The sequence below is a fragment of the Pseudonaja textilis genome, chromosome 1, assembly GCF_049901715.1.
Source record: "Pseudonaja textilis isolate UNSWEBS1 chromosome 1, rPseTex1.2, whole genome shotgun sequence".
In the NCBI taxonomy this organism is placed as follows: domain Eukaryota; kingdom Metazoa; phylum Chordata; class Lepidosauria; order Squamata; family Elapidae; genus Pseudonaja; species Pseudonaja textilis.
Window position 1 is genome coordinate 159,618,997 of NC_141990.1, and position 144,179 is coordinate 159,763,175.

General features: G+C 38.1%; 3 protein-coding genes across 6 annotated transcripts; 1 reads left to right on the top strand and 2 right to left on the bottom strand.

Moving 5' to 3' along the window:
* Positions 1-3,396: 3,396 nt before the first annotated feature.
* Positions 3,397-18,414, top strand: FTCD (formimidoyltransferase cyclodeaminase). Its single transcript, XM_026707799.2, has 14 exons — positions 3,397-3,527; positions 4,617-4,800; positions 5,821-5,949; positions 6,755-6,843; positions 8,382-8,561; positions 8,758-8,895; positions 10,222-10,353; positions 11,614-11,675; positions 12,526-12,655; positions 14,567-14,728; positions 14,986-15,029; positions 16,238-16,376; positions 16,544-16,639; positions 17,862-18,414. Exons 1-14 carry the CDS (start codon positions 3,474-3,476, stop codon positions 17,946-17,948), a joined length of 1,626 nt encoding a protein of 541 aa, XP_026563584.1. The 5' UTR covers positions 3,397-3,473; the 3' UTR covers positions 17,949-18,414.
* Positions 18,415-23,599: 5,185 nt separating this feature from the next.
* COL6A2 (collagen type VI alpha 2 chain) lies at positions 23,600-72,246 on the bottom strand. Of its 4 annotated transcripts, none has more exons than XM_026707648.2 (28): positions 71,998-72,246; positions 66,118-66,237; positions 64,306-64,901; positions 62,675-62,695; positions 62,057-62,122; positions 61,051-61,104; positions 59,551-59,595; positions 58,690-58,716; positions 57,470-57,496; positions 57,336-57,380; positions 56,380-56,433; positions 54,852-54,914; positions 52,303-52,365; positions 51,327-51,416; positions 50,630-50,692; positions 49,334-49,396; positions 44,678-44,740; positions 43,840-43,902; positions 42,574-42,624; positions 41,200-41,235; positions 40,691-40,753; positions 39,836-39,898; positions 38,861-38,896; positions 38,501-38,546; positions 37,522-37,674; positions 36,355-36,807; positions 35,510-35,548; positions 23,600-26,170 (listed from the first exon to the last, which is right to left on the bottom strand). In XM_026707648.2, the coding sequence occupies exons 2-28, from the start codon at positions 66,203-66,205 to the stop codon at positions 25,563-25,565; spliced, it is 3,039 nt and encodes a 1,012-aa protein (XP_026563433.1). In that variant the 5' UTR covers positions 66,206-66,237; positions 71,998-72,246; the 3' UTR covers positions 23,600-25,562. The 4 variants fall into 4 exon arrangements, with proteins under 4 accessions (XP_026563433.1, XP_026563434.1, XP_026563435.1 ...); XM_026707649.2 differs by having other exon boundaries at positions 66,118-66,234; positions 71,998-72,190; XM_026707650.2 differs by lacking the exon at positions 23,600-26,170 and adding an exon at positions 27,177-31,321 and having other exon boundaries at positions 71,998-72,239.
* A 20,958-nt stretch (positions 72,247-93,204) lies between these two features.
* On the bottom strand, positions 93,205-143,087 carry COL6A1 (collagen type VI alpha 1 chain). Its single transcript, XM_026707719.2, has 35 exons — positions 142,757-143,087; positions 141,200-141,332; positions 139,043-139,243; positions 134,737-134,896; positions 133,787-133,897; positions 133,547-133,567; positions 132,275-132,295; positions 132,136-132,180; positions 130,658-130,711; positions 129,702-129,746; positions 129,581-129,607; positions 125,810-125,836; positions 125,303-125,347; positions 124,858-124,911; positions 124,556-124,618; positions 123,786-123,848; positions 121,414-121,467; positions 121,293-121,328; positions 120,840-120,902; positions 115,964-116,026; positions 111,492-111,554; positions 110,581-110,643; positions 108,409-108,459; positions 108,280-108,315; positions 107,244-107,306; positions 105,502-105,567; positions 104,817-104,852; positions 103,673-103,709; positions 103,149-103,157; positions 99,305-99,438; positions 98,480-98,580; positions 96,958-97,141; positions 96,004-96,160; positions 95,201-95,230; positions 93,205-94,188 (listed from the first exon to the last, which is right to left on the bottom strand). The coding sequence occupies exons 1-35, from the start codon at positions 142,863-142,865 to the stop codon at positions 93,581-93,583; spliced, it is 3,033 nt and encodes a 1,010-aa protein (XP_026563504.1). The 5' UTR covers positions 142,866-143,087; the 3' UTR covers positions 93,205-93,580.
* Between the last annotated feature and the right edge of the window lie 1,092 nt (positions 143,088-144,179).

The following is a 144,179-nucleotide window of genomic DNA, read 5'->3' on the forward strand; positions in this document are numbered from 1 at the left end:
AGCGATGGCTGCTTCTAATTCTACCATTCTGCCTTTGTTTCAAAATATCCTGTCTTAAATGGATTACCAAATCAGCACTTCTTTTTTCCCCCCAACTTTTACTGGATTTTATGTTTAAGTATACATAATGTCAATACATGAACAGTGTGGTCTCTGGGTATAATTCATTTTGATATAAACAGCAATAATGATAATCATAATGGTTATTATGTTAATCAAACTTATATAATCCTAGTATTAATATACATGGTTTTTAAGAGTAGTTATTCAATATTTCAATGTTCCATTTTAATGCCAATGATATTATAAGCATACATGATAATACTATCTTTCAACCTCTGATCTTTTCCATCAAACTATTACTTATATTCTGTTATATAAAAATTATAACTACTAATATTCCTATTTCTCCAGAGTATCCACCCGAATCCCCATCTCTCTTTCAAAAATATCTTTCAGGTTATCTGATTCAATTTTTAAATCTCTTAAACAGTGGTGGAATTCAAATTTTTTTACTACTGGTTCTGTGGGAGTGGCTTGGTGGGTGGGGCAGGGGAAGGATACTGTAAAATATCCAGTCAGATGTGGTATTTGCAGGTTTTCCGAACTACTCAAAAATTCCTCTACTGGTTCTCTAGAACTGGTCAGGACCTGCTGAATATCACCTCAGCTCTTAAAGTACTTTTCCCTTGGTTTATTTCATCAGTCATTATTGTTTTTATCATCTCCTTCTCATCTTCTTGCTTTGTTTCGTGGTTTGTCCATTCTATTTTTCCTTCCGTTCTTTCTGCTATCTCGTCTTTTTCCTGGACTCTTTGATCTTCCCATATATGCCTTCCATTAGGGTCTTTATCTCTCTGTGATTCTTTTCCATAGTATATTCTTTTCCATAGTACCCCTAATGCTTTGAAACATCAATGCCATTCTCTTGAAATCTCACTCCTTTCCCTTGATGGAGCATCTTGTCTTAATTTAATAAGACCAGCTCTTACTCAAGTCCAAAAACAATATATTCCAGTCCAATGTTACTTCTCAGAAAGTTCAATAATCATAGTTCTTTACATCTCAGTTATTAATCAATTCCATTTAAGTAGTCCAGTCAGCTTCCGCAAATCAAGTCACTTTATTTTACTTAAGAATCTTCCTTATTCTCACAATAGAGTAATAGAGTAATCATAAAGTAGATAGTTATAGAACAGTAAGTGTCATTGCAGTCCTCCAGATGAATGTTGTTTATTTCATCAATTTTTTTTCTAAATTTGTAGGGGGTCTGGTATATTCCATTCATCACCCTCAGTTTCAGCATTGTTTCAAGTTTTATAGATTTGATTAATGCAAATTTAGTTCAATTTATGGTAGCAAAGCTGGCTATTCAAGTAGATTCAAGTTGATAGTTTCAGCATTTTATAATGCCTATCCAAAACAATGCCTGCTCAATTTTAAAATCCAATTTTCTATGCTTTAAAAGGTCTTTAGCTTTTCTCCTTTTAGTTCCTTTCTTTCGGGTCTAGGATTTTTCTCTCTATGGTTGTTTGCCACTTTAAGTTCTAAGAGTCTTTTTTCCTGGATTTTCCTCTTTCTTTTTTTCTTTAAAGATAGGGTCTAAATAAAAAGGAATCTTCTCACCCAGCTTCAATTGCTGTTCATCTACACCACTCCTGCACATTTTTTTGTTGACTCAGCTGTCCCAGCTTTGTGGATGAGCGTGAAGAGGAACTGTCCAAGCTCCTCATTGTGGATGAGAGGAAAGAAGCCCTGGGTGAGGCAGGATAGTTGCTGCTCTCCACGACCTGCAGGGCACCCCTCTTTTTTTTTTTCATAATCCTTACAGGGTGGCTTTAGCTCCTTTCGGAGCCCTCCAACAGGGAGAACTTGGCATGGGAGCATGGAGACCCACTCTTCACATCTGATATCGCCATGATGTCAGCTGGAAGTCCAAATCTGCATTTCTAAAAGCTGACCTCAGTATCTTCTGGGGGCAGGGACTTGAGTCTGCTTTCTGTCTTTTCAGAGCATGTTTCTCCATTTCTCCTTTAGGGAAATATAACATCTTGCCTTTTTAAGGAGCAGGGGTGGCTTCCCACACTTAGTTATGGAAACCCATTGGGTAACTTTTGCCCACTCATTCTCTCTCAGCCCAGTTTACTTCACAGGGTTGTGGTGGAGGGAGTGCTATGATCAACACATTGAGAATTAATAAGAAAGTGAGTTGTGTGTGTTCTGGAGAGCAAAATCTTACCTTGGGAAAAATGAGTGGGGTCAAGGGACTAGGCAAAGCTTAGCTCTGAATGAGCTATGTATCCTTCCAGGCAGAGAACAAGTGACTATCGCAAGACAGAGGCATTTGCAGGGAGCAAATGAGAAAACATATTTTGCAATATGTAAATTCTGTCCCTTGCTTCTTTTCATGTAATATCATGATACAAAAGGTACAGCTTTCTTCCTCTACTGGTATCACAATTTATAGTTTGATATTTTGGCATCATCGTGCTGATGAACCTAGTCCTGTGAAAAGGAGATAGGAAATACCTTGTGATTAACAATCTCACAAAGGGTAAAGGCACAGGCAGAGAAGGGTAAAGATCAAGATCTGTGACCCCATTTCATCTGATGCATATATTTCTAAAGTGGGTTGCTAACAATTATACTTGTTTCTTGTTTGTTACTTTTTTGACTTGTGTTTTTTTCTCTTGTGTTACTATTTTTTGTTTATGTGATATTATGTGCACTGTCTAGGTAAGGTAAGGTAACAGAGGCAGCTTAGAAATTGATTAAATAAATAAATGTAAATAAATAGGGCTTGCAGAGGAAATCATTGCTTCTTTATTTACATTTCAAACCTTGAGATCAATTTCAAACCTTGAGAAAATTGTGAGGTGCTAAAGAGTCAGTGAAACTATAGTCACATTTCCAATAAAAAGACAGGAAAATTCTAAGTGGACGGAAGACAACATTTTTAAAAGTGTGTTGTCATTGATATACTGACAGGCTGATTTAAACAAGGACTAATTGAATAATACTGTAGTGCATTGTCTCTAAAATTAGCACAATTTTCCTGTTAAGTCAGTGCATGGGGAAAAACATCTATTCTACTTATAACTTTGATGGAGATAAAGATCCTTCTGTCAATCAGAAAAATTAAGAATTCTATTTATCTTCATTCAATTTTTTACAGAGCAGCATGAATATATATTTTCAGCAATGCTCTGCTTTTAAATGTAGCTGCAGCTGTTGAACCCCAACGTTGATGAACAAGGCTACAGCTAAATTTTTTTTTAAAAAGGGTCAGTCCAAAGTGCCAGCAAAATTCTTTGTAGCTGGTGTGCCTTGGTTAATGAGAAACAATGAGGATTGAGAAATCCCATTAGATACAAGCCACAAACTTACTTTCATTTTAAAGCAAAAAAGCAGAAGGAAAAATACATCCAGGATTCTCATAAATCTAAAACAAGGACAAGCTTCCAACTAGAATAATGTCAAAATTAGTGGAATGTGTTCCCAATTTCTCTGAAGGAAACAATAAAAAGGTAAGTTCTACATAATTTTCTTTCTAAGAAAACCTGTTGGGTTGCTGTGTAAAAGACGAGACAATTATGAAACCCATTTTTATAAGTAAGTTTTATAGTCCTGAGCTGTTTGAATAAACTATAAAGTGTAAGGAAAATGATCTTGACAGAATTACACAGGATTGAAGACAAAAGAGAGTGAAGCATTTTTAAAGATCCAAAATAACCAGATAACATTTGAAAGTGACTCAGCAAATACCTTCCTAATTCAATGAACTCTAAGAAGGAGAAGGTGACACAACACAACCACACTTGCAAAATTTTATTACTACAATCAATCACAATAAAATGTAATTCTGGTCTTCCTGTGGAGTTGATTTCATAGTCTGGTTCATCTAGTGGAGCTGACAGAAGCGTACCTATCATACCTATACGATCAAATATATTGGAAATGTTTCACAAGTCACTGAAAATAAGCCTTCTATATCTATGGACACTAATATCTGTGCAACAAGATTTTAAATTAGCATGCATTAATAAATTGCATATATCATGAGGTACATACCACTGCTGATAAACTACCAAAGTGAGTGAGGGCTAACTGCTGGTAAACTACAAAGAAAACATATTTTGGGAGATGTGAAGCATTATCTTCCTACAAAGTAACTAAGAAAAAGACCATGAGGTGAGGTTAAACTTTTTTATTTTTATGTGGCATAAATATTTATTTATATATTTTTCACTTAAAAAACAGAAACCAGCCTTCACTTTAAAACTATCTAAGGGAGAGATGGGTTATTCTGATACCAAACTAGGCAATCAGTGCTGTGCACAAGAAACAGTTTCATTCACTAGATTAGGAATTGTTGTCTTTTGTAAGAGTTCCTCAACTTGATTAATTTACTCTTGAGTTGAGTCCTAATCAGTGGATTCTACTATAAGTGTTTGAAGTGATAGGGGAAGGTTTATTCCTATATTCTCCAGGGTAAAATGAATTAGACTAATTGTAAGAGCATGACAATCTAGTTTCCAATTAAGGCAAGTGATTGTAATTTACTGAGGTATATCAAGTGCTTCCTTTTCAAGCTCTTTGTCTCTTCTCTGCTACAGGTGATAGATGAGATTAGCAAGGCCATCTCTCAAACAAAGGGTTGCCTCCTCTTGGATGTAGATGCAGGCTCTTCCACTAATCGGACCGTTTACACCTTTGTTGGAAGTCCCGAGGATGTTGTTGTGGGTGCATTGAATGCAGCTAAAATTGCTTTTCAGTTTATTGACATGGCAAAACATAAAGGTAATCAGAGAAGAGGAGCCAAATTATGACAGTCAATGTATGAGCAAAAGGACCTGGGATATAGGGGTGTAACCTTGCAACAACTCTGATCATATCTCTAAATGGTTCAGTATGAAAGTTCTCTGGGTCCTGACCTTTTAGATAATGCCATATGCGAGATTTGTGATTTTGGAGCCCAACCTCAAATCACTGCTCAGACAGGAATCTTGAATAGCCTTGATGAATCTCATAAAAATATTGTAAAACCAAAGTGCAATATTATACAGATTGCTGCTTAGAGGATTTGTAAAAAGATAAATATAAGATTACCTAAGTAAACACTTCCGTCCTTTTTTATACAATGTGTCTTTATATTTTTGGGAAGATTTGAATGTGCCACACTTACAAATATTGATGAAGAGATGGATTGACAGGCGTAAAAGGTGTGTGATTAGACAATTAGACTGCTTGGCATATGAATGTGATAGACACCAATGTAGAAATATAGAAATGTGTATCATCTCCAATTTGGCCAAGTCTTGCCTCAAAAGAGTAAAATTTCAGGAGAAAGATATCCATGTTTTGCTTCTTTTAGTAAGAAGGTACGACCCTGAATTTGTGACATGCTACGCGTTGCTTGGAACTAATGTTTCTGAAAGCAAATACACAAAGGTTAATCAGTTACTTTCCCCAGACCTGACAGTGTTCATCAATGTTAACTTGGTCCTTTAGTAGTTTTCAGGGTCCCCAACTCCAACAGGTCTGGCGCGTATGGCGGGCAAGTGAGTGAAGCTTCATTTGCACATGTGCGGGATCTAAATTGTATGCAAAACCACCAATACCCTGGTCCATTGAGAAATTGTTTTCCATGAAACCGTTACCTGGTTCCAGAAAGGTTGGGGACCACTGGTATAGTTTATTCAATATTTCCCAACAAATGAAAACAAAACATACTTTATATTTTCTCTGTTTTATGACTACTTTTTCCTGAGCTCCTTTCTGATTTTGTTACACATTTTAATGCTTTGCTTTTGTATACAGGTGAGCATCCCCGAATGGGAGCTCTGGATGTTTGCCCATTCATTCCTGTGAGGAACGTTACCATGCAAGAGTGTGTTTATTCTGCTAATCTCTTTGGAAAATGTTTAGCAGATGAATTGCACGTTCCTGGTGAGCCTATCATGGAAAAATAAGATGGGTCTGAAAGACTGCAATGACTAATCAATTTCAATTTAAAATTCTATTTGACCATTCACAGAAAGGAGCCTTTGTTTTGTCTGTGATCTTTTTGCTCAGTGATAACATGCCTATCAAATTTGAGTAAAGGTCTATGCAGACCTTTTGAGGAAGTCTCTTACTCTGCTGTGATGAAGTTCTGAATAGACTATTAAATCTTATTTCCTTTTCCTATATGAGCAATAATTAGTGCTCAGTTTTGTTCTGAAGCTGCCAGTATTCCAGTGCTGGAGAACACTTAGTGTGAAGCCAGAAGATGGCACTGGAGTTCTACTACCACACCCATAATAGGCAAGCACTGGGCTATCAGCCAAAGAAGGACATTCCAATTCATGCTCTCTCCCCCATTTCAGTGAAGCAATCCTGTTTTCCCATAGGTAAAATTATTTTAATTTTCAGTCTCTAAATTTTCTTCAGGCAAGGCCTTGCAGATGGAACCCCTGACTTTTTTTTTTTTTTAGCCTTGCTCTACCTTCTAAATTATGATATGGGGTTGTGGATAGAAGCCCAGGGAAAGCAAATGGCAGGTATAAAAATGATAAAAAGGGAATGGGCTCCTGAGAGAAAGGAAGGCCTTCAAAATCTCAACTGGACTATCAAAGCCTAACATTATGCAGCGCAAGTTAGTACAGCTACTAGGCCTCCGATCCATTCTTTTGATGTACCAATAATTTCTTGCAAACCGGGCTGTTTAGATTTCAAGATGACAACTCTCAGTTAATCTAGTCTTTATTTGCAGTGTACCTATATGGTGAAGCAGCTCTGAATGAGAGCAGAAGATCTTTGCCTGCTATTCGAGCAGGGGAATATGAAGCTCTGCCTGAGAAAGTAAGATAACAATAGTATTTTTAACATTAGCTATACTGGGGTGTCAAACTCGATTTCACTGGGGGCCTTATCAGGGTTGTGGTTGACCTCAGGGGGCCGGGTGAGTGTGGCTGGGGTGGGCATTGCCAGTTCAACATCACTTGTGTCAGGGGGCGCCTGTGAAGGCCCGGATGTCTCTAGTGGAGGAAGGCAAGACCAGGGCAAAAGCCAAACTCTTGTCCACCAGAGGACGCTTGCCTCTCAGGTCACACAGAGGACCCCCGGATGGCAGCACAGGCTGCCCAGAGCCCTGGGCAGTGGAGGGCAAGTGCCCAGCCCAGCCCTGCTTCCCCAAGGGGGCACCTGGCCACACTTACCTCCTCCTCAAAGCTGCTGCTACTGTGCTTGCTGTCTTTGGCCACGTTCCTCGTGGTGTGTGTGGAAGAGCAAAGTCTGTGGGTCAGAGGGACGCCCACTCCCTCTTCTTGCGAGGAAGCCTGGATTTGTAGCCAAAGGATTCTCAGCAATAGTATGGGAGACCACCAGGAGAGAAGGGGGCAAGGGGATGGCAAAAAGGCAGCAGGGATGCTGGTGACCAAGTGCTAAGACAGCACTTCCCTCAGACCCTCCCTCACTCTCATAATCTTCCTTCCTTCCTTCCCTCCCTCCCTCCTTCTCATACTTTTTTTTAAATAGAGTTTTATTTGGGTTTTCACAAAACATACAAATAAAAATAAAATATCTTTTTTTGAGAACAGCATGCTCCCGGGTTATCACTTCTCCATACAGACATAAACTCAATTCATACATACATACATATTCATCTTATGTATTCTAATCCATATCTTATAACTATTTTCACAGTTTTCTCAATAGTTTTTCCCCTTTCCTTGCTTTCTGTAACCTTATTTTTAATTATCTCATTCCTTTCTAAGTTCAATTACATATCTTCTTCTAATTTTCAGTATCTTTCTAATCAATATTTTTATACTTTTGTCTGTCCTGTTTACAATTTCATATTTTCTTTTCTCATAAAACACATTTTCCCCTGTAATTACTAGACTGGAATGTAATATCTTTGTATCTTTTAATTATTATCCATTGAAATCTTGTTTAAAGTTTAAATTATGCCTTTACAGTTATACCATTCGTTTTCTGACCTCTATTTTATAACACATAACTATTATCAACCAAATTCTGCTTGGTACATTCCCTTAAAAATACACACTAAGTTCTTGAAAGAAAAAAAAAGATTATACAGTATATGTATATATTGTATATATAGTGATATTGAATTGGCCACACCCAGTCAATAACATGACCACCTAAGCCACGCCCACCAACTAAGCCATGCCCACAGAACCAGTTGTTAAAAAATTTGAATCCCACCCCTGAATATATTGCTATCATCCATAGAAGAACAATCTTTTCTGATTTTGAAATCACTTCGTGTCAAATCATTTCCATAGAATGTTATTGCCCAGCAAATTATAACATTTGGCAAAGAGCATGTTCATAGTATTAAAGTAAAAGCACTCTTTACTTTCTCTCCTCTCAAGCTAGAAAAGGCAGAATGGACTCCCGATTTTGGTCCTGCAACCTTTGTTCCAAGATGGGGAGCCACTGTAACAGGAGCACGAAAATTCCTCATTGCATACAACATCAACTTGCTGTGCACAAAGGAACTGGCACATCGGATAGCACTTAACATTCGGGAACAGGGCCGTAGTAAGAACCAGGTACTCCAGGGAAAGTTGGCTTGTAAGTCTTCCAATTCTGCACTCCAATAAAGTCTTCAAAACAAGACTAGGCAGACATCAGATTTGTGGGTCCTGCTTTTTTTTTAAAAAAATACATTAGATCAACAAATTGGAATCTAGTACAAAAGGTCAAACTTGTTTGCTTTTCAGAGTCTTCTCTGTTTCTCACTTACAGCCTGGGCGGTTGAAACAGGTGCAAGGCATGGGATGGTATTTGGATGAAGAAAACATCGCTCAAGTCTCTACAAATCTGTTGGATTTTGAAACCACCCCTCTTCATGTGGTCTATGAAGAAGTTTGCAAGGATGCCAAGGTGAGTGGTACAAAGATGATCAACTGAATGAATCTGAGATTGGGCTGAAGTGGAGCAAAATGCACTGGGTTTGGGAAGTCCTGTCTGAAATTCCCCCCTGGAGCTCTTTTATTCATTTTTACGTAACTGTCAACTCTTCAAAGTAATCCAAAGCAGGAAATCAAAATCATGGATAGTAATACTATTTTTATTGTGACAATAGATATTTGACAACAGAATTTGGCTAGTTGGAAAGCACTTATTCCCACCCCACCCCCATTAAGTTTATTTAAGGAACATTCAAAATTACAACAGATATCCAAAATTACATTACAACCCTGCTTCAAAGTTGCAACATCCCTGTGGTTATTTGCCCTTATGACTGACCACACAGATGTTACAATGCTCCCCACCTCTCTCCTCCCCTCTTGCCATGATTTCGCAGTGCTTAGGCCTCCTCTCCACATGTCCATCACCCATAGCAGTTACCTTTTGAAGTTCTCTGGACCTGATAACGGGGAAGGAGGGCAAGCCATGTGTTCCTGGGCTGCACAGATCTGACCGCCATTTTATTCTGCCTTCTGTGGGACAAAATGGTGATCAGCAGACAAACTGCTTTGTTTTATTGCCTTAATGAGACGTTTCTGAATACTGCACAAAAACAAAGCAGATTGTCAGCGTGGTTGCCATTTCATCCCGCCCTCTTATGGTTGGTTTCTTTTGTTGCCTTAAGGGGTCTGCACGGTGGTACAGAGGCTTTTGAATGCTGCAAAAGCTTCTGCAGAGCTGCACAGTCCTTGTTAAAGCAGCAAAATGAAGCAATTTGTTCCTGGGCCACACAGTGGTGACCTGAATGCAGCTGCCATTTTGTGGGTAGGTGTCCACTCTGGGAGCCACACTATGCAGCTGCACAAAGAAGCAACCCATTTCAATGCTCTGGAAAGGCTCAAAAGTTAAGTGAGGAGGAGAATGTTAGGCTTAGTGGAATGGGAATTAGTCCTAAGGTCTGTGGGGACAGGTAGGAATGGGAAAAGACCTAGGGGAACCCAAGGAGACCGAAGGAGGAATATGGCAATAACGTGTAACAATGTTGTGGCAATGAAATATTCCAATTGTTGTAAACTAGTGATGTTATTGGAGTGATGTATATAAATACAGCAGCTAAAAATGAAAAACAGTTTTGGGTAGATCTGCTAGAAGGAATGCTCAGAGATGATGGTAGCTGCTTACATTTTGGGTTATTTCCTGATCCAGATCTAGTGCCTCAGCCAGCCTCTGTGGACATGGCTCCTGTGGCTTCTTGGACTGTAGGCTGACTAGCTATAAAATATCTGGTTTTATTTCTAGGATCTCAATCTGCCAGTGGTAGGATCTCAGCTAGTGGGACTGATTCCTAAAAAGGCCATGTTAGATGCAGCAGAATTTTATATCAAGAAAGAAAATATCTTCATCCTTGAGGAGGAACATAAAATTAGACTGGTAACTTTTGATATCTATTTATATCTTGATTTTATATAACAAAAAAAAACCCTCATGTGTCCTATAAAATGCATTAAGTTCATTACCTTTTCAAAAATAATTCAATCTGCAGTGAATGATTTTCCTTTAATTTCTCATGACAGATATTTCTAAACTCTTAGTTTGAAGATACTTTTTATTCCTTTGTTATCACCTAACCTACCTAGAGAATGGGATCCCACACTGTAGTAAATGTGGCTTGTTTGATTTTATCATGTTGTGTAAATCTAGTGAACTGTGGTTTATCTAGTAAATCATTATTATGAATATGGCTTAGGCTTCAAGTAAACTACATCATTGTTCTAGAATGTCACATTTTGATATTTGATACATAAGAATTTAAATTTGTTGAAGTACTTTTTGTTGTATGTTTACAAAATCCACATGTGCTTTCCATGACCCTGTTCCTAGATGACTAGAGCCAAATACTGCTCAAGCTGCTCAACCTTCTGCCTATGCATAATTCACTTCAATTTCTTTGGTTTTGGGGAAAGACGATTTTATTTTATTTTCTGAAAATTGATTACTAGATCTTTTCCCTGAAAAACTTCATCAAACTATCTGAGAACAACTGGATATCTTGGCAATAATAAGAGCAAAAGTGGAACATTCAAAGCAGCTATTTTTGCAGGATAGAAATTTGGGCCATGTGAATTGCATCCTATTCTAATTCTAATATAGTTTTTGAATGAGCTAACGAAAATAAGCAGCAATCTCATTTCTCTGAGTATTTCTCACAGTCTAATGCTGGATTTGTTGATTTATTTCATAGTCAAAAGATGAGGAAAAAATAAAATAATGATCTGTGGCAAAGAGACCAGGTCTGAAACTTGTATTTCTGAGTTTCCTCTCCTATCTATCCATTCTGGGTTTCCATTCTAGATCCAGTTAGCTCAAGTTAAGCACTTGAGCTAAGTATGCTTAAGTGGGCAATAGTTGCCAGGGTGAATGCATTGTGATTTTACAAGTATGGATTACTTGCTTGTCAAATGGATTTCACGAAGAAATGGAACAGGTTGCACTGGACTGATTCAGAAGAATAAAATCAGTAGTCACCGATCTGCAAAACCCAGGTGCTACTGTTCCAGTATCTGTCCTGATGGTGTTTTGTTCAGTGTAATGTGAACTGAAAAATAAGGGACAGAAGACCCTCATTTGTTTCAAATGCTAATTTCTGTTTAATAAGATAATCATCTATGAATTTGTATTCTTGAATCTCAGGTAATTAATCGATTGGGCTTGGATTCTTTGTCTCCATTCAGTCCTAAGGAGCGCATAATTGAGTATGGATATTTTCATTTTCTCACAGTTGGTTGTATGGTGATAGTGTATGTTTGAAGACTTTGGCTGGATGGATGATATATGGATTTCTAATATAATGAAGTCGTATTATGTGTCATATAATGAAATCCTTAGCGTGCTTTTCATCCATTTATATTGTATATAAATAGGTCTTAACTTATGGAGCCAGAAATAAAAGTGCAATTTGGAGAAACAGACATTGTCTGCTACTTCTTAACTTTTTCAGAAGAATAGCCAAGTTTCCAACAAGCATGTTGTGTATCTTAAGCACAAATTAAAAGATGTAAAACATTTCATTTCCAGTTTATAATTATGCAAATATGTATTGCATCTGTTTAAGATTTCATTAAATAATTATTTAATTTAATTATATGCTATTTAATTCACATAACACTATGATCCCAAAGGGTCTACTTTTGCTTGGGAAACTCAACACCCTATTCCAAATGAACTAATAGTTTTCTGTCTCAAATAACCTCTTGTTACTTTGGATCATTTCCCGAACCAAAGAATCTCTATTCCTATATCCAGCAGAGATATCAGGGTACACTCCTTTCTTGACTTCACTTTGTTTTTAATCAGCAGCATTTTATTGTACCAATAGAAGAGAATATCTGTACATCAGGCTGAATTGTGGGATCCTTGGTGTTGTCTAACTTGGTGGTTTTCTTGCAGGCATTTCTTTGCCAGACTAGGTGCACCGATGATGTTACCTAGTCTGATAATGAAATATCTGCAAGAAAAACCCCAAACTCAGAGAATACCAAGGACCCCTTAGCATTTTATAGTTTGTGAAAGTGATTTTTTTCAAATGCTTTTTACCTTCGGAAGGGACATGGTGAAGGATGACAGAGAAAAAGACAGTCTGGTGTCTTTGTCTCTTCACACTTTTGTGCAGAAAGTTGGTGCAAGATCAGCTGCTCCTGGAGGAGGATCAGTATCAGCAGCAATATCATCTCTGGTATGTAGCTACCGGTACTTCAATACCCCATTTTAAAACTACTGTCCTAAATAGTGATTTCACATAGGACCTCTTCTGTAATGGTGATATACAGTAATGCTGAACTCCACCAGCAAGATTTGAAACTTGAAAATAAATTGCTCTCAGCAAATACTGAGTGCAAACTTTTCCTGTTTTTGATAATCCCTGGAATTACTTATTCTGTATTTTTGGTTGAGTGTAGCTAAATAATTTGCCAGCCAAATGACATTGAAATCAGCCTCTGAGGGATTTTTTCCTCAGGAAGAGTATGAGCCATAGATGCACAAATTCCAGAAATTAATTCAATCAATTAAACTGTAATTGTGCTTATGATCTTCCTTCAGCTTTTCTTTACTTTGCAGCTCTGTGAAGATAATAATGTTACTTTTTCATCATCATTTTAACTGTGAACTGTTGTTAAATGCTACAGTCGCTAAATGAAAACTACCTGGAATTCAAAATAATATGGATATCAAAAAATATTAACAAATGTCCCATAATCAGATTGTTATGTGCAATTACTTCTTCCCAGAACATCATTACATCACAGTTTTAGAACAAAATGTTTTAATTGTTGTTTTCCAACTGTACATTCATTCCTTTTCTATACAAAGCTATAAGGTTTAATAAATCATGTGTGTGTGTGTGTGTGTGTGTGTGTAGATGTGTACATACAGACATATGATATGCACAAACACACACATATGTATTTGACACTGAAATGTGTCAAATGGGGTAAATTCCAATTCCAATTTACAACAATGACAAGAAAAATTTAACAAGTTTATTTGGAGTAGAATAAAACATACTAGTTTCAAAAAACAAATGTGGCCTTGCTCTCCCAACTGTATTCTAGTTTTAAACTGTATTCTAATTTAAACTGTAAACATGTAACCTGTATTCTAGAACAGACTGTTTGACAGCAGAATGTTACTATCGGAAGGAGCTGGCCTAGCTAGTGGGCTCCATATGGTATAGGGAGACAAAAGATGAACACAACCTGAAAAACAACTTATAAAATAAAGGTTGAAAAAAATACAGAACTCTTCACAGAAAATAGTGCCCAATAATTGTATCATTAGTCTTTTGTGAGAATACTTTTCATGTTGGAGATGACTACAGTAAGAAAAGTATAATTACATGTGCAAACATGGAATAGACTAAAGACAGAGGAAAATTTTGATGTACCTACAAATTGCTGGAAGAATAAAATCTGACCTTAGAAATGAGGCATATTAAGAAAATGACAGATCCTTATTGACAATGAGGATCACCTATATATAACCTCCTAATTAATTTTGATACAGGGATAGAAAAAATGAAAGTATTTATGTTAAATTGGATGCAAAACTTCAAAGACATTGTCTCAATACAACAATGGGAAGACTTATTGAAGAAGCTATGATTTGAGAGAAAACTAGTGTAAATTATCTAACAGATGGTATACAACTCAATAATGGCCAAAGCAGGCAAATTATATGGTAATCAGTGCTGGAAAATGCCACAAGATAGAAGAAGCATTCTGCCATATGTGGTGGATATGCAAAGTATTGGAAAGACACAACACCATTCAGAGACTGTCAGGATTAGAGGTGGATTGGAGAAGGTGCACCAGGATGCAAGAGGGTTCAAGAGTTGGGGAAGGTTCCCAAAGTGAACAGGTATTAGGTAAGGAAGTCCCTCTCCCTCTTTCTTTCTCTCTCTCTCTCTCCCCCCCTCCCCTTCCCACTCTCCTTCTCCCGCTCCCTCTCAAGCAGTTTTTCTCCCCAGTATTTTGATGTAACATAAAAAGTCCCTGTCTTCTGGTGAAATTAGGAAAGTGTAGACATCTTGTTTTTTCCCCTTTCTGTGTGGCAAAGCCGTTTCAGAGCATCAGGTCTTTCCTTCTAGGGAGCAGCACTTGGTTGCATGGTGGGGTTAATGACATATGGAAAGCGTCAATTTGAAGAGCTGGACCCGGTTATGAGGCAACTCATACCCCCGTTTCATCAGGCCATGAATCAGCTAATTGCTATAGTAGACAGGGACTCCTTGGCATTCAGCAGCTACATGGTGAGTGAAGCGTTCATACTTTCAGCAAACCTGTATTTTGTGCATCTTGTATCTTTTGACAGGAAGAATGTGGATGGAATTGGGGAGTTGTTTGCTTTTTGCTTAATGAGGGCTGTATTTTGGGAGGGAAAAGGTGGAGTGCATATGAAAGGTAAGGTTAAAATAAGTTCTGGGAATCTATCTTAGAGCCTTACCCTCCATGCCTATCCTATATTCCCTAGAATAATAGCCTAAATATGTGTTTCTGTTCTCTACAGGATGCTATGAAACTTCCTAAGCAGACCCCTGAGGAGAAAGAGAGGTATTACCGGGCCTTTTGTTCACATGAAACTATAGTACTTGCTTTCATAGCAGTTCAGAACTTGCTCAAAGTGTTCCAAGATGTTCCAAAGTGTTTTGGTGGAATTCTATGATTTCTTGTTAAAGTTCTTAGTACATCTAAATCATAAGTGATCTGTGAGTGACTGAATCTTAGTTCGCCTCATAAATCCAGTCTAAGGTTGTTTAAAAAAAACTTGTTTAAGGTGCAGCAAGACAAGGAGTGCAACATTTGTCCAATGAGCTGCCTGCAGATCAGCTGACCAGCAGCAAAAAGCAGGGTGCTCCTTTGTTTCCTTCTCTCTTCATATCCAAATGGCTGACTTTCCTGTGTGGATGGAAGTAAAAATGGGCTTTGTTCCCTGAGGCTGGTGAGAAGAAGCAAAAAGTCTTAGGCTTCCTTCTTCCTGCCTAAATCCAGGCTGCATTAGGAAATGATGCAAATGGTTATTTTGCAGTGGAGAAAGCTCCATGCAGTGTCCACTATTGAATATTGTAACCAATGTGATCTTTGAAGACAAATCTTTTTCTATCCTACTCTAACTGTCAGACTGCCCTTTATTAAATTCTGTAAATAAATGCTCAGTGAGTGGCAATATTTGTTTACTTGTTAATCTAGTATATTTTATGCTATACTAGGGACTAATGTTGTGGTTTCCTATGTTCTAGCCCAGTGCCTCAGCCATTACACCAAATTGGGTCTCATGTCCCATGTAGGGCCAAACAAATTTTCATAGCAAATAAGAATCAATAGTTTAGCTTCATAAGTTGTAAAGAAAATAGTAATATTTCTACTTTTCAAGATAAAGATGTTTTTAAACAATGAAGAGAAAAGAAGGAAAACCTTATGGGGGTGAGGAAATGAGGTCTTGCTTCACACAGCGGAGAAATAGTCACTGAAAGATGTAATGGCTGAATGGATTATGAACTTCTCGATATAAGGATGGCTCAGACTACTGTTGCATTAATTGCACAATTGTAAAAGAAAAGAAACCAAGTAGAAAATATAGCAGACCTTCAGTCCAAGAGGAGACAGCTGTATAGGACAATGACCTGCAGCTAGTAGTCTGGTAGTTCTTAATCTGTTTTTACTGCAAGATAGATGCTCTGATAGCTGCTTCTTTTGGGCTTCCCTGGGGCAAGATAATCCTCCCAGATTTATTTCATTTTTTAATTATTCTGTGTCTGCAGGCGTACAACAGCCATGCAGCTAGGCCTGAAGAATGCTGTTGATGTCCCTTTCTCCTTGGCAGAAAAAATTAACTCTTTATGGCCTTTTTTGAAAGAAATGGCACAGCATGGAAACATAGCCTGCAAATCAGATATCCAGGTATTTGTGCTGCCCAGAGGACAGATCTGATCTTCAGTTGTGTAACTAGTTATTTTATTGAGCTGAACTCTTGCCACAAATTTGTTGAGGCCATAGTTGACTGCATGAAGTTGGTAGATTCCATTCCCCCTGGTCACCGGGATCTCTTCTTCTGTTACTGGTTTTAGGTGGCAGTTAAAGCTTTAGAAGCAGGTGTGTTTGGGGCCTATTTCAATGTCATCACCAACTTGAAGGATATAACAGATGAAGATTTCACTCAACAGGTAGGAATTGTTCACATTTGCTTAAAACTATGGACAATTTAGCATTAGTTTGTATTCTTAAAAGGCTGAAACAGTTCTGCAGCTATGTTAAGATTGGTTGAGATTATTTGAATGGTTCTGGGTGGTGTGAGTTGGACTGGTAACTCCTTTGCTAGACTCTGGTTTTTTTTTACATTTTTCTCTAAGATAAGAGACACTTGACAGAAGGTGTTTCCCAAATGACTTAAATGATACCATTCTTAAAGTCAAGAGTTTCAAACACAGTTTCACAGTTAAAGAAAGTCTAAAAGATAACATATGATACAGTTTTTAGACAGATGTCCCCAGGTCTAACAGTCATTGTCCCCTTTCTCAATTTTAGTTTGAGTTCATGCTTTGTAACTTATTTGTAACTATGCCTTACTTAGTTCAAGTATGGTAGGGAATGAATGCTTCACCATAGTAACTCAAAAAATTCACTAAACGTCCCCCTCATGATGAAGACCTCACTTCCCTTAGAGCACTGTTTCTCAACTTTGGCAACTTTAAGATGTGTGGACTTCAACTTCCATAATTTTTCAGCCAGCATTCCTGGCTGAGGCATTCTGGGAGTTGAAGTCAATGTATCTCAAAGTTGCCAAAATTGGGAAATAGTGCCTTAAACTACTAAGACTACTTGTCAGGGATTTGCCAATTTTAACTGGTCTTTTGAGTCAAAATAGTTTTAAAAGAAAAAGCTCCCACCTCACCCTGTTATTGTCTCATGTCTCCTTCCTCAGCCACCCCTATTTTTTTTCTGCCTGACTGAATATAGGTATCTGTTATTTTGCTTTATTGCTTCACACTAATTGGCTACTCTTGAGATATACATGCTGTGTTTAAGTCACATTTTATGCATGGTAATCACTATGGCAGTTGATCTACAACATTCTATTCTGAGAATCTGATCTTCCTTTTTTATTTTGCTATACTTATATATTAATATATTTATGCTATCATTTTTGCATAATCTTATCATATAGTATTATACAGTTTGAAATCAATCCAGGAAAAAGTGCTTTTCTTACTGTATCTGGCAACTGAGTTGCAGAGTCCTCACATAATGTGTCCAAATAGGATAATTTGAGCCTGACTATGCAAAATACTACTCCATGAGTAATTCAGGACTAAAGTAATAAATCTCTCTCTCTCTCTACCCCTCTTCCCCCTCCCTCCCTCCCTCCCTCTCCTCCTTCTTCTGCAGATGCACAGGAATATTTCCTACTTCTTGGAGGAAGCCCAAAAGAATACAACAGTTATCCTAGATAATTTGGACAAGCGGGCAACATGAAATATTGTATTTACAACCAATTGGTTAAACATATAAAATTCTTATATATTGTACTGTTTAGCTACATTCAGACAGATCTGATCCTTTTGAGAAAAAGAAAAATATATAATTTTCTAACCTATACATGCATGAATTTTGTTACACATCCAGTTTTTCTGGTGTGATTAAAAGGGACCTCTTTTTGTTGCCTATTATCCCATCTTAATAATCATGATAGCAGTATGAAGGAAGTTTTCAGTGACACATCTATGTTCAAAAGTCTTCTGTATAAAGCTTTAAAACTACTAAAAATATTAGCTATATAGCTATTGTTTCAGCCATTATGCCAAAATTGTTAGATTAAACAAAATTTCTGATAGGAAAATACTGAGACCTCCAGCACAATCCTTTGGTTCATTATTTAAATGACAAGTGTATCTTAGGCGGAATTTTGTAAAGTGGAAATAAATCATGTTGTCCTCAATAAGGACTGGTTATGAGGAGGGTTTTTTGTGTCCTAATATATACATCAGTGCTTCGATATATATACTACTGTGACATTATGATAATGGACAGATGTACTGCATTAATTCTTATCCTAATTCCCTTGTCTCATTATGACACTTTCTCTTTTATAAGTATATACTTTCATAATTCTATGAAAAATTGTTTGTGCAGTAATATTTCAGCTGACTAATGTTATCTGATATTTGGAGGTCTTTGTTTTCCAAAAGTTGGAAGACAGTCTAAGCCTTTGTATATGGACAAAACAAGCCCCATGCTCTTTCAGGGAGAACCTGAAGGAAAACACCCTTTGCAAGCCGGTATGAGACTTCCATCTCCAGTGGGAAAGATGAGGAGGGCAGGGGTTACTTCTGAGGACATTGGCAGCGTCAACTCTCCCATCATGGAATGGAAGGGGGCTTGTTTGGTTCTGTTTTTGTGTCTCAGGCTGCAAAATATTTTGGGGCTGCTCTGGAGAGGCAGCTTCAGCTGTCTCTCATCATCTCCCATAGCAACCATTCCACTTGTTTTCCATCTTGATAGGGAAATGAATATACACTGTGTTTATCAAGCACTTTAAATCAAATGATTTTTTTCATTACTCAAATTTTGTCAATGAGTGGGCCTTTTCAAGGTGCCTATTACCTCGTGGGAATTGCTAATATTTTGGTAGATACTCAAGATAGACTGAAAAATAAGATGCAGTTCAGTGGTTCTACGCTTAGGAAAAACCAAAAGCAGTTTATTCCAAAAGAAAAATAATAAGTCCTTAAACTTGTATCTAAAACTTCCTTTGTTAGTATTGATGAAACTCATCTGATGCTATAAAACTTGTTGATCCAAGTATTCCTGAAATAGCAGAAAAGCTGTTAATGAACAATATTCAAAAGTGAATAGAAAAGGAAGTGTGCGTACCCAAGGCTCCTTTCAAAGACGCCACATTCTCTTTGAGCAAGGTGGTTATTCCTCATCTCTCAGAGCCCTAAACCTGACAGAGACCCCTGTGTTGTGGTCTCCTTCCAAGCAGAAATTGTACGCAGCAGAAGTATGAATAGTTGATCTACTCCCCAACTGTTCATTCTGTTGTGGTCTTTTAGTGGAGCTGTCTTTAGTTATTAATACATAAGAGATAGGATATGGGAAGAGGCGATAATTTATCTTATTTTAAAAGAAAATAAAAAGTTACTATAATTGTTTCTATTTGTGATGAAAGGGGAAGTCATTTATTTATATGTTTCATTTCTTTGTCTTTACTATATTCTTATTTTTTCTTTCCATTTTTCTGTTTTTTTTCCCTGCACTTTCTCATTTTTCTTTTTACTCTACCATTCCAACTAATGCATTTAAACTGAATGAAATCCTTTTAAAAATATCAGCAACTAAAAAGGGCTCAGTATCTAAATGTTTACATTGGTGGGATGCCATGATCACAGCCCATTCCTTCTGTTCCTGGACCACAACTTGAATACAATCATACTCAGGTCCTGGTTACCCTGGCTGGCATCTTCCTCCATATGGATTTCCTGGGCAAGGGGGGGGGGGTCATTTCCAAAATCCATATCATCATGGACATCATCATGGATATCAATTGGAAAATTAATTCTGCACCAAGTGAGAAATCAAATAGGTTCCTAACCAACCTAGCTGACAACTTTGTAGTCCAAAAGGTAGAGGATGGAACTAGAGGGACAGCCATAATGGACTTAACTCTTACAAACAGAAAAGAGGTGACAGAGGGAGTTAAAACTACAGAAACCTTGGGTGAGAGTGACCATGTCATACTAGAATTCAACATAACACAAACACAAGCAATAGAACATAATGACACCAAAGACTTGGATTTTAAAAGAACTGATTTTAATAAACTCAGAGAGAACTTGGGAAAGATTCCATGGATGAAAATCCTAAAGGGGAAAACAACTCAAGAATCTTGGGAAACTCTGAAAAGTACGATCATAGAAGCCCAGACCAGCACAATACCACTGAGAAAGAAAAACAAGAACTTCAAGAAGAAACCAGCATGGTTACACAAAGATCTCTGCCAAATTAAAAGGAAAAAAAAGGACAAGTACAAAAAATGGAAAGAGGGACATGCAGCTAAGGCAGATAGCCAGAATCTATAAAGACGAAGTCAGGAAAGCAAAGGCTCAGAACGAACAAAGACTTGCAACAAAAGTCAAAGATAATAAAAAAAAGGTTCTTCCAACGTTATATCACCAGACTTGAAATTTTGGGCTTGGACAATCTTGAACTATGCCACCTACGGTTGGACTTAAGCGTAGCACACAAAATTATCTGCTACAATGTCCTACCAGTCAATGACTACTTCAGTTTCAACCACAACAATACAAGAGCACACAACAGATATAAACTCAATGTTAACCACTCCAACCTTGATTGCAGAAAGTACGACTTCAGCAACAGAGTGGTCAATGCCTGGAATGCACTACCTGACTCTGTTGTTACATCCTCAAACCTTTAACCTCAAAATATCCACTATTGACCTCACCCCATTCCTAAGAGGGGTGTGCATTAAGTGCACCATCATGCCTCCCGTCCCTGTCCTATTGTCCCCATTTAATCATACCTATTTCCTGTATTCTTACTCATGTTTATACTGTATTTATACCTATTATCTTGAAAGCGATTGACAAATCAAATAAATAAAATAAAATAAACATATAAATAACAAGAAAAAAAATCAAGGAAGCAGTCAGTCCACTAAGGAGAGAAGACAGTTAGGAAGTAACAGGCAACAGAGAGCAAGCAGAGATACTTAACTCATTCTTTGCATCGGTCTTCACGCAAAAACAAACTACAGCTCAACCCACCAAAAACATAATTGTAATAGACAGACCAGAAATAAAAGTTAAAATAAGGAAAAAAAATAGTAAGAGAACACCTGTCTAATCTTGATGAATACAAATCACCAGAACCTGGCCGATTACATCCCAGAGTTCTAAAGGAGCTGGCAGAGGTCATCTCAGAACCACTGCACTATATCTTTCAAAAATCCTGGAGTACCAGGGAACTACCAGAGGGCTGGAAAAGAGCTGATGTGGTTCCCATCTTCAAAAAAGGGGAAAAAACAGACCCAGGAAATTACAGACCAATCAACCTAACATCAATAGCCGGGAAGATACTGGAAAAGATAATAAAAAAACAGATCTGCCAACATCTAGAAACAAGTGAAGTATTAACTAGCAGTCAGCATGGGTTTGTTAATAACAGATCATGCCAAACCAATCTTATTTCATCCTTCAACGTAGTGAATTAGTAGACCAGAGAAATACTGTGTATATAATATACTTAGATTTCAGCAAGGCATTTGACAAAATAGACCACAACCTACTTTTTGGTAAGCTAGAACAAAGTGGGATAGGTAGCACCACCACCAGATGGATTTAGAACAGGCTGGCAAAGCGTACTCAATGAGTAGTCCTTAATGGGTCTAAGTCTACATGGAGGGAAGTAAGCATTGGGGTGCCAGCAGAGCAGCGGAAATAACTGATTCAGTGTTCATTGTTCATCGCTCCTACTGGCTTGCCAGAACCGGGCCGAACCAGTCGAATACCACCACTGAACAGAGGGATACAATCAAGATCAAGTAAGGTACTAATACCACTTTATAAAGCCTTAGTAAGACCACACCTGGAGTACTATATCCAGTTTTGGTCACCATACTATAAAAAAGATGTTGAGACTCTAGAAAAAGTAGAGAGAAGAGCAACCAGGATGATTAAGGGACTGGAGTCTAAAACGTATGATGAATGGTTGCAGGAACTGGGCATGGCTAGGCTAGTGAAGAGAAGGACCAGGGTGACATGATAGCAGTCTTCCCATATTTGAGGGGCTGCCACAGAGAGGAAGGGGTCAAGTTATTTTCTAAAGCACCTGAAGGCCAGACAAGGAATAATGGATGAAAACTGAACAAGGAGAGATTTAACCTGGAAATAACATGACAGTGAGAACAATTAACCAATGGAACAGCTTGCCTTTGGAAGTTGTGCAAGTATCATCACTTGAGACTTTCAAGAAGAGATTGGACTCCCATCTGACAGAAATGGTGTAGGGTCTCCTGCTTGGGATGGGTAGTTGGACTGGATGATCTACAAGGTCTCTTCCAACTCTCATTATCAGTTATCTGTTATTACATCCACCCCCTGGTTTACCTGAAATGCTCCCTGGAGGGCCTGGATGTTAACCTCTTGCACCACCTCCAGGCTATCATCCCCCTGTAAGTCATCCTGGACATCACAAAAAGAATAATCATTACAATGGAAACCACAGGAAGAAACAAATAGAAATGAAAGAGTTAATATAGAAGTTAAATAAATAAGGAAAATAGATACGAAATGTCAACAATTGTAATAAGCTTTAATCATTTTTTCTTTCTTTCAGCATAGTGGCAGTTCCAGCAGCAGCTCAGATTCAGACTGAAGAACTTTCACCCCAGCATGAGTTCAGCTCTTCAGGAACTCCCCATATCAGTCAAAAATATTTTAAAATTCTTCCATCCTTTGTACTGTACATTCTTATGCCCATGAATCATAAGACAAGTAAGTTAACTTATCCCAACTTGGTGAGCTCTACATATGTTGAATCTCAATGTAAGTTCTCCATCCAGCAGAGCTTTTGAATTAAAGGCAACATCTAGATTCACAACTGTGAAGAAGTCTGATATAGTATATAGTTAAATTCATAACAGTTCTTCGAAGAAATACTAATGAAAAATATTTTTTGCATCAGCTATTCAGTTTATCATTTATAGATAGTAGAATTATTAAGAGACTATCATTAAGTCCAAAAGTATAGACTAGATATCCAAGCCTAAAAATTAGACAACTAAATAAAGTAGCACTAACAATGTAGTTCCATATTTTTCCCATCATATCAATGGAATATATTCATGTAGTACCCAGAAACTGAGCTGCACTTGAGGGAAGCATTATACAAGACTGTAGCATTTTGTGTCAATTTAAAAAAAGCTTTCAATTTAATAGGAAATTATGAATTAGAACTTATATTGCATAAACATTTGCTTTATATTCTTGTTTGATTAATTCTAATAATTAAGAAAGTAATAAAACAAACATAAATGGTAAAAGAGTAAATGGTAAAACTGATTCTTCCAACTTTAAATCTCTACAAAATGAATGACATTAAGATATTGTGAAAAAAGTTTTTATTTATCAGGAGTGCAATTGTGGCTCAAGTAAGGATGTCATTCCAGAAACAATATTATCAGGAATACATTGACATTGGGTATTCATTGCTTATCAATTAGTATGGCTTTGCACAGTGGCCCTTTGGACAGCTCACACTATATTTCAGAGAAAGGATAATCTATGATTTATGAAAGAGATTATTAGCAATTAGAAATAAGACCAAAGACATATTTTCACTAGAAGATTGAAAGTATAAGAAAGGCTCTGTGGTGTGGAACAAAACAACAACAAACAAACCCCAAATTATTTGGAGCTAGAAGTGTGTAAACCAGTAAAATATTCTCCATGTTAATAGGGCAGAATTCTGAATTACAACCATATGTTTATAAAGCCATATTTTTGGTTTCATATGTTCATAATTTATAGAATTTTTATATTATAGTCATCATCTTTGTTATGTAACACTTCAATTACCTTTCCCCCATCTCTTTAAAAATGTAGCCATGCCTTCTTTAAATTTTTCATGTAAATTTGCAGGCTTTAAAAAATTGGTTGTTATGCAATTTCTTTGATTGGGGAAAGCAATTTGATGGAACTGTTTATTCTAATGAAGATCTAATAAAAGCAGAATGCTCATGCACAGTTCCAATAAACTCCTTTATGTGCACAGCAGTACACTTTAAATTGGGATTCAGTTTAATGGTGCTTATCATCATTATTGTAAAAGAATAACATAAAATGGTCTGCCAAGTCAAGTCAGGGAAATTCCAGATTTATGCATGGAACATTGAAAGCTGATGGCACTTGGCTTCAATTAAATGTAGCAGGAAATCCAGAAGAGAATCCAGCAGAATCTCTTTACATTATACTGATGCCCATTTTTAACGAGACTCCTTCCTTGGGAGTAGAACAGTACTGGCACAGGAAGGCTGGATGCCATATCTTATCAGTACAAGTAATCCTCCACTTACAATCAGTCTGCTTAGTTATGACAGACTGTCAAAAAGTGATTTACAACCCAAGAACAACCTCAGCCCCTCCCCTGGTGCTCGACAACCAGCGTGCATTTATGGCCATTTGTAGCACTCTGCAATTTACGTTTTTGCCAGAAATGGGCTTTCCTTCCAATTTCCAACAAAAACTGCTTCACGGAGAAGAGAGAGTTTGTTTAATGATGATGGCATTCACCTTATGACTACTGTATTTACTTAATGGTTGCCATAAGAGGTAGTAAACATGGGTGGGTCATGTAGTGAGTTGCTTTACAACCATCACAACTTATGACTACCTGTATAGGAACAAAACTTCTTTTCCTAGATTTGTTTTAAGATGAAATAGCTACAAATATCTTTGTGAAGTCCATTTATTACATGCACCATGATACAGGGGAGACCATTCAACGTTGCAATCCTGAAGCACGTACATGGAAAGAAAGCAAGGAAGACTCGGTGTTTACTAATAGAATAGACCAAGTGCAAGACTCAGTACTGATAAAAATATTTCCTGTTATTATTTGAACTGCAAAGTATCTCCTTGAAAACAGAGGAAATGTTAGCATCACGGTCAAGGCACAATGGAATTACCCGTCTACCAGTAATTGGATGAGTGGGAAATAATGGGAGAGGAGGGTTAAGATGGATCCTTGGGGCAGCTGGAGATGATAGTTCTTTATGCTTTACATTGACTGCACAGTTCTTCTATTCAGCACCAAAAATATTACAATATAAAAATCTTAAACAATGTTTTAAAGTCTGACAAATGATACTGTGATGTTCTGTAGCCTCCTATTATTTTGTTTTTAATTAAGCACCATAAACATTACTTGAAATGAGCCTACCAATTTTGAATATAAAAATAAATTCCCTTGAAAATTTGTGCCTGCTACCCTCTGGCAGCATACTTTTGCTTAAAAAGCCCCATGTAACAATATAAGAGCTTAAAAGCGCTGGTGTCTACCTCACAACTAACAGATCCACCTAACAAATCTATCAAAAAAGTCAGGCCGGGAGAGACTTAGGTAGTCCTTCTCCCGGAAAATGGCTGACCGATCTCCTAGACTGATTTTCAGGAGGACATCCATGTCCACATCACTGCCTAGGGCCACGGTTGTGGGCATAACGTTCTGCTTCTTCATGGAATCAATTGCCTCTTCCAGGTTTTTGTTGCTTGTAAAACCATCTGTAATGAAGACAAAGGACAGCTCTGCATTACGCCGAGCTGCCTTCTGCCTGTCTTGTGTGTTAATGACAAGGTTGTTGACAGCATATATGATGGCAGACCCAATGTTGGAAGAGGAGTCCAAATATTTGATCTTGGCTAAACGATCTGTGATGTCAGTAATATTGTATGTCAATGGGAAAACTATGTCATGTTCGTCCTCATTTCCATATTGTAGCAGAGCAATGCGTGCATTCATGTCGTCACTGTCACTTCTGGCCAGGGGGAGCTGCTCAGCCACTGCTTCTATAAAGCCATGGGCCCTGCGAAAATTCTGGCTGCCAATTCTTTCAGAACCATCCAGGAGGAAGACAAGGTCAACTGGACGCTGGATGCACTGGGTGACAGAAAGCTCTATGAGTAGGGAAAGAAGAAAACAACAACAACAATCAGGACTCTAGAATACATAACTCAAAAAGCCGGGGAAAAGATTTCATTCCATTCTGAGATTCTAAGAGATCAGGTGGGTAAATATTTACTCTTTCCTCATATTCTTCCCTCTAAAATATAAACCCATTTTGGTAACTCCATAGGGACACTGAGACTTTAAACTCTGAGAATGGCAGAGTTTAAAGATCAAGTGCTGTGTGGAGTGGAAATCCATGCAACCAAAAAGAAAAGTACAAATAGAAAAAACAAGTTGTATAGTTAAAAAATTAAATTTCTTTGGGCTGGGCCATATGCTCCTAGCCCCTTGGTAGTCAGGGTTTTAACTGAAGAATATTTTTGACTAGTATATTTGTGCTAAAAGTTGGTATTGTTATGGCATGGAATATATAAAATGAGTCAAGTGGTAAAAATACTTAATTTTGATTAATTTTGTGGTGGGCAGCATTTATCATAAAAAGTATTTAAAATAGAGAAGGCAGGAAGACAGACATAAATGCCACTAACTGCAACCATTAGCTTCTTTATTAAAAACTCTGAACTCCCCTGGGTTTAAAGAATAAAACACAGAAAAGGGGTTTTGTGGCGATTATATTTTCCAAATGTTTCTTTAATGGAAAGAATTTGAGAAACTTTGAAAGTTTCTCAAATCCTCAAATAAGAAAGGGATGTATTGGGAAAGCATTATAGATAGTCCTTTTTGCTGACTGTTTGCAGTTACAATGGTAATGGAAAAAGTAACCTTGAGACAATTCTCACATTTATCATCTTCACAGGTCTGTAAAGCAGAGGAAAACTGATGGAAGATCATAACCATAGTCATATTTTCACTTAGTGACTACAGTTAATGGCTATGTTGCTGGTCCCAACTGTGGTTGCTAAAAAAGGATTATCTTTATTTGGAATAAGGCCTAAGCCTAGCTAGGTTTTTGTTTGAAAACATACGTTAAAGTTGCAATAAATAATACTCTACTTAGCCAAGGTTTGTGCTTTTTATTGAGATTTCATCTCTTTTGCTTTCACATATGAAAGCACATTGCACATATTGCTATTGACATGATTAGCAAAAAAGACAATAACAAAAACAGAAAACATATTCATAAACCATTTTATGGAGAATAAAACTTTTACTGGCTAAATAAATTAATTGCAAACTTTTATCCAAAATAAAAGCATTCTTGCATTATACCAATGTCTCCTTGGGAAGAGCACTCCAAAAAGTCTCCAGATCTTTCTTTGTTTTCTGCTACATCACAGCTAAAACAGATTTACACAAGGAGCTTTGCTGAGGTTCCTTACCACTGGCCATGAATTGCCAAAAATGAAATAACAAGGAACAATTTCCATTAACTCTGTTTCAAATTATTTCTAAGGTCATGTAAGGCTGTGATTGAAGCCTATGTTACTGGAAGTAAACAGAATAAAACCAGTGCGTATTTGTACCCACAAAATGACAGACTGGCCAGGCAAATTCCTGCGCATGAACACTAGCTTCTGAGTGGGATTTTCTCCAGATTGAGCCTGTTTATAAGGAGTGCATCAACATTTCACCAATTGATGTAAATGGTGGACAAACATTTACAAATTAATTAGATTATACACTTCTCTCTATACATTTTTTTCCACTTATTACTATTTCTATGGATGCCAGGAAACATTAGTAGACATAGTCCATACCAACAAATTTATGCCAAAAGAGGGCTTCTATTGTTGTAGTGTATTTTGTTGTTCAACTGCCTGGATGATATTTTGCCAAGTCTTTCTTTAAAGTCACTTTTGGCCTGCTTACCCAATACTCCTTGGCACTATTGCACATGTTTATTTGTAGCCTTTTTTGTTGTGACCTGCTGGCTGAGTCAGGTGATATTTGAACAATGCAGGACCAGAGGTCAAAGGGAAAGCCTATAACGCACCTATCTCTACGCTTTCCCCCAAAATAAGTGTTAATTCATATTGTTTTCCTCGTATGTTTTGGTCCACTCACACAGGTTTCTTAAAACTTGCCACCTGTGTTTGTAAGGCTAGTAAGCAATGAGAAATGCTATTAGCATAATATAAAATGTTAAAAGAGGAAGGAGAACTGGGAGACAATAAGAAGCTGAGCAAATAAAATAAAAAACAGAAAGGTGAAAAAAGAGAAAAGGTGCATTAATATAGATTTCTTTTTAGCTTCACCATCCTACAGTTCGTGCCTTGAAACTAGAATCCAATCAATTCCAAATATCTTCGCTATGGTCTTTGACAACTTCAGACTATAAACAAGGTGGTTATATTAGTAGATGTTCTGGTGGACCACCACTGAATTACAAGCCAGAGAGTGTACAATTAATAGAATAGCTTGTCTCTTGGGATTGTGGGTGCTCCATTACTGGAGGTTTTCAAGAATAGGCTGGACAACTATTTGACTGCATTTGTGTAAGGCGCCTGCCTTGAGCAGGGTGTTGGATTGGAAGACCTTCTAGGTCCTTTCCAGCTCTATGATTCTATGCACCTTACACAATTGTTGAGAACTGTGAGTTTTCTGAGTATAGTAACAGCTTTTCATGCCATATGGGAATGGTCTTATGAAGTGAGAAAGAAAACTCCAGAGGTTTAACTTAATATCTCTGAGTCTCTGAGATAATCAATAAATGACAGGTGTCAGCAGCATGCTATTTGGGGGTCCTGTATTTCTGGAATTTCTCAGAAAGGCAGCAAATCTGGGTGTGAAACTGCTTGCTATCTAATATAAAATGTTTTAATTTTGAGGCTCTAGTCTTACTTATTCTTAGGACAATTTTTAAAAACATGCTTAGAATAACTACAGATAGTCCTTGACTTATGACCACGACTGAGCCCAGAATTATGGTATCATAAGTTATGGTGGTTGTTAAGTGAGGCTGGTGATACTGCTCTTCCCTTGCAGTCATTAAGTAACCACATGGATCATTAAGTGGAGCATGAGGTGCACTGCAGCACCTCCCAGCTCATACATGGCTTGCCCCAGTCCTTCCAGGGTCTCTCCCACCCCAAGGGAGCCCTTTGTATAGTTTCCCTTTCTGCTGAGTCACACACACTCTTGGGCCTCTTCCCCTCTATCATGCCTCACTCCACTTATTTTTTCCCCCAAAAATTACCTTTGGAAAGAGAAGCACCTGATCTGCTATATGGTCTTCCTATATAGAGCTTCATGATGCTGTCCAGAAGCAGGTGCCATTTGGGTAGTGACTGCAATTCTTGGGTCATTTGTGGATGTCCCCCAAATGATACCTGCTTCTGGGACAGCACCATGCAGCCTCTGTATAGAAAGATTGCACAGTGCACCAGCTGTTTCTTTTTCTCAAATCTTTGGAAAAAGTAAGTGAAGCAAGGCGAGAGGATGGAGGAGGCCCAAGGGTGTGGGATCCAGTGGGGCAGGATGCAAACCCAGGGCCTGTGAGGACCAGCTGAGTAAGAGGAAGGCCCAGGAGAGGTTGCTTGACAAAGCCCAACACATAATGGAAACCACTGTATAGGATTACCAACCAAATTATCTACCAAAGCTCTTGGAAGTAAAAGAAAGAGTCAGATAGACAGGCACTTACAAATAATTAGTTGGCAAAAGAAGGGAGACAAAATATTCACCGGTTTTTAAAAAGCAGTTAGGGTTAAATATACGATGGTCATGCCATGGTTTCAGTAGAGAAAGAGACATACATTGAACATGTAGAAACATTCCAAATAGCACCTTAATTGTAAACATTGTGTTCTAAATACTATTTGGGAAGTCAAAGAGCAGAATGTTGTCGCTCTTCTTAATTTGGATTTTTCAGAGCAAGGATGTTTCATGTTTTCTGGAGGGGAGCCACCATTGGTCTGCATTCCAAATATAGCAAGCATTTCATATACCATATTAATTAAAATATAGGTGGCCCTTGCTTAACTTTGTGGTCATTGGGACTGTTTTACATTTACAACCACATCATTTAGTGACAGAGTTGCCAGTCCTGAACATGGTAACGGGGACTGGCCATTCCATTGCTAAGCAGTGTGGTTGTGAAGCATGACATCACATGACTGCGCCAACTTATGATGGCAGTTGCAGCAGTCCCAAATGCTGTTGATAGGCAAATCCTGCACGGCTGCAGCGCCCCGTTGTCACTTGATTGACATTTGAGATCTCCTGTCCGTTTTCTCATTGAGTTTGCTTGTTGGAAATTGACAGTGAAGGTCACAAATGGAGAACTCATGACTATGGAGTGCTGTGACATCATAATTGTGAACCACTTGCAAGTACACGAATCACAATCGTGTGGCTGTGCAGAATACTGTAATGGTTATAGCTACAAGAATCTGTTGTCAATCCCCTCTGTGGCCATTTAATGAGAACAACTTCTAAAAAATGAACCTCCTCACCCTCTGGCCATCTCTTTAATGCTTTCCCTGCTTCTTACCAGTTGGTAACAATCTCTTGCAACTGACGAGATTCTTGCAGGAGTGTGTGTGTGTGTGTGTGTGTGTGTGTACCTGATCTTAGAGACTCTGCTTTAGCAGATATGCCTATCTCTCAGCCCACGCAGGTTTTAAGGTAAGGAATTAAAGGGTTGCCCTTTCCTGCCTTCTGTGAGTTTTTGTGCAGTGACTGCAATAATTTCTTGGCCAGGGCCAGTATGCTGGTTATTAAGTAAAGCTGCATGTAAGCCTTAGCCACACCAGAGCAGACACTTGAGAACGTTCCTATTCTGGAAGCTTATTTGTTATAATCTGGAATTAATAAAAAGTAAAGGAGAAATCTATAAGCTAAACGGGCTGTCCATTTAAATATCTTTAAGTTCTGTAGGCCAAACCATAAATTTATTTTTGTCCTAGAGGCAAAATAATAATTTCAGCAAAGTCCTATTACAGTCTCTGGATCCCCCACAATTTCTCTGTGCACCATTTTAAAAGTATCAATGAACAAGTCCATCCACTCTTGCCGCTCATGTCCAGTGGCAAACTTGGCTTTTTCGGCGGTATAGGCCAAGGTGGCCACCAGTTGGGTATACATGCTGGGGTCCTGGATCTCCCTCGTGGAGTTCAGGAACTGGGCGATCATAGGTTTGGTGCTGGGCAAAGTTATCTCGACCTCCACAGGGCGGAAAGTAACTGGGTACCTCCCATCTGCAAGTGAGGGTCAAAAGAATATTTTCAGGGCTATGCTCTGATTTCAGATCCTGCTGGTTTTATATACTGATACTGGTGCTGAATTGCTGGCCAGTGAGTTTAAATATGGTAGTCCCTGGATAATACTTTTCCTAGAGCCCCGTATGCTATAGTTTGTAAGGGCCATTAAAAAGTCCTTTTATGTCTTCCAAGGCATTTTAAAATAACTTTAGTGCTTTTAAAACTTCATATTGTTTATTATGCTACTGGCTATAATGTGATCTTAGGTGCTGCATTTATTATTCCTTTGAGATAATGCAATTATTGGGACATTTAAAAGTTAACAAGCAAAATAAACACTTTAAAGTAGCCCTAATCACTAATAATATTTAAACATGAGCACAACATATAGATATCTAGCCAGAAATCCAAATAGGCAATGCTGTTAGTCTGTTACAGCACACACAATGACGAATTCTGTCATACCTTAAAGATTATCAAAAGAGTGATGGCATTTTGTGGACCACAGTAAATGGATTCAAGGCCACAAGCACCTATGTCACAGGTAGGCAACACGGGGTTTATTGATGCCAGGCTGCCTACAAGACTCTTTAAGTGACCAGCAGACCAGAGGTGGTAGTCAGCAGGTTCTGACCAGATCTGGAGAATGGGCAAATGCCACCTCTGACTGGAGGTCTTACAGTATCCTTCCCCAGCCACACCCACCAAGCCATGCCCACAGAACCGGTAGTAAAAAAAATGTGAATCCCACCACTGCAGCAGACCCTCAATTTATAGTAAATTCCAGAAAGTCCAGGTTCAAGTCTGCTTGATTTGATTTTTACTATGGATGTGTTAATATCAATTTGTTGTTATGTATCTTTTCAGCTACTATATACTACAGAAAGTGTACTTCAGGGGTGGGATCCTACTGGCATAGCAACCAGTTCAGTGAGCGTGCGCAGTACTTGCAAACATCTCCTGAAAGCAATCACCATCTCCTGCTGATGTGCGGCACTCAGCTGTGCCGCACAAAGCAACTAAGGTAAGAATAAAGGACAGCCTACAGCCCGGGCGGGTGGGTGGACCCAACCAAAGAAAAGATGATCTTCAGAGAGAACCGGTTTGGTGTCAGCTGCTCTTCGGAGCTACTGGTTCTATGGAACCAGGCTGAACCGGTAGAATCCCACCCATGTACATGTTTATGACAGGCATTAATATGGTGAGTAAACAAGGTTGAAAATACGGTTGTTTTTAGGAAGGAAAAAAAAATCTTGCCCAGTACAAAGCCCAAATGGCAGTACAGCACATTTTTCTCAGTATCAACTGAAAATCATTAATTCTCCTAAATCCTTTCTCTACTTTTCATTCAGGCACAGTTTTGATCAGGCTAATGTATTTGTTCCCTGCCCAGGCTGTTTTCTACTGAACCCATACTTGTTTACTTGTTTTCACTGTATAGTGCTGAATCCCTTGATCCAGATGGGGAGCACCTTATCCTTCCCCACTGATGCCTCATCAGTCTTTTCTATTCATTGCAAAGAGATGGAGAGCCAGTACTTTAGGACTAAACTGACTACAACAGGGGTGTCACTCACATTGTTATGGCAGTGTCACATGATGTATTGGAACTCCCCCCCCTTCATTAAACTGGGTGTGGGCATGGCCAGCGCATGATGTATGGGCTGGGAGTTTGACAGCCCTGGACTACAATATGTATAAGTTCTATTGTTCCTTTAAATGAAGAAACGAAGGTAATTCGTGTTCTCTTACGGTCTTTGAAACAATTATTATTGAACAAAGGAAAATAGCAAAGGAGCAATATCAATGATTTATGGTGTATTATGAAAGGTTTCTTGAATGCAAACTCCAACTTTGGATGTCTAGGGAAATGGGGGCTTAGAAAATGTAAAGCACAGTCAATAAAAGGTGGAACATTTACAGAGGCAGCAATGGTAAGACCTGTCTCTGGAAAGACTAGGACAAGTTCACTGGAATTCAGACAATAATGATATCATATCCCGTTTTTAAAGCAATAATTTTAAGGACAGTAATCAGGCATTGCAAGCTGAACAATATCAGGTTGCATTGCCTAAGAATCCAAGAACTTGTATGTTAAGCAGAGGGCCATCTACTCTAACAAGACCAGGATTTATGATTATTTGGAAGAGAATGTGAAAACAAAGTCATGGTCAGATTTATACTAAAAATACCCAGAATGGAAGTACAGTAAGAGACTTACTGAATTTTTGCTATTCCAAATTATTATACTGGAAAAGCCTTTGCTCAGAGAACATAAACTGCAGGATAGTAAACATAATAATTCTTTTAATGGAAAAAAATCACTGCTAAACACTTGAAAGCAATTCAAAGACATTTGTTCTAAGCAGTGATAGACACTTGTAAGTGAAGTTGAATAATCATTTTGAAGGGAAGATTTAAAGAGGTTGTACATCACTCCAGTATTAATATCTTTTTACTTAATTATTTGAACTTGATTATTTGTATTCTAATTTGTTAATAGTTGTGTAATTTTAGTGTCTGCATTGATAAATAAGAAACTATTTTACCAAACTTAAAAGAAGAACCAAATCACACACATTATCTTTTTGTAGTACAATAAGTAAGTACAGAAGCCTGTGGAAAATTATAATGTTTTTAAATTATATCTATGGGAAAGTTCCTATCTTTTAATTTCCACGTATTGGTGAGAGGGAAGCTATGCAATTTCTAAATCAACATTTGGAGGTTAGAAACTCCTGTGGTGTTACCGAGCAGTGGAAAGGAGAACTCAGCCAAGGTGTCCTTCTGGGTGGATCCCACATGGCATTAGTTAATGACATTAGGAGGAAATTTTTGGATGGATGGAATGATGGATGGATGGACAGATGAGATGGATGTAGCAAGTTAAAACTGAATTCATATTAGAAATGCTTCAAATAAAGAAATCAATCAAAACTTTTCATAAGTACGGTAGCATTCTAACACACACAGTTTACAAACTGGGAGTCCTTATGATTTAGGAAAGATAAATGGTAACCTTTTACCAACATAGATTAGTGTGTCACCTACCTGGAAAGAATGGACCTAAATTGCAGCTCATAAGGGGTGAGGATAATGATGGGGCTTAATAACTTCAATTGATATTATGTTCTAGAAATGTGCAGAGAAGGCCCTTTCTCTCACAACTCACCATTCTGACTGCTGTCAGAAACAGAAGTACCTCCACTGCAGGTAGTAAAGTGATACAGATGTAATGCTGAGGTGATCAATTCAACTCAAGCATTCACTGCTTCTAAGTGAAAAATGCATTCTAATGTATATTCAGAGACGCATTGCTAAACATTGCAACTTGGCAATGTATGAGTTAATCTCTAATTCCCAGCAATATCCCTATGATGCCTTCATGCAGTAGCTACAAATTCTGACTTGGTATATCACTAGTGCATAGTTGTTTTATGGAACAGCAAGTATGAAGCTGGAATGATGTTTTATTATTAATTACTTTGATTGATAGTAATATTTAATGTTTATTTTATCTCATGAGTCATTTTGGACTTTCTACTTTTGAAGATGACATATTTATGTAAACTAATTTAAGTAATCATGTAGTAGGGCACAAAAGGATGACATATACCATGTTGTACCAACAAGGGAGAAATGAAGAACATTATGTAAAAGTTACTGAGGAAATTCCTAAAATATCAGAAATTTGTCCTAAACTTTAGAGCCCAGAGCTATTTTATATGGATTGATCAAGAGTTCAGTTTCTGCATTATGGTTACTGATTAGAATTGGAAGCATCAGGATTTAACCAGTTTCAAATGTGCCAAAACATAAACCAGCATTTGATCACTGATGATTAGTGGCAATTTTCCCCAATGCTTCTATTAAGATCTCTACTTTCTTATGGTTAATCTCTCAGCCAAGATTAGGTTGCTATTCTCAAAAGGGACATGTCAGAAGAGACTACTGTTTCAGAAGACATGGGCTATTTACAACATATCCATAAAGCAGAATAGCTATAATACAAGAATATTTTCTACTTGTAGAATTAAACATTAGGAAGGGATAACATTTAGAAATAATGTAAAAATGTTGAGTTAGAGCACCCATTCTTTGTTTAGCTCAGAATTCTTATACATGCTACAGTAAATTAGGGTGGAAGGGGAAAGAGGATCAGAGTTCAAATTATTTTTCTTTTACCTGTTTGGCAGGGCAGTTCAGGGCAGACAATCTGAGGATCTGGAAAAAAAAAACATTGATGGAAATCATCCAGATCACATTTAGCTTACAACTACAACAGTATGCAATGTATACATATCAACAATAAGGCAGGATGTTGAAAATATTAAGTTTTAAACTAGTGCAATCAAGAGAAGCTAATTAATCCTTTTTCTTGGGCCATTTATATTTCAAAATGATCTTCCATGCAGGGACAATGGCATGTTGGCCCAGGTACTTTTCCCCCTTTGGCATGAAAGCGAAGCAAAGGGATTAAGAGAATACTTCATCATTAACAACAAATCAATTGAATCTCATTTTCATTTAGGATGATAGCCTAATCAAGAGTGTAGAATTGGTATTCAAACTCATTCTAAGACTGGCAATGACTACTTTGATCCATTTTTGAAAACTGTCCTTTAAGACTTTACTAGTGGATACAAAATACGGTGAGTCTGTGCTTTGTGCTGCACAGGCCATTCTAATTAAATTGCACTAGCAAACCCAGTTTTCTTCATAGTGAACTGTAAATGCAGTCGGGTATAAATGTTATCTTATTGAAACAATGCAATCTTCTCCCAATTACTCTTGCACATAAACAATGATTTAAACTTTTAGTCAATATTTGAAAATGAAAGCCTCACTGCTGGACCAGAGCATTCCCTGTTGGCCATTCCTTCCAACTCTGAATATCACTAGACCTTGACAGTCACTACTTTTTAAAATGGACATGCCACGAACATAATATTTAGCCTAAATGTATGAAAACTCTGACATGCCATATTACTTTCTTGCAATTAGCCTTAGCGAAGCTTGCATTGACTGACCTGGACAAAGTTCAATCTCTATTTTGTCAAGGAACTCTTCAGCCACTAAATCAGTGAACACTTTCATTCTTTGGACTCTCTCCTGGTCATTACAAGCAATTGCTTTCAGAGTCTCCGATTCCTCGTCTACATTGAACATGTCTCCAATCCCAATGGCATTGACCACGACATTTCCATCACAGAGGGCTTGTAAGTTTGAGTCTTTATCTCGAGGGTCATGACGTCCATCAGTCACCACCACAGCAAACACCCGGGCTTTATCTCTCCGGCTTTCTTTGATGAGTGTTTCATAAGCAAACTGAAGTGCTGAGGGAGTCCAGGTACCCCCTGCAATCCACTCCAGTTTCTTCACTGCTTCTTTGAAACTAGAGAGTGAGTCAATGCGTTTGTCATTGAGCTGGATGGCTTCAAAAGTTCCCTTATGACTGTACTGTACCACTCCAACACGGGCACCTGCCAGGAAAATAAACTCAGTCATAATTCCTAGATTTTGATATTCTATTTCCCCTTCATCACAGTGATCTCTAACCCCTAGCCCGTTTGAATGCAGATTCACATACGTACTGGGCCAATGATTTGAAATCATTTTTAGAGACCATTAATATAGTTACTATAAAATAATGCTCAGAAAAAGTATCATTTTTGATCTTTAGAGAAAGGGATGGTTCCAAAATCAAGTAACAATTGATACTGATATAATGTCACATCCCAAGTAGCGGCCATAAAGACATCAACTGCCATTTATATTGCCTCTGGAACAGACCTAACAGGACATTTTGGATCTTCTTTTTATTGATGAATGACACTACTGGATGTTTTTTCACTGTATCATCCTTCTCTTAAGAGCAGCACTAATGAAGTATAAAACCGAGTACTCCAATGAAGCTTCCAATGCAGATAGAGGTTGATCAGAAAGGGCTGTGGGTATGTTAGAGAAAACTGGGTCCAAATAAAGATTTTTCTATATATCTTTTCTTTAAATTAAATCCGTGTGGAATATTGGTGGGTCAAGATAGCAAATATTTGCAATAATGACATGGATCGGATATTGCTTCCTATGTTGCAATTAATTAGTGATTGAAAAAAATGTGTGTCATCATACAAGTATCGGAGACCATTACAGCTATGAGAATATTCAGCTGTAAGAAGAAATCATCAGTCACTGACCTGTCTCAGATTTTGGATCTTTGGCAATGGACCCTAGCCTGCTCACCACATTGATAACAAAATTTTTCTCCAGGGAAAAATTGGTATAGCCGATACTCTCTGAACTGTCTATGACAAAGACAATGTCCAATGGGCCACACCGTTTCTCACAATCTATGAAAAAGGAAGACAAAATAGTCAGGAGTTGTACCATAAAACGAGTCCAGAACCATAGCAACAATGCACTGCGAAAAAGTATTTTAAAGTATGGAGCCTCCTGAAGCCTATTTGAACCCTGCACATTCCTCAACCTGGCATTCTTTAAATATGTTGGACTATTCCCTCTATTCTCCCCAGCCAACATGGCCAATAAGAATGATAAGAGATAGTGATGCGAGGGCACTAGAATACAAAATGCAGACAGTTAAGCAATACTATAGAATATCCAGGCCATGTGTTCCCAGGCAAAGCTGTCCCTTGCAACATAGTGTGAAGCTTGGCATTTGGAAGCTTAAGCTTCTGGTACAGCTAAATGCTATTTAAGCATTAATTAAGCAGCTTGATCAGAGTTCAGAATGAATAATGATGTCAATTCAGACCCCAGAAAAAAACAGCAAAAGTACATTCTTTCACCTCTAAATGCATCCTTTTTAAGTTAATGGCCAATAATTTTAAAGGAACAAACAAAACAAATAAACAATATCCTTCTGGGTTATTTCCCACATTAGGCACACATCCATGGTAAGCGGTGACTATTTCTGCCTATTTGCAATGAATTACAAAGAAATCTACTGCTTAGAGTCATCTATAGTTCTGCAAGTCCTTTTGATGTAAGGGCTACTAGTCCTACCCTAAACTATCCAAAATTAGCATAGCCATCAAATAACTGAAGAACATCATGATATGATGGCAACTTTCCCCTATCAAAATGGTCTGATTTCCCCCTTCTCAGAGAACCCTTCTACTTTAAATGAAGACCATGCAAAGACTCCGAACAAACCACAGCAGCCACAGGTCTCTCTGATGTAGGTCATCACATCGCAGTCCTATCAACGACAACAACAGCAACAATTATGTATGCAGAATATGGGCATTATTAGATTATCATAAATATTATACAGTCCTGTGCCTTTCAGTGTTCTATTATTGTAACACTATAAGCCCACAAATATCTGTCTATTCTCAAAAAGGATCAGTAAGTACATGCATTATGAAATAAAACCAGTTTCTGATTATAATTTCTATTATGCCAAATAGTGTGAAGCAGCATTTGCTGTGCCCACAACAAATGATCACTGATACCAGAAAGGCAGCAAAGTGACCAAAGTGAGTATGCAGTATAAGAAATGTCTTGACTTACAGTTAGGCCGGGATCTCCAGGAGGACCAGGCTCACCCTAGAATAGAAGGTGATGGAAGCATTCATCAAATGGAAACCCACCTTTCTGAAATTTCAGGATGTAAGAAAAGTAATAGATCCACTTGCAATATATTTTAAATATTCACTAGCTTTTGGAAATATAAGTGTTGCTTTAAATCAGAGGTAGAATTAAAGCAGGAGAGCATAGAAAATGTGTCATGGCATGTATAGTAATGTGTCATGCAGAGACTTAACAATGATGGTGAATGATGTCACAGTTTGCTGATTGATTACTTAGGAAAATGTTTATCTGTTTTGAACATGAACATGTGGTTTAAGCATAAATCTATTTCTATGTATAGATAGATTTGTGTACAGATAGATTTAAAAGTCTCACTGATTTGATTATTTATTATACAAAGGCCTGAATGAGAGACAGTATGAGAGTAATGAGATGGTTCTGAATGAGGGACTGAAGGTGTTTTGGTAGAGCCAAAAAATGGTTCTTGGGAATAAATTACATGTAAATAGGAACAGAATAAACAAAACATGACAGAATGACAGAGTGCTTCTAATGCAACCATTATGTTCAAAGGACAAGGAAATTGGGGGTGGTGGTGGTGGTGTCAGCATACAACTTGCTCCTGAGGTATCCTGAGGTAAGCACCAAATTAAAGGGGAAAGGAATCCTCCACCCAGCCTGCTTTTCTCCAGTCTACAGAGAGTAATGGGTGCTACTTGCGGTGCTGGCAGCACCATTACCAACCTTTCTGCAGACTGAGATAAATGGGCTGCTGTCAGACCTTAGAAAGTGACAGACTTTCTTCTCATCTTAGGGACAAAATCCTGTTACCGAGGGTATCAAGGTAGTCACTTCTTTTGCCTCCTGCTTCTCTGGTTTGGGATTGCTCAAATGCCTCACCCCAAGGGAAGGGAGCCATGCAATAATGTCCAACTGGATACACAACTATAATACCTCAGGTCCAGGTTCACCACTTGGTCCCCTGGATCCAGGTGGACCTGGAAGGCCGACTCCTCCCTAGAGAGACAGAGGAATACAGTTAAAGGCAGTGAGTGAAGAAGGTTTTACTGAAGAGCACAGAAAATGAATGACAGCTCTTTGGAGACAGATAATTGTTTCAAAGAGGATTTAAAGGGGGTTGTATAACCCTGGGTATAAAGTTATTTTTTCTGTCTGCCCCCTTTCCTTCTCCCCCCCTCTCTTACACACACATCATTTGCAGTGTTTTTTAAAAAAAACCCATAAGGTGCCAAGAGGGAAACAGTTCCTAATAAGTAAAACATTTAAATTAGGTTTTTGAAGTTCTACCGATAATTCATTAAAGATTCCTGAGAAAATTCAACAGGTTTCAGATACTATTACCACTGTGGGAAACATATATGTTACCCCAGTAAACTTTGCATCTGTATTTTAACCACAGGCCTGAGAAACCTGGAATTACAAGCTCTCTGGTGTTTAAATCTCCTTGTTATGAATATGATATATGTATTATCTATATAGAATACAATACAATAATTATAACTGTGTATATTCAATTATATATGAGATATAAGGGATGTTCTAATTCTTAAGATTACATGGGCAACATTATAATTTAAAGCCTACGAAAGAAGCTGTAAGTTTATAAAAGATATGAGTTTACTATTATAAAATATCAGCTTATCATTAGCTAAATTTATGTTAAGCCAAAGAGCAGTGGAAGAGCACACAGGATATGTTTTTTAAAAAACAGAATATTAAAGTAGCCTTCAAATGGTTAAAGTTCTTAAAAAGAGAAGTTAGAGAATGTAAGATCAAGAGTCTACTTACATCATCACCTGGCTCTCCTTTTTTCCCTTTAAGTCCTTTTGGTCCAGGGTCACCTCTTGCACCCTGTCTCAAACATGGTATAAAGAAGAGATTGTTTTGTATTTTCCTCTACAACTCACTATTTTCTTCCCAATACATCATTTTCCTCTATTATTCCTTTAGAAAGAGGGTTTTGCCTGAATCAGTTAAGGGCTTAAACTAAACAGAAATAAAAAGAAGTTTATGAGAAGAACATCTCAGCAGGAGGTGATTTCTGAAAGGTGAAGCCCACACCTCTTAAAGTTGCTGGACTGAGAAATACTGGTATTAATCTTGTGGCTTGTTTTGGCATCCTACTGGAAACTCAAGAGATCCCAGAACAATTCCACTATGGATGCCACCTATACCTTCCTCCTGCCAGTTCTCAAAGCTGCTTCTGGGATCAATTCCTCAACTAGTGAAGGAAAATAACATGACATCCACCTAATGTCCAATTTATTAGCAAAAGCAAGTACATAAGTGTACCATACCTCTGGGCCGGGCTGACCCTTTTCACCTTTGTCACCCTAGAAAGAGAGAAAAGTGTCCCAGTTTTCATTTTGTCTTGCCATAGATTTGTTCAAATATAAGAAAGTATAACATAAAATTTCATATGGTGATCAATAAATTAATTAGATTAGTTAACAGACAAACATAATTTTTGGAGGGCCAAGGGAATCAAGCAAGTTCCCGTGGTTTCAACAAAGAATGAAAATAGTGAAATATCTGATGAACAACATTTTAAAAAACTGAATCTATCACAACACATTGAATCACAGTAATCACTGAATAAGACACAATTGGCTTGGTTCACATAACATACAATGTACCTATTATGGGTAAGTATGGTATGTCGGTCAGAGGTGGTATTCAGCAGGTTCTGACCAGTTCTGGAGAACCGGTAGCAGAAATTTTGAGTAGTTCGGAGAACTGGCAAATACCACCTCTGACTGGACATTTTACAGTATCCTTCCCCTGCCATGCCCACCAAGCCACACCCACAGAACCGGTAGTAAAAAAAATTGAATCCCATCACTGCTGTCAGTGTTTTCTCTGTCAATGGACATTGAATTGAACGCACATGGCTTAAAGGTTCAAAAATATATTCTTTACCTCACAATAACAGTTTAAGATGTACAGTATGCTAGTTGTATATAAAACATTTTCTTATTATATTATTAACCTTTTCACAATTTTTTAATGGATCTGCATTTAAAATAACCTGTTGCAAAGATAATTCCTTCATCTATTTGTAAAGAAAAATTGTTGTAATACTGCTTAGTTAGAAATTTATTTTTGGTGTATGTTTTTAACCAATGCTTTGCTTTATTTTTCACCTCATTTCCTTTATTTGTCTTTGATGTGAGCAAAAGAGATTGGAAGAGGAGATTCATTTCTTATTGGGAGGCAGCGGGGTGTGTGTGTGTGTGTGTGTGCGTGTGTGTGCTTATTTTAGTAAATGTTAAAAGAAGGATAAGGGCTCTCTTGTGTTTTTATCTTTCATAATAAAAATGCACACAAGGACATTGTTTTTACAGCTTTAAATTTGGCAGCATTTCCTGAAACTGACAGACAACCACACTCCTGCATGTTTGCAGGATCATTCTAAGAAATTCAAAAGTGAAGGATGTGAATATAAATTACTCTCCCTTCTCAGAGAAAGAGAGAGATTTTTGGTTTCTAAACCAACCAGGAAACTGCTGTTCTTGAATGGATTAAAAATATAAGTAGATGAATAAAAGACAGAAGAGACTTTCTCACGGATTGTTCCACAAATGAACTTTTCTAATGGTGCTTCTGCTTTGTTCTGAGAAGACTTTTCATATTAGGAATTAATATAAATATGCCACACCATGAAAACATACCCGAGATCCCCTGGGACCAGGAACACTTAAGCCAGGTCTTCCCCTATCACCCTATGATTAAAACAAGAAAATAAACACACAATTCAAACATATCATATATAAGACTCCAGAAGTTTGCTTCTTGCTAATCTGTATGACAATTAGCTCTTATTAGCTTAGCTCTTATTATTTATATATTGCAATTATTTGTATACCACAAACTCTAATGACTTTGGAGAGCTTACACTACACAGATTTAATCATATTGCAACATCCATAAAATCACCAATTCCATAAAATTTACTCCAAGCTTTCTTTTATAATCTGAAAGGAAGTTAGTACCAAATATTTTTATAAATGGCATACAACTCCATCAATAATCACCACGATAAAGAAAACATACAATAATAGACAATTGAAATACCCGGAAACAGAAGGAAAAAATTACCAAAAGTGGTAGAAACACATAAAAAAAAAAAATCAAAAGTACTGGAAAGATATACATGGTACAATGCAGAAAACTTAATTCAAAATGAAACCACAACTTTCATGCTAGGCATAATCTCAAAAAACCTCAATAAGAAATGTAAAATCTAACCAACTTTATGTTTATCACATTAATATTTTAGAAATCATAGTTAATATTGATAGAAACTTTTTACAACTTAAAAGTCTGTTCATGACCGCCATTAAAAATAATTGGCTGACCTTTTTTCTCTCTCTGTGTGTGTGCGTGAGCGCGCGCATGTGCACGTGTGTGGGTTCACATATGCCTTTAAGTCAGCACTAACTCTTGACAACTGCCTGGACAAGTCCCTGCAGGTTTCTTGGCAAGGTTTTTTTGGAAGTGGTTTGCTATTGCCATTGGCTCTTTCTTCCTAGGCTTCTCATTCCGAAGGCTAGGAGAAAGTGATTGCCCCAAACCACTCAGATGACTTCATACCTAAGACAGGACTAGAATTCACAGTCTCCTGGTTCTACCTTCAATCATTATATCAAACTGACTTTCCTTTTAAGCTTAATAGGCCTTTAATGAGTAAGCAGTATAGAATAACCCAATTCAGCTGGCAAGAAACACCGACTGAAAGATAATGAACAACTTATGAAAAATGCTATGATTCTGAATTTTCAAGAAAGACATGGAGAATGACCAAAAAAAAAAAAAAAAATCTCCTCTGTCTTGACCATAGTCTTAAAACAAGGCTGTCTTAGCTGATTAAATCAAGTTAATATTATAAAACAAACCAGAGCAAACCTAAGTCTGTTCCTGGTAGCTATAGGCCTTACCTTGGGTCCTTTAGGTCCCATGTCGCCCCTTTCACCTTCTCTCCCAGGACTTCCAGCTGAGCCCTGCAAACAGGAAGTGGGGAGTAAACAAAGAAATGGAATAGAGAAATGAATGATCAGGTGTAGTAGCATTTAGAATACCATCGTCAACATCCTCTCCTCCACTTACAAGGGGTTCTCTGTATTACCTTTTTTCAAAATATAGCCAATCATGTTTTTCCTTCCATCTGCTCTCTGCCAATCCATGACAGGCAACAGTATTGAAATGCAGCCACTCTTGATTTTCAGGCACTGCTTCTTTATTAATTTAGAGACTGTAGTTTAGTATACTGTAGTGTCAAATCCCATTCTAAAATCCCTGGTCTAACCATTGAACTTTTCTCATTTTTTTCAATCTCTTGCTATTTGCATCACTTTTTCTAATAAAGAACTGCATTCCTTATTATAATATTATGTCATAATTAAAATTTATAATCAAATTATATTCAAATCCTAAGAGTGAAATGCACATTAACAAAAATTAATAAACACTTTCCCCCAAATTTGAAATGCAGATGCAACACATCATTTGAAGTGCTATTACTGTTTATTCTCTTGGGTTATTATGGACAATTCTAGTAAATAACAAAAGAAGGCAAGATTTTGGATCAAACAGGGAAAACTGGACAAGTGAAATCTATAGCAAGAAGCAAAGAACAAGTGTTTTAATCTTGACTAAAATGGTTTGCATGGGGAAGAAAATGTATTAGTTTCTTATTTTGCTGCCTCTTGGAAAGCAACAACGTCATAGAGAGTAACTTAGTTGCTGTCTCCTGTAAATGTGCTTAGATAAACTTACGGGGCTGCCCTTTTCTCCCACAGGGCCTGGTGCACCACGCTGGCCTGATGGTCCTGGATCTCCCTGTGAAACAAAATGTGAAATGAACAGTCAGAGCTAGCCTCCACTTCAGATACTGTAGAAATATAGAGGATTACATAGAGAGTAAGGCCATCCTAAGTCATAGCGTGAGAAAATGAGTCTATTTATTGTATTATATATTGTTGTGGTTTGCTGGCAGCCTGTGCAGATGGCAACGAAATCAGACAGTGGGAAAGAAAGGAGATCAGTCTGGGAGTCTGGAGAGGACTCGGATGAGGGTCCTAAGTCCGATGCAGAGATGGGGCCAGGACCATCTGGGAGTGGGGTGCTGCCTCCGGAGCCTTCAGAGTCTGGCAGCAGCGAGGCAGAGGACCCAGGGGAGCCTGTTCCCAATGTGCGCGTGTGCAGAGCTGCTAGAAGGCGAGAGCAGCTGAAACAAAAGGGGTGACTCGGGAGTAAGGCTGGGAGGCGATTGCCCCTCCCATAAGGTATAAAGGACAGGCAAAGATGACAAAACCTTTGCAGGAAGCCAAGTCATTCGTTCGGTTAAAACTCATTCTTGAAGCTCTTTGTACTTCAGTTGGATTTTGTTCTAGTTTATTTGATACTTCTGTTATTGGTAGCACTTCACGGGAACAAAAGGTGGGTGCTTATCTCGAGGGACTGTTTGAGATTCATTACTGACTGGGAATGAAAATAATTCCCAGCATTGCAATAAAACAAGACTTATTTTTAAAATAAGCGTGTGCGTAATTATGTTCTCAGAAGCCTTGGTCAGAACATATATAAGCACTCCTTACAACCACAATGGAGTCCCAAATTTCTGTTACTAAGCAAACGAGTTGTGCTCCAGTTTACAACCTTTTTTTTGCCACAGTGAACGTGAAGCGAATCACTGCAATTAAGTGACTCATATGGTTGTTAAGTGAATCTGGTTTTCTCCATTGACTTTAAATGTTGGAAACCAGCTGAGAAGGTTACAAATACTAATTGCATGAACCCGGGACAGCGCAACTGTCATAAATACATGCCAGGTGTCAAGTGCTCGAATTTTGATCACGTGACCATGGGAATGCTATCATGATCGTAAGTTGAAGACTGATCATAATTTACTTTTTTCAGTACTGCTGTAACTTTGAATGGTCACTAAATGAATGGTTCTAAGTCAAGGACTACCTATATTAGAATATCACAGAAACATTTTGCTTATATGTTGTCAATCTTGTTTTAGCCATAACTGATTTCACAGATTTATGCCTACCAAGCCTGAACTCATTCGAAAAAGCATATGTCGACAAGTCCCTATAAAAACTGACAGTCCCTATAAAAATTAATAAAATTTCCCTATAAAATTAATTTAATGATTATTGCAAAACAGGAAAACAAAACATTTATTGTTCATCAGAATTCAGTTTTGCTGCTGTATTATATTTCAAACTTTGAGTTGCACCAGAGACTTAGAAACTCATGCTGCAGAAATGGCCAAAAAAATTTTTCATTGCAAAAATGAATAAGGGGGAAAATTTCTATTAGATAACTGCAGTCTTTAGACTATATTTCCTTAAATGCACACTATGAAAGATGTTTTAACAGCTATCAAAGACTATCAGGACACTTCTTGATTATGAGGTTCCTTAATCATATGGAATGTATGCATCACAATGACGTATATCATTTTTAAAAACTGTGTTAAAAGATTGTTTCCTTTAAAGTTAACTCTTTAACTGTTAGCTACTTAAGAGTCATGGGAGCCTCAAAATTGAAATATTAAACATTAATATTAATGCAGTTGGAAAGGAGACCCAATCACGGAAAGTTGTATGAACAAAGAGACAAGACTTTGGGGGTGGAAGTGAAGAATCTATAGAGGACAATTTTTAGAACACAAAAGTTATCCAGACAATTAAAAATTAAAAGTTATTACATCTATTTAAGGTACCTGGAACCTGAATTTTAAAGACTAATACTATTCCTAAAAAAGATTTTAAGCTGCGAAAGAGAAAGGGAAAGGAAACAGAATTGGCTTTTTTCCTCCAACATTGACAGTTTTAACTGACTTGGAACATTAAGAAGAAGAGATTCGAATAAGAAATTGATACTAATCCACTTTGACATTAATAGGCTATTTCTAGCTGAAAATAAAGTGTTAAAGGGATAAAGATTCTTGGATAATTTAAAAACTTTCTTTAAAAAAAGAAAGCAACCAGCGGAGGGAGAAAGGAAAAAAGAGTGTAGAATCTGGAAAATGGAGGAGACCACCTGGAACTTTAAAAAAACTTGATAGTGGAATTTTAACAAGGCTTGCAAAAGATACATTGTAGCTGAGACTTTCTTACAAGATAACAAAGCCCCTGGAAAGAGAAAGTGAGAAAAGAAGCAAGAAACAGTTTTGGATTATTGGATGATTCCTGGAACTTTGCATGGAGGATCCTAATGAAATAAAATAAAATCAATTGGGGGTTGTTTAAATTTTTTTAAAATGGTATCACTCCTTGAAGAGTTAAAAGTGAGACTTAAAGAACAAAAAGTAGAAGCACAAGACAGAAGAGGATCTTTTGGCTTTGTATTTCAATTTTTAGAAATGGAGATCTTGAACTATGAAAAACAACAAGAAATGCTGGCAGAACAAGAACGAGGGACAACGAAGAAGCCATCTTTAATGACCAAGCAATTTTAAGCGGGGTAAAAAAGGGAAAGGGGGGAAAGGGAGTTAAAAACTTAAGCACTGAAGCAACAGCCAAAAAAAAGAGGCATTTGAAAAGCAATCATAATATAAGGAAGAAGCAGAAGAGAGGATCACAGAAGGGAGAATCAGATAGAAAAGGGAATAAAAAGGGGAGAGAGAAGAATAGAGGGAAGAGGGAAAGGAAAAGAAGTTACAAAGGACAGAAACAAGATATAGGTAAAGCGTACAAGAATTAAAGGTATAAACCTATTTAAAAGACACAAAGACAATGGTTAAATTTAACTTAAGGAGAGGATTCTGCAAGGGTGCATGGGACAGCATTGTTATATTAGAAATAGAAAAGGATTAGAAAATATGTTAAAGTGATAGAAAAAAATTCTATTGATGTGTAGTGGAATAGTTGTTTGTAAAGAGAATAAGGCTCTCAATGATTTAAAAAGAACTTTTTAAAAAAACTGAAAAGAAACCTGGAAGATTTTTATCAGTTGACAAGATGAACTTGAATAAGAAAAATAACTTTATTGACTACTGTTAATAACTATTGTTTGGTTTTTTTTATTTAAAGACAGTAATAAGTAAAATATGAAATATAGATGATTAAAGTAAAAGACAACTGATATTATTAGGTAATGTTTGTTAAAAGAAATAGAAATGTAAAAGATTGTTATTAATATTAATGGTAGAGCTGTACTTGAATAGAATAATTATTCCATTTACTATTGTTATACATATATACACAGATATATATACGGATCTTTGGTTGTTCGGGTTTTCTCCCGCGTAAGATTCGAAGTATCTAGGCAACGTTTCGATGAAGTCTCATTCATCATCTTCAGGCTTCTGTCTTCGGCTCTGTGCTTCTCAGAGATTCACTCTGAGAAGCACAGAGCTGAAGCCTGAAAATGATGAATGAGACTTCATCAAAACGTTGCCTAGATACTTCAAATCTTATGCGGGAGAAAACCCGAACAACCAAAGATCCACATACAAATACCCGCGAGAACCTCAGAAAACAGATATATATATATACATATATACTTTTTTCTTTTAAGAATATAGTGTGTATTTTAAGGGAATGTGCCAAGCAGAATTTGATTGAAAATAGGTATGTGTTATAAAATAGAGGTTAGAAAATGAATGTTATAACTGTAAAGGTGTAACTTAAATTTTTCAATAAGATTTGAAAAAAGATACAAAGGTGTTACACTCCATTCTAGTAATTACAGGGGAAAATTTGTTTTATGAGAAAAGATAATATGAAATTGTAAACAGGACAGATGAAAGTATAAAAACATTGATTAGAAAGATTTTAAAAATTAGAAAAAGATATGTAATTGAATTAAGAAAGGAATGAGATAATTTAAAATAAGGCTATAGGAAGTAAAAAAAGGGAAAAGCTATTGAAAAAATTGAAAAAATAGTTATAAGATATGGATTAAACTGTATAAGATAAATACGTGTTGAGTTTATTTTTGTATGGAGAAGTGATAACCCAGGGCCACGCTCTTCTCAAAAAAAGATATTTCATTTGTATTTGTATGTTTTGTGAAAACTTAAATAAAACTTTTACTAAAAAAAAAAATTTAAAAGCTATTAAGACACTTTTTAGAGGACAAAAGTTATTCAGGGAAAACTCCAGATTCCTGTTTCCCATCATCTCTATTAAGTAGTATAATTAATAGTGGATAGCTGTGACTGAACTTCTTGTTCCTCTCCCCTACCATCTTTCTTTTCTTCTGTCAGGAATTGAGCATCAAAGTTGTTTAAATTTAACATAATAAAGTGCCATTTTACCAGGATATTTTAGCAGTCTCACAAATTCTAGCAGTATATGTAAACCGATAATATGTAAATATCCATAACAATAGGGAAACATTTTTCAATCTACTTTTCAAGTAATGGCTAGAGAAGTCTAAATGGGGGAGGCATCGATTAATATTCTTTCATACATTTCTTCCTTTCTCTCCCATTTCTCCTGGTAGGCCCCTTTGTCCCTCAAAACCAGGATCTCCCTGTGAATAAAGAAATAATTCATATTAGTTGTTGCTTTCAACTCTATGATAGCTTACTATGCCTAATAACTGGATGTATGAGAGAAAACTCCAGCAAGACATAAATTTAACATTTAAACCACGATTTAAGGTAAACATTGGGGACCTGAATTAATATTTATTTATTTTATTTATTTTGTCAAGCATGCATTAGATAACAGATACAAGTATAAACATGATTATGAATACATAAAATAAGAAATTCTTTCTTATTGATCTCTAAATTTGTTTATTGTCCTGTTTATTGCAACAGGTAAACATAACTAGAAGTAGCAATAGCAATAGTACTTAGACTTACATACTGCTTCATAGTGCTTTACAGCCCTCTTTAAATGGTTTACAAATTGCCCCAACAACCTGGATCCTCATTTTACCAAGGCTGAGTCAACTTTGAGTCGGTGAGACTCGAACTGCTGAACTGCTGGCAGCCGGCAGGCAGCAAAAGTAGCCTGCAATACTGCATTCTAACCACTGCACCACCATGGCTCTTAAAAAATAAAGTCAAAAGCCTAAAAAGGGTTTACAGACATTTGAGTCAATGGATAGTTAATATCTATTACTTAATACTTAAATCTTTCAGAAGCTATAACGGGCCGTGTTAAACATAGTGGACATGGCCAAGTATAAAATGCTACTTTGCCAGAAGGAAAGAGATGCTGCCTCTTTATCTTGTCCCCTTTTGGCTTCTCCTTATCTATCCTTCTCAGCTTGTTTTGCAGACTAGCTGCCACCATACTCCATTCTTATTTTCAAAGAACGCTCATGGAGCTCAGATAATTCTGAAGGCTGGAACTTTGCTTTGCAGAACGTCACTTTCCCAATATTATTTTGTTAAACTTTAAAAGTCAAATCAGGCAGGCAGCTGCCAAGAAATACACTGGTAAACTGACTGAAGGTTATAAGCACCGTGTTAAGAACTCCAGCTAAGAAATAAAGTTCACCAATGTGTCCTGAAAAATTAATAAAGGCAAAAGAACATCATTAGTCCCTTTATTAGCTCCCTTTATTTTCCCGGAAGGACTGGGAATCAAGCAAGTCCTTTTAGGAAGCAAGTAAAAACTTTTCTCAGACAACCTTTGGTTCTCTTTTTATAGCTTATTCATTTCCACTAGAAATCTACATGTATCGTCCCCTTTCCCAAGAGATTTTTATAAGCACTAGCGTTGAAAAGGTTTATATCTATTGTGAACGTACTTTTTCCCCCTTGGTTCCTTGATTTCCAGGTTTTCCTATGTCTCCAGGATCACCACGACGACCCTGAGCAAAACAGAGTAAAATTATTATTTTTTAATCAAACTCCTAATGTGGATTACTTCACTGAAATGCTAAACAGCTGCACAAACGGTACCTACTCTATTTTAAGACACGAAGATACTATCAGGAAAGGAAAGCCAAATAAAAATATTTGATTATTGGTGAACTAGAGCAAAATTCAGGCCAGAGCAACCTTTCAAAATTAAGACTTCTGCACTTAATATAGCTTTTGGTGGATCTGTTCTTGAAGAGGAAGAAGACAATATATTCATTTTAAAATTAAAACAATTCTTATTTGTTTTTTTTCTGTGCATTTCATCCACTAATATGTGCCAAGAGGAGACATTTTATTAAAATTTAAATATTAAGCCAGAAAATTAAGGATCAAACACTATAGTACATTTTTACATTTGAATGTCATAAAAAGAAAGAAATTGGAAGCTCCAAATCTTCATACAATGATTGATACAGAGAACTGTTTCACAAAGTTTATATAAAGAAAATCTGGCACCTGCATCTAGATACTGCATGCAGCTCTGAAGTACCACGCTTCTGGGTGTCTTTTAGGACTAGTAAGGCAGCCTGCTTTTGGAAAGCATTAAAAAAAAGCAAAGCTAGAAAGCATCAATGGTCTTACAGCTTCTCCTTTTGGTCCCCCAAGTCCTTTCTCGCCTGGACTTCCCTTGGGACCAGGAAGACCAGGTTCTCCTTTGTATCCTTTTGGTCCCTTTAAAAATAAAAGAAAAACAACAGGAACAAAACCTGTTAGAAAAGGCTTTTGGACAACAAAAGGTAGTGTTCCAGAGGATTATCTGACCTGATCCCACTGAATCACACTTTCAAACGTTAAGATTTTTGCAAATTTGTTTCCTGTCTCTTGTAATACAAATCATTAATTAATTATCATCAGGGTGGAAGGGCCAAGTTTTAAGGAGTCTATCTAGATTTCTTTAGCCAGTTTTTTTTTTTAATTTTTTTTTTTGGTCCTGCTAAATATAGCTCTGAAAATAGTGGGTTGGAAGAAAAAGTCTCTCCAAGAAAAGCATTGCTGGAAAAACACTTACCTTCAGACTATCTGCCTACAGATAGTTTCAAGCACAACATTAGAGAGTTCAATCAATAGCATGGATCAGGGGTCTCCAACCTTGGCAACTTTAAGTTTGGAGGACTTCAACACCCAGAATTCCCCAGCCAGATTTGGGAGTTGAAGTCCTCCAGGCTTAAAGTTGCCAAGATTGGAGACCCCTGGCATGAATTGTGAAATTTGTACGGAAGGGAGTGCAACTGTTGGATTTTGCAGTTTGGAAGCACATACTCTCTTAGGTACTTTATTTTAATCATACTTCCAATAAGTAGTTGTCCCCAAATGTAAATATAAATGAATGCCCCCCACTTAACATTTACTTTGTTTGCTAGAGGAGTTTAGTTTATGTTTAGTTCAGTCTAACCAAGGTTCCTATTTTCCTTACTTTTTACAGTTGCTATAAAAGGAACATAGATAGATATATCATATCTGCATTTTCAAATCATGTTACTGATGCACTACAGTCAGCGTGTGGCTCTGAAGTTCAAAGAATTTAATTATTTCAGAAAAGTCACAAAGTTATACATACAGAACTTCCGACTTCCCCATCGGGACCAGGTGGGCCATGTTTGCCAGGCCGGCCAGGATCTCCCTGAAACAAGATGTAGTAAACAATGCATGTAAGTTACAATTTATAGTTGTCATAGTTACAGTTGTTACAGTTATAGTTGTCTTATTTACATATGCATGCATACATATATTACTGGAATCAGAAAGAAATTTGTCCCAATCAAACTCTGTTGTGGTCACGCCCAGCAGAAGGATGTATGGTGGAAGCTGAGAAGGAAATTGAAAGTGTGGAGAGAAGGTAAGTTGAGTCAAAAATTAGATGAAAGAGAAGAGAACGAGTGGAGCAGAAGGGACTAGCATGGGACAAACCAGGTCTAAGTGCAGGCAAAGGAGCACCATCTGGGAAGAGATGGTGAGGAAAGGGGCAAATGGCAAGGAACAAATGATTGGACCAGCAGCCAGTGAAACCCAGCAGTAAAAGAGATGCTCCAACAAGAGTTGGTCAGAAGCAAGCGAAGATGTAATAAGTAACTCCTACCTAAAGTTGACACAGTAAAGGCTAATCCATCTAGCCTGCTCTGAGAAAGGTGGCTGGCTGGAGCAATGGTGTACTTTGAAGGGGGCAAAACTGTCTCTAAAAACTAGGCTGAAAGGGATGCAACTGTCCTCTCAAATAGACAAGGACTGTAAAAGTTAGTGGAACTATATTCACCAAAAGGTAAGGAGGTGCGGCAAAGGCAGTGTTATTCTCACTGCTGATACATGTCTCAGAAGAAGGTCTCCCAGGTAGATCTATTTATCCCAGAAGTCAGAGATTAGGGGTGGGGTGGGGGTGGAAACTGTTAAACTTTACTTTTAAGCTACAAAAGAGAGAGAACAAAAAGAAGACTTTTTTATTCAGAATAATTTCTTGTATAGGGAGTCCAAATTTTACCAGCCAATGCCATTTTTCTCCAAGTCACAATCTATGTCCTGGGACATCCATGAGAAAGTTAGCAATTAGCAACAGAGGAACATAGAGATAGAAGACTACAGAGATAAGAAAAAATAGAGCAGGATTAGAGATACACATAAGTATAGAAACAAAATAGGTAATACGATTCCACATTCAGATACAGGAAAACTTAATTTTGTGCCATAAAACATTCCCTGATAGGAAAAAAAATCAACCAAACTTTGTGCCCTGGCTCATGCCACCCCCAAAGAACTCATTAGAGAAGCCTGCTTGATTTCTCTTGCCCGTTTTCTAAGCATCTAGAATTACCGAGAAGCATCTAAAGCAGCTTTTCTCAATTTCCAGCCATGCAGACTTTAAATTAGTCCCTCCTTAAAACAAGCTGCATCCCATTCTGATAGTGATGGAAGAGCTAGAAATCAATGTCTCATTTTAAATGTAATTTAACAGCAGTGCATTGAGGCAGAGGAATGCAGTGTGCTTTCCTCCTTTTAAATCATCCCTCACTATCAGGTCTGCCAACTTCAGCATGCCCTGCTTTTCGGGCATCCCACCATAAAATGTACATGCGGGGATGGATGGGGAGGAGATCAGGGAAGTAGGGAGTAGGAAGGGGGAGAATGACATGGTTTACAAGAACCAGAGGTGTCAATCCAGATTGAATTGGCTGATCAAAGATGGAGCATGAGATCAGAATGCAAAACTCCACCGAAGAGCAACCAAACCTCAAAGCCATTCCCAAAGCATCTATAGCGAATACTACTGGACACTGATGGTTGGTCAAGGGGGGTTGGGCCAGGGAAGTGGGAAAATCGCAGGCTTTGGGCAGGAACATTCAGATCCAGCGTTGCTTGCACTGTAACTGCTTGACTTCAGCCATGGAGTTGAGGGTCTTTCTTACCTAAATGCTCAAGTTGGGACAAGCCTAACATAATTTAAGATGGATTTGATTTCCCAATTAAACAGTTCACCCATGGGAAAAATTAGCAACTGGGAAATGGAAAGAGACATGCAAGAAACACGTTTTCTAAATGGCTCTTAGCTGTCTTCCTACTGACAACAGCATTTTCCTTACCTTACTTTTCAGAATTTCCAGCTCCCTTTTCAAATTGCAACTCATCATAAGGCTTGTTTTATTATAAAGGTAAAATCAATTGAACACAGCAAACCTGCAGTTACTTTGTGATGCTGCAGAGAAGCTGCCTATCTCCTCACCAGGCCTGCCCTCTGAAGGTGCTCCGCAGTCGAAGAAAAGAGCAGAGCTCCTTGAAGAGGCTGCAAATGGACCATTGATATTCCCACCCTTCGAGAAGCACCTTTTGGAGGTCCATTCCAAATCTCAGCAGAGCCCTACGATTCCCTGAGTGAAGAGCAACTTCCTTTTGTTTCCTTACTTTGTAACCCAAAGTTCTAAAAATCTTTTTTTTCAAAACAAATCTCTAACATGTTCCTTTCCTTTTACTAATCCTTTTTCTAAACGAAATATCTTGAGAAACTGTCTCAGTTTCTCAACTGAGAAATCAGCCAGATTAATGCACTGCTTTTGTTTGAATTTACTCTTCCTGACCATGTCATGCTGCCTTTAGTTTCTGTCAGTATGGAATGGTACAGACCTTGATCCCTTCCTCTCCCGGTGACCCTTTAGCACCAGGGCTTCCTGGGTAGCCATCAGGACCCTAAAAGAAAAAGTGGGGACACGGGAGGATTTAGTTAGAAGCCATTTTCATTTAGAAAAGTAGAATGTAAATAATAGGAAAGTATTCTGTGACTGTAGACATCATAGTATAATAATATATTATATAATAATATAAGATTTCGCATGAGGTGTGAAAACACCTCATGATATCCATCCTGATGCTTATTTTTTCCCTTGCTTTAAGTTGATGGCATTTTAGAAGTGCACCTGAGAGAATTCAGATAAGATCTAAGTGGAATTATTTGGTGGCAGTATAATAGGGAAAAAAAAGTAAAAGGACTCTGCACAGATATTCAGAGGTAGATTTCACCCTTCTCAGAACTTTATATGGTACAAATCTGAATGCTGAGGAAGGAATCCAGTAAAGTAGTAAACATGATGGCTTTGCTTACATATCAGTTCTGCCAACAACCAAAATTATGTTAAACTTTTTACTTTCCAAAGTGAAGCTAGTTCCCGTGTCTTTTGTACAAAAGGTGTGCGAAAGTTGCATACGTTTTATGAACTTTAATGAAATGCACAGCTTCTGTTCAGCATAATGGTGTAATTCACATTCTGAACTTTAAAAAAATATGCTGAGAATGGGACACACTAATAATAGATCATTATTCTAGAGTAGAAATTGAAAAGATGGTAAAATTTGTAAACTATTTGTGAGCAGAACAGATTTAAGATCCAGCAATTGCTAATACTGCCTACCATTCTGGCATTAGTCACATGCCACAGGTGTCGATATGTAATACTTATTGTTGTGTTATTTTTACTGTACTTATAATCTGCATCCTCCTAAACATCTCCCAGTCAGCTAATGCTAAAGCAAAAGGTAGAAACATATTATCAAATCATGTAAAAACCAAGTAAATGTACACATTGCCTGTAAAAAGGGAAGACAGGTTGCATCCCACCCATTGATACATGCTTGAACTTGCACTGATATGGTACAAGCAGTTTGACTAATGTGACTGAGTGTGTTGTATAGAGGTGTGATTGTTGGTGGATGTTACAGTATTATGATTGAATGATTACAGGCAACTGAAAAGAAGCATAAGCTAACCATATATCCATGGTGCATTAAACATTACTGAATCATTTTTCCCTAAAGGATTTTCCCCCTTTCTACTATTAATTCATTGATTAATTTGTTTGCACATTCTGAAAGTGCTCTTTCAGAGCACTCTGTATCACTGTACTTTATTATTTTCCTTGAAGATCTGTGCAAAATTTGTAAATAAATGTCACCTTCTTGTTTCAGTTTTTCATTTGTTTTTATTGACAAACAAACCAATGCCATTTATTTAATTTATTTTCAAGGTCTGTTTTTCTTAAAAAAACAAACTAATATTTTTTAATCATCCATAAAATTCCAAAGTCATGTTGAGTATAATAATCTCCTTTTATAAAGAATATGAAAAAAAGAATTGACATAGTAGAGAAAGCACTCCTACCCTTTCGCCTGGGTCACCCTTACAGCCAGGAGGTCCAATCCGCCCCATCCTGCCCTGAAAGCATTAGATATGAAAGGAGAGATTGTGAGCAATGTTAAACAGGGGTTGAGGTGAAAAACCCACAAAGGTACTTAAATTTCTTCTTCAGCACCCTCCACCAGCAGTTCAGGACCTCTTTACTGAAGGAACTGGAGAGAGATTGAACCAAGAGGACTGAGCTGCATTTCAGAATGAATAAAATAGAATCATAGGCCTGGAAAGGGGCCTTTCAGGCCTTGTAGTTCAACCCTCTGCCCATGGCAGGAGACCTTGTATCAGCATTTATATCTTTTTTTCATCCTCCCAGGAAAAAAATATAATATGTAAAATATCTATGTGAAATCTTAATTCATTTTAAGAAGGTTTTTTTTCAGCCATTGTAATAAAAGTTGTCATTTTTCCATTTTAAGCTGCAAAAAGTAAGGCTGGGAAGTTGCCTGAGGCCTGTTTTCCATGAATTGCCTTACTTCGATTTAACAGTAGCAGCCAAGTGCCAAGAGAAGAGCAGTAACTCCAGTCTAAAAAAGTTGTGGGTGATAAGGCGATAACTCATAGGGGCTCCACTAATTTTAGATGCATCTCAACTATTCAGGATCAATACACAAGATGATGTTGACAAATTTTCAGTCAGGTCAAATGACTTTTTCTGTAAATTAAATAGTTATTTTTCTTCCAATTAAATGAAATGAAATGAGGATGTGGATATTAGAGTACTTCAGGAATGAGACAGAAGAACTTACCACAAGCAATGAATATTCAGTTACAAAATGAACAGGAAAACTAATGATCAGTCTGGGCCATTCTCCTGTTTTAGATTGCCAATTACAGCTTATATTTAGGGAGCTCATTCTCCTTTAAAAAGGCATTTCATCAATGTAAACAAAAGACTGACATTATAGTACTAAAAACCAGACTACCTTCTGTCCATCAGTGCCATTTCTTCCAGCAGTCCCTCCAGCTCCCTGAAATCAAAGACCAAAAGCATTAGAGACAGCTTTTTCCATAAGACCAATAGTGAAATAATGTCTTATGTTCCTCTGTCAAACCTTACCTTTCGTCCATCTGCTCCAAACTCTCCCTACAAAGGATATAAGAAAACAAGATGAGTCAAGCCCTGCTTCCTTTAAAAAGGAAGCCACAACAGCATGACAGCCAGTTAAGAAATCATCTGGGACAGAGTGAAATAATTCTGTGTCACTAAATATTACCCTAGAACAAATGACATGGAGGGTCTTCCCTACTCCTATACCCACCACCAGACTTCAGTTGCAATGTTCAGCCCTGTCTGGCCAATTGGGTTAAAAAAGAAATTATTTAGGGATAGAAGTTTTACCAAGGTGGCTCACAATAAGAAAGTCAGAAATGATATCATAAATACCCTCCCAGCAATTAGCCAGACAATATTAAAATCAAAATACAACTGCAGTTTAAGAGCATTTCAGTAAAGCACAGGACCACTGAACAGTGCTTCCAACACGGAAGCCAAAAGTGCTTCAGGCATGTGGGGAAGGCAGGGATCCTCAAAGCACCTCTTTGCCACTCCTTCAGTAGCTTCCTCTTTTCCTAGGAGCTCCATAGCTCCAAACCAGTAACAGCCCAACCCAGAAAAGGCTGCTTTGGGCTGAAAGAGTTATGCTAGAGAATATAGTTCTGCTTTCCAATCCAAAGCATTGCTCTGTCCTAGTGGCAGAGGTTCTCCTACATTCCAGGAGCTTGTTTCCGCCCAACCCAGGATTGTAGGTTCTGCATACGGGGAAGGCCTTTTGCCTTTATCCAGGGCTGGGCTTCAAAACCTTTAGCAAAGGGTTCTCTGTCTGGTTGCTGGGTGGGGGTGGCCATGGTGGGTGTGGCCTAGTCAGCCTCCTGCATCGTGGGGGAACGTTTTTGCCCTCCCCAGGCTCCAGAGGTTTTCCTCGAGCCACCGAGAGGGTGAAAACGGCCTCCCGGGCTCCGGAGGTCCGTTTTTCACCCTCCCAGAGCCTCCACATGGGCCCTGCACCTACCTGCATGCAAAACGGGCCACGTGGTGGCTCCTGGGAGAGGCGGGGTAGGTGGGGTCAGTCAGGAGTGGAATTTGGGGGGGGGCGTTTCTCTGAACTGCACAGAACCCCTGTGAATCCCCAGCAGCCCACCCCTGCCTTTATCCCCAGGAAAGGTGACAGGGAACCCATTGCTCAGGGCTCTCCTTGAAATGCAGAATTATACTAAATGAAGCATTCCAATTATAAAGCACACTTCCCAAAATTTTCTGAATGTGTAAAACTGCCTTACCTTCTCTCCTTTTAGACCAGAAATACCCTGGAAAAGAAACAGAAAGTGCTTTCAGTTAGCATTTGTGGCTATAGTATAGACTTAGTTCTGATATGCTACTCTAAGTAGAGTGAATTGACTTAGATTTGTTAATTAGTTGATTTAAACAAATACATTTAAGTAAATGATTAGTTTGGAATTTATACTCTCCCAACTTGCCTCAATCTATCTTCTCCTATGTCGTGTCTTCCTGCTTGGCCTCTGGCTTTGGCCCCTGGATTAGACTATACACTTAAGGCTGCTTCTGCAGGCTACCAGTTGCGGTGGAAGAGTCATGCTTTGCAAGCGATTCCCACCTGATTTCCACCAGTTTTTCACATTTCCATTTTTTGTTTCAGTGCTCAGAAAATCTCTTCTAATTTATCTATTGAATTCACACAACTTTTCATTTTCTTTCTATCATCCAGTATTTCTCTCAGCTGGTGCTTTTTGGGACATAGTTCATGTCTTTCATCAATGTTATTGGGAAGGGAGTTCCACATCTGTTTCTTCGCAGTCTATAAAACCTAAGATGAACTAATTGTTCCCAATTCAGGAATTTTTAGATATTGAACAGGATAAAGGAATTGATATCTAATCAGCCCAACAATCATTTTCCCGAATTAATTATCTGTCCTATTTTGATAATCAAAATAAATTTGCTTTCTGTAGCTTTAATGATTATTGGTTACTACCAAGATCTCTCTCCCTCTCCCTCTCCCCATCTTCCCCTCTCCCTATCCCTCTCATTCCCTCCTCTCTCCTTCTCTCTAGAACTCTCTTATTTGGTCAAGTTCTAAGCACAAGAATGAATGCTTAAAAGTGAGACCCAAAATGATTTACCTTAGGCCCAGGGTGTCCAATTGGACCTTCAATTCCTGGATCACCCTATATGTAAAAAGAAAATGCCATTATTCCTTGACATAATCTGCATAATATATTCATTTATCTTAGGCAGGCAAAATATGTATTACTTACATTAATTTGAACAAGGTAATAGTTGCGTTATGCAACATTATTAATTACATTTTTGTAAACTATACAAAACTATTTTAAAAGAGTTGAAAGAATTGTATTATAGTTTTTATAAGCAGTGATGATTATATTTCTTTTGCCCTATCATTGCAGTCAACTACATCAAATGTTTTGTTTATTAGAGGTCAGTGTAGAATGAAAGCAAGCAGCATAAACGAACTATATGTGCTTTCACACATTGTAAAAAAGATATAGGCTTGGTTCTGATGTATTGTTAAGCTGTGCTGGGGTACATTAGCAAGTTGGAGAGTCAAATGTACACTTTTTCCTCATCTTCCCTATCCATTCACAAGTTCTGATTGCCAGAATTATCAACCAATGTATGATATAGTGCGTGAGCCTGGGCAAAAGAAAGTCACTGAAAGTCACACCATCTTACAACATAATATCTGGGTCAAGCCTGTTCTTCATTCTGATCCTAACAGAAGGTAGATATGGATGGAAAGCTAATAAATGAGTGAAGGATGCACACACTTCTTTAGATTCCAGTTGCTTTCTACATGCACACATAATATATAAATAAAGACACACACATCTTCAGTATCAGTATTAACATTGCCCCATATAGGACAGGCATATTTTTCCATTGAGTGGAAATGGTCTGTTAGAGCACACAGACTATAGACATCGGTATAATAACATGCCTGTTGAAGTGATTCTGGGAGGCTCACAAAATGATAAACAGAAAATATTAAAAAAATAAAATCAGCAAAGATTAAATAGAGACTAAAAGCCAAGAGGATGGATGACACAGGGTGAGGATCTTCTCTCTACTCCATCAGCCACTCTCAGCATAGAACATCCCCGGCAAGACCTTCAACAACAACGATATGAACCTTATTTAAAGTGCATATTTAGATATGGGGAATCCTAATCTGGAAAGTACCCTCCCCAGCATGGCTAAAATGGGCTTTAATTCTTTGACCCCTAATGAGGATCTAATTTGTTTTTAGAAATCTGATGAATTCCACTTAAACTTCTATTATTAAAGAAAAAAAAAGCTTTTGATTTTCTTTATGAATAGGGATAAGAGCAGTGTGATAAATGAATGTACACAGATTATATAAATAAATAAATTCTCATTAAAGCAAGTTGAAAATCCTATGACCAAGATAATATACTGACTGAACCTTCTCAAAGGAATTCAGATACTGATTGAGTATCACAGGGTAATTTTAGACTTAAATGCCATCCTAAAACTGTTGTGTGAGTGAAAGTCTGATTCAATATGATCTTGTGTACTCCATGTTCAAAGAAACAGCAACTGTATAGCACTTATTAGAAGTCTCCCTTTTTTCAGTTACTTACTTGTCGTCCTTTTTGCCCCAAAAAGCCTGGAATCCCCATGTTCCCTTTCGCACCCTAAAAGTAAAATAAATACAATGATTAGTTCAGAGATTTCCCATTAAACAAAAAGTTGAATCAACTCCTATGTTCACACATCATTTCATGTGGCTTGTTGGCTCGGGCTTTTCATATTGTATCTTCAGAGACTATTCAATGCCATGCTTCTTGTTCAACCTACAAATCTGGAAGAAATCCTATCCAAATCCTTACGTTTGCAAAAATGTAAGAAGCTGAATTGCTTATATTCTAAACACAGCAAATGTGTCCTCAAATACTAGAGAACTATGCAGCTGTAGAGGAAGCAGATTTATAGGGAATAGACTGAAATTCTCAGTTACACAACTACCTAAATTATGAATGTAAAAATCTGGTACAGTTTAAGAGCAAAAGTTGACTCATCAATTGAGGCATGAGTCTATCATACTTGGCTCAAGACTTTCATGTAAAACTTACGGAACAACATACAGTATATTACACAAAGTTGTATATTAGAATAATGATTATTATACATCTTTGTCTACTGATCCTCTTTCCCTATAACTCAAAAAGCAAAAATTAATATCAGAAGAAGTAGCATTAAATGAAACATAATCAGGAAAAGTTGTACACAAGTTGTACATCTCTGTGTTATATACCATATTCATAAAAATGTTGATGTTAAGGGAATGTATATTAAAAAAAAACAATTTTTTTTCCAATTTTTAGAATTCAAGTTAATTTGTATATAGTCTAAAGATAAGTGACTGTGCTGAATTAGTAATAAACTGTGATTATTGTATAGACTTCCTCACTTCATTTCCCCAAAGCTGCAACCCATGAATGCATGATAGTCACACTCTTGAAATTGTATCTTTGGTATTTTTAAGCCATTAATGTGGGCTTTCTGTTGAAATCCTTAGGAAATATAATACACAATCTGCTCTTTCTTCTTACATGTTTATTGTCCCTTTTGCACTTATATCTTTACCTTTTGTCCTCGAACTCCCTTTGGACCACGTGGGCCTGGAATTTCAAGGCAGCTCATTTTATAGCACTAAAAGAAAAAGAAAATACAGGTGAAGATTTCATAATATGGTTTCTGTTCCTCTTCTACAAGGATATCTTGGAGATGTGTGGGGCAAAGTTATATTTAATAGGAGGACCGTCATATTTAATCAGTCTCATTAAATAACTCCACTAAAAACACTTCCTGCTCCTCTGTTATATTTCTTGAAGGAAGGCTGTCTAATCTTATATCATGCACTTGTGGGTTGCCTTCTGGATATGTGAATTGCACATCCTTTTCTAAGGATTTTGTAATAGGAAAAATAATTCCGTTTCTGTTCAGTTTTTGTATTCTATCCCTTTGTTAATATTTCTGAAGACAAATCCATAAAAGAATTAAGCTGGACTGGATAGATCTCTATGACACTGCAACTCAAGCCAGAATTTATTTTCTGATAAAAGACGTCTCACTGCATCAGAAGGGGTCTTCTTCTTCTAAACAGAATGCCCAGTTGGAAGTGATTCGAAACCTGAAGCTGTATATGGTTTCCAAAAGTTCCTATTCATAATATTCTTGTATGGACACAACCTGTACACTTACCTTTGCAAAGGCATCATGTTTCTGTTAGGGAATGAACAAAAATAAAAGAAAATTATAAAACTGAAAAAAAGAAACCAGCATAGCTCTTTCTTTTGAATCTGTCTGGTTAAGCATGTTCCAACAATGTCTGGTTAAGCATGTTCCAACAAAAGCAAAGATAGCTTTTTCTCACCCCATTTTAAAGGAGATATGCAGATTGTATGGCTGATGAGAATTCTTGATTTATCAAACGCAACAGATGGAGTACGGCTATTTTAGTAATAATGACTGATATTCTGCTGAAGGTTTTTTTCTGCTTGATCCTACTTGCAATCAAATCTCGGGCTTCAGATTTTTCATTTTGCCATTTGACATGGAAATCCTAATGCTTTCAAAACTGGATTTTAGAAGCAGAGAAAACGATACAAAGTATATAGAAGACATAATTTTGTGGAAGAAGTCCAAGATTTGATCCTGGAATTTTCTTCTGTGGCGGACTATGCATGTCAATACTAAAGGGCTCAGATGACTGTACAGCAGTGTGCAGCGCATGGGAACAAACAGGGAGAAATTAAAATCCTAGTATGGAGCAGATGGCAAATATGTCATTGCTAGTATTGCTTACTCTTGGTGGGATGCGATTTATGAATGGAAGGTTATGGTTTGTTCATAAGAAGCAGACCCAACAAAAAAGCCACATTATTCATAAAGGATTACTATTCCTATATGGGAATTTATGACACCAAGGCAGGGGTGAAATTCATTTTTTTCCCCCACTGGCTCTGTGGGCGTGGCTGTGGGCATGGCTTGTTATATTTGATATAATAATAATAGCAACCAGGGGTGATTTTTAACCGATTCAAATCTTGCCTACCACATCTCCCGAGGTGGGCCAAGGGGTGGTTGAATTTCATCCCTGCATTAAGGTAAAAATCCTTCTGAAAGCTTCTGAGTTAATACTTCTCAGATAAGATTGCTGGAAGTGATGCACAACAATCAGACAATGAATCTTTATTTTGGTCAAAAATCTGAATTATATTCCACCTATTGGTTGCAATTATTTGTAAACAGCCTAGGAAGAACAAGCACTATTATTAGAATCACAGAACTGGGAAGAACCAGGATGAACATGTTGAAACCAAGATAGCCAATGGCTTTCATCCAACAATTATAAAGATGCTTGAAATGCCATTTCTTCTACTTCTGAGAAGCAGGGAGAATTACCTGTTCATTTTCCACAAGGAGATTATAGCCAGAGTTTGGAAAAACAAAAGGAATTTGGGGAAGAGTTTATGCACAAAATTGGGCTGGCTACTCCATTTTTAAAAATTATTATTATCTAAGAACAAAGTCAAGCATCATCTTAAATTCTGGAGCAGGTCCTGGAATCCTGTATAGGAAATGCCTCCTTAGAGGTATTTTCAGGTAGCAGGAACAGGAACAATCTCCTTTGGTGTTGTTCCTGTTCATTTCTTCTCTAAAATATTTTGTTTCTAATGATGGCCATGAAGTATTTTCATGCAAATTAAACCAATTAGTGTTTGGTTTTTAAAAAACCATAGCTTGCAGCTCCCACCTTAATAGACAGTAAGTCTACTAAATGATTCAGTAAAACAATGTTCTAAGGACAATTCTTAGGCATCAGTTCTTACCATAACTTGGATGATCTTATCCATGGTCTCAGTATCTTCATCAACAGTACCTTTCTTTAGGGTGGCATAGTTGTTCCGGAAAAGCTCATGTGGAAGGTTGGCAATTTCCTGGAGACCATGCTCATAGATTTTCTGGCTAGGGGCTACTGCAAAGAGCTTGATCCCTGCATCTCGTGCTCGATCAGCTTGCTGCTTCATCCCTCCACAGGGATGACCTGTCACATGGCCATCAGTGATCACAACGGCATAATTCGCCCCCAGCGAATTGAGAGGCATCTGAGCCGTCATGTTGGAGAGAGCACAATCTGTGAAAGTGCCCCGACCAATGTAACGGATATTTTTCAACCGATCATTGAATAGCGCCTTGTCTTGGGTTAAAGAACTAAAGATTATCACTATATCTGAAAAATGAAGTCCCCCAATTTGCCAATTTATGGATATTTGTTGTTGGTAGACCTCATTGGCCAGCTTATTGACGAATTGAGTAACAAACTTCTTGCTGTGGTTCACTAAACTCTCAATAGGGTCAGTCTGAAGGGCAACGCTCTCAGATGTGTCAATGACAAAGTACACTGTGATAGGACACTCAGTTTTATCTGTATAAAGAGAAGAGCAGAAAGAATGTGGTAAGGAGACTAGACACGTTCACATCTACAGACTTGCCAGATATTCCTGGGGAATGAAACCCTTGGAATTTGTGTAGTTTTTCATTCCCATGGTGCAGTAGCTGAGTTAAAGGTCAGTTCTGAACTGACTCCTACAGCTTCATGAAGACATGAGGTCTCTCCCTCCCTTTTTCCCAGGCCACATTCTCCAAGAAGAGATGATCATTCTCATCTCCATTACAGGGTTAGCATCAATAGGTAACATACAGAATATTGCATGAGCCTTATTTATTTCCACTTGGAACATGTATCCGTTAAACCAACGAGGCTAATCTAAATTTACAGACAGCGAGTACCATAAATGAGAGCTTTGATCAATACAGTTTCTCAGCCTAAAATAATCACATGAATAAACCTCAAGAATTAACAAAATTATTAGAAACCTAGTCACCCTTATGCAAATATCTACTGTATTTATTAAGCTAAATGGACTACTGGAATTTCTTTTTTCTACCCCAGGTACATCTCCTATATCCCTTCCTAGATCAAGTTCCTAGATGTGATGTTCCTCTTTTTAAGCAGGGATCCACAGTGTCCGAAATAGAACGAGACTGCATTAATATGACACACATCATATTATAATCATGATGTAAATCCTACCCTTTTGCCATTGTATCAAACATGCGATGCCAGTGTAAGTCAATTATTTCATCAAGGCATCATAATGCATGCTTCTTCTTTCCCGAAAGCCTACAAATACAGTCTAAAGGCAGTCTGTGCTGCTTTCAGTAACAACTCCTTGCTTCATCTTTGGTGGACAAGTTTCAGATATGATCAGAATTCAAGCTATAAAGGTATTGATTCAGGGGTGGGATTCAATCGGTGTTACAACCGGTTCGGTCACTACATTTTGCATCACAGTCACAGAATTCTAGAAAAAATGTAACTGCTTTAAGGAATTAGAGATATATGAGTATACTGTATGATTGATAACACCATTTTGCCTTTAGATTCAAAGCACTGCAGAATCCTAGATAATCAAATATAAGAGTTTTAGACATGGATTGTAAACATAGAACACCACTACGATTTCTAAATTATTTCTTCTATTAAACTTACAGCTTTACATATTTTCAGAAGGCATGGCAGAAGGAAAAAGCACAAAGAAAGAACAGAAGTAAATCGAGAAACCGTGTTTTTTTTTTACCTGTACAGGGAGTTCCTTCATCATTTTGAGCATGGAGGGGGACCACAGTTGTGCAGAGCAGAACAGCTAAAAAGGCTTGTGGGAACATCCCCACAATTCTCCCGTCTGCTTCACGTGCTGCTAGGATAGAATCAGCACAAAAAGTTAAAAAAAAATGAATTAAGACACAAAGTATTGGATGCTGGAAAGATGCCTTATACAGCGTGAGATTTTTTGTCTACCTGGTCTAGCAGAATTCATAGGAACTGCCAAAAAAAGCTGCACAGATTGTAAAGAGAATAGAATTAGAGCTGGAAGGGACTGTGGGAGGCCTTCTAGTCCAGCCTCCTGCTCAAGCAGGAGAGACTCCTCAGTGGCCTGTAAGCTCAGCCACCCACCCACTCTTTGGATCCATGCTTCTCTTAGCTGGTTAAAGCAGCTCAGGGGATGTTGTGTGAGCGGGTTCTTGCAGTGATTAATTAACTCTTCCTTGAAGGAAGGGGTTGTTCTTTACCTCTTAAAGAGGTCATGTTTGCTCCCTCCTCGAGAAGCCATCATTGGATCCCAGAACACTGGACAAATATCATCCAGGATCTCATCTCTCTTTTCAGGAGAAGGTGGTAGGGGAAATGGTTGTGCAACATGTTAGAGGGCCTTAAAGGAAGCATATTATCTGGATCCTCTTCAGGCAGGATTCAGACCTGGCAATAGGATGGAAAAGGCTTTGGTCATGCTTTTGTATGACCTCTGGCATGGGGGTGGGGGATGGAGGTAGTATATCCATCCTTGCCCTACTTGACTCCTCAGGCTTTTGATACCTTCAACAATGAAGTCTTCCTTCTGGAAGAGCTCAGAGGATTGAGGGTGGGTAGCAGAGTGTTGTGTTGCTTGTCCTCCTTCCGTTGTGGTCTGTTCCAGTCAGTGATGTTGGAGAAGAGAGGTCTGGCCCAAGTCCCCTACTATGTGAGGTGCTTTTACCAGTACGCTAATGATACCCAATTATATATCTTCACCTCTGGCAAATTAGTAATGATGATATGGATAGCTTATCTCTCTGTCTGGAGGCTGAGAGTGCCTGGATGGGGAACAAAAGGCTTCAGCTGAACTGTGACAAGACTAAGAGGCTTTGAATTTTGGAGCCCACAGATTCCATCTTTGGTGCTAAATAGTATTGCGTTACCCTAGACAGAACCAGTGCACAATCTGGGGGTCCTGCTAAACTCACAACTCCTACTTGATGAGTAGGGAATAGCTATGACTAGGAGGGCTTTCGCATAGCTTTGTTTTGTGTGCCAGTTTTACCCATTCTTGGATCTGCAGCCCTGCTCAGAGTCATTCATATCATTCATGATTGAACTATTGCAATACACTCTACATGGGGTTGACTTTGAAGAGAGTATCTAGAATTTTCAACTGGTACAGAATGCAGCAGTATGGGATGTGCGCTCCTAGGTCAGCATGGGTTATATCTCTGCTCTGCCAGCTGCATTGCTTGCCAGTTTACTTCTGAGTCCAATTCAAACTACTTTGAAGTCTTGTATGGCATTGGATCAAGCTATCTGAGAGACCAACTCTCTCTGGCAAATCAGCCTGCCCCACTAGATCTGGCAAAGAAGGCATACTGTGGTTGGGATCAACTAAAGATCTACATTTGATGGGGCACAGGAGTCAAGCTTTTTCTGCTGTGGCGCCTTACAGAATCTCCTTACACAATCTCTTTCAAATCTGCTACCATAGAGATTTGTCTCTTTCCTCCATTTTTGATTGAGCTTATTCCATAAATTTACCACACTTTTATGGGCAGTCATAATAAAATGAGAAAAAAAACCCCACATTAACTGGATGAATGTGGAGGAAGGGGATGGAGATGTTTTATCATTAATCTGAAATTTAAATCAGGATATTTATTTCAGCAGTCTTGGGGAATACCTTGGTTTTAGTGGAAGTTATCTGGTACAAATCCAATATGAATGTGGCCTGATGGAAGGCCTATTTTATTTATATTTATTTATTTAATGAACATATACAGTCACCCATTGGCCAGAGATTTCTGGATGATGACAGAAATAAAAATATTAACCAAACTACACAAATCCATTAAAAATAAAGTGGGCCAAGGTCCTAAAAATCCCACCACATTTAATACAATTGTATCCATACCAGAACTCCATCATCATCCTGGCCTGGTGTCTAGGGAACCAAGTCTTCACAAGCTTCTGGAGAACCAGCATGATTGGGGTGTCCATATCTTACTTTATCATAAGTTAAACTAAGTGTGCTTCTAGTCTATAGCTAATAAAATAAATAAAATGAGGACTCCCTCATGCAAAATATATTTTGCATGAAACATTGGGGTGCAAACAAAATGGCTGTATACATAATGGCAAACTTCATGTGATGACATCATGGTACAGATTTCACCATTTTGGTGTCTCTGGTTTGTAACAAGATGCCAAGAAGGAGAGTATAATTACTACAGAGTAGTGTTACTTCTCTCATTAGCAGTTGGGGAGAAGGGAAGTTTTCTATGATATAACAGATATGGATAATTGGGCAAAGTATCCATAGTCCTGTATTAAGTGGCTGCTTTTGTATCTTTTCTGAGAGATACCACAGCAGTTTAAGGATCTACATTTGTGGGATTCTCTAAATCTATAACAGTATTTTTCATCCCAGCTGTAGTGTTTTCAGTGTACAAGCAATAGCAATAACATTTAGCCTTCTACATATATCACTTCATAGTGCTTTACCACACTTTCTAAGCAGCTTAAAGTGTCAGCATATTGCCCCCAACAATCTGGGTCACTTTTCCTACACAAAACATGTAAAAGATTAAATCATGGCAACTGGACCAAAGTTTATTAAACTGAGAAGTTTCGTTACTCATGCAAGTAAACTTCTTCAGTCAAAATGATAATTTTTGGTTAGGCAGAAAGAATCATTGGAATGAACTAACTTTTGCAGGGGGTTCTATCCAAAATGAAGTGCAATATGTACATGTAGACTCAATCATTGAGGCCAAAAGCATGCAGAAGGTTAAATCATGGCAACTGAACCAAAGTTTATTAAACTGAGATGTTTTGTTACTCATCCAAGTAACTTCTTCAGTCAAAATACCTTTTACATGCTTTTGGCCTGGATGGTTGAGTCTACATTTACATACCTCCACAAAATTTCTACATGGCAGTGAGAGAGTCTGGCCTGATTCACTGACATTGAAATATACTCATTGGCATTGTTTCTGGAGTGTACCATCTCACCATGCAGGGCTTATTTTCATGAATAGTATTAAATAAAGTGTCCACCCTCCCTGAAAGCAATGCCCTTTATATGTCAATGGAAGGAATGGCATTTGTTTGGAAGAGCACGCCATCATGCAAGCAATCTCCCTGCTCACACTGAAACACAATTGTGGATTTCCCCCACCCCGCTCCTGTGTCCCCACACTCATCAAGAATCAGCCCAATGACTTGCCCCTCATCAATGAACTCTGGAGGTGAGAAGAACCTCCCAACTGCACAACCCCTGCATCAGTGCCCAGATCACATCCTGTTCAAGAACAACCTCCCAAGGTTGTTCTAAAAGAGGAGTGGATACCCACAATAGGAAGGTATTTTCTAGGAGGCCTAAAATGCAGTTCTCGGCAATGTCTTTCTGATTTCATTAGATATTAGAAGCTTCACATGCTTTTGGGGTTCTTTTTCTTTGGCTTCCACACAGTCAGTTACGCTTAAGAAAAAATAACATTAAAATCTATATCTAGATTCTAAAAAACACTGGATGTTCCTGAAGTATTTTACTTAAGAAAAACAATGAGATCATAAATGAGTGTTTACCTGTTAGAAACTCTGGTAGTCTATATATTCACACATTATAAATACATTCTTCTACAGATCAATAATCAAGAACATTTTACAGAGACAATGTTTCAAAAGAAAGGAAAATAATCAAGATTGCAAATAAAAATTCTTTCCCAACTCTGATATTAAAGAAAGGCAATAGACAATGAAGTCTTTTTCAAACAGAAATAAATACTGAGCTGCATACTGAGCTGTGGCTTCTACCCATAACTTGAGTCTCATAAACCTTAGAACTGAGGAATATAAGCTGTTAATGAAAGTAACATTTTACCCCTACAAATCTTATTTGATCTGCAGCCATTTTAATAAAGTCACTACACTCTCGGTTCTTAGGTTTAAAGTGCTTATATTTATGATTAAACACATCAGGCATTTTCAGGCCTGCAAATCAAGGAATTCCAGCTGTAGTTTGGGTCTCTAAATTGCATAGTGAATTTACAGGGAAAACAGATTGTATAGGACAGTTAGCTCTCCTTTATGTTTATATTTCAGAAATATGTGGAACTTAAAACAGCTTTTTCCAGTATGCTACAGTAGATTACATTTCTCTGCTGAGCAAAAGGCATAGTAATTATGTAACAACAAGCTGCTATAGGTGCCCAGAGTGGAGACATTTTTAAATTTTCATATTAACAGCTAGTCTTGATTTTGTTTTCTTAACCAAAGGAGACATTGAATAGTTCCTCTAACATTGGCCATTATTCTATTCTATTCTATTCTATTCTATTCTATTCTATTCTATTCTATTCTATCTTATCTTATCCTATCCTATTCTCATTCTATTCTATTCCGATTGCTTTGCTTGCATTTTCTCACTGTATTTCATGTTGTTGTACTAATGCTTTCTTGAAACATATGACATTCAGCCTTAACTAAAAACCTGGATATAACTTTCCTTACAGTTTCCAGATCATTCAGCAGAGTAGCCTTATGCAGAAGAAGAGCATATTCTGTGGTAGGTCTAGACATTTTGAGGATCCAAGACATTGATCATATCAGAGTCCTTTTTAAAGAACCATGCAAGTTTGGGCCTCTCTTGGCACTGCTGCTTGTGGTGATACCTTTGTGAAATGAGCTGTGTTTGGACAGAAACATGTTCTCAAGTAATAGCTGAAGAGAGATTCTTGATGTGTAACTGTTCAGAATAACATTCTTCCTCCCTGCATTAAGTTCTGCTTTGCATTCACGTCCTTCCACAAAGAAGACGGCTGGGCTGGGCTGACTTCTATAAGCTTAGAGACCAAGGGCTGAACTCTGAAGCAGTAAAACCAAGAACCAAGCATGCTGTTAGCTAAGGATGCTACTATGTACTTTTGTATCAAAAAATACAATACAGGTGGACAAACAGTGTTGATGAGTAAATTATTCTTCTATCAAGTTCTACACACACACACACACATTTCAATTTGTCAATCAAACTCACTAGCGAGTACAACTCGTAAATCTGGAATTAAAATAGTCAATGAATTTGGCACTTTCCTTTGTGACACAAGAAAGCAATATATCTAGAATGGTAGGATTAAAGGAAAGAAAACTAGACAGTGTTTAAAAGTTAAAAGCATTGCAGCATCTAACTGTATTCCTAGATTATTAGAAGATGAAAAGTCCTTACAATGAGTACAGACCAAATGTTCTACAGTTTCTTAAGCAGAGTTAAACCAGAGAGAAGTTTTTAAAAATCCAGAAGTGGTTAAAAAATAACAGAATGATCGTTGTGCTGATATGATCCCAGAAACAATACATATTCTGATTAATTCTATGTTACCCCTCTGCTCAGCTTTGGTGGCTGAAAGAAGAATACAACTGTATTCTGAAGTCATTTGCTTCTGCTGAGAAAAAGGGCTTTGAGAAAGCATAGAGGATTAGCTTTGCCTCCCTATAACTGAACATCCAAGCAAAAGTTCAGCAAAATTTCCTGTTTGTGCAAAAATATAATTTGCTTCTCTTGATAAACAACAGTGTTTCTAAACTTGCTTGTTCTCTGATAATAATTAAGAAAATCACAATATGGGCAGGAATAACAAAGTTGTAGTCAGCTTACCTGCAAAACACCGAGATCAATAGACTTTTCGAGTGAAAAGGGTAAGATGAAGTTGGGTCTTGTTAGCCTTTGGTTTCAGGAGGGGGTCTGCATCTCCAAGGGAGAAAGGGTTTCTTTCCGTTTCTCAGTTTTTGAGTGAAGGAAAGGAGCCAATCGGGTGTGGCGGCGCTTTCTTCAGCTCCAGACTGTAACTTCTCTGATGGGACGTAACAGCCTACTTCTTCATTCTCCTCCTTCGAGTCTTTCCTTGGAAGAAAGCTCCGAGCAGCGTAGTCACTTATCCATTATCCACCAGGTGGCGCTGTGGGTCTATCAATCCTACCTTAGGAAAGGGCGGGGTGCGCGCTTCCTGGATCTCCTCTCTTCAGAGCCGGAGTTGGTGGGACGTGAATGAAGGCTGGCGGGGGTGGAGGAGGGTTGAATTTTTGAGTGAGTTACAAAGCCACGACAGATGGAGTGACCGCCTTTAGATGACAGAGGCTTGTGAAAGAGTGGGTTGTGTTGCTCTCGTTAACTTGCTTGCTTCCTGCTATGTCTGTACTGTACAGTATTCCGACCCCCCGACCCCCCTGCTGAACTTACTGGGGAGAAAAGGAGATTTTGTAAAATTGCTTAAAACGAAGCCCCAGAGACTTCAACGGTGGCCTAGCTTGGCTATTTTCAAATCAGTTCTTCTTGTTCTTTCTGATTCCAGAGTTTGACTGGTGCGAAAGGACAAGCACTAGGACAAGCAAAATAAACATTAACATCATCAACAATAATAAGAATGCAGGAAAAATGAACGTTTCTTTGCAGGCACAACCTTAGACAATGAACCCAATCCAGTAAGGCGGAAACCAAGCCTCTGTCTCGAATTAGTGAAATGGTTGGCTACCGATCCTCATCTTCTCCATTTCCCTGCCATAAATTCTGCGGTGAAATTGTTACTTCCCAAATGGACCCTTGCACCCTTTGTTCAATTTCATGATATCCTCTCTCTAAAATACACCATCCACTTCTTTCCAGTTTCAATTCAGTAGTTTTATCTCTCATGTGTTTTGCTGGAGTCAGTTTAATTCTCTTCAACCACTGTCAAAACAATGTTAGAGTTTAACAGAATATAACAAGAATTGGAAAGGACCTTAGGGGTTTTCTAGTTCAACCCCCCCTCCCCCCAGCAAGAGACTCTATACCATTTCAGACAAGTGGCTCTCCAGTCTCTTCTCTTCTCTGCCTCCAGTGATGGGGTACCCACAACTTCTGAAGGCAATGGTTAATTGTTCTGGCTATTAGGAAAACAATTTTATTAAAAGCACTCTGCCTTTTCTCTGCCTTTTAATGCTTTCGCCATTTCTTTTGCTATTGACTACATTCTTTTTTCTTACTATTTTATACAGTATCACTCTATCCTGTCCAAAAAGTGAAGATGGGGACAAAGGTGTGATCAAAATTCTTTCTATGTTTGTCAGATCACAAAGCATACCTTCTGTCTTGGCTTTCCACCTGTTCCCTGAACATGCCCTTGATACATAGGTACAACATTAAGTAACACCAAATAGCAATATACTTGGGCATCTTGCGAAGTTTGCTGAGAGATGACAGTCTCTTTGTACAATACCAACCTCTGCAAATGGATCCTTCAGGAGGCAATACATGTCAAAAGCACTGTACATTTTTACCACAACTAACTTTGACATGCTCCTTACTAAAATTGCTCACAGCTGTTTATATTCTATAGTACTAAAACTCTTGTGGATGCGTGTCTGCTTGTAACTTTCAATTGGATGAAACAGTGCATCATAGGGCAACATTTTTTGAATGAAGATACCTAAATTGGCTAACCCCCATTGATGGGGAGAGCGCATGGGGTGCATGAGAAGTACTTGTGGGTCAGAGGCAGGGATGCTAGATGGTACATGAGAGACGCTGCATGGGTGCTTCAGGGAGGGTGCGTGAGGGTGCATGAGAGACACTGGGGTGAGTGCATGAGGGGTAATTTGGGATGGAGCTGCCCTATCCATGAATTAAGGCAGAGGCAGCTTGTCTGCATTTTAACACTTCACCACGTTTTAGCAAACATCTAAGAAATGGAATCTGTCTAAATATTGTTGAGGGACTAAATTGAATAAAGATAAATTATCTTCTTGAGAAACAAGGGATTAAGAAGTTGATTATGTTCCCCTGCAAAATATATTTTAAAAATAGACTTTATACTCAGGTGATTCCATTGGGATACAAATGCAACTGAATTCTTAGGGGTGAACTAATAGGCAGTAAAAAGCCTTGGGGATTCTTTTGAAATAGTTTCGAATTACTTTGCTTGGAAATTTATATTTTTAAATATGAAATCTTTAAGCCACGAATGGACAGTTTATTAATTAAAATAAGCAAATATGTCCTGCACAGATGATACCACTGTAGACACATTTAGAAACTTGCAATATTTATATGAATATAAAACACTTTACATCTATTTGTACTGTTCACTTAGACATCTCTCATTGTGTAGAATTCTTTATTGCCTGGAATCCCATTTAGATTCAATTTTTTATTTTTTCACGGAGAGAGTGAAAATCTGAATTTCTTACAGGCTTATTTAAACAGGTCGGTCTTTGTTTCTTCCCCTACTGATCGTATTGCTCCCTGCCTCCCTCTGATGCATCTATCTTCTGTCTTTCTGTCTGTCTCTCTTCCACCTGACATTTAAGCATAAAGGTATTGAAGTATGGTATTGAATGCCACTAAGAATTCAAGTAGAGCCAAGATGGATTGCAGCACCCCCAACCGGGCTCCATCAGAGAATATTTTGCAGAGGCAACATTTCAAAAGAAAGGAAAATGGATTGCAAATAAAAATAATTTCCCTACCCTGATACTAAAAAAAGGCAATAGACAAAAACTGAAGTCTTTTTCAAATAGTAAATACTGAGCTGAATACTCAGTGGTAGCTTCTCCCCATAACTTGGGTCTCATAAACCTTAGAACTGAGGAATATAAGTTTTTAATGAAAGTTTCTCAATAACTTTTCTCAAAAAGAGGTGGTTGGAAACTGGATAAAAGTCCAGCACCCATAGAATCAGTGATATTCTCTTGAAGAGGAGACTTACCACTGTCTTCTTCAAGGAAGACAGAACCATCACCTCCCTCAGATAAAGTTAGCACTTAAACCCCTACATGTCAACTCTTTGCTAACCATGAGAGACAGGAATGTAACAAATACATGACCAGGGTTAACCATCCCAAGGAATAAGACACACTCAACTAAGCCTGCCCAGACAGAGCCTGACTAAGCAAATCTGACTGGTTTTATCTCTCAGATGCCTAGAATGTTCTTCACTATGATTCTAGATATTTTTGTGGTGGGAAAGGACAACTCATCAACTTCCTAGTGGGGAAGGACAACTCATCATCTATCTGCTGACATGATAAGAATAGCAGATAACATTTTGCCTGACTTACCAACATGGCATAATTCTTACTGAAGAATGTTACTGAGTTCCTGGAGTTTCTTGTAAAACCAATGAACCCCCTGAGAGCTAACCAACATTAAGCCAGCATGCCTGCATTTAGATGGCAGACAATACCTTCCAAGAATGAAGGGTTGAAAAACAGCTGTTTCAGGCAAATAGAGCATCCTGAGATTAAGATTCATTTGTTGTTTCATAAACCATGACCGTGAAGGCAGAAAGGGTTTCTTGAACGTAACACAGGCAAGAATTTGTTTCCAATTTGTGAAAGCTGGTATGGCATTTCTTTCAAGGGCAGAGTGCTGGCTGCTCAGACTATACTAAGAAGTAATGAGCAGTGCCTTTAGCACAGGGGTGTCAAACTCAAGGCCTAAGTGCCTGCGGGGCACTTAGATTTCACCCACGGGGCAGTCCTGGAAATAGTGAAGGACTGGCCCATAGTGCCTCTGCCAGCAAAAATAGAGCTTGGGAAGGCCAGGTGCATCCTTCACAAGCTCCATTTTTGCTGGCAGAAGGTTACAGGATGCTGTCTCAGCCGAAAACAGAGCTTGCAAGGACCACACATGCCCCACCAGCTCCGTTTTCACTGGCAGAGGGTTGCACGAGGCCACTGCAGCCGAAAACAGAGCTCAGGAGCCTGTTTTCACTGTCGGAGCACTTGGGTCATCACAGGTGCCTCGAACATGAGTGGCATCATGCTGGCCACATCCATGCTGGCCACGCCCAACCTGGGCCTCTGAAGTCAAATGCAACCCTGAAGTGTCCCTCAATGAAATCGAGTTTGATACCCCTGCTTTAGCAGGACAAAGAGGCAGCAACATCGGAAGGAGTCTGATGATAACAACTCAGAAGTACCAGGGATTGAAAATGAAGTTGAATATCCCATAATCTGCTACTGCTTAATTTAAATGATATTCCTGGCCTTTTAATTGAGTTTTGGTTCAGATAAAGCCTTAGGAAACATTTTCTTCTTTTATCTTAAGAGAATCAGTTTTATCATGCAGAACTGATAATTGGTCTATTCCTAAAGTAAGATAAGAAGGTTAATTATCCTTTGGAATGGGCAATTCTTTTTTTTAATTCTTTTAAAAACATTCTGTAAAAGTAGAGGTGGTATTCAGCAGGTTCTGACCAGTTCTGGAGAACCAATAGCAGAAATTTTGGGTAGTTCGGAGAACCGGCAAATACCACCTCTGACTGGAGATTTTACAGCATCCTTCCCCTGCCAGGCCCACCAAGCCACAGAACTGGTAGTAAAAAAACTGAATCCCACCATTGTGTAAAAGTATATATATTTTAAAAAACAGAATGCTCTTTCTATCTTTTCCATTGCCATGCAGTAGAAAAAGAGCAGAGGATATTAATACAAGCTATACATTTAATACATTCTTGTGCTTTTCCACATAATATTAGTATGGTTTGTGGGATGAGGTCAGGAGTCAGGATTGGAAAATCCAGCTGTATTTGCTTATTGTTTTCTAGTCACCAGAGTAACCAGAAGAGACTTGTCTCTCAAGCAATCCAACTGAGTATAAGCAGCAAACATGGATTCTCCTTATGCCTTGCTCAAAGATGCCCTGACACAGGAGTATTTTCCTTAGTAGCCTCTTTTGGCAATTCAGACATGGTGCATCACCCTTTCAAAATATACTTTTGACACATTTTGCACATTCTTTCCTTTATCCAAACATCTTATTTTGTTCTGCATGACTCAAATAATATTCCCTGGAGAAAACTTCTTGGCAGAGAAAAATGTTCTCTGTTAAACTTTATTGGTTGAATGAGTAATGTTATATTAGTACACAGTAGTCTCTGGCATTTATTTATTTATTTTATATTTCATGTTTCTTAACTGCACATCTTGCTCAGAGAGAGAGAGCTCTGGGCGGTCTGTATTTGTGTCTGTGTATTGGGTGACCTCTCACTGAACAAATGGTCATAGGCCAAGGAACATCACACACACACACACACACACACACACACACACATACACACACACACTTATAGGGGCAGTGTGTGTGCGTATGTGTTTGTGTGTGTGTATGTGTGTATGTATATGTGTGTATGTAAATGTATGTATATGTGTGTGTGTGTATCTATCTATCTATCTATCTATCTATCTATCTATCTATCTATCTATCTATTTGTTTTCTTAAGTTTTCGCGGGTACTTACATGCACAGTATTCAGCTTTGTTTGGGTATTTTCCCACGTCATTGTAGTTGTGCTTTTAAAGTTGTAGCAACGTTTCAGCAGAATCTCATCTGCCATCACCAGGCTTCTGTATTGTGTTCGTCTGTGAGTCAGACTTTTACAGTTGTTTCAGTTTTAAATTTGGGGCTAGCCTACTGCTTCTTCATCCTGATTGGTTGGGAGTCTTGGTCTGTGTTTATTTGTCTTTTTTTTTTAATTTTTGAACTTTTCATTCTGAAGCAAACTTTTCTCCTTTCAGCAAACTCCAAGACCAATAAACACAGACCAAGACTCCCAACCAATCAGGATGAAGAAAAAAACATTCTGGCACAGCAGTAGGCTATATGGAAACACTCTTTGAATTCCCAAAAGTAAAACTTTATTGGATACACCATGTTGGTACTGAAGAAACAAAACTACCTCTGGTTTTCCCATGCAAATGCCTAGTTATACAATAGCTTCCTCTTCTCCCCACACCTGGGTGATCACATTGTCACACTGGCATCTCACCATCTCCGCTTACATTCTCAGTATTTCACTTCCCCTTTCTCTCCCCCCTAGTTCATTGGCAAGTTAAAAAAATATTAAGGTTTGAGAGAAACAAAGCGGTTCGATCTTGAATTGCTGGCCTCCTAAAGAAAAAGGGCACCTGGAAAATATTGAGCCTTAGTGTCAAGGCTCAAGCAACCCAAGCAAATCAGAACTCTGAGACTTGGCTCCTTCTCAAAGGTCTTCTTTATTGAGTACATCATATCAGCACAGCTTCAAATGGAAAAACAAATCTATATCTTCCTCGTGGTTTCAGTATAATTAAACTAGGAAATAACCCCAAGTGCCACAGGTCACATTGACCAATTGGGTTAATTGGGCACTCCTTCCCCAATATTATCTGTTGGCAGTAAAAATGAGCTTGGTTCTCACAAGAAAGCACTTTGTTATGTCTAGTAATGCATTCCAACCTCCTTCTCCCCTTCCCCCTCTATGTGGCAACTGAGGAAGAGAAAGCTGGCTGAGGCCAGGTTCAGTTTGAAGTTAATCTAACACATAGATTAATACTATTATTTAGATAGTCTTAGCCTTCACTAGGTCTCTTTGGTTGCTGAGGGTATTTTGTATGGAACCTTCTTACTAACTTGTCTGGGCTAACATGGGCACCTACCCACTTGGCATCAGCTGTGGGATATCCTTTCCACTGCACTAAGTATTGTCCTTTCCCCTTAAAGTACCTTAATTCCATATCATATCTATTTTATCTCATAGTGTTTCTCCCCACTACTAAACAGGAGGCAGCCTTTGACTGGCCTTAACTTGAAGACTTGGAAGGGTTTCAATAAGCTACAGTGGAACACCAGGTGGACTTGTCTGAGTACCATGAGTAACTACTGTATAATTCCACTATAACTGGGTTTATATTTTGAATAATTGGGAATGGACCTATGTATTTGGGACCCAGTTTCTTACAAGGTTGGTTCAGCTTCAAATATTTAGTAGACATGTATATTTTCTCCCCAGTCCTGAACTCCTTCTGGAGGGCACTTTCCTGATCTGCCTGTTTATTCTGTGACTCCCTAGTTTTATTCAGAGTTGCTGTCTGCACATTTCCCTAAGCAGCTTTCAGCACATCCATCCATTCAGCTAATGTTACTGAGGGAGTGGAGTTCCCTCAGGAATGCTGGCATTGATACAAACACAACTCTCACTGTCACTTTAAAGGGGGTGAATCCTATGCAACTATGCACTGAATTATTATAGCCATAGCTTTGTGAAAGGTAGGAGCTCCCCCCAGTCGGTTTGCTAATAGTTTACATAGCAACATATTGCTGCATTATTGTGGTTAGTTCATTCTACCACCCCATTAGTGCTCAGATGAAACCCTGAACTAAGTCCCTGAGCTGACTCTATTTGCTTTATGAACTCCCATCAGAACTTTGCTGTAAACTATATCCCCTCTCCAGTCGGTTCAATTAAAGTACTGAGCCCATCACATTTGCTTAGGGGACAGTTTCCTTTGGGGTCCTTAAGGCTTCTAAATTCTAATGGTCAGTCTGCATTTCAAACTGAATCTTACTGCCTTCTAGGAATTGCCACCAAGTTAGTAGCGCCCATCAAATAGCATATGCCTCCTTTTTCCACATTGCCCAATGTCTTTCAGTGTTAGTCAGTTTCCAGGAAGTGTCGGCACAGGGTTGCACTTCTTTGGAGCAGAACACTTACCACCACCACATCACTAGCATGAGCTTATATTACAAATGGTTCCTCCAGGTTCAGGTGTTTAAGGGTTGGCTCTGCCACAGAAAGCTGTTTGAGCTTTTTGAAAGCTGCTTGGCATTCCATAGTCCAATTGAGTGGCAGTCTCAGTTTGGGTTTCACATACAACCTGCCCATTTTTAATAGTTCAGTGATAGGCAGGGCTATCTGTGTGAATGGGGATGAATTGGCGGTAGAAGTTGGCGAAGCCCAATAAACTCTGCAGTTGCTTTCTGATTTAGGGAGCTTCCCACTCTAGCTTCCCACTCTCCCCACCTCCTGGGGACCATCTCCATCCCCTCACTGGACATGTGGTATCCCAAGTAGTCCATACTGATTTTGTGGAAATTGCAATTAGATAGTTTAGTGTAAAGCTTTGCTTTCGATAGTTTTCTCAGCACTTCCCACACTAACTTTACATGGTCTTCCATTGTTTCAGAATAAATGAGGATGTCATTCAGGTACTCCAGCACTCCCTTATATAGGTACTCATGCAGTACTTCATTGATTAATTTCATGAACAATGCAGGTGTTATAGCCCTACATCCTGAAAAGCATCACCTGGAATTAGAAACACCCTAAGGGACAATTGTTTTCCACACAAACACCATTGATCCCCTGAAAATCCACGCATAATCTCAAAGACCCATCTTTCTTTTCTTTGAAGAGTAGCAGAACTGCCACCCTAGATTTTGCCAGTTGGATAAAGCCCCTAGCTAGATTTTTATCCATGAAGCTTCTGAGCTCCTCCATCTCCCTTGGGGTCATTGAATACATCTTTGGTTTGGGTAATTTTGCCCCAGGCAGTATTTAAATGGCATAGTCAGTGGGGCGATGGGGAGGGAGTACATCTAATTCCTGCTTGCTGAATGCTTCAGCTAGGTCTGGTATTCTCAGAATGGAATGACCATGGAGGTCTTCTAGTCCAGCACCCTGCTCATGCAGGAGAACCTATACAATTTTTGATAAGTGACTGTCTAATCTCTTCTTAAAAACCTCCAGTGATGAAGCACCCATGATTCCTGAAGGCAAGCTGTTCCACTGGTTAATTGTCTTCACTGTTAGGAAGCTTCTCCTTAAAACCAGGTTGCTTCTCTCTTTGATCAGTTTCCAGCCATTATTTCTTGTCCTACCCTCTGGTGCTTTGGAGAATAATTTGGCCCCCTCTTCTTTGCAGCAGCCCCTCAAATACTGGAATACTGCTATCATGTCACCTCTAATTCTACTTTTCTTTAGGCTAGCCAAACCCAAATCCTGCAACCTCACTAGAGGGAGAAGAGACCTCCATGACCAGCTGCATTGCCTTTCTCTTCCTTCTCCTTTCCCTTCCTTGGCACCTTCTTGGCCTTTTTGGATGGCTTGGACCTCTTGACATGGGCTGCAGGGCTTGGCAATTGGCTACTCCATTGCCCTCTTTCCCACACTGAAAGCAGGCTCTGGAATAGTGCCACGGGCTCTCCTTTGGGGTAGCAGGAGGGGTTGTTGGTCCCTTGTGTGTTGGCAGGGTGACCTTCATGCGTCGCATGATGCCAGTACTCCAAGAGGTCTAGCTCCATTGTGATTGCCAGCTGGGATCCTTTGGGGAAGGCAGTTTTGGTACAGCTCCTTGTTTAGTTTGCCTTGGAAGTGGTAGGCCAGCAAGCATTCCGGCCACCTTCTCAGCTATCCAGCCAAGCTATAGAACTCCTGAATGTATTTGGTTACTGACCTACTCCTCTTTGTCTTATAGTGAAGATCTCAGACTCTGCTCAGCAGGCTTGCGCCGGGTATACAAACCTGGCTTGAATCCAGTTGGGCATCCACATTCCTCAACTTTGGTGCACCTTTGTCATGGAGGTACATCACCCAATCTGCTGCCTCTTCTTTTAGATTCAGCGGCCTACCCCACTCCCCTCGGCCATTGCATCTTTGGGTCAAGGAAAATGGATCCAACCACAACTCCTTCCTCACGCACTGGCAGCTGCTCCATCTTCTCCACCATCACCTTGGATTGGGTCACCACCATCTGTGCCCCAGAGTCTGCTTGGGTAGGTGCCAGTGCCTCCCAAGGAGGGAGTGATCCTAGCTTTGCTGCAGCATCAACTTTTTGCTCCATTCCGGACATTGTTAGGCTACAGCTCTCTTGGAGGCATCCCAGTAGGCTGCATTAAGTTCGGGAGAGCTAGTTTGATATCAATTATCTGACTAGTGAACCCAAAATAAGAAAACACTCTCAGGAGCTTTGAATCCCCAGAAGTAAAATTTCATTGGATACACCATATTGATTCAAACAAAACCACACCTGGTTTTCCCATGCAAATGCTTGCCTAAACAATAGCTTCCTCTTCTCCACACCCCTGGGTGATCATATTGTTTAATTATGAGATGTCTGTTTATTTTAGGAACAGTCCATCTCTTTCTCCTACACCTGCAGTGGTGACCTTGATGGTTTTCAAGCTCTCACAATCTCCACATACATTCTCAGCACCCTATTTCCCCCTTCCTTCCCACCAGTTCATTGGCGGGTTGAAAAGCATTAAGATTTGAAAGAAACAAAGCGGTTCAATCTTGACACAGAGTTCCAGAAGGACAACATCACTGCATCCTTCCACCGATCTGGGCTTTATGCCAAGGTTAGATGGAAGCCTTTCCTCAATGTAAAACACATGAAAGCCCGCTTAGAGTTTCTTCCTCACAGTCTGAAAGTCCTTCAGGTGTTATTGTTGTTTTTCAAACTCCAAGTGGGCTTTCGTGTTTTGCACTGAGGAGAGGCTTCCATCTAGTCACTCTGCCCAGATCGGTGGAGGGCCGCAGTGATGGTTGTCCTTCTGGAACTCAGTGCAAAACACATGCAAGCCCGCTTAGAGTTTGTTCCTCACTCAAACTTATCAAAGTGGGCTTTGATCACTTTGATCAGTGGAGGGCTGCAGTGATGGTTGTCCTGGAACTCTGTCCCATCTCCACACAGGATCTCTGGAGCTCAGTCAGACTGACAATTGGGTTCTCTTATGAAGGGCCTTCTCCCCTGATTGCTCAGTTTGACTGGGAAGCCAGCTCTCGGAAGAGTCCTTCTTACACTAAACTTCTTCCATTTGAGAATTATGGAGGCCACTGTATTCTTAGGAACCTTCAGTGCAGCAGAGCTCTGTGCCTTGCAATAATCCTGTCTCTGAGCTCTGCAGGCAGTTTCTTTGGCCTCATGGCTTTTGCTCTGCTACAGTATGCATTGTCAGTTGTGACGCCTATAGAGAGGTATGTGCCTTTCCAAATCATGTCCAATCAATTTAATTTACCACAGGTCGACTCCATTCAAGGTGTAGAAACATGTCAGCAACAATCAAGAGAAATGGGAGGCACCAGAGCTAAATACAACTAAGGGGTCTCAATACTTATGCCAATGTAATATTTTTTAAAAAGAAATATTTTTCTCTTTAATAAATTTATAGACATTTCTAAAGTTTTCCCTTTGTCATTATGGGGTATTGAATTGAACTAGATTAGTGAGGAAAAAAAACACAATGAAGCAAGGGAGGCAAAATTCAAGGGATTTCTGTGCAGGCTCCTCCTTCTTGAGAATCCCCCCCACCTTCTAGAGAAGATTTTCTTTAGCATCAGAGAATAAGGGGCAAAAGGGGGAAGGAGGGAAAGTTACACCCTAGACCAATTATACTTGTGTTTGGGTTCTGCCGAGAAGTTGTCACAAGAAGGAGTTAACTCAGTAGGAAGGATGTTGCAATTGCAAACATGTCTAGTTTTTTTTTTTTTCCTGAAGCAAAATTATATCTGCTCATGACCAGTTGGCTGGGCTAAAGAAATGTACTCTCCAAGAAGGAAAGGTTGTGTTCTGATGACTAAGTCATTGTGTGACTTTTCCACACTTTTGGAGAAACTTTCCATCATCCCACATGGAAAAAAACCCCTGACTTTGAGTTCTTGACTTTCATCTTAGTAGCCTGCCTTGCCCTTCTGAAATAAGGTTCTTAGTGAACAGAATTTGGCAGATGGCAAAGGAGATCCTACTTGGCAGGTTCTCTCTCTCTTTTCCCAGGGGCAGGACCACTCAATACCCTGCTGGGAATATGTGCACTAGAAAAAAAAAAGACTGTGGTGTAAAAATAGAGTCCTCAGTCAAGGTCTCCATTAGAGGGCACAAAAAGTGTTATGAGATCTTAAAACTGTTTTATATTGCACAGGAAGATGACTCATGCCCCCCTTCCCCCAATAATTAGGTGTGAATAGGGGAGCAATAAGGAGGGAGGAGAATGTGCCCTTTGGTTTCATGTTATGATGGGTTTCTCTGTATGAAGGCAGTTCATATGTATGAACAGAAAATAATGGTTTATAGGTGCAGATGGAGATTAATTTGTTGGTGGGGCCCCTTATTTTATAGGCAATTAACCACTAGTCATTAATTTAGATTTATTTATGTCCTGGCCCAGGAATGTAAGTTTGACACATGTACACTCAGCATGTGTGTAGAAACGTAGACTTTTATAGGAGAAGGAATATCCTACTATTCAACTTTCTCACAATATATCTGAGCATATCTCATGATGTTGCTTGGAAATGGTCTTTAAATTTAATTAATTTGGTCAAGAAATTATCTTCTTTTAAATAATAATATACAGTACAAGCATAATCCCTTTAAGTATATGAAACATTCTCTCTTTTTTTAAGTAAACTATTTATTCAGTTGAAAACATTATTTATCTTGGGAGTTCTTTTTCTGGCAATGAAAATGTAACCTCTCTCTTGACTGATTTAAAAATAGCTACTTTTGTGATAGCCTTTTCTCCTATTAAAAATACAGCTGCATTAGAGCTTTATCAAACTTGCTGACAATCGATTGTGTGGTTTCTGATGTGATTTGCACAAATTGGAAACTGTATGCATATAAATATATTTGCCTGTGTATTTATATGTATATGTGTAGATTATTGTGATTCTGATAGAAAGACAATAATTAATATTGTGTTTTCTGCAAAATATAACTTACCCTGAAAGGAAGGCCTCCCCTGATTTTTTTGGGGGTGGGCCTAACATATGCTTTACCTCAAAAATAAGCCCTGGTGAAGGAGGTGGGTGTGGTCAGCACAGGAGTCAGCCCTTCCCTTCCCCGGTCATCTCATGACTGCTCGGCTCCTTAACCGCAGCCTGCAGATCATCTGAGCCAGCTGAATTGCAGGCAATGCTGTTTGAAAGAGTTTCCTCTCTGCCGTCTCTCTCTCTCTCTCTCTCTCTCTCTCTCTCTCTCTCTTTCTCTGTCTCTCTCTCTCTCTTACACACACACACACACATAGATATTTGATGAGAAATGGCGGAAGGCATAGATGGGTTGCTGGTTCACGTATATGGATTATTGATATTGTGGGCAAAGGGGATGCCTACAAGTCTCCCATAGGCCATCCATGTGTGGAATACAAAAGGTTCCAAAATTGTATTACCAGGCACTAAAAACAGAAAAAGATACCTGCATAGAGAACTAAGCTGTATCAACAATTGCATGTGTGACAGAGTTTTCCAACTGGAAGAAGTAAAAATGTGGATGATAGAACTAGGTACATTCTTTATTGTTAATGCTCATTAAGAACCATGCAAAAAACTCTCTTAAGGTGTTCTTGAAAAACTGGGTTTTTCAAGAACACCTTAAGAACATCCATTTTTTAAATGGATTTTTTTTCCTGGGTTCCACTTTGCATTAATACTTCCTTGATCCATGGTCTTCATGATTGTAGTGTGATACATATTACTTGTCACAGTTTCAAATAAGTTTATTAACATAAAATTAACAGAAATTAATCAGATTAACCACTTTGACAACTAATTTTTCTCTCCCTCATTCAATTTACACTTAAATTATCCCACTAATGAAGAATATAGTCCAATTTTATCAGTGACCTCATGATTGGAATTTATGTTTTTCATCCAGATATTTTTATACTTACAAATGTAAACTCAAAGATATTTTCTTGGATAACTCTGACATATTTAATAGCTTTGATAGGGCAACCTTAATGTCATTGTTTCTCAAACTATAAATGATAGGATTCAAAAGATGTCAAGCAATGGAATATAATATAGTTGTGATTAAATCTGGTGAACCAGAGGGAGGCCTCAGATGAGCAACAAATATACAAAATAGGAAAATTGAAACAACAATAATATGAGGTTTTTACTGAAAGGAGAAAAGTTTGCTTCAGAATGCAAAAGTTCAAAAATTAGAAAAAAAAAAAAAGAAAACATCTGAGGTCATGGCACCCAGGATCATCACTTCTTGGTAAATACAGGTGAAACTCAAAAAATTAGAATATCGTGCAAAAGTTCATTTATTTCAATAATGCAACTTAAAAGATGAAACTAATGTATGAGATAGACTCATTACATGCAAAACTAGATAGTTCAAGCCGTGATTTGGCATAATTGTGATGATTATGGCTTACAGCTCATGAAAACCCCAAATCTACAATCTCAGAAAATTAGAATATTGTGAAAAGGTTGGGGTCTTCCAGTTTGAAGGGCTTCAGCGACAAACAGAAATCTGCGATCGTGCGTAGTCTCTGTCTGGGCTCGCCGCTGGAGTGCCCCAAGCCGGCTGGTTTCGGGGCTAAGCCACCCCGTAGAGGTGGTGAAAAGGGGGGAGACTGCCAGCAGGGTTGAGGAGAGCGACATCTCTCTTCCCCAGCTGGCCATTACTCCCTTTCCCGAAGGCGGTTGCAGCAGTGGTCAGAAATGGCCACCACAAAGGAGAACTCGATCGAAAAAGAATGTGCAGGAGGAAGATAAGAAGTGAAAGTTTTGGCTGGCTGGGTTAAATTATAAAAGCAACAACTAAGGTACCCTGGAATTTAAACTTATAAAAAATAACATCGCTCCCAAAGAAGAGTCAGAAGCAGCGAAGGAAAGTGAAAAGGGAAAGGCTTGGCTTTTTTTTTCTTCTCTCTCCTTCCCTATACTGATAACTAAGAGACTTAAATAAGAAATCAGAAAAATCTGCTTTGACATCAATAGGCAATTAAGCTGAAAATAAAACAAAATGCCAAAGGGATAATAAAGATTTCTGGACATTAAAATTTTTCTTTCTCATAAGCAGGAAGGGAGAGAAAAAGAATAAGGGCAGGATCTGGAAGAGGGAGGAGACTGCCTGGAATTAAAAAGAATCTACAGTAAAACTTCAACAAGACTTCTAAAAGATACATTTTAACTGAAACTTTGCAACTAAATAGTAACTCTAGGAAGAGAAAGTGAAAAAAAGAACAAAAAAGAAACAGCTTGCGCGTATTTGGATTATTTGGTGATCTTTGGATTCTTGGTTATTATATTTGAATGACTAAAATCAATTGAGTGGTTGTTTAAAAATTTATACAATGGCAATTCATACAATGGATGAATTGAAAATGGAACTTAAAAAGTACAAAGAAGATGCACAAGAAGGGAAGGGTTCTTTTGGCTTCATTTTTCAATTCTTAGAAATGGAGATTTGGAACTATGAGAAACAACAAGAAATGACTGCAAAACAAGAAGACTGGGACAAAGAAGAAGCCATCTTTAATGAACAAGCAATTTTATGTGGGGAAGAAAAAGGAAAGGGGAGAAAGAGAATGGAGAATTTAAGACTTAAAAAAACAACCAAAGAAAAGAAAAATAATTCAAAAAATAAGTATAATACTGGAAAGCAACAGAAAGGGGGAATACAGAACGGAGAAATAGAGGTAGAGAGACAAGGGGATAAAAAGAGGAGAGAAAAGAAGACAGGGAAGAAGGAAAGGAAAAGAAGTTACAAAGGACCGGAGCAAGATATAGAGAAACAGGACCTATTTAGAGATAATGGGTGAAAATCTAACTGAAAAAGGGATTCTGGAACGGGAACATTTTAATTAATTAATGTTTTATAAAATATAAGTGAAGAGGGCGGGGAATTAATTATGGAAAGCTTATAATTGTTCCCATAGAAGTATGATATTTAATTGAAAAGTAATGTTAAAGATGTTAAGACTTTAATGAATATTAATGATAGAATTGAATTGGAATGGAATGTTGTTTTAATTATATACATTTATATTTTTTTCTTTTTTTAAGAATACAGTGTGTATTTTAAGAATGTACCAAGCAGAATCCGAATGGAAGTTATGTATTATATTGAATGTTACAACTTTAGGAAAAAAATATAAAGGCGTCATACTCCAATCAGTAACTAGAGAAGAAATTTTGTTTAATGAGAAAAGATAGTAGATAATTGAAACAGGACAGACAAAAAATATAAATACAATGATTTGAATTGAGATGGGATAATTAAAATAAAATTGAGAAAATTAAAAGAGGGGAAAAGCTATGCAGAAAATGTAAAATAGTAATAAGATATGGAATAGAATATAAAAATGAGCATGAACCTGAATTTGTGTCTGTACGAAGAAATGTAACCCGGGATTACGCTACTTTCAAAAAATATGTTTTATTTGTATTTTTTTTTCTCTTTGTGAAAACTCAAATAAAATTTACAAAAGAAAAAGAATATTGTGAAAAGGTTCAATATTCTAGGCTCAAAGTGTTCCACTCTAATCAGCTAATTAAGCCATAACACCTGCAAAGGGTTCCTGAGCCTGTAAATGGTCTCTCAGTCTGGTTCAGTAGGAATCACAATCATGGGAAAGACTGCTGACCTGACAGTTGTGCAGAAAACCATCATTGACACTCTCCATAAGGAGGGAAAGCCTTAAAAGGTAATTGCAAAAGAAGTTGGATGTTCCCAAATTGCTGTATCAAAGCACATTAATAGAAAGTTATGTGGAAAGGGAAAGTGTAGAAGAAAAAGGTGCACAAGCAGCAGGGCTGACTGCAGCCTGGAAAGGATTGTCAGGAAAAGTCCATTCAAAAGTGTTGGGGACTTTCACAAGGAGTGGACTGAGGCTGGAGTCAGTGCATCAAGAGCCACCACACAGAGATGGATCCTGGACATGGGCTTCAAATGTCATATTCCTCTTGCCAAGCCGCTCCTGAACAACAAACAACATCAGAAGCGTCTTACCTAGGCTAAAGAAAAACAGAACTGGTCTGTTGCTCAGTGGTCCAAAGTCCTCTTTTCTGATGAGAGCAACTTTTGCATCTCATTTGGAAACCAAGGACCCAGAGTCTGGAGGAAGAATGGAGAGGCACACACTGCAGATGCTTGATGTCCAGTGTGAAGTTTCCACAGTCTGTGTTGATTTGGGGAGCCATGTCATCTGCTGGTGTTGGTCCACTGTGCTTCATTAAGTCCAGGGTCAACACAGCCATCTACCAGGAGATTTTGGAGCACTTCATGCTTCCTTCTGCAGACGAGCTTTATGGGGATGCTGACTTCATTTTCCAGCAGGACTTGGCACCTGCCCACACTGCCAAAAGCACCAAAACCTGGTTCAATGACCGTGGGATTACTGTGCTTGATTGGCCAGCAAACTCACCTGACCTGAACCCCATAATCTATGGGACATTGCCAAGAGAAAGATGAGAGACATGAAGCTGAACAATGCAGAAGAGCTGAATGCCACTATTGAAGCATCCTGGTCTTCCATAACACCTCAGCAGTGCCACAGGCTGATAGCTTCCATGCCAGGCTGCATTGAGGCGGTAATTGCTGCAAAAGGGGCCCAAACCAAGTACTGAGTACATATGCATGCTTATACTTTCAGAGGTCCCATATTGTTCTATATACAATCCTTGTTTTATTGATTGCATGTAATATTCTAATTTTCTGAGATTGTGGATTTGGGGCTTTCATGAGCTGTAAGCCATCATCATCACAATTATGACAAATCATGGCTTGACCTATCTTGCTTTGCATGTAATGAGTCTATCTCATATATTAGTTTCACCTTTTAAGTTGCATTACTGAAATAAATGAGCTTTTGCACAATATTCTAATTTTTCGAGTTTCACCTATAGAAGGGGAAGAAATGGAAGCTGAGACAGATTTTACAGTGGTACCTCAGTACTCATTGTTAATAGGTTTCTGGGAGGGGCAATTAATACAAAAATGATGAATACCAAATTTTCCATAAGGAATAATGTAGTGAGTCACAAGGTGGCTGACACCAACAAATTCTAGCTTGTGCATTGAGTACCAAACAAGGACAACATTTTCATATCAAAATGCATTGAATACTAAATCTGATGAATTTCAAAGCAGTTTAGTAACAAGGTACCACTGTGTTTTCTTGAGCTGCAAGTAAATTGCAGATGGTGACTGCAGCCATTAAATTAAAAGATGCTTGCTCCTTGTGAGGAAAGCCATGGCAAATCTAGACAACATATTAAAAAGCAGAGGCATCATCTTGCTGACAAACGTCCATATAGTTGAAGCAATAGTTTCCTCAGTGATACAGTACAGCTGTGAGAGTTGGACCAATACGAAGGCTGAATGCCAAAGTAGAGTTGGAGCAGGTTCTTGAGAATTCCTTGGATTGCAAGATCAAATCAGTCAATCCTAAAAGAAATTAACCCTAACTGTTTTTTGTAAGGACGAATACTGAAACTGAAGTATCTGTTTTTCCAAAATATCAAAATGAGGATTCATTGGAAAAATCCTGATGTTAGGAAAGTGTGATGACCCGGGGCATGGCACAAAGGCAACATAGTCACATAAGTAAGAAAAGTCTCTTTAATACCTCCAACTTTGCCCCCAGTTCCAATTACCTTCGGCTGGAGAAAAAACTCTCCCAAGAAGTCTTTAAATGAAGGAAGTTCAGTCCAAAACCAAAGTACAGATAAACTGTAAATAAAAATCCACACAAACCACACTGCAGCAATTAACTGAACAGGGCAGGATAAGGAATTGCAGACTTCAAAGGCCAACAAAATACACCCAGATAAGCCTTGATCATAAAAGATAATTCAAGATTTGCTTCCCACGAGTTGCTGTGCACAAACTCCCTTTTTAAACACTGTGTTCCCAGCTGCAGCTAATGAAGGGAATCAGGGCCCTCTCCTCTCCCGTAAGCCACACAACTCACATTGCTCCCTTCTCTGTTCCTCCCTGTGTGCCCTAGGATGAAGAGGGAGTGGGCCTGGATCTTCCTCTGAATTCCTTCTGCCTTGCTCTACCTCCCCCTGCTCTGCCCAGCCAGACTTTGCCCTTCCCCAGTTTCTTCCACAGCCATTAGATCCTCACTCCCACTCCCTGTCAGCTGCTCAGCCTCCCTCTCGGAATCAGATTCCGACAGGGGCATCACAGAAAGATTTAGGGCAAAAGAAGGGGATGGCAGAGGATGAGATAGCTGGATAGTGTCACTGATGCAATGAACATGAATTTGGGAGACAGTGGAGAAAAGGGGAGCTTGGCTGGCTATGGACATGGGGTCAGATACAACCAAAGTCTGATGAGGAGTCAGATATGATCTAGTGACTGAACAACAAACACAAGTATTTGTATGATGTCTTAAGCTTTATCAAGTGCTGGAGCCGAGTATCAAAAAAGTATTATACGGCTCAAGAATGTCAAGGCCTGACCAACGTCATTGGAAAAGAGGGAATAAAGACCACATTTGTGGAAGTCAGACAATACAAACGGTAGCCTAGGTTGGGAAAAATTTTGACAGGCAGCAAAAACTGACTCTCTCACTACCATCAAAAGATTGAAAATGATTATTTGATTTGATTGTTCCTCTAATCTTTGTGGAAAGGGTATTAATAGTTGGTATTTTTAAATAGTAATTTTAGTCTATTTTTGATAGTGTTTTAATGAATTATATTATTAGGGATTGTCACAGCCAGCCAGATGTTTATACTGGATTTTCATTTTTATCTGCCTATCTAGTCCTTCCCAAGAACCTGGGGGAGGCAAATGTGTTTTGAATTGATGCTGTTAAAGGTATCGTCTCAGGATGTAAGCTGTTCTAAGTAAAGTTGCTTTTTGCAATTGACTGGGGGTCATTTTGTCAATGCTGATAGTGTTCAAGTGGTATTCCAGTTGTTTTAGGATTGTATGAATGGTGCCTGTTACTATTGATATAACTTTGCTTTCTTTTGCCACAATTATTTATTACTTCTACTTGTAGGTCTTTGAATTTTCTGATTTTCTCCAGGTCTTTCTTTCCTCTTCCTTCTTTCTCCAGGTACTACCATGTCCTTTATCCAGAAGTTCTTATCAACCTTTGTTAAATCTGGGGTCATATGTGGCAGGTGATTGTCTATTAGAATTCCAAAGTTAGAAGCTTCTTTCTATTTTCTTTTATCTTCATCTTTCTGCATCTTTATCTTTTTCTTTACTCTGGATTAATTGTGGTTACTTTTTATACTCTTTGTAAAACTTTTACTAATTTTTTTTATATATAAAGAATTTAAGGCTTTTTAAATGCCATATATGTATAAAAAGCCAAATGAACAAAACCTCTCATTAGTAACCATCACTTTTATAATTTAAGACTGATGTAGAATCACTTTCCTTTCCATCCAGGAGGAGAGTCGTATTAGTCAATGGTGGAAAAAAAATCAACAGTTTTGGAGCCCCCTTTACCAACCAACAAAAGGCACTGAAACTATGGAACAAAATTTATTTGAAAAAAAAAATCTCAAAAGTGAACATCTGTCAGTCAAACAAAGGAATAAAATAAAGTGGTAAAATGAATATTGATTACAAAACCATACAAGCTGTAATTCTGAAAACAATTGCTTCATTTTTTAAAAACCATACTGAATTCATAGCAACAGCACCATTGGAAATACTACATGAAACCTGTCCAAACCAAGTTTGAATATGTAAACATATCAATAATATAAAGCTCAATTTGTGAAGTGAGTGTAGCACCTTATCATAATATATTGAAAAAAAAAATCCTCTGGCAACAAGAGTTCTGTATTGGCTTCCAGACAATTTTATTTAAAAACAATTTAGATAATGCCAATCTATCTTCGCTAGATTAAAAATCTCCATTGCTGGAAATTTTTAAGAAGAGACTAGACAGCCATTTGTCTCAAATAGCATCGGGTCACTTGCAGTACTGCAAGGGATTTTGAGTGATACCTTGGTCCAAGGTCCCTTCTGGCTTTTGTTAATAACTCTTGCAATCACATTTGCGAGTTCATTGTATCTAAATAATATCATGGTTGATTAAATGGCTTGTACCTTCTTCTCCAGTTCTAGATTGGGCTAGATATTGTGAGCTTATTATTGCCAAATTATCACCACCACCACGTTTTGAAACAGATCATTCACCTTATGTACTGCCAAGTGACAATTGGAGGCAATAAATATTCTTTGGAACTTCTCTTGTTACTAAGAGCAGAATATTTTTTCAGGAACTGCCAAGCTCAGGAAATGCTTACTGTACTGTATTATATTGTATCTTTTTAGTTACAAAATTGAAAAAAGGCAATGAATCATGTGGCGTTTTATTCTGAAAATAAGATCTTTATATTCATGTGAGGAGTACTATCGATCTTAGGGATAAAGACAGTGCATTTAACATTCCTAGTTAGCCTGGTTTATCACTTGTCAAATATGAAACAGAATTCTTCTCCTGGTTACAGTTATGAACTAGAACGACAACAAATCAATTTGCATTTCTTCCTGTAGGAATTCATGGACAATAAAGAAAAGAGGAATGGACAGGGGTAAACATAGCACGGCCTGAAAGCAAGGACAAAAGATTATGGCTCTGTATAAAAACAATTGGTTCCATGGGAGGTTAACAATTTATTCCTGAAATCATAGAATATGCACTAACTTGCTTCTCTAGGAATCACCTCCTCAGGCTATAGCTAGTTTTCTGGAGACAGTTTGATAGAATACACCTTTCAGCAAAGATTGGTAATTGGGTACTCTGAAAAGGTGGCGCTCTCTGTAGGCTACATCATCCTGAGCTTTTTGGGAGACAAGCAAACGTAGGTTGGGCTCATTGGCTTGAGTGCCAACAGCAAGTACATAGATTTCAATGTCTGCCTGTTGAGCCTGTTGGACTGCTCTCTCGATGTCATTTTGAGTGATACCTTGAGAATTGCCATCCGAGAAGATCAGCACCCTCTTCTTATTAGCAGGACGAGAGGACCTCCGAACCAGGCTGGTGACATAGTTCAAGGCTGCAACAACATCTGTGCCATCGTTTATAAATTCCATTTTATCAATTATATCAGCGATCACTGTGTAGTTCCGCTGAAAGTCCACCTCCAGTTTTTGCTGTGTGTTGCCACTGTACTGGACAACAGTGACGCGCACAGAAGCCCCTGGACTTTTATCAGCTGTTATGAATCGTTCTGCAAGGCGTTTTACAAACTTCTTGGTGATATTGAAGTTATGGGCCCCAACACTGGTAGAGCTATCCACGAGAAGGGTGATATCAGCTGAGTTAGCAAAAGTAACTGAAAAGAGAGAAGGTTATTTTGGGGATATCCCTGCTGCGTATGTTTCAACATTTGGCTTCAGTAATTGCCTCCAGTGCAAACCAGCTTCCATCCATACTTTCCCTTCCCATCTTTGCATATCCCTGAAAAGTTTCTAGATATAGCTTAAGCTAGAGTTCCTCAGGAGACTGAGTCATACTTTGCTGAATTGGGAAGGAGCTCTCTTCCAACGCTGAGTGAAAACACCTGAGGTAAATAAGCAGCGTTTTCATTGAAGCAAGAGCCCTCTTGCTGATCTGGAGCAATTTTCTCTTCCCCGCAGCTTTCTGAGGCCTATATCCCAGAGGTGTTGGGGGGTGGGAAATGCTGCCTTCCCTGGGAACTGATTGTACAATCAGAATAACATCATGGATTAAGGACTTTGCTGTTGTTACACAATACAGAGGCACATTGACTCTATCTAATATTCTAAAATTCGATTTCTTTGGGAATTAACTGATAGATGTTGCATATGGTAAATACTGACAGGAGGTTTGTAGCATTTGATTCATATAGTTAAAATTATGTTTCTTTAGTAGCATTTTTACATTCTTACTAGGGACGCTGAAGCTTGTGCAAAGCATGTCTTGTGCTTTTGTGATTTTCTTCTCTATCATGTACAGGAAGTGAAATTGGGACACTTAAGACTCAGCTTTCTCTAATCCTGCTCACAATGGTTTTAGCCAGAATTTTAACAGAAACCTTTTTTTAAAAAAGGCCAGGAAGTATTGGCCGGGCAGACATCACTCTGGTGACAGGAATACTGCCCAAAATGGCTGATAAACAAATTTCAGATGACCACAATTTATTGTATCGCTGCAGCTGGCTGAAATAACTTATCCATCATGGCTGGAAATGCTCAGATAGAAACGATCCAGTCAGGCCCCATGAAGCAACCCAGCAAAATGTTTTATTAAATAAGGCAATATTAAATTTATGCATGGAGCAGAGAAATCAAAATAAGGTACATACAATAGTATAGGATACTCACTTGGGCAGGTATAGTCGGGACATTGTTTTTCTATAAAACAAAACCAAACAAAAATCTCATTAAAGCACTCCTAAATACCGATAGAAGGAAATAGATGTTTTGTAATTCCTCACCAGTCTAAACTTCTTCATTGTAGTTAGGATTGTACAGCTTAGATTGCCACTGTAACTAAGCAGCAACTAGCTCTGGCTGTTTCATTTTATTGATTTTATAAATGGTTTTTCCTACAGACAGATCAATACAGTACATAGTTTCCTATCCTATCTTTGATTACAAATGCAAACACAATTAATATTTGGTTAATATTTCATTAATTGAAAATATTTTGTGGACATTAGCACCCAGCAAACTATGCAAGAAGATGTTTCTTCTGCATCAACATGTACTTCATTTAAAATAGTGCTAAGGTTATGTGTCCCACAATGGTCATCTTCTTATTTTAAAGTAGTCAGTAATCCTTTGACAAGACTTGTAGAACCAAGAAGATAACCAGTTTGGGGCTACCACAGGTGGGCTTCAAAACTCCAGACAATCATTAGAGAGCAAAAACCAATGACTCAAACCTTTTGCACCCATCTAATGGTATGCAGCAGAGAGAATTAGAGGCCAAAGGCAGAGGTCTGGGAGAACTGTGGGAGCATGGAGGGATGTAGAAGGCAATGAGAAGTGGTGTGGAACAAGCACAGGATGGTGTGGGGGAGAGGAAGGGACATTGCAGGCTTCATTGGAATGCTAAAAGGCTGTGCTGTTTCACTCCTGTTTAAGCTAAATCAAATTAGCAGTAAATTGATTTATTCACTCACCTCGACAAACATAAGAGGTAACATTCTGAATGAAGGTGTCATCCAGCAAGGCAATATACTCTGGTTGGGTAAATGTGAGGCCTCCACAGGATATTTCACTTAATTTTTCAGAATCTGGAGGATCTTGGAAAATATCACTAGAACCCACAGGGACAACCTGAAGAATAACAGATATTATAATGAAGGCAAATAATAACAGGTATTGTAATGTTTACATTTAAACAAATGAGTGTTATAAAGGTTTTCTGGTACCTCCAAAATATGAATGAAACTTACTCTTCAACTTTGTGGGAAGAATACAGCAATATTCCTAAGACAATAATACTACAGCACAAATATTTGTAGATTTTAGGTAAAAACACCACCATATTGGGCACTGTCTGTAAAGCCAAGAAAGCAGCCCTTTTTAGAGAGTCCACCTTCAATTAAGTGTTATCAAAATTCCAGGGCACTAAGCATATATGCAGTTTCTTCAAAGAACATGAAAGGGAAGGTCAACATTACGTTCTCATCAAACCGCATCACATCTTGATGGTTTCTGGTAATTTACTTACAGAAGTGCTGTTCTTATACAGTCTACATCTTTTGTTCTTATTACAAAGACATATGGTCTCCTTAGCTTTTATCTTCTATCTATCTATCTATCTATCTATCTATCTATCTATCTATCTATCTATCTATCTATCTATCTATCTATCATCTACTTACCTACCTATCATCATCCATCTCCCTTTTATTCCTTTTTTAAATAAATAACTCAAGTTGGAGAACATATAGCATATAATACTCTTTTCTCCTCCCACATCAACCCTGTCAGATGGGTTGCACTAAGAGAGAGCAACCAGCCCAAAGTCACTCAGCCAGCTTTCGTGCCTAAGGCTGGACTAGAACTCACAGTGTCCTGGTTTCTAGGTTAGCACACCCACCACTTCCTCAAACTTATATTGATTTCACCTGATTATCTCTTTCACAAAGAACATTGATGGGTGTTCGATCGTGTATTATGTCAGTCCTTCCATCTGTGATGACAATGATAACTCTTTTGTGAGTGAAAAATGGGGGAAGACGTTTTTTGGTGTAGTCAAGAGCCTCTCCAGTAAAGGTGCCACCAGCAATCCAGTGAAGATTCTTCACAGCCCTTGTAATAAAACATCAAAGGAATCAGAGTCAGCAAATTGTACTTCATCCAATAAAGCCTTATACTTTATAGGAAGATTTTTGCATTCTTTCTTTCAGAAAGTAGTTTGTTTTCATTCCAGAAATTTGAAATTAATACAATAATAGCAATAAATTAGTCTAATCTATTATATGAAGCTCAAAATCCTTGTGATGGTTACTTCATCTTACATCTTACATCTTAGTCACTTCATCATAAAAAGCAATGTTCCTAACTTGCCAAGACGCAACCACAAATAAAATATTTCATTGGCTATTTCTATTTAAAGCAGAGAACATCTGAGCAGAATATTATTCGGTGGGTGGTAATAGTATGGAATTAGGAAAGAAAAAAAGTAAATATTTACATGAACAGCAGATGCATATAACGAGAGAACCCAAAGGATGCATCTTTGTCTACGTGAGCCAAATAACATTAACCAGCTAGTTCTTCTTATTCATCATTTTGTTAATATATACTCAAATGTCATATTTAACATTATTTACGTTATTCATCTTTTGCAGATGACATGACTATCTATGTCAGGTGTTACAGGCACAATACATTATCTATTCTCTCAATTATTTTGCATAACATCAACTGGAGAAGCTAGGTTTTTTTAAAAAAGAACTATGGATTTTGTATATAACTTACCTGTATACAATACTCCTAACACTTATATTTTTAAAAACTGTCCAACTTCTAATCTTCTTAAGAATGCATTTCTATCATGCTGCAACACATGCATGCAAAGACATTCAACCTCCCCAGACCTTTGAATGGAGTTCTGGTGGAATCCATGCAGAGCTGATTGTTTATTTTATATTGGTTCCATCTTGTTGGCTGATGGCTTTTCAGACTCATAGAAATACATATAAACTTTCTTTTGCATCCCTATCAGCTCTTTACTAATGTAATCAATCCAACTGATTGATCAATTGACAATCAATTGTGACCCACTAGCTGGATCTTTTCATAGCTTTAAGACATTGAAATGTTGTCTCCAATATACTGTACGCTTCCGCCAAATCCAGTTCTTTTCTTTTCTTCCCTCTAAAGAGCAAGGCAACCCACAAAGTGTCCAAGTGCAACTCAAAAATGCTTTTTAATTGGCTACTAATCCTGGCATATCATTTGACAATCCCACCAAAAGAAGGCTATAATTGTTTCTCATCCACAGAAGCATGTGATGGAATCCTAGCAAGCAGCTTTTTGCAAGTAGTGGCTATTAATATTTGAAAATATTTTTTAGAAAGTTAATATGCCACATAGAAGGCAACCCCACCCCCCCAAGAATTCTTTCAGCTGTTATGAACTCACTCCTTGAAACCTTGAACGTCTCCATCTTTCATGAGCACCAATTCTTCCGTTCCACCATGACTATACTGCACAATAGCAAGATTGGAGTCTTCTCTGGAAAACTGTCAAAAAAATAGTATCCAAGGAATAGTTGTAACGAAAGCCAAAAATCAGAGATTACACTATCTGGACTATGGTAGCTTCAGAGAAACCTAGCTAAGAAGTTTCATGCATTAACAATGCATTACTGCATGCTATTCAACAGTTACTAATTATTAGCCTTATTCATACAGATTCCATTAGGCAAAAACTTGCAGATAGAAACCAGGGTACTGCTCAGCAGAATGGGCAGGAGGACCCAGTTGATAACACTGAGGCCAGAATCACAAGACTGAATTCAAAGTTGCAACCACATTTTACAATAGTCATTAAGCAAATGATATGGTCATTAAGTGAACTATTTCCCCATGGGCGTTTTTGCCAGAAACCAGAAGTAAACGTTGGAAAGTAGCAAAAAATAGCAATATCACTTCGACTTATATACTGCTTTATAGTGCTTTACAGCCCTCTCTAAGCAGTTTACAGAGTCAACATATTAGCCCCAACAATTTGGGTTCTCAAAAAAAGTCGTAAATTATGGTCACATGACGATGGGAGACTACAATCAGCTATAAAAGGTGACCTAGTTACCAAGTACCCAAAATACAATCATGTGACTGCAGGGCCATGTGTAGCCATCACAACTTCAAACACAGCTTGTATGTAGTTCTGGGGAGATCTGTTGTAACTTTGACCAGCTGTTAAACAACTGGTTGTAAATCAGGGAATAATTGTACCATGACTCACCGTTACATGTTCTTCTGCGCGCAGCCTGTCAATAACTTTAATTATAAAATCCTTTGCAATACCAAAATTTGTTTCTCCAATACTCTCAGAACTGTCTAGTACGAATATAATATCAATGGGACCACACTTACATTCTGTAACAAAACACAGGTTATTGTAGAAGCACACACAGAAGTGTGAAAATTGTATTTTCAGAAGCTTATTCACCAATAGCATTTATAGCATCAAGAGTCAATAAAAGGTCTCCTTGATGATTTAAGGTTAAATTCACGTATGTCAAACAGCTTCTGGAAGGAAATGGCAGCCTGACAATGTCCAGAGCTTTCCGTGGTGAGAACAGCCACTGCAGCTTTGAAAGCCACCAAAGAGGGGATTTCTGGTCAGCGTTTATTTCCTTAGGTCAAAGGAGATCAAGAAATTAACCACATCAGATTTGAACAGTAGCTCCTTTTGATTAACCTGCAGAAAAGTTTCTGCAGCCAGACAAGGAATTACGTTACTGGGACACTGGATTTCTGCTCCCAACTGCAGCAGAGTCCTTATGTCCTATACAGAGTCCCAGGGTCCTATACAGATGTGTTTTCATCCCTCTCTTAAGGGATTTAAGAAGTAATCAATTACAGTTGCAGATTTCTTTGGGGGCAAAGAGTCCTTACTGTGAGTTAAATACAAGAGAAACTTTGGTTTAAAGATTTAAAATTTATTGGCAAGTAGCTCAATTAAGAGAGGACCTCTGAAAGGGTTCAGCAACAATGTTTATGTTTTAATCTCCTATTTTTTATTTTTACAGGTAGTCCTCAGCTTACAACCAAAATTGAGCCAGCATTTCTGTTGTTAAGTGAGACATTTGTTAACTTAATTTTGCCCCATTTCATGACCTTTCTTGCTACAGTTGTTAAGTGGATCACTGTAATTAATCCGGTTGTTAAGTGAATCTGGTTTTCCCATTGATTTTGCTTGTCAGAAAGTTGCAAAAGTTGATCACATGACCTTGCAGCAGACACAGCAACAGTCATAAATATGAACCAGTTGCCAAACATCTCAATTTTGATCACATGATCATGGGGATGCTGCAAAAGTTGTAAGCGTGAAATACTGCGCTAAGTCATATTTTTCAGTGCTATCATCATTTTGAATGGTCACTAAACAAACTTGTAAGTTGAGGACTGTCTGTACTATTTTTACTTTTGATGAAAGCACTTTGAAACAAATTATTACTAAATTGGTGAAAGAGAATAGTTTAGCACTGGAATGTCTGTCAATTATCTCTAAATTTTGCATAAACAAAAGATAAGGCACCGCTTATGTGCTCTAGCTTATGACTGAATGTGCTCTAGCTTATGTCTGAACCCAATGGACAATCCAGTTTGTATTTTATGGTTTTTAGGATGAAGTATATACAAAAATAAATGTATATGTTTGTGTGTGCATTCTTGTGGGTATATATGTACATAAAATCCGAGATGGTGTTGTATTTGGGATTTTTGTTGCTTCTGTTTTCTTCTGGAGGTTTTTGCCAATCAATAGCAAGCAACTAAGCTAATTAAGACTTCTTGTCTATATTTAAGGGGCGATTCAGAAAAAGATTACAAACTATTTAGAATGGACCCATTCAAGAGTTGGGAGCAGGTAAACTAATTCTAAATCAGGACTCATTAACACTCATACTTTAATTATATAAAAATTAACAAATATTTCCATATAAACTTGCAAAGAACTAAATAAAGTCTAATAAAAAGCATTTAAAATAATATGTAATTGCCTCCCAATATTTGTCAAATCTCAATCATCACACACAAGGGGATGTTTGCTTATAGGTGAAACTCAAAAAATTAGAATATTGTGCAAAAGTTCATTTATTTCAGTAATGCAACTTAAAAGGTGAAACTAATATATGAGATAGACTCATTACATGCAAAACAAGATAGTTCAAGCCGTGATTTGGCATAATTGTGATGATTATGGCTTACAGCTCATGAAAACCCCAAATCCACAATCTCAGAAAATTAGAATATTACATGCACTCAATAAAACAAGGATTGTACGTAGAACAATATCGGACCTCTGAAAAGTATAAGCATGCATATGTATTCAGTACTTGGTTTGGGCCCCTTTTGCAGCAATTACCGCCTCAATGCGGCGTGGCATGGAAGCTATCAGCCTATGGCACTGCTGGGGTGTTATGGAAGACCAGGATGCTTCAATAGCGGCCTTCAATCTCATCTCTCTCATCTTTCTCTTGGCAATGCCCCATAGATTCTCTATGGGCTTCAGGTCAGGTGAGTTTGCTGGCCAATCAAGCACAGTAATCCCACGGTCACTGAACCAGGTTCTGGCGCTTTTGGCAGTGTGGGCAGGTGCCAAGTCCTGCTGGAAAATGAAGTCAGCATCCCCATAAAGCTCGTCTGCGGAAGGAAGCATGAAGTGCTCCAAAATCTCCTGGTAGACGGCTGTGTTGACCCTGGACTTAATGAAGCACAGTGGACCAACACCAGCAGATGACATGGTTCCCCAAAACAGCACAGACTGTGGAAACTTCACACTGGACTTCAAGCATCTTGCAGTGTGTGCCTCTCCATTCTCCCTCCAGACTCTGGGTCCTTGGTTTCCAAATGAGATGCAAAAGTTGCTCTCATCAGAAAAGAGGACTTTGGACCACTGAGCAACAGACCAGTTCTGTTTTTCTTTAGCCCAGTTAAGACGCTTCTGACATTGTTTGTTGTTCAGGAGCGGCTTGGCAAGAGGAATATGACATTTGAAGCCCGTGTCCAGGATCCTTCTCTGTGTGGTGGCTCTTGATGCACTGACTCCAGCCTCAGTCCACTCCTTGTGAAAGTCCCCAACACTTTTGAATGGACTTTTCCTGACAATCCTCTCCAGGCTGCAGTCAGCCCTGCTGATTGTGCACCTTTTTCTTCCACACTTTCCCTTTCCACATAACTTTCTATTAATGTGCTTTGATACAGCACTTGGGAACATCCAACTTCTTTTGCAATTACCTTTTGAGGCTTTCCTTCCTTATGGAGAGTGTCAATGATGGTTTTCTGCACAACTGTCAGGTCAGCAGTCTTTCCCATGATTGTGATTCCTACTGAACCAGACTGAGAGACCATTTAAAGGCTCAGGAACCCTTTGCAGGTGTTATGGCTTAATTAGCTGATTAGAGTGGGACACTTTGGGCCTAGAATATTGAACCCTTTCACAATATTCTAATTTTCTGAGATTGTGGATTTGGGGTTTTCATGAGCTGTAAGCCATAATCATCTCAATTATGACACATCATGGCTTGAACTATCTTGCTTTGTATGTAGTTACAACTTTTAAGTTGCATTACTGAAATAAATGAACTTTTGCACGATATTCTAATTTGAGTTTCACCTGTATAATATGCATACAAATCTCAGAATAAATGACAATAATGGATAAGCAAGGTTGAGTAAGTAGTGCAATATTTAGACCAATATTTTGATTCAGTTGGTCAATTGGAGATTTCTGAATATGTATTTCAATAAATGTATCATCAAAATATCCTTCTCATGTCAAATACTTGAGAAAGAACATGTCTCATCTGGTTCTCTTTTAATCTATTTTTAAAACTGGATAATAAACCTAATGAATCCCTGGGACACAAGAGCCAAACAGATCTGGTGATTAATTTAAAATTCTTGCAGCAGGTAACTATAACAATAGATTGAAAAAAAAATGATGATGCCAGCAGGCAGTCTTACAGAAATTAATTCTAGGACTGCCCACTACTGAAGAGTGGGTTAAAGAGTGAATTTCAAACTAATTGTTTATACATGTGATGGAAGAATGATAAAGAAACTGCAAATAGGAAACTTACCACAGCAAGCTGAGGTGGTGGTGGAGGGGAAGAGAAAGAGAAACAAACTTGGTAAATACAAAGAGTGCTGAAATACATCCCTACTTCTGCTGTTTAGCCAGGGACACCATTTAAACAGATTGGAAATGTTTCCCTTCATATTGGCTATATATTATAATGTTTCCCACATTCCAGTTGTTTAACATACTGCTACATTAAACAAATGAAAATACGGGGGGATGTAATAAAAATGCTGAATACCTTTTTCAATGTGTATACCTGTATTTTACCTGCATAATATTTATTACTGCATTCCCCCCCCCACCCCCCACCCCGCAAAATTAAGTTAATTTCTATTTAATTTCCACTATGCACACAAAACTTCATTTTCACTGCTGGGAATGCAGCAGTTGAAAACCTGGATACTTATTGTATAGTTTGTGACGGTGATTTGGTAAAACTTATAAGCTGCCAATTCTCATTATAACGCTTGTTAATCAATGATACTCCTATTATCTGTGCAAGAGCTGAAATCAAATACTTACAACACATTTTCATGATGATATCCAAAATTTCACATTCCTAAAAACAAAGGAAAAGTTGGTCTCATTGAGACTTTGGAAATGTAGAATGAACTGGGTCCTTTCCTGCAATCTCGCAGAAAATTACCTTTGATATCTTTACAGTTGAATTAGCAAACATTTAAGGAAATTTACAGTTTAACTTCAGATTCTTTCTTTCAACATCCTAGTCTAGGGCTGAGGGTATAGTATAGAATACAGGGCTGAGAATATAGTATAGTATTGAAAACTATTTCCATGTTTTAATATTACCTTTATTGTTTTTATAAATAATTCAAGGTTGTGAACAAACCAATCCTGCTTCCTCCTCCTATTTTTCTCTTCAACAGCAACCCTGTAGTGGGTTGGGCTGAGAGAAAGTGACTGGTCCAAAGTCACCCAGCCAGGTTTCTTGCCTTAGGCAGCGCTAGAACTCAAGTTTCCTGGTTTCTAGCCTGGAGCCCTAACCACTAGAGCAAAATGGCTCTCTCATTTGTTGGTAAAGGAAAAAAGGAGTCTCAGCAGATTTTAATCCAGTAATCCTTTAAGAAGGGGCGATCATCTGTTTCTTTAAGCCATTGAGCCAGCTTGTTTGAAGATATTTCCACAGTCATGTGGTCAGCATGACATCACGCTACAGAGTACAGTGAAACGCACAACACTTTACTTCCCACCAAAGTGGTACCTATTTATCTACCTGCATTTACAAGCTTTCAAACTGCTAGATTGGCAGGACCTGAGGCAAGTCATAGGAAATCTTTGCCGGTGTTTTTTAAGCTACTTGTTGGTATATTTCACAAATTGGAATTAAGACCAAGAAATGAGTAAAGCTTGGGTAATCCACGAATGAAAAAAAATTAATAAATGAATCTAAGAAGGCCTACTAAAAGAAAAGGTTTCTCTAAATAATATTGAGAATATTATTTTCTGGACTTAAAAGAGAGAAGCCACTGACTATGGAACTAACCTTCCTCCAAGCAGCTGAATGTTATATAAAATTGTCCTAAATCTCTCATATCTGCAGTGTTTTGCTGTGCTAAGCAGTTTACTCAACTTTCCATGAAAACACCTGAATAGTGCTTTATTGTGTAGAGAAGAAGATATACCACATAATTTCAGTCTTACTCACATCTGGCCCAGGGGGTCCTGGAGGTCCTGGAGGTCCCTAGGAGATAAAACCATGGTAAAAGCGATGAGAAAAATTCTCAGTTACATACAGAAATTCCAAAGGAATAGAAAGATGTCTGTGATCTATGGTTGCTTTTGGTGAAGCTCAATTCCCAAACTAGACTGAAGAAGAAATGAAATATGCTAAAGAATTATGGTTGCCAGCTATTGAAGATCCCAGGTTGCTATCTTCCCCATTGCCCTGGACTATGTGACTGCTAGTACATTATTTAAAATATAGTTGTTCTCTAAAATACATGAGATAAAATGACAAAGCAAACTTTTATTTTTCATCGTGAACAAAAGCAATCCTTTCTCTCTAATGCTGAAGTCATCCTTTTTGACCAGCTGGAAGGACTGCAGTCTTCAATGATTCTAATGATACTAAAACTGAATGTTCTAGTGAACTGAAGGTAATTTTTCCTGAAGGTGAAGTCTTTCCAGAAAAACTCCTTTTCTTATAGAAGCCTTAAAAAGTACCGATCATTTGTACCAATCAGAGGCTAAGTTTGGGAAACCCTATCTTTCCTGATAGTATCGTGGTAGCGTAGCCTGTTACTTTCCTTAAGATCTAAAATGGAAGGAGGGGTGAGATGTTCTATTCTTTATGATATTGGAGTTAATAAGAAGCTTATTGTGCTACTTACTGGTTCCCCTTCTGATCCCCTGTAACCTTTAGCACCTTTCTTGCCTTTGATCCCAGGTTCAGTTATCTGGAAGGGGAAAAAAAAGAAAAACAAGGCAGATTTTCTAAGCGGATGGTGGTGCTACCAGCTCTTTTCTATTAGAAAACAAGAGAAAGGCTCCTTTGCTTCCTTTTGTTCAAATTTCTAATTACAACAATAGAATTGAAAATTATAAAAAGGACTTAATAGATAATTCGGTGTTAGTTGGTGTTAGAGCTTGGGAAGGTCTTGAAACAGTTATGCTGAGCCTCTAAGTAATTATTTCACAGCTTCAAACTACAGAGGTGCTGTAGGGAGATTCACCTCTACAGAAGTGCTTTAAATTTTTTGAAAAACTAAAATATCACATTTGATATTCAGTATCAGCTGTGATCATCATCCTGTATCCAGCCTTATTCACTGCTTTCATAACTTGGTGACCAAAGACTTGAATCTTTTGTTGGCTGATGATCCCAAAGACTATACAGATGAGTATTTCACAACCTCCGCAATTTGAAGATGTATGTGGACCTCTATGTTTACTCCCATAGGGTTTTAGGCTGAATCACAACTGAGTTCCCTCTTTCATCTTCTAAATTTGCTGCGGTTGAGCAATTCCCCCATCCATTCCAGTTGTTTCTAAACTTTAATGCAGTGGTCGCCAACCGGTGGGCTGCGGCCCACTGATGGCCCGTGAGAAAATTTTGGTGGGCCGCAGAGAGATCTCACCCCCAGAGCACCCCTCCAAAGCAATTAATCCAGGCTGTGCAGAAACAAAAGGCTGCGCCGCCCACATGGCCCTCAGCAACCCTCCCCTCCCACTCACTCCTTACCTGGCAAACTTGCCTGCTAAATTGCTATTTTTTCTTTTTCCGACCATCATCTGTTCTGCTGTGCCGGGAGATTTAGATTAGCTAGGAAGCAGGAAATGGTTGGATTTCTTGCTTTCTAGCTAGTCTTTAGATCTTCAGCTCTGCTCTTAAGCACAGCCAAACCTCCCTTAGGACTGAAGGTTTGCTTGCAAGCAAATTCAGTGCAGACTCATGGCAAGCAAATTTGAGAGACTAAGCTAGCTGATGGCAGATAGATAGATCACTGAATGATTCTGTGAGCAACTCAATCTGCCTGCTTTGCCTGATTTTGGGTAAAAGTTGCTCTTTTTTTTATAAAAAATTCAATATTTACATACATGGTGTGTTGTGAGTTAATTTTGTGAGTTTGCTTGCCAGCAAATTTTATGAGTTTGCTTGCAAGGAAATTTTATGTGACAGACTGAGCTAGCCAATAGCAGATAGATCTCTGAATGAATCTGTGATTCTGTGAGCAACTCAATCTGCCTGCCTGCTTTGTCTGATTTTGGGTAAAAGTTGATCTTTTTTATAAAAAAATTCAATATTTATATAAATATTTATAATATTTACATACAAGCCATGCCCAGCCAGTCACATGACCATCAAGCCACACCCACAAATTAGGCCGTGTCCCCAGAACTGGTTAGTGGTCTCTGGGATCTAAAATTATGAGTTTGGTGGTCCCTGAGGTGCAAAAGGTTGACGACCCCTGCTCTAATGCATGGGTCTTTGCAGAATAATACCATCCATCTAATGTTACTACATAATTCTCATTTCAAATAAATAGGTAGAATGGGATGAAAAACATGGATTACATTATTATCTAAAGGAGTTGATTCTTGACAAATATGCTGTATCCCATTTTTTACCTACTTGTTTACCAGGCTCTCCAATTTCACCATCATCACCTTTGGGCCCAGGGTATCCTTTGGTGCCCTAAAGAAGACAAGGCAACATTTAGGAAAAGCATGTAAAGTATGTGGGACTGACTCCTGCAACTGACAGTAGATAACTCCATTCTCCTAAGCCTCCTTCAGAAAAGTGGCACTCATTATTTTATTTTATTTTATCTTATGTTATTTTATTTTATTTATCAGAATATTTAATTGTAATACCAGTAAGATTTTGGTTTCTGTTCAGTGAACTATTTATAGTATCAAATAGGACTAAAGGCAAAGGAAAGTTTTTCAGAAAAAATGACAAAGTCTGCCCAACTCATCTCAAATATACTCGACAGGAATACAATTTTATAATATTTTGTGAGAACCCTTAATAATCTATCTATAGAAGAAGGCTCTTTTGGACCTGTAAGACTTCCCTTCAGTGGCTGTTCCCTGCCCCCCAGATGCCTTCCTCTACAACTTGTGGTGTGCATCACTGGACAGGTGAAGCACACATCCAATAGTGGTCAGGGTAATCCTGATGTCAGCTAGGAAGGACAGAAGGCTGGTGGGATGGGAATAACGAGGACAGAGAATAGATCTGATCTCAAATCCACTTGCCCTGTATATCAGTATTTATGAAAAGGTGCCAGAGAGACACATCCTTGAGGTATGCTGAGGCTCCTGCTACATACAATTTTGTAATTCTTTGTTCCCAAACATGGCCAAAAATTCATTTTTGAGAAAAATCCTGCTTCTGAGTACTTTCAGCTTCCCATCTTGAGGCACCTCCTTACAATATTATGTCATGAGGCAAAATTATTATAGGAAACTAACAGCTTAAGTGAGGCTTCTTTTCTATCTTATAAATAGATACAACTGAGAAATCCAAATGCTGCAGGAATGAAGAGGATGACTTTTTCTTGCTTCTTTACAAAACAAACACCAGTTTGTCAGAAAAGAAACAAGGGGTTCTTCATTTCACCTGTTCAGTAAGATAAGGAAGAAAGAAAGAAAGAGATGCTTACATTAATTCCACGGTCACCTCTGATTCCGGGATCTCCCTGGAAAAGTAAAGGAAGATTGGAAAGTAAAATTGAAACAGCATAAAGAGAACAAATTCTGTTTAAACTTTTGCAGTATGAAATGAAACTTACTGGAGCACCAGGATAGCCAATGGTCCCATTTCCGGGTGGGCCATCATCTCCCTAAGAGGAAATTGGGAGATTAATAGAAGTGTAGCGTTTGAACCTATTGGCAATTAGTTATTATAATCCACATTGACAAAAAAAAAAAAAGCAAAAAATGGGTAACAAATGGATAACAGTGGATAAAATATAAAATCAATGAAAAAAAAGAGCAAGCTCAACTGACATCTTGACCAATATGTGATTTGAAACTCAAGAGTTAAGAATCTGGAGGCTCAAGTAGTCTTATTCATTCTTTCCAGTCCATTGAGAAGGACAAAAATGGGGAGAAAAGAAAGCTACAAATAAATGATTGGTTGGACAAATGAAATGTAGGACATCGGGTTCAGGTTACTGGGATTGAAGATCTGCTGGCATAATATAGCTCGCACCTTAGAAGGGCTGGTAAAAATGTGATTTTTGTACAGGGAAAAAGTGGCTTGAAGCTGAATCTTGAGGATATTGGAAACAATCTCCTTGGAAAATCCATTTTTAATGAATGTTTCTGCAGTGTAGAAAGTGAAGAAGTGTTTTTCTTTAATGGTATCCATTAAATTCCATTCAGTACAAAACAACAACAACACTCCACCTCTACCACCAAACACATTGGTTCATCGAGTTAAGACATTGGTTGTCTATAAACTAATGCTTAGATTATGGCAATTGACTCAAAGGCACTTGAAGTATAAGAAACAATATAATTGAATAAATGGAATGGAGAACTGGTGGAATGATTCCCATGATTACAGCTAAGCTATATTTGTTCAATAGGGAAAAAAAGAGGAATTGCGCTATTGTTTGTTAGAATTATTCATCCCTGCTCAGAAATCAAAGTGGTGATTGCATAAAGAATTTCTGGCTTAAAATAAATACAGGAACAAATATTAGTTATTGGTGTCTACTACTATCCAACCAGCCTAGGGGAAAATGCAGGTACAGTATTTCCCAACAGCAAACCATTGCTCTTTCAAAGAAGTTTGAAGGAGGAATGATTGAGAACTTTAATAACCGTAGTTTAATAACTATTCCAAAAGAGAGGACATGAGCAAAAATGTTCAAGAGCAAAAATGGAAGCCCAAAAAGCTTAGTTAAGATCTGAAAATTACAGAGTATTGTAGAATCTGAGGACAATAAATCAACCTTATTTAGTTACGTTCAAAATAAAAGAGAAAATAATTAATATACCAGCTGCAAGATGCCTCTGACAACAAAAAGTAAGACAGAAACTGCATTCTTCCTTTGGCACAATTGTATGGTATGTGATCTACTAAACAGTTGTGAAGAAACAGAAGGGGAAGTTATGATTGAAGTTTAAGATTGATCAGAACAAGGAATAGGAATTTGGATTGTTTTAGATCTTTAGTATGCTTAGCTCACTTGAAAATCATCTGTAAAAAAATACAACAAGATACAGGATGATTCTTGACTTGGTCCTTAACTGTGCTCATGAAAAATATTGGAATAATAGTTGATTGCAGTTGGGTATCAATTAGTAATGTAATATTTCTTTTAAAACATAGTTTTATGCTTATTAAGAAAAGTATAGTTTCCAATCCACATGGATGGATGAATTACTCTTTACTCTGCATTGGCCATTCCCTGTTTTAAACATTGTATCTAGTGTCTAGGCAGTGCATTTTAAGACTTGAGTTAGACAAACAGGAATAAGTTGTAGAAAAATAATCAGATGCTTAAAACTAAGCCCTCTGAATAGAGAATTAAAGAACTAAAGAAATGTTAGCTTTGCAAAGACTGGCTGAGTGGTGGGTGGGGAAACAACGCAGTTCTTCAAGGATACTGAACAATGTTAGATGGAAGATCATTACTTATTTCTTTCATTCCAGAGCACTGGGCAATCATCTGTCATGATGCTTTAACTTGCATTTGTGCACTAAGCAAGGGGTTGGAATTGCTGGCCTCAATGCCCTCTTTCCCTTCTAGAATCCTATGATAATGAGGAGAAGGTAGAGCTACAATCCTATGAGATTAAAAGGCTTGAGAGTTAAATGATCCCTTTGACCTCCAGTTTTCATGAAGCTCAACCATGTATGATTATGGCCAGGACGGTCTTCCCTGGAAATAAACACAATTGGAGCACCAGCCAAATTAAAATTTAGCATGCCCAGGTATTATATCACTCACTCTATCACCCATCAAGCCAGGGTTTCCAGTTATTCCGGGTGGTCCAATCTGTCCTTTAGGACCCTGAAAAGTGAAATAGCTACATTAATATTTAGTGTTAATTTAAACCAAATGACAAGACAATCATCATTCATTTTCAGGAAAATAGCTATACGTCTGCACTGCTATTACTGTTAATCTTGTCATCACTCCTTATCACCCATCCCCTCCCACTTGTGACTGTATGACTGTAACTTTGTCGCTTGTATACTTACGATTTAGATTGACTGTTTCCTAGTATGATTGATTGCTATTGTACCCTACGACTATCATTAAGTGTCGTACCTTATGATTCTCGACTCCTGACGAATGTATCTTTTTTTTATGTATACTGAGAGTATGTACACCAAGACAAATTCCTTGTGTGTCCAATCACACTGGCCAATAACGTATTCTATTCTATTCTATTCTATTCTATTCTATTCTATTCTATTCTATTCTATTCTATTCTATTCTATACAAAATCTACAGTATACTGTAGTATCTTAAGAGTCTAACAATGTATCACTTTAAGATGCTGTAGACTCTAACAATTAATGTTTTGTAGGTTTATGTTACATTGCTTTCCTCTTTTTAAATGAGCCTGATATATTGAAGGATAGTAGTTATAAAATCCAGAAATATTTTGGGAGCCAACTTTTTTATTCTTATTTTTTTTGTGCAAAGTTTAGCACTTGTTTTCCTGGCCTCACAATATGAACATCACACAACACCAACTGGTAATAAAATACTCTTAAATATTCTAAATATATAAATTCATATCTAAAAATGCACATTTCCTTGTTTTAGTTGACATCTGTATGCATCCTGTATCTCCGTAGATCTGAGAAATTCAGTGAGATATGGAATTCTCCCCTAGCACAGACACTAACCTCTGCTCCAGGAGGTCCTTCATCTCCTCTAAAACCCTTAGGTCCAGGTGCACCTACATTACCCTAGAAGAAAAATGTTAGTTCAGTGATTTCATCCTTTGTAATACATGGTCACAACCAACTAGTTTTGCAGAAATCACAAATCTTCTCCTGCAACCTCACAAAACGATCTGAAAGGGGTTTTCTGAAGCTGCTGTTCATTTCATATCCTTCCTTCCTTCCTTCCTTTTCCTCCTACCTACCTACCTACCTACCTATTTGGAGTGGGCAGATTTAGGAAGGAGTTTGATTTAGAGGCCGCAAGTTGTTTATACTTTATTGGTATAACAAGACCCAAATTCTTTCATATTGCTAGTTCTACAGGGACATTCACCATCTCAAGGGCATTCCACTAATTTATATATGCATTATTTGTTAGAGAAACAGGACAAATCTATTTCTTTAAAGTAGCGAAATTCTGCTACATTATGTGTAAACTTTCTGCACAAATGTTTGCCAATGTTTTTTGATGGTAGGAATTAACTTTGCTTTGTTTGTTTTACTGCACTGAACGTATTTTTATTGGTCAATGACTGAAATAAAATTTATGTTTGTTTGTATAATGAGGAAGAGAATTTTTATATATTATTCTTTTTGAAAATATATTGCAAGCAAGTAAACCTTTTAAGTTTATCATCCCTTATACAGTTTAGCTGTTGTTGCTAACTCATATCAACATTTTAGCTTGGGAAACACAGAGGTAGATCATATGCTGCCTGATTTGACCCAAATTTAGAGGCTAACAATATGTTATGTAAGTTAAGAAAGTATTGTCCCTTGCTATTGCTCATATTTTATATGGACAATTTCAATGGTTTGGGTTCTTTTTAGATAATTTCTGCAAAGGTGACATTGCTTCATTTCAGGGGTGGGATTCAAAATTTTTAACAACCAGTTCTATGGGCATGGCTTAGGTGGTGGGCGTGGCTTGGTGGTCATGTGACTGGGTGGACATGGCTTGGTGGTCATGTTATTGGCTGGGTGTGGCCAACTCAATATTACTCACATCGAGGCTTGCATCTCCTCGCTTGGCCTCTCATGACTGTGGAGATGCTGCAACAGTCATAAGTGTGAAAAATGGTCATAAATCACTTTTTTCAGTGCCATTGTAACTTTAAATGGTCACTCCACACAAGCAAAGTACCAGCAAAGGAGAGAAAAAAAACTCCAGAGAAGTTCCAGAGACAGGAAGTCTAATCCTGCCAAGAATGTAACAAGGGTTAACAGAGAGGCAGTTTCTCTAAGCAACACCAGAATGTTTCCTTCCTGCCTTCCTTACAGAATTAGGCCAGTAATTTCTTCTAGCAACCGGTTCTCCGAACTGCTTAGAATGTTAACAATTGGTTCTGGAAAATAGGTGCGAACTTGTAGAATCCCACCCCTGCTTCATTTTTTTTGTCAATAAATTTATCAAACAGTCAAGTGTTTCTATTTACAAGCAGCATTGATTACATATTTTATGAGACTGGATCAAGAATAGGATTTGAAAAGCAACCTATTATCTATCACACAACATAAATAGCTGTAACTTTTTAGACTTTTATTGGAAAAGGATGTGCTTGTAAATATTTGCTCTGAAGTGAGATGTGTTAGGGGCCAAATCCAATTACTCATCCCTTTTCTTTGTCTACCACTGGGTTGTTGCAATGAGAAATTTCCTAACAGTGAAAATAATTAACCAGTGGAACTACTTGCCTTCAGAGGTTGTGGGTGCTCTACTGGAAGTTTTTAAGAAGAGACTGGCCAGCCACTTGTCTGGAATGGGAAATGGTTTCCTGCCTGAGCAAGGGATTGCACTAGAAGACTTCCAAGGTCCCTTCCAATTTTGTTATTCAGTTAAACATTTTTTACTGGCAAGGCTCTCCAGTGTTGCTGTTTGCTGAATGCTGGAGCCCTGGGTGTATCAGATCAGGAGTAAAACTTTACAAAACAATAAATTCAGATCCAATCTCTTTGCCTTGGGTAAATGAAAATTATTCAGATTCCCTCAAATGGCTGTGGAACTGAGCTTTTACCAGGTCTGGTACTAACACAATGCAAATGCTAGGAGATATATACATATACATATACATATACATATACATATACATATACATATACATACATACATACATACATATATATATATATTTGGCAGGTGAGATTTCAAAACTTTAATTGCATTTTAAAAATGAGAATCCGCTAGCATGGGGTTCAAATATACTTGCATCTAGTATAGATGCAAGTCTGAACCATCATTTAGGCTCACATATGCAGGTAGTCCTCTACTTAAAGACCATAACTGAGCCCAAAATTTCTGTTGCTAAGCAAGACATTTATTAGGTGAATTTTGTCCCATTTTACAACCTTTCTAGCCCCAGTTGTTAAGTGAGTCACTGCAGTTGTTACAGTAAGTTAGCAACTTTGCCTGTCAGAAGGTCACAAAAAGTTATAAACATGATCCCAGGACATTGCAACTGTCATAAATATGAGTCAGTTGTCAGGCATCTGAATTTTGGTCATGTGACCATGGGGATGCTGCAACGTTTTAAGAACAAAAAACAGTCATATATCACTTTTCAGTCTAGTTATAACTTTGAATGAAGTGTTTTAAGTCGAGGACAGTCTGTACTTGCACAGCAAAAGGGGTGCAGAAGCCTGATCTTACAATATTTTAGAAATGGAGGTTACCCATGAACATTTCAGAATATTTTATGGGAAAAGTTAAAGTTTTTAACTCATAGAAAGAATAGCATTAGGATGAGTTATTTCTACACTTAAAAGCACACTTTCATCCTTGTCATTTAGAACAAACTATAAAGACAAGAATCATCAGGGAAATTTAAATTTTAGTTCTGTGCAACTGTACTGTCTAGGACAGGGGTGTCAAACTCAAGGCCTGTGTGCCGGATCTGGCCCATGGGTTGCTTAAATCCGGCCCATGGGGCTGGCCTGGAAATATATCAAGGGAGTGGCCCACGGTGCTTCTGGTGGCTTAAATGGGCCATGTCTCAGGCCTCATTTTCACCCTACATGGCCTACTGCAGCACTCTGCTAGCAGAAACCGGACTGAAAAATGGGCCGAAAAACAGGCCCCAAACACACCGAAAAACGTCCCAAAACCAGCCAAAAATGGGACAAAAGCCAGCCTGAAAACAGGCCACGCAGCCCATTTTCAGCCAGCAGAGTGCTGCAGGTGGCCATGGAGAGCGAAAACAAGGTGCAGGGAGGTGCACATTTTGGCTGGCAGGGTGCTGCAGGAGGTATCCGTCCCCCCTTACTGCCACCCCACCCCTGCTGGCCTGCAGAGGAGAACTACAATGCTGATCCGGCCCTTGAAGAAATCCAGTTTGACACCTGGTCTAGAACATGCAGTATTATCAGATAATTTGTCAGGCTTTAGCTTTTCGTCGATCCAAGAAAAGCCCTGTACTAGCTTATGAACCAAAATAAATAACTTTACAAACTTCCTATTCCCACTTGTTATATAGCCCTTTCTAATTTGTTTTTCCTAAAAGAGGTATCAATTTTCATTATTCTACTGATGCCAATTTATTTAACAGTTTGTTTTTTAATTTCATTTACTTGAATCCTGAGTTCTAAAATGAGATTCATGGCCATTTTGTACCCTACTTAGAACAAATAATTGTGGACTCCTTTTTCTTCTCTTTTAAGAAAGTCTGTTGCTTTAAATGTCTTGAGAAACTCTTGCTTGGTCACCTTGATGTAATATGTTCCATTTTATATAGAAAAACATAGAGGGCTCTTATAGTAGGGAAGGCTCTAAATGGGATTTATGTCAGCTTTTATGCTAGCTGCTGTTTTCAATTTGCCATTTTGGTGCAGAACATCTGCATTTCATTTTAACAATACGTGTTGTTTTACAACTAGAAACTAGACTAATAGAACAGAGCAAGGGGCCTCACTTTGGAGCATTATGGGACGGAAATGTCCTGGATCTGCTGAAGGACATTTTTCCTCTATAGCAGGAATACACAGGCCAGTAGAAGTATGTGCAGAAAAAATAAGTGGAAAATATGAAAGCAAAAGGAACAATAAATATATCTACTGCAACCTATATGCATGAATTTATATGAGAAAATATAAAAGGAACTCATTAATAATGTGTTTTCTTATTCAGTGTATATTTCACAGCAGTACCATCTGTTCTTAGTAATGTTATTGATAACGTTAACAACACAAGGATACCACTTCCTCACACAGACTCAAGGCCTTTTTGACTGTCTTAATTGCTTATAGGGCTCTTTGCACTACTCCCATGAACACAAATTACATTGATTGATCTTCACTGCGAAAAATTTATTACTATGAAATTAAAATTAATACAGAGCCGGGGCCTTGTCTAATATTATCTTCCTTTCCACTCATTGGTTTACATTCTCCCTCCGCCCAACTGCGAGATCAAGGATGCAGAAGAATTAAGAGCATCTTACTGGCTCTCCTGGTGCTCCAAAAGATCCCTCACGACCTTGTTCTCCTGGTGGACCTGGCTCACCCTAAAAAAAAAGAGGAAAATAAATGAAGCAATACTTGCAGAGTAGAGTAAGCAGAAAAGCAGAAGAGAAAATATAACATCTACAGAGTTAAATCATACGTGTTCTAATATACTAAATTATATCATGTTTTTCTTATCATCAACACAGGAAAACAATATCAAGCAAACATTATCAAAGACCCAGATAATCTTAAAATCCATGGATTAGCTGCTCAAAATCTCATTTAAAACAAAAATCATATCTTGCCCAGAATTCTCCAGGGATTGGAGGATTTTTGGCATAATTCTACTGTATGTCGGATCCATTGCAACATATTGTCATGAAAGCCAACTATTTCCAACATTCTTGCCAATTTGCTTGCAGAATAAAGAGTATTGAGAAGTTAATGGCTCAAATGGGACGAAGGCAAAGCAACTATAAGAGTGGCCAGAAGACAAGGCTTGTTCACATATACCCTCTTTTGCCTCATGAGTTGATGCGGTATCAATGGCCTGGCAGGAATGCCCAAAGGCTACATGGGACTGAAACTGACTGCTGGGTTGTGGCACTTCTAACATTTCTGTCTGCTTGGTCCCCGCTTGGTGTCTTGAGTTCTTGTCATCCTCAGTCAGGGACACTACTCACTCTCTGAGGCTTTGTCTACATCAAGGGTCCCCAGACTTGGCAGCTTTAAGACTTGTGGATTTCAATTCTCAGAATTCCTCAGCCAGCTTAAAGTTGCCAAGTTTGGGGACTCCTGGTCTTCATCATGGCAAATAACAGCACTGCCTCAAAGAACCAGCAGTGAGCAATATTCCTTGTGTTTCAAATATTATCACTGGGCAGTAATTTCTTTCTAGAGAGTGCCAAAGTATGCTGTACTCATGGGACAGTTGTACAACAGAAGAGCAAGAAGCCAAAACAGTGAGGTGTCTAACCCAGCATCATACCAAGGGGTATTACTGCATTACCCAATCTTAATTAAAAGATCTTGGGAAACACAGGGAATCTGTGGGAAGCTAGTCTGTGAGAACATTAGTGAAGGGCCCAGTGGAGGGCAAGAGGAGAAACTGCTGCTTGTCATCCCATTTTCTGAGAAGTAAAAATATAAGAGTGGTCAGAGTCAGATTAATTGAGAGACTTCTGGAGAAAAAACGTTTTATTCGTTGAAAAATAAATATAGTATGGAAGGGATATACCATAATCTCTTATGTGGCAGCACTTCTCCTCCCTCTGTGCCAAAACTCTATATAAACAGAATACTTGGTTCATGTGAAGAATTAGGAAACGTCTCTGCTTTATTTGGAATGAGGTAGATCAAGAATCCCTTTTCTGAAAACGCCTGCTGCGCTCACAGCTGAAGATCTGGCCTTGAGCTGAGCAAAGAACAATCTTAACAGGGACTTTTTCTACAGTATAATAATGAAAATTATATAATAATCAGAATTTGAAACAGATATACTGTCTTCCCAGAATGTCAGCATGTTTGTTTCATTGCAGAAACTCACATATTTAATTATTCGTTAGCCTTTGCCCTATTGACAGTAGCATGTTTTTAACTGAAAGCCAGCAGAAATCAGCAGCTAGAATATCAACATAAGCCTGAAATATTATACTACCATGTTTTATGGATAATGACATTTTTTTATTTGACTTAGCTTCCAGGATTATTCCCTAGAGAAAACAGGAAGGAAGTGGTTGAACATTCCACCATGGATAAAAGGGTAGAATATGCTGTAATTAGGTCTAATAAGTAATTGGAACTTTATTCCTACTTAGGCTAGATATTATCTTAATAGAAGCTCCATTGTTTTTTCTGTAGCAACAGTCACACAAAGAAATGACAAATTTTGGTTGATGCAAAACTGTCAAGGTTTATTTGCAATATATTTGTCTCTGTTTTGATTTCTCCTAAAGCATGTTACCTATGTTTTCCTTTGTTCCCACGAGGATAGAAAGCTCCGTTGCAGAATTTTTATCAACACATGTTACTTCCTCCATAATCCTTACTTGTTCCTTGGAACCATAAATATCTATCTCTTAGGCCTGCTGCATCTGAGTTGAAAAACTCTGGAAAATCACCAGATGGCTTGATCACTTTAAGTATCATACTTTGGACACATTACACAAAAAACCTAACTCTGGAAATGGCTTCAATGTTGGAAAAGTGGAAGGAAAGAGAAGCAGAGGACAATCAGCAGGATTGACTCAGCCTTCCATCCTTCCGAGGTGGGTAAAATGAGGACCCAGAGTATTGGGGGCAATATGCTGACTCTGTAAACCACTTAGAAATGGCTGTAAAGCACTATAAAGTGGTATATCAGTCTAATCAGTCTGCTATTGTTATAATGGTTTGATCCAGTTACAGTGATGATAGGTGCACTATTGGAAGACTGGAAAGACCAGGCTACAACGAAGAATAACAGGGTTGGAAGGAACACTGGAGCTTTTCTCTTCCAGCCTCCTGCTCATGAAGAACATAGACCATTTATAAACTTGATTGCCTATTTGGATATACCAAGTATTCCCTCTCATATAGAAACCACTCCTATCCAGAGAAATAAGAGGTGGTATTCAGCAGGTTCTGACCAGTTCTGGAGAACCGGTAGCGGAAATTTTGAGTAGTTTGGAGAACCGGCAAATACCACCTCTGACTGACGCCACCCCCACCTATTCTTTGCTTCCCAAGTCTCAGCTGGGTCTTCTTTTGTTGCCCTGCCCAGGAGAATGGAGCTGGAAAGCAGGTTCTGGGAGGGAATGGGCAGTAACCTTCCCCTGCCACATCCACTAAACCACACCCACAGAACCAGTAGTAAAAAAAATTGAATCCCACCACTGACAGAAATGTATACAGACACAAACATGTTATTCCAACAGAAACATCAAACGAAATAATAGTAACGCTTATAAAAGCCAGAATTGAGAATATAGCACCAGGCAGCAAGTGCTACCTCTGCAAAGAAGCTGAAGAAACAGCGGATAACTTGAAGTTACCTGCTTCAAGAAGATAACACATATTGTTTGCAAACAACATCATGACAAAGAGCAACAATGGTGCATTGGAAGATCTGCAAGAAATACCATTAGCCTACAAGCAAGAACTGTTGGGATCATAAAATAGATAAAATCACAGAAAATGAAGAAGCTAAAATGCTTTGGGACTTCAAAATTCAAACAGACAGGCACTTGCCAGATAACACGCCAACAATAACAATAAATAGACCAAAAAGTCATGGATAGTGGATGTGGCAATACCTGGAGACAGCAAAATAGTAGAGAAAGAACTGGAGAAGGTAACAAAATACGAAGATCTACCAGTAGAAATAGAGCAACTATGGCAAAGGAAAGCAAAGATAGTACCAATAGTAATAAGAGTTTTGGGTGAAATCCCAAAACTGGAGCATCACTTGAAGACCATCAGCATTGACAAATTCACCATCAGTTTGTTACAAAAGGCAGTTTTACTCAGAACAGATTACATCCTGTGATGTAATTAACACATTAACACACCCACATCTGCCTAACCCAAGAGAAGAATTCAATAAGTGGATAAAAATGCCAAATCCAATCAGAACATCTGGATGACTATGCAATGAAGTACAATAACAATACCACCACCATGATGTGGACTATTTAAGGGAAACAGAATATAATAAATGTGGGGCATAATAAAAATGTAAAACATTATTTGGAAACCTAAAGGTAAGACATAGAATATAGAATAGTGTGTGTGTGTGTGTGAGTGTGTGTGTGTGAGAGAGAGAGAGAACGGTGATTTACAAAGTATGTGGACCATAATTTTAAAATGACAATTCTCTTCACAAGTATATTTCTGAATTTTGTGATGCATTTCTCTACCCAGACAAAGCAAAATGTGTTCAGCATGTTACTTTATGAAAAGTGTTTTTTAGTTTCTGAGATAAAATATATAAATGTCCATATTACCCATGAATAGACCAATGAGAGGGAGACTGAAACCACAATACATTATTTTGGTACAATCCTCAAACTCATGAACTGCAGCACTAACTTTTCTCAATATATCAGAGCATTAAAAAAAAAAATTCCTTCCTTGTTTCCCAATTGTCTTTGGTCAGCTGAATTCTTCTAGTTGCCCAATTTTATATTTTTGGGTTTGAGACACAGTAATTTCCCCCCTACTCACTCCCAACTTTCTAATTAAAAGAGGCATTGTTTTCCTTTCAGGGCTGTCAAACTTGTGGCCTAAGGACCGGATGCGTCACGTGCTGGCCACGCCCATGCCTGGTTTAGCAAAGAGAAAAAAAGTCCCGATACATCACGTGATGCCGTGAGTTTGAGACCCATCAGAGGGAGATCCAACCTGGAAATAATAAATTGCTCGACACTGAGAACTGTCAATGGAACAGCTTGCCCTCTGGAGTTGTGGATCCTCTGTCCCTGGAGGTTTTCAAAAATAGATTGGACAACCATTTGTCTGGGATGGTATAAAGCCTCTTGCCTTGGGCAGAGAGTTGACTAAAAGTCCTGCAAGGTTCCATTCTATTCTCCTCTCATTCTATTCTATGTATTTTTCTTAAATTTATAAACTCAGTCCATTCTACACTGAGTCATGTGTATCCTCCAAGTTCCAGCTACAAGAAATTTACCACAAAAACAAGTTTTAAGTTAAGAGTTAAGAGCGCAGAATGTCTTTTCCTGCATGTTGGGACATTATTAGAAGTATTTCACAACTCTTAAACTAGGTCCATTTCACTAAATAGATCACAAGGCCTTAATGGCTTGAGTTTTCATTTAAAACAGTAAAATATTTCTTCTTCTAAACTACTTGTGAATATCACGAATGAAAATTTACCTTTTCTCCTTTTGATCCACGAGCCCCAGGGACCCCTCGTAAGCCTTCGGATCCAGGGCTACCCTGTATGCAAGAGGATGGTGATGATTTTATATTCTAGATTCAATTACAAGGCTGCGAAAGGGTGGCAGAGAACTTTTAAACATATTTCTCTTGATGAAGAAACTAAAGGAGAATTTTGTATTAGAACTTGTTCTAAGAATCCCGTTAGGAAGGATTCTGAAGGCTTGCTAAGGACTGAAGGAATTTCTAAACAATTTTCAAAGGTTTCCCCGTGTTTATATTGTTGAGGAAAGCTCTTTACTGATTGTATCCCATTCCATATAAATATTAGAAAAACAGCTTTAAATAAACCCAATGAATTTCAGCTCCAGAGGCTTAATGAAGACCATTTTCTTGGTTTCCAATTTTTCTACCATCTACTGGAAACATCATTGAAAACAGTAATCTTACCTTTGGTCCAGGGGTACCATCAGAGCCAGGACTTCCCTACAAGAGAACGAAGAGACAGCAAAATGGATTATCATGTACGTAAACTTGCTCCTTCAGGCTCATAAAATCTTTAAACATGTACCTCATCTCCCCATTCTCCTTTTTCTCCTTTGGCTCCCACTTCTCCAGGCAGACCCTAAAAGATATGAAAAAGTGAATATTTTTACCATGAGCTTTTGAGTAGTCATACAGCAGTTGTGAATCACATAGTGATCTAAACTTAAATGGATAGAGATGTCAGAGCAATGTTATTATTGCTCTTCAAAATCAAAAACAACTCTTGACTTTCTCTGATCTCATGACATCAACTGCATTTAGGAGCTGAGATTATTCAGTTTTGGCTTAGATATAGTATAGCTGCAGCAAAACCAACATTTTAATCATTATTATTCTGAAATATGGTAACTCTTTACATCTGGTTGGCAGTCATTTTCCCATCAGAAAGATTTCTTATCTTATCCCCAAATGCTGGCTCCTGAGCTTTAGAGTTCCCCTAAAAGGTCCTTGGGGTGAAATAATGGCTTAGAAGCTACAAAGTCTTTATTTTTTCATGCAACTAGATGAAGGCAATATGAATTGAGGGCATGGACATTACTCCAAAACATCCTGCAGCTGAGTGGGAGCAGTAAATTTTTTTTTGCTCCTTATCATCAGTATACTAAAATTGGGTGATGATCACACATGACAATTTGAAACTTTCTGATGGTTTGGGGAGTAAGTGAAGTGGCAATGTAGAAGAGGCCAAAGTGTCTAAAAATCATGATTATTTCATACACTACTTCTAAGATGAAGGAATTTTATTCTTTGGTTATTCTTGCTTGCAACTGGCAGCTCTGTGGGTAAGTACTGCAATTGCAAAGCAAAACATCCCATGACAGAACCAATTGTTTCGATTGTTAAGCAACTCATTTAAATCAGTAAGTGACCATGACTTGCAATTTCACATCTGTGCTCTCCATTAATTGTGCTTGTTGAAACCAGGTTGTGAAGCTTATGGGACAATACTACTGATATCAATGCATACTGGCTGAAAAGCACTCGAATGGCAATTATGTGACCATGGGACACTATGATGATCCTAAATGTAAGGTTTGGTCACAAAGCTATTTTTTTCCAGCTCAACTTCAAACAATTGTTAAATGAATAAGTGAGGAGTACCTGAACAGTCTTTTATAAAGAACATTTTCCTTCTCTATCTAGGCTGCATGGAATACATGTACAAGAGTACAGATGTGTAAAATCCAGGAAAAATCCAAGAGAAGTTGCAGTATCTAGTCAGTTTCATGTTTTGTGTCTGATCAACTAACCCAGGAGTCTGTAACCTTAAACACTTAAAAAGCCATTTGGACCCATTTCCCACAGAAAAGAAAACACTGGGAGCCAATAATTTAACAACCAGTGTGATTCACTCCCACCCGGTCACCTCCTGCTCTGGAATATTGAGCGAGTCTCCATCTCCTGCCATCACCCTTACCTTCTCAGGCCAGAAGAGGACTGATGGGGAGGGGAGAGGCGAAGCCAACCAGTGGTGGGATCAGCTGACAGGGAGCTGCAGCAGAGGGCCAAAAGAGGCACATGCAGCTCCAGAGCCGCAAGTTGCAGACCCCTGAACTAACCAATATTCCTAATCTGGAAAATTACCAACAGCCAATTTTGAAATCAGGAAAGCTCAAGTGAGGTTAGTCTCCACCTTGTAAAGTGAGGAAGGGCTGGAAAATCAGTGATACCAGCTAGTCTCTTCCTCTGCCAGATCTTCTAATGCTGTGCTTTTCCCCCCTTAGTTCCCCTTTTCATTACCCCAAACTGCTTATCAGAAAGTCCTTTTACCATTTATCAGAAATTCCACATTTAAATGTCCCCACTGTCATTTGGGGCAATTTACTTAGAATAGGGAAATTTAGAGAAGCACAGCTCTAATGGATCTACTAGCAAGCTGTGGGGGACCTTCACTGAGCCCTGGTATTAACCCAGTTCTGCTAACTTCCTTTACCAAACAGTATGCAAACAAACAAAAATCAAACAGGCCAAATTATTTGACTTAAGAGTAATATCTAGCCCAGTGTCATAAATTTGCTTCCCAGTAGCATATTAAATATAAACAAACATTTATCATGAAATGCACCACTCCTTAGCATCAATGTTGGTTTTTTTATCCCAACAAGTAACATTGGGGAAATCGTTATAGCATACTTAAGTCTAAAAGATCTACCCAGTGCTTAAAGCTGGCCAAGCAGAAAGAGTGTGAACGTTCTGGCTACTGCCTCTTTTCCCCTAAGCTGCTGGTGTTATGTTGGGGGAGGGAGCAATGTCTATGATCCACCTTCAGCTGTCTGAGTCTGAGATGTGAGGAAGGGAAGTGGGGGGAAACAGGGCATATGGCCAGGGACTCTCCTCCGGGCAACTAACGGCAGTGATAAAAGGGGAAGGCCGAGCAATGCACAATTACAACTATACCTTGCTGCCAGGAAGTCCATCTTTTCCTCGTGGGCCTGGACCTCCTTTGGGTCCAGGGTCTCCCTTGAAATAAAGAACACAGAAACACAAATAAGTTTAGGAAGGAAAAAAGGAATCCAATTCCAACACCCTAAATGACATGATATACAAGTGGGGTTTGTCTTTGATCCCTCTCTCCCTGTGGAAGTGAGAATCACTTATAGTCAAAATAGAGAAATCTAGAGTTTTATCATTGTGATAGGATCAAGCATGCCAGCCTAAATGAGACACATAAAAGCAGAATTTCCAATTCTTTCAAATACAGACCATTTTTGTATTTAAAAATCCTGTTATGCATGAGCAAGCGCATACGCATATATATGTATATGTACCATATGTATGTATATATATTGTATGTATGTATATGTGTATGTGTATATGTATATAATTATAATATAAATGTTGAACATTACAACCTTTGAAAAAACAGTGTTGCTAAGATCAACATCATAAACTAGTAGTACTTACTGAGGATTAGCACATTGCTGATTTGGCTTCCTCTCCAACTTACTACAATAACCTACTAAAGCTGCTTCCTTGGACATGTGTCCTTGGATTTGCATGTGTGAAAATAATTTGTAAAATGAATCTAATGACGTACCTAACTAATTTACTAGTATTAATGCTAGTAAACTAGTATTTACTATAGATTTATCATGGTATTTATATGCTGACATCACAAAGAGTACAGTATCCAAGTCATAATGAGAAAACAATGAATTATGGCTAACCTTTATCCCTTTGGGTCCATAAGAACCAGTATCCCCTTTTTGTCCAGGAGGTCCTTGTAAGCCCTAGAACCAAGCAGTTATCAATTAATTCATGACAATGTGTTATATGTTTTGGTATATTACAATAATCTCCATCAGGTTGGGCTGAATTTTTCCATACTGTTTTCCACCTATTTCTACTCTATATTTTTTCTTTCATCTTTCAGATTCTGCACTACCTATATTTACAGATTTGTTTCCACCATTGCACCCTGAGATTGCCTGTTAGCAACCAGAATGTGTAATCTCTTGTACCGACATACATCAAACCCAGGAGATCCTTTGCATCCTGGTAGTCCATGATATCCTTGATCACCCTGTGAAGAAAGAAAATATTTACATGACTATTATGAATCATTGGGAATTGTTTTCTTTTATCATTAGAAGATAGCAATAGCACTTAGACTTATATATGACTTCATAGTGCTCTGCAGCCCTCTCTAAGCAGTTTAGAGCATCAGAATATTGCTCCCAACAATCTGGGTCCTTATTTTACCTACTTCACTGATGGAAGGCTGAGTCAACTTTAAGCCGCTCAGAATCGAACTCTTGGAGTGACCAGTGAGTTAGCCTGCAGTACTGCATTCTAACCACCTTCTTCCTTCACTTCCTTAAACCAATACTTTTGTTCAATTGCAACCCTTTAATGCAGGTTTTTTTAAGGAATAAGGAGGGAAACTATCCTCTGCATGCAAATATCAACCATACCTTGTTGCCATCAGCGCCATCTATGCCACGCTTGCCCTTCTCTCCCTGTAACAGAAAAAAAATCAGGTATATACCCTGTTTCTCCAACAATACGGCCTCCCCCAATAGGAAGTCCCAGCATGTTTTACAGGCATGAAATGAAATTAAGCCCCTCCTCCCAAATTAAGGTCTATATTAAAACATGTGAAATGGGGGGAATGGTGGTGGTGGGGCTTGATATTAGGAAGTACTTTTGTTGCACACCCGGATATGGTGCTGCCTGCATTGACCCCGATACGAAGTGCCCCACCAATGCCGAGGTCAACATCCAAGCCGTCGCCGCCCACCCGCCCACCCAAAGATACAAGGAGGGGGGGAATTAAGTCACCCCCGAAAAGACGGCCTAGCCATTTTTGGGGGCTCAAAAAAAAAAAAGACCCGCCCTTATTATATGAGAAACATGGTAATACATAATTCATTTTCAAAAAGATAATGGCATCATCCCCCAAACAAAACCTAAAGACATACCTTGCCTCCTTTTGCACCTCTTGAGCCCTGCAGATGAAAGAAGAAGATTTAGAATGATGCACAAGTATTTACTAGGCCTATATAGAAAAGGACACAGGACATGGATGTTTTTAGAGCCCACTATGTAATTTAAGATGTTATATAATCTTCTAGATAATCACTGATGTTATGTCAGCAAAATACAGTGGCTGCATCATGTCCTAATAAAATAGCCTAAGAACAAACTGTATGTCCTTTTGAACTGAACAGACTTAGCCTTGTCACTTAAAAAAGCATATATTAAACTTTGCAAAATATCTTAAATCTTATCTGAACCATTCCGTCTTTGCTCTAGTTGTCTAACTTTCTAGTGGTCACAGAATTACTATCTCCATGACAGTAGGATAAATAATCATAATCATAATAGCCCTTGGAGCAATAACCAGGGGGTTGCCTAGATATATGGAAATTCTGAACTCATCAGACCTAAATATTCTGACTTTGCAAAAAGCCACCTTACTTGGAACTACCTATATACTCAGACATTAACAGCTCTTAGGTCCTTGGTTCGGACTTGAACTGTTAAGTTTTTACCAGTCCCAGACTATGAATCAAATTGAAGATTAAATCAATAATAATAATAACAATAACAACAGTAATAATAAATTGAAGATTAACATCAATACAATTACTACTACTAATAATGAGAAACAGCTAGAAAAAATAACAAAATATTGTGATTTTCAAATTGAAGTTGAGCAACTATGGAGGAAGAAATCAACAGTTGCACCAATAGTAATAGGAACCCTTGGAGCAATACCCAAAGGGTTACCTAGATACATGGAAATTTTGAACCTAGACCTGAATATTCTGACTTTGCAAAAAACCACTTACTCAGAACTGCCTATATACTCAGATGCTATCTTAACAGCTCTTATGTCCTTGGTTAGAACTTGAACTGTTAAATTTTTACCAGTCCCAGACTATGAATTGAATTGAAGATTAATCATAATAATATTTTTAAATAATGTTTATATGAAATATACTTTAATATATTTTAACTTAGACTTCCGGTTTGCAGAGCTTCGGCGGAGGCAGGAATCCGCGATCGTGCACGGTTTCTGCTCACGCTCGCCGCTGGAGTACCCCGATCCAGCCGGATTCAGGGCTATAGTTACCCCGTAGAGGTAACTGAAGACAGGGGAGACCTGGCAGGGGGTCGGGAGGAATCTCAACCCCCCTCCTCAGCTGGCTTAACTCCCTTTTCCAAAAGCGGTGGAGCGGCGGTCAGAAATGTCTGCCACAAAGAAGCTCTCATTTGGGAAAGAATGTGCAGGTGGAAGCGGAGTTTTGGCTGACCGGGATAACAAGCAATACTTAAAATACCCTGGAAATTAAAAATCTGCAAAAGATACATCACTCCCAGAGTCTTGCAAGTGGCAAATGAAAGGTAAAAGGGAAAGTTCTTTTTTTCCACGCTCCTTCCTAATGTTGACAGCGAACAGAAACGAATGAGAAATCGGAAAAACCCACTTTGGCATCAACAGGTAACTAACTAAATGTCAAGGGGATAATAAGGATTTCTGAACATTTTTTTAAAAAAATTTTCTGCTGTAAGTGGGAAGGGAGAGGAAAAGAATTGGAGCAGGATTTGGAAGGAAGGAAGGAGATTGCCTAGAACTTGAAAGAATTATTAAATACTAACAACACTTCTAAAAGATACATTTTAACTGGAATTTTGTAACTAAACAGTAACCCCAGGAAGAGAAAGTGAAGAAAGAAGAAAGTGTTAAAAGAAATAACCTATTTGGACTGTTTGGTGACTTTGGGACTTTTGGAAATTATATTTGAAGGACTAAAAACACTTGGGTGGTTGTTTGGAAAAAAATTTTTTTTTCTCTACAATGGCATCACTTGTGGATGAACTGAAAATTGAATTCAAAAAATACAAAGAAGAGGAACAAGAAGGGAAGGGCTCTCTTGGCTCTCTTTTTCAATTCTTAGAAATGGCGATCTGTACTTATGAGAAACTAACTGCGCAACAAGATGACTGGGACAAAGAAGAAGCCATCTTTGATGAACAAGTAACTTTATTTGGGGAAGAAAGGGGAAAGGTGGAAAAGAAAATGGATAAGACCTAAAAAACAACCAAAAAAGGGGAAAATAAGGTGAAAAGTGGATATAATGTTAGAAAACAACAGAAAGGGGGAAACACAGAAGAGGGAAATGGAGGTGGAGAGACAAGGGGGTGAAAAGGGCAGGGAGAAGAAGCAAGAGAGGAAGGAAGGGATGAGAAGTTTTAATGGTGTAGAGCAAGATGTAAAGAAACAGGATTTATTTGGAGATAATTGGAAAAAACTTAATTGAAAAAGGGATTCTGCAAAGGTACATAACATTGTATTATATATATATATTATATTATATATATTTGTATTAGAAATAGTGTTAGAAAATTAGAAACAATATGTGATTAAAAAGTGGGATAAAATATTCAGTGTAATTCAGTGAAATTTTTGTGAACAAAAGGAAGGCAGTGAAATAAATGAGAGAATTGAAGTAGGAAGGAATAGGAACATTTCAATGACACAATGTTTTAAAATACAAGTGAAGTGGGGGGGAAATAATTATGGAAAGTTTATAAGTGTTCCCATAAAAATATGATATTTAACTCAAAAGTAATGTGCAAAATGTTCAAGATTTAAATGAATATTAATATTAATGATAGATTTGAATTGGTATGGATTGTTGTTTTAATTATATTACATATTCATAACTTTTTTTAAAAAAAATATAGTGTGTAACTGTAGAATGTACTAAGCAGAATCCAAATGGAAATTATGTACTATATTGTTATAAATTTAGGGGAAAGAGGCGTCATACTCCAATTAGTGTACAGGAGAAATTTTGTTTAAAGAGAAAGGATAATAGATAGCTGGAAACAGGACAGACAAAGAATAATAAACATAATGATTTGAACTGAGATGAGATAAATAAAATAAAACTAAGCAAGTTAAAAGAGGGGAGAAACTATATAGAAAATGTAAAATGGCAATAAGATATGGAATGGTATATAAAATGAGCATGAATTTGAATTTGTGTCTGTACGAAGAGATGTAACCCGGGATCAAGCTGCTTTCAGAAAAGATGCTTTAAGTTTTTATGTTTTATGTTTTGTTTGTTTGTGTAGTTTTTTGAAAATCAATAAAATTTGTTAAAAAAATTTTTTTTAACTTATTGTTTTAACATATTGTTTTTATCCTTAATATATCGTGCCCAGAATCACTTGTTCGTGAGATTGGTGGCCATATAAATTTGATAAGCAAATAAATAAATGTGCAAAAATAGAATCCAAGATTTGTTTCTTTGCCCAACAGTTCCAGTGGGAATCTCAAATCCAAACAATTCCAAGTAGAACCAAATTAATTTAAAGTTCTTATATCCCCTTACTTGGTTTATAGCGTACATTTATTTTATTATTTTATTTTATTTTGTCAAGCAATTATTAGATAACGGGTATAAGTATAAACATGGTCATGAATACATGAAATGGATACGAATAAGAGAAAAAAAAGAAACAATAGGACAGGGACGATAGGCACGTAGGCGCGCTTATGCACACCCCTTGATCTAGATTATGCACATCTAGATCAAGGCTAAATCTTGTGATGTTTTGACTGGCCCTAGACATGGCATACTCTAACACTGAATTTTGGAGTCCCGACTCCTCCTGCTCCCCAATAATTCAACACAGATTCATTTGCTTTTGTAGCACTGTTAATCAACACAACTCACCTTGTCCCCTCGGGTACCCTTGTCTCCCTAAAAATGAGAAGGAGAGGGAAAAGTCAGATATATTATAAATAAAATTATGAGAAAAAAAAATCAAGAAAACAATAAGTGAAACTATACTTGCCTTCATCCCTTGGTAGCCAATAGGTCCTGGGTCACCTTGCTTTCCCTAGGTAAAGAATAACATTCAAACAATAAATCCCTTTGCACTCAAATCCGGTTCTTGTTTGGGAAATTCTTTCAAGATTGTAGGGAAAATAATTTTATCCATAATTTTGTGTTAATTGGATTTTTGACAATTTCTTACAATATGTTTAAATCATTTAAGTCCTTTGATTTGAAATCCATCCTTGCTTTCCCATACACAAACGTGAAAGCATATTTATGCATGTATCTTAACAGATTGATATACAGTTGGATTATGATATACAAGTAGAACAGACTCATGGCTGGATCCAACCTGGTTTCTTTAATAATGCAATTTTAGATGTGTCTATTCAGAAGTAACTCTTTTGAATTCATACTAGCTCAGTGCTCTCAGAATTTCAGATTAAAGCTTTCTATCTTATCAAAAACACTTCAGTGACAAATGTATTAGTGCCTATCAGATGTGATCTCCTGATTTACATAAGGGTCTTTTTGAAGACTACGGAAGATTGAAGATTACAGTTCTTTGTGAAAATTATAGAAGTGTCCCCTAGTTTTATTATATTGTAGTGGTGTATTAAATTCTACCACAGCGTACTAGACCTAATACTGATGATCTGAGAAAGAATCATGAGATGCTTTAACAGAATGGATGGGTGAAAACAGGCTGAATCTCACCCCTCCTTGTAACTTCATTGGCAATTTGCAATTTCAGGAAGATGCTGACATACAGATGGCGTGTCTGCAAAATTGATTAATGTTATCTCACAAGTCTTCACATACAGAAAATGTCCCTTGGGAGGAATGCAGCCCTCCAACTAAAAAAAAATACTCCATATTTGTTCAGAATATACATTAAAAACTCAGTATTACATAAGATTCAGCTTTACTTTGAGTAAGTTCCATCCAAAGTCAAATGTATTTTCTACTTACGGGGTCTCCAGCTTCTCCTTTTTCTCCTGGCAAGCCAGGTCTCCCTCTTTCTCCCTGAAACAAAATATCAGTAAGCATTAGATTCTATTTTCAATTTTCATTTAACTTTACATTTCAGGTAAAGTTTAGCTTTTAAAAACCATAGAAGAAAAGGAGTTTTGTTATGAATGCTCTTGCCATAGTCCAAAGGACAATTTCAAGTGTATTGCAATATTTGGCATTTGTCCAACACCTCCCTTTACTGTTGGGCAAATGCCAAATATTGCACCACACATAACATTAATTTTTAATGTATCTTTTCACTTTTTACAAATGTTTCCAAAACAACAACAGTAAATAGTTACAAAAGTCTAACAATTTTCTACAAAATGTGAAACTACTATTTCCCCCCAAAGACTATTTCTATACATATGAGTTAGCAGGTACATCAAGAAGAAGAAAGTAGTAATGGGAACCGAGAAGTCTTTAAGGCAGAAGTCTCCAAACTTGGCAATTTTAAGACTTGTGGACTTCAACTTTCAGAATTCTGGGAGTTGAAGTCCACAAGTCTTAAAGTTGCCAAGTTTAGGGATCCCTGCTTTAAGGAGAGGACTCCCTTAATCTGGAATGGAAAGGTTTTCATAGCTGTGTCTATGGGTAGAGAAGAATGAAAGTGAATACTGTATAGCTTCTGATGTCTCTGTCAATTGGATGGGCAGGAAAAGGCTTTGAATGAAGTATTATTATTGACAAAAGTGCACACTGTAGAAGGTGTCAAGTTAGTCATTTCACAGAGGGGAGAACTGGCTGGCTTCAGTTCTTTTCAGGTCGCAATCTAACCTGAAAGTAATAAGCTTCTCAGTCAAAGGTTCTATTCTTAAATGCAAGGCCATTTGTCCATAAGGCAACTCTTAAATGAAATTTTGAATGAACATATTGATCTAGTTCAGATAACATAGATCTATATCAAGGGTAGTCAACCTTTTTATACCTACCACCCACTTTTGTATCTCTGTTAATAGTAAAGTTTTCTCTAACTGCCCACCGGTTCCACAGTAATGGTGTTTTACAAAGTAAGGGACAAAACCCCTACTGCCCACCATGAAAGCTGGAACGCCCACTGGTGGGTGGTAGGGACCAGGTTGACTACCACTGATCTATATGATCACATGACTGCCCCCGAACTTGAGGACTCAAATAGGCAGAGCTTAACTGTACATTAGCCAGATTACATCATTCTGATTCATACATTCAGAATTAAATCCTCAATGGCAGCAATTATCATTCTTGATCTGGGTTTGATCATCAACAATTCAAAGGGCTGCTTACATGAAACCATGGTAAGATGGCTATGAGCCGTTTGCAAATGTCTGATCTTCTCGTCCCCATAAATCACCTCCTTCCACTGCACCTTTTAGGTGACAGTAAGTTATATCAGATGCCTGGCAGTCAATCTAAATGTAGCCTTACAGAACTGATAATGTGAGGAAAACACCCACCTCTTCTCCTGGGTCCCCAATGTGGCCTTGAGGCCCTCGAGGAGGCTAAGAAAGAACAAGCAAAAGTTGGGATTAGAGCACAGGAATGTAAAAGGCAAAATTTTATATACTGCTGGGCTGTCAGGATAATAACACTCACCTGACATTCATAGGAACAGCACTGTTGACAAAATAAAAGGACACATTTAAAATAGTTACCAAGTTTACATTTTTATAGATTGAGTACATTTCTCTTTTGTTCTAATCTAAAAGCATTCCTTCATCCCTTCATTTTCAATAAGCTAGAACAATTAAGATACAGTTTCCCACACAATGCTGGTGAGTTCTAGCAGGAACTGAGGCTGTGCCATATGACATAATGGTTGAAGCTTCTAGATTAGTTTCCTGTCCATTTGAACAATCATCAACAAAAAAAACCCCAACAGTTATGTTGCTTGGATATGCCTAAATGTGTTAAGTTAAAAATATATAAGAAAAATGTTGTGTGGATTTATTTCAGGGGACAAACACAAAAGGCAACATAATAATCACATCAAATTGTTTGTTTTGCTATTTGCTCTATTTTCTCTTCAGAAATGTTCTGTGTTGATGTAGGACTTGTCAATATGCAAATATCCAGCATGGTAAGAAAAGAGGAAAGATAGCCTTAAGAAGTTCAGCTATGTTTCCATTATTCTCTGCTTTAGGATGAAAACATCTGATCACTTGTGACAACAGGGAATGCATTAGACTGGGCCAAGTGCCAATGTAAATGAGACACTTTAGAGCAAAATGCAAACTATCATTCAGCTCCAGGATGGCATACTTTTGAGTTACTGAGCACATGTTGGAGCCTCCATTTTGAGACCAGTCTACTGCACTAGAAGGTTGAAGCTGGATCAGGTTGACAAACAGCCAAAGAAATGTTTTTAGTAGAAAACTATGCAAATTCTCTTTGGCCTGAATCTTGCGGCCCAAGACCATTCATGCTTAATGCCTACACTTACTCAGAAATACTCCCCCCCACCCCAAATAGATGGATATAAATACTAACTTGCTGATAATTCCACTTTTTATAAAATAAGCTTTTAAAAACTATTTAAATTCTTGAATATTTACATTTTTCCAGAGCTTACATCTGTGCTAAGTTTTAAATAGGAGACTAAGATTTTGAATCCTCCTTTGTGATCTGAGCAAAGGGCTGTAAATTTGGTGCAGGATATGGTTCTTCCTTCTACTCCTTGGGACAAAAACATTTTGCTGTTCCCTTCTTACTAATTTAATCATAGGCAATAGGAGAGAATCCTGGCATTCAGATTAACATTGGCATGATTAGTTCAAAGTTTACTAGCAAAAAAACAGTGACAAGAAATTAGAAAATTTACAAGATAAAAATGTTTTGAATGAACAAAAGAGCACCAAAAAAACTCACCACTTGCTCCACATTATCTTTCTGAAAGAAAGAATAAGGAAGAATATGAGCAGAAATAATCAAGATAGCATATCCAATACATGATACATTTACTCAGCAGGAAAATATCTTTAAATATAAAATTATTGCTGTACAAAAGCAAATTAGACAGAAGAAAACTCATCTACTTGAATATTACTGTATTTTTATATCTTCTTTTCAAGTAGATCTAGTAAATAGAAAAGAAACACTAAGACTCACAATCATTTCAATGATGGTGTCAATTGTTCTAGGAATATCGCTTTGTGGTACAGTTGCTGTGAAATTGCGACGATAGTCATGGTCTGTAGCAATCACATTTAACCTGGATTCCTAGGATAAAATAAACCAAATCAAAACTATGTTTTCAGATGTCAGCTTGTAAATTTAGCAATGAGCTTGATCGAATTGCTGCACAGACTGCTGGTACTGTAATCTTCACATGAGGATCCAAATATAATTCCACTCATCTGTGTTGTTGTAAGGCTTGGTTATAGTTATCTATGTAATATGCCAAGAAACGTACTGACCTCCGCCTGCAGGGGAGGAGAGGCACTTGGGCAGCTAACTTTAGATTCTAACATATGTGCACTCATTGTAATACTTGAAAAAATTTCTTTGCACCCATATACGTCTTTGCATGTTTTCTGCAATTTTCTATACCTACTGCTCCTTTCTGCCAAATGAAGCACATCTCAGTTGAAAGAATGCATGGAAAAGTGTTCTTAATGATTGACCCACAGCTATCAACTTTTTGTGTGTGTGAAGATTTGCTGCTCACTGAAATATCTGAGCAGCCATTTAATAAAAATTGCCAATAACTCTTTTTAAAGATTACACAAGGTTGCATTCATTTTCCCACGTGTACATTATTTGACCTGGCATAATTAAGCATATGATATATTGCACCTTTAAGATCAGCACATTTTGAGTTATTATTTTCACCCAGCTTAAATCAGAACCAATATAGTTTTAGGAAATGCTGTACAAAGAGGGCAGCATCTCTGATTATTACATTCAAGGGTTAGAGCAAAGAGCGCCACTTCTGTGGTTGGCAACTTATGCAAAATCATAGGAACAAGCACATCCCCCAAGCAAGAGCTGTCACTGGTCTAATCTCTATTGATTGACAATGATTGCTCTAATATCATCCATGTGTACACATTTCATACCAGATGGTCTGGAGATACAGCAACAGCAAACACTTTGATCCCCTGGTGCTTTGCTTCATTGGCAGCATCTTCCAGTCCCCCACAGGGCTCTTTGTAACCATCTAAGGGATGTCCATCTGTCACCACAATAAGATACTTATTTTCCCTGTGATGAGATCCGCTGAAAAAAATTAAAATCAGCCAATGAAAAACAAACCATATTACTCTCATCACATCACAATCTTAAATGGTTGCTCTGGAGTGTATCTTTTCTGCTAGTGTATTATGCCCTGAGTTGAGACAAAGACACAGAAACATAGTCAGAGAGATAGATAAGGCAAAACTGGGAATAATAATAATAATAATAATAATAATAATAATAATAATAATAATAATAATAATAATAATATCATCACATAGTTATCTCATTTGCTGTGTACACTGTCATTTTTTGTGTATAATAATAATAATATCACAAAATAATGCAACCTTGCCATCGAAATTACACGGTTACGGATGAAACTTGTAACAGTGATACACATTGTCATAGGAGCACTTGGTATCATGTCCAAGAATTTTACAAAACAACTTCCTGCAATAACACCAGTGGAACTGCAAAAAAACTGCGCTACTCAGAACATTGTATAGTTTAAGAAGATACTTGGTTGATACTTAGGACACTGGCAGCAACCCATATCAACCATTAGCAGCAGTTACTGGTATTTGTGATACATTTTTAAATGTTCAGTTGACTGAGTTTCATGTTTAATGAATAAAAGAGATAATAATAATAATAATGATAATATTTGCTGTTATATCAGTAAAATCTTAAGTAAAAGCTAAAAGGGCTTCTACCTTATAATTCAGAAAACTAGTACAGGTAGTTGGGGGATGGCAGCCTTGACAGGTATCAATGGAGAGAAAGGACTACATCGGAAAGACAAGGTTCAAATCCATGGATTGAAGTGGATCCTTACTATGCTATAACTTTGTTTGCCCTGGGGAATGAAACCTTCAGAAGTCATGTGATGCTCAGTACAGAGGTGGAAGCAGGTGTGGGATTCAACTTTTTAACAACCGGTTCTGTGGGCGTGGCTTAGTTGGTGGGCGTGGCCAACTCAATATCACTCACATCGAGGCACGCATCTCCTCACCTGGCCTCTCATGACTGTGGGGATGCTGCAACAGTCATAATTGTGAAAAATGGTCATAAGTCACTTTTTTCAGTGCCATTGTAACTTTGAATGGTCACTCCACACAAGCAAAGTACCAGCAAAGGAGGGGAAAAAACTCCAGAGAAGTTCCTGAGACAGGAAGTTTAGTCCTGCCAAGAATATAGTAAGGGTTAACAGAGAGGCAGTTTCTGTAAGCAATACCAGAATGTTTCCTTCCTGCCTTCCTTACAGGATTAGGCCAGTAATTTCTTTAACAACTGGTTCTCTGAACTGCTTAGAATGTTAACAACTGGTTCTAGTGAATAGGTGCGAACTGGTAGAATCCCACCCCGGGTGAAAGTCTCAATGAAACATTTTAAGTCATTTTGAAAAACATAGTAGAGTTCATATTTAAAAGTGTATCTGAATGCGATCTAAATCTGATTTTGCAGCATGAGGAGAGATATACTATTGTGTTTCCCCCAAAATCAGACCTGGTCTTATATTTTGGGGGGCTCCAAAATAAGCACTAGGGCTTATTTTCGGGAAAACATGATTTCAGGCTGATCAGCCGAGCTGGGCACCTCGCTCCCTGGAGCGCGGATAAGAGGTGGCAGCTGTAGCCCGCCGGCCCCTTGGTTGGTGCACTCGGACTGCACAGACCATGCAGCGCAGGTGTGTTGATTCCCTATCCAAACAGTAGACGGAGGCAGAGGTACAAGGGGGGGAGACAGGCAATCTGGACGCACCACGTGGGCCGCAGGAAAGCCAAAAGTCGGTCAGCCAGAGCGGGTTGCCAGCTGCAAAAGGCTTGTCTCAGCACAGTGGCACTGCAGCAAGTGGAGACAAGCTTCCTGTGGCTGTCCACTTGCTCTGGCCCACTGACTCTCACTCAGCTTTCCCATGGCTCACCTGCCTTCCCCTCCCCCCGCACCTCTGCAGCCAGTGCCATCGCATAGAGCCTCCCGTGGCTGCCCACTGGTCTGGCCTATCAACTCTCTGCTTTTCTGCAGCCTGTGCCATGCATCCAGGTCATGCGTCTCCCCCTGCCTCTGCTCCACCTGCTGCTTGGACAGATAATCAGCTCACCTGAACTGAACAGGCTGCAGCTGTTGCCAGACGCCATCAGCCCATGGACACTCGCTGCCTCCTGTGCTGGCCACACATCCCTTCATTAGGCCTTATTTTTGGGATAGGGCACATATTAGGTGCACACTTAAAAATCAGACCAGGGCTTATTTTTGGGATAGGTCTTATTTTTGGGAAAACACGATAGTATTCAGTTGCAAAAGTACATGCAGATACTTAGTTCTTCATAGATTGTAATCTCAGTTACTATTATTTTATAGTACTATTACAGATATAGCTAGTTCCATAGTCACCTAATATATGATAAGTCATTTCTTTCCGGTCTTAAAATTAATAGAGATATTTTAAGTATCTGAGTGTTTTCTCCTCCAATTTTCCATGTATGGACACACACACACACACACACACACACACATACACACTTGTAACTGTAACAGTTTTATTTGCTCCTACAACTTTGAGAAAATGATAACGTTTTGTTAAATTATGCATAATTTTGTTGTAGTTTAAGCAGAAAACAAAAATCGACTCCTCTCCCCGAACTAAAAGAAAGCCAGATCACTAAGTAATATTAGACCAAGGACAAATATTTAATTTGCAAATAGATAAACACATACATGCAGAGATGGAACACATTCCAGCTCAACATTTCACCCAGGAGATGAATGTTTTTTTTTTAAACAGGAAAAAAAAAGTCCATTTCATTCACTGACTCAAATATAAAAGCTAACATGAAAACTGCTTCCTCCATGAAAGACTACCTGGGTTTTCCATTTAAAAACATAATTTTGCTGGGAAGAATACAAATGTGATGGAAAATATGTATGTGATTATTTCTATTTATGGTTGTATGCATCCATCTTAACAATTAAAAAATAATTCTCATCTTGCTACAGATGAGATTTATGAATACAGAGACACCTTGCTGCTTACCTTGAAACATGTCATGTTGATGTAAACACTTCAGTGTAAACACTGAAATTCTTGGTTTCAGCTCCTGCAAAAGGTTTGTGGAAATGTGCAAAACATCTGCCCTTCCTGCATTTTTAAAATTTCTATATTAAATTTATTTTCCATCTTGCCCCCTTCTGCTCCAAAAGAGCCAATTTCAGCTTAGGTTGTGCTTGCCCAGGCCTGGCCCACCAATGATCCTTTAGGGGACATCTTCTTAGGATCATCTAGGGTCAAATGATTTTGACATTTCCAAGGGATTGGTAGTTATCTATAGTGTGTAAGAGTGAAGGGGATGCAAGTACATTAAAAACATAAAAACTGGTACTGATAAAAATTAAAGTTTTGTAAAACAAATACTATGTAATGTATCCCAAGCTTTTCCCCATACAACAGAATAACAGAATAAGAGCTGGAAGGTACTTTGGAGTCCAACCTAATCCTGCTCAAGCAGGAAACTCTATATCATTCTTGACATTCTTGCCCAGAAGATCATTGGTTGCTCTTTCCCCTTTTTGGAACAGCTTTATAGTTCTCGCTGCCTTAAGAAAGTTTGAAACATTCTCAAAGATCCATCTCATCCTAGGCACCCTTTTTCTTCAACTATTACCTTCTGGCAGACGGTACAGGATAATAAAAACAAGGACAAATAGGCTGAAAAACAGCTTCTATCCCAGGGCAGTAACTCTACTGAATTCTACTGTATAGTGAAAAATTAAAGCAACATCAGGGGTTTTCAATTTAATGTATAGAATGTGAAAGATGTGTGTTTGTGTTTATTTTCAGTCATAATGTATACTGAAGATGGTATTTAATTTTGTTGTATGAGGTGTAATGACAATGAAGTAAAGTAAAATAAACTAAACAAATGGCTGTCTCGTCCAATCCTTTTTGTAAAACTTCCTGTGATGGAGCAAGCTCACATATTCAAACAGTATTGTTTTTTTGTTTTGCAAGAATATACTGTAGTTGGAATTCTCTCTTAAGTCTCTTGTTTACTATAGTTGCTGGGCCTCTAGGATTAGAATGATGGTATCAATGCTTAAGGTCTCTGTCTTCTAAAGGTGCGCGGACTTCCAAACACATTTTTCCTGCTCTCTATTGGTGCAATGAGAATTATGGTTTCCACTTACCCAATGAGTAGTTCTTCTAGCCCTGCCTTAATGGCACAGTCAGTATAGGTGCCTTTCCCAATAGACTCTACTGAGGACACGCGGTTCTTCAAGTCCGCTCGCCCACTGGGCATCCGGGTAAGTTTCTTGATGAGTTCCACCTCATCACTGTAATGTAAGGCACCTGCATTCCACACGAGATTTCGGTCACACCGATAGTATCTGTAAAAAGAAGAGGGAGGGAATGAGTGGGAAGAATGTATCCCTTTTTCCCTAGATATGTTTTTTTGCCTCAGTAATAGTAAAGTATTATTTGTTTTAGCAGATTCCTAGTAAACAGGAATCTGAGAAAATGAGAAAGTAGAACATATCAGAACAGTGAATATGGATGAAGAACATGGATGTTATAGAACTAAACCAGTTCATTCCACAGGAATGAACCCCCGCCTCAGTTTAAATCAGATGATATTGCGTATTGGCTGGATTCTGTTGGTTTTCCAACAGCAGCCTATATTTTCAGTTCTAAAATGAAATGGCTTCCAGCAATCATTCTGCAAGTAAAGAAACTTTTCTTAGCTTTTGAGGATCCACAATGAGGCAGAACTTCAGCAATGATGTGATATTCCCAGGGAAAATGCATCCCATCTTCAGCATTAGCAATAACGAAAATAGGTAATAGCCTATTTTATTTCTACCACTGCAAGGCCAAGTCACCCTATTCCATACATGATTCTGTCCACTGCAGCTAAGCCCATATAGGAAGCATGTGCTGAGATTTGTCAATTGGACTACAGTACAGGCTCCATCAAATGCTAGTAGCATCTAATCATTGTGGTTGGAGTTCTGTAGTGGTATTTAGATTGCTATTTTGTGACCATTTCTTCCTGAGTGGGGAAAAATAAGACTGCTTGATTTCTGTAGTCTTGGCTTTTGCAGCACAGAACCAGACTGATGGTAATAGAATGGTTCATTTGCTTGATCCTATTCAGAAGTTTTCTTCACACCAGTAGAAAAGATAGTTCAGATCTTTTTCATCTAAAAAATGGTCCCCTAACATTTTTGTCTGTTTTCTTGCCAAAGCTTTAGGTCTGTTCCAGTCACCAGAGAAGCAGACAGATATCTGATAAGTATTTACCACCACCTTTGCCTCTGGTTGCTCCATCTGTGTGCTCCACAGAACTGTTCTACCTCTTTTAGTTGTTCATCTCGTTCCTTTCCTTCCCTGACACTCAAAAAGTAAACATTAAAACATAGGAGCAATGTTTTGTAGACACACTGCCTTTATTCAGCCCAATGAAGCATAAAAATTGTCGATAAACTTGTGGAAGGTTCAAATACGATTTGGAGAAAGACTGCTTCTTCTCATAATGCAGCAATATATTTTTTTAAAAATTTTGAGCTGGATTTCTTGCATTTCAATACTATGTGGGTCACCTAGATAGTTAAAAAATAAATAAGCTAGTTAGGGTTGTGGGATCAGGATCTGGCCAAATCCAAAACAGGGTTCTGTTTTCAAATATACTATTTTAAAATATACGATATTGGAATTTCTACTACAACTGCCTTTTAAAAAATATTTCTATTGTTGCCTCCTGACTTTAAAATTCAGCTCCCTTGAACATTTTTCAGCACAACTTCCAATTCAGAAAGGAACTACAAAAGTAAAAAGATTGGCCCAGGAATATATGCAAAAAAAAGTTTTCCTTGGGTGTGGGTTTTTATCAATCAGTGGAAACAGCAAACCCTGTAAAATAAATGAAATGACTAGGGAACTTTTTGAAGAAACATTTTTAGAAGGAACACTATCATTATTATTTGCTAATTAGAGTGTAAAATGAATGCAAAAGTACTGCTTATTCTAATTCTTAGGAAAATGTCAGATCCTTTTACAATTATTCAAAAATATTAATATCCATCCAAAAGCTTCTCTGTAGTTCTGTGCAGGCTTTAGCAGTCTCTGATTGCCCAGACATTGTAGGCCCATTTTAATTTCAAGATGGCCTCTCTAGAAATCACTTCCTTTCTTCTTCCTGTGCATGTCTATGCATGTTGGAGGTGTGAGACAGAGAGAGAGAGAGAAAAAGCAGGGTAGCCAAGAAAAATAACTTTCCAAATCAGTATAATAATGTTTTTTACAATAACTTCCACATTCAAGAAACTTGAGTATACAATAAGTACCTGTCATTTAATTTATCAATGAATAGATTAGTGAATGCTTTGATCTTGTCAACATTGGCTCTACCAAAAGGTTTTACCCTTAAGGAAACGCTCTCAGAGGTATCCAGGACAAAAAACAAATCCACCGGGCAATCTGTTAAAATTTAGAAATAGGTAGTTTAGAAATAAAATGTTAACATGTTTACATTAAAAGATTCATCAGAAAGTTTTCAATGTATCAGGTTATATATATATGGAAGGAAGCTGTAGTCACAGAACACCGCAGATTTATTCAAAACTAAGATCTCCTTTGTTCCTTGTGGCTTACTTACCAATGCAACCTTAGCAACAAATTATATAGACTTGTTTTTGCTCTGAGATCACTTTGTGGCCTAGACAAACCAGGGTCTCTTAGCCCCACTCCACTCTTAGAAAACTGGTAGGAGAATAATCACTACATAATCTATTAATATATTTGCAAGAGAATGCATCAGGTATGCAGGCAATAACACAAGGAGCTATGGAAACACAGGGGAAGTGAAGAAAACCAATTTGAAGGACATAACTCTATATAATTTAAGAGAATGTAATTTCACCTTCAGCATCAAACATAATTGACACAACCACTAGAATTATGGGGATGTTAATATGGGTAGAGACCTACCAATGGAGGATCAAATTGGGGCTATGTCTGCCGATTGCCCTTTCAGCATGGCAAAATCCTAGGCATTTAAAATTATGTTTGCATACATGGGTGGCCTATTACAATCTGATCACAAAATTCACAACCTTCAAAATCAGCAGGTAAAAATCACATACTCCAGTGAAAAAGTTGATTTCTCAAATGAAAATTTGCGGTAGTTACTCATATATGGCAAGTTACACATTGACTATTTTAAATGTACTTTTTAAAAATGTACTTACAGAAAAACATTCTTCTTAATTATCTCTTCTCTACTCCTTTGACTTTATATTTGGGACATTTTAATTTCCAACAAGGATAAAAATATTCTCTTTCCTTCCCCTTTTTACTTTACTATCCATAATTCAAAACTGGTCACTTTCCTGCATTGTTTGTCAAGGAGATTTTTTTGTTCTATAAAATAACGCTCTTTATTTTGCTTATCGGTTCTGCCTATTTCTTCAGCATAAGGTATTATTAAAATTACTTGCCGTGGCAGTTCAGTTGATCACTGAAATAAAAATCTTGCAAAGCACGCATATTGCTTATATTTTGGAATGCCTACCAAACGCATATTCTTTACATGTAGCTCTTTAGATATAGCTCGCATTTATTTACATTATAGCGGGACACAGAAAGTTCTTTCCCTCTCTCTAAAAACTGCACCTCGAATATTCCTTACTTACCATGGTGGGATGCACATTGCTACCCTGCATCTAATTTTCTGTTTGTCAAATTCATATGTAAGTAAAAGTTTAAACAAAATATCACGATCAAAAATCTGTACTGAAAGAATACGGCAAAGGGGTTGGGTTACGATTAACAGCTTCATCCTTTCAGTCCATTAAAGCAGGCATATCTGGAGAAACCAGAACCATAGAAACATATTCTCTTACCTTGGAAGGCTATTACTCTGTTGGATATTTGTGATCCCTGAGCGAGAACCCTCTTTATTAAAAAACAGTCCTGAAATAGAAAAATAAGGAAGATGCAGGCTAACTTCATCTTGCACGGAGCGGAGTTAGCATTTGGTGAGATCTGAAAATGCAAAAGAAGCGCAGCGAGAGAAAGTTCAAACCCAGTTTCTTTAGTTGCTATTTTTTGTGAAGTTTCTATCCTTTCCCTGAGTTTCGAAAAGAGTAGGAAGGAAAGGAAAGAGGCAGAGACGGAGGCGGCGGCAGGAGCGGCCGCGGACGTCTAAGGGGCCAGAGAAATCCTTCCAGAGGGGAGGGAACAGGCGGCCTCTGCTGCAGTTGAACTCTCAGCACCAGCTGGTGAGTCATGAAATATCCCAGTCTGCTTGGAAATAGCTCTTTTTAATACAGTTGTTCTTCTACCTTCCTCAAGTAGAGAGGCATGTTTCTATAGGGTCTGAATTTGCATTGGAGCATCTCTGATTTTAATTGCAAAAGTATTTCTTGTCTGCCTTTCTATATTAGCAGGGAGATGTAAGACTTGGTGCCCACACTTTCAGCAAAGCTTTTAGATCACAACCCACTCGAGGAATGTGAAAAACGCTGTAATGGTGTGTTTTTCAACATGCAGGATGTAATGGGAAGGTAATGCTGTATCAAAAGAATGTCGAAGGTGTAAAACTCAAACTTGTGTAATAACAAACTAGTAAATTTGAACAGTGGCTATTCAGAAACAAACATAGCTCTCAGTCCACTTGCAGAGTAACAGTACAACATTTTGTATTGACTTAAAGATCAGTATTTGATAGATAGGCTGATTTCATATGTTGGACTTTCATAGTTTATTATAAGCCATGGTGGCTGAATTCATAGAACATTAAGGGATTTACAAACGACAGTGGCTGGATTCAGATGCCATGTTATGCAAAATCAAATTGATCGTTCTGTAGTTTCATGTTGCACATTAATTTACTCTTTTGCTTGTTTTAAAAAAGATAAGATTAAATAGAAATACTGGAGAAAGTCCCTTTTTTCTTGCCATCTACTACTAGGCCTCCAGAGTTTTGCAAGCCAGATGTGGTAGGCCTAAATTAGTAACAAAGTAAGATACAGATTTCTCTGCAATGTATTCTGACACTGTGGAGCCTTGTTTTTCCATAATTATGGAAGAACTACAGAGCAGGAAACTTTTGTTTTAGCATTCAGACGTAGTTTTGTTTTATTTTCTTGTAGTTGATAGGTGATACAAACGCTGAGTTTCTATCCATCAAGATCAAATGGCAGTAAGTGAGAGACTGAAAGGTGAAAATGTTATCTATGTCTTAGAAAAATTCCACCTGCACTTAAATGTTCATGGGTTGTGGCTGTCCTAACCTTGCTATTAATTCTTTGATCACTGAGTGAC

What these genes read in the sequence shown, in the direction of transcription:
- COL6A2 (XM_026707648.2), bottom strand. Translation starts at nt 66,205, where the DNA reads ATGTTCCCACAAGCCTTTTTAGCTGTTCTGCTCTGCACAACTGTGGTC. An exon ending in ATGGCACTGATGGACAGAAG is followed by an intron (nt 56,434 to 57,335) that starts GTAGTCTGGTTT and finishes TAATGCTTTCAG; the next exon opens with GGCAGGATGGGGCGGATTGG. An exon ending in AGATCCAAAATCTGAGACAG is followed by an intron (nt 36,808 to 37,521) that starts GTCAGTGACTGA and finishes TTTTCCTGGCAG; the next exon opens with GTGCCCGTGTTGGAGTGGTA.
- COL6A1 (XM_026707719.2), bottom strand. Translation starts at nt 142,865, where the DNA reads ATGAAGTTAGCCTGCATCTTCCTTATTTTTCTATTTCAGGACTGTTTT. An exon ending in ATGGTACCCCTGGACCAAAG is followed by an intron (nt 120,903 to 121,292) that starts GTAAGATTACTG and finishes TCTTGCATACAG; the next exon opens with GGTAGCCCTGGATCCGAAGG. An exon ending in GAGGTGACCGTGGAATTAAT is followed by an intron (nt 107,307 to 108,279) that starts GTAAGCATCTCT and finishes TGTCTTCTTTAG; the next exon opens with GGCACCAAAGGATACCCTGG.
- FTCD (XM_026707799.2), top strand. Translation starts at nt 3,474, where the DNA reads ATGTCAAAATTAGTGGAATGTGTTCCCAATTTCTCTGAAGGAAACAAT. An exon ending in CTGAAGGAAACAATAAAAAG is followed by an intron (nt 3,528 to 4,616) that starts GTAAGTTCTACA and finishes TCTCTGCTACAG; the next exon opens with GTGATAGATGAGATTAGCAA. An exon ending in ACCCCTGAGGAGAAAGAGAG is followed by an intron (nt 15,030 to 16,237) that starts GTATTACCGGGC and finishes CTGTGTCTGCAG; the next exon opens with GCGTACAACAGCCATGCAGC.